Consider the following 144,179-nt stretch of genomic DNA (forward strand, 5'->3'; position numbering starts at 1 on the left):
AGATAGCCAGAAGGAGCACAGAAAGCATGGTAGGCCTACACCCTCACCCTGACCAGGGCCAATTTCCCCGTTGCTCTCAGACATCCAGGTCCCCTCCTAGCCGGGACTGTTTGTGGGTCAGTTTACCTGTTCTAGTAAAGACCCTGGACTGCAACCTGTTGTCTGTGTGCTCCTTGCTCCTCCAGCACTAACGGCACTGGGACTCTCACCACCATCACTCCCACCATCCATTATAGTGCCCTGGGGCCGCACTCTTCCCGTGGGGAGTCACAGCATCCCAGCTGCATACATCATCAGCCCCAGCGGTCTGCCTTGCAGCGGCGGTTCCTAATGACCGCAAATCCACGGGTGGCGTAGTCGGACATAATCAACAGCACATAACAGACTACCACTGGCCTGACCACCCTGAGCCACGGAACCGGGTTGCCACTACTACTCCCACCTTTTCCCCATTGCCCGGATCCGAGTGCCCCACGTCCCAGGGGGCGAGTCACATACATACCCAGCTGTAGTGTTGAGCGAGCACTAAAATGCTCGGGTGCTCTAAGCTTGGGCCAAGCTCACCGTGATACTCGGGTGCTCGACCAGAGCAACGATCCCAATGTTAGTCTATGGGAGACCCGAGCATTTTTGCGGTTGCACCCCCGGCAGTCTGTAGAAAGCCTAAAAAGTGCCCAAAATGATAGTGACAGTGTTCAAATTACATGGGCACAGCATGGGGAACGCCCCAGGAAGCATTTCTGACCCCCAGGTCACCGCAGTCAACAACGTGGTCATAGGTATTAAGCCACTTTTACGGGCTCACAATAAAACGTTCAAAAACGAAACTGAAACTGTTTTCCTGTGAAATATGTTATGGAACATCCATTCCAGGGTAAAGACTTGTGTATAAGGTAAAATAAATAACCAAAAACAAAAATATGCGTTTTAGCACTTTTGTATTGCTTTCAACCATGACAAATGCCTTCACCGGGAAATGTCATTTTAACATTTTACAACCTTATCTGGCCATGTGCTGTGTGACACATGCATACACTGCTGAAAAGACATGGGAACAGCATGGGGAAGACCCCTGGAAGCATCTCTGACACCCAGGTTACTGCCTAAAAGTGTGCCCATCAGAAGTGTTCCTTTCCGCATCAGAAGATGCAGACTTGCAGCTATCCCCGTGCAAGTCCTTGTCCCAGGGCAGTGTTCAATTGTACCTCCCCTTTACTTGCAATGCAAGCGCAAATATGCAGCCAACCACCCACCCACCCGCAGGCTGCAATACTATACAGGCATCCATACTCAGTCCCCAGCCGCCACTATTTGTCCTGGTAACCTTCCCCACACTTTTTTTAGCCTGGCCTGCTTTACGGCAGCATTGAATGAGCCCACCAGACAAGCAGCCTCCTCCGGTGGGCCCTAGATTCTCCATCAGGGGAGTTGAAAGAGCCAAGGTGAGGAGCATGATGATGATGAAAGAAGTTAGCATTTGCTTTGTTTTCTTGGAATGAAAAACAGAAATGAGGTATCTGCGCTGGTCTAGGTGATTAAAGATGAACTGTGACCAAAATAATTAAAATATAAATATTTATTGGTTAATAGTAAAAAAGGTCTGAAAAAATAAAACTGGTATTATTTCAGGTATGATCAATGGGGGTAGCTGGCCTCCTAGGAGCACTATAAGAGCACAGTAAAGGATAAAAATTGATTGGTGATAATCTTGCTTGGAGTAGGCTCCAGGGAATGACAGAGATAATGACTGGAACTAAATGATGGGAACCTAGGAGGGAAGGAGAGGGAAAGGGTTAAAATAGGCCTGTAGTCTGGGAGTGAAGTAGCCTAATTAAAATGAGGAGAGAGGAAAAAAAAAAAATATATATATATAATTACCTAGTGGGGTGTAGATGTAGACGTGGCGTTTGGTAAAACTACGAAGAGACGGTCTGGATTACAGATCTGTCGGGACACAATGGTGTTTAAGGAAAAGGACCCAAAGAGTAGCAGACAGACTCCTAGTGTTGGGAAAATTACCTTAGTAGAAAGGTGTAGGAGGTAGCTGGAAGGTATGGGTTATACGTAGGTAACGTGGCTGTTTATGTCCTACCTGGTAGGGCCAGATGTAAATATTGATTAGGTATAGGTATAAATATATCACAGGAGATATAGATAAATATGAGTGCCGGAGGATAATCGGGTTATAAGAGACCAACCTGTGTTAAGGCTGGTAAGATATGGAATGATTCCAATTTATGTTTTAAGACCAAAGTCCATAATAACAGGCATCGATGAATAAAAGAAAAGCTTTGCTGTGGCGGGCAAAGTGTGTGCTGGTGTACCTGATGTAGCGGAGGTGGCTGCTGTTGTTGCAGGCATGTTGATTCTTGAGTCTCCCCTTGTTGGAGGTACTGATAGGTCGTTCGGTCCTGACCTGATGATGAAGACTGTGAAGCTAGATTCTGTAGCACTGCACTCGGAGTCCCGGCCGGAGGCTCCGGTAGCAGCGAAAGTGTAGAGGTGCCTACTTCCTGCTCGCGGAGGGTGGCGGGGCGTCCGGTCACGTGGTAGGTGACGTCAGATCCCGCGATCTCTCGCGATGGAGCGGGTATGGGTAGCACTGAGGACCTTTCCGACGCGTTTCGGATTTACACGGAATCCTTCGTCAGGGATGGTCCTCCAGTGCTGAGAGGTTCCTTAAATAGGTAGGTACTCGGTCCTCATGTGTTATCCAATTACAGGTGAAAGCAATCATTCGGTTCCTGTGATCACCATGGTTCGCATCTCAGACACCTTGATAACTCCACGTTGCTGTAGAATTTGTTGTAGTTTTAATAATTGATGTTTGAGATCTATGGTTAACGGCGTGATACATATTAAGGTTCTGGTATTCATTAAAAAGCAAAAAGTTCAATCTCACTGTTGAGACCTTTTGGTCTTAGTGAATTAAGTTTAAAAATCCAGCCACTTTCAATGTGGGACATCTGGTTAATGTAGTGGCCCTGTCTCCAATGTTTTTGTACGATCTGAATGCCAGTAATTTGGATACCTTTAGTCGAGCCTCCGTGTTTATCAGCAAAATGTTTGGAGAGGGGGTGTTTAGCAAATTTGGTGCGTATATTACGTATGTGTTCCCCCACTCTCCTGGTAAGGGGACGTATTGTGCGGCCCACATATATCTTGTCACAGGGGCACTTAAGTCCGTAAATGACTCCCTTAGTGGTACACGTGATGAAGTCCTTGATTGGAAACTCTATATCTCCATGGGATATTTTGTTTTGTTTTTTAGTGTGTAGATGTTTGCATACTGTGCACTTCCCACATGGAAAGAAGCCGACTGGGTTTGTAGATGGGCTTTTAGGCAAGGGAGTAAATGAAGGAGTTTTGATGGATGGGGCTACTAAATTGCCCAAATTTCTGGCTCTCCTAAATATGAATCTAGGTTTAGGGGGGATCATTTCCCCTACTATCTTGTCATCCTTGAGGATATTCCAATGTCGCTGGACAATTTTTCTAATGAGGTGGGTATTGGAATTGTAAGTGGTGATTATAGGGATATCAATGTTGAAGTCATTAAGTTGTTTATTGTTGGCACTTATGGTTTCTCTGGTAGCCATTATTTCTGTTCGGGGAGTTTTATATATCTCTTTTCTGGCCTTGGTCAAGAGTAATGGGTCATATCCTTTATCAAGGAATTTGGCCGTTAAAAGATTGGCTTCATTTTCAAAGTCATTTGGTTTTGAGCAATTTCTATAGAGTCTTTTAAACTGGCTGTTTGGTACATTTAGGAGCCAGCTGGGGAGATGACAACTGCTAGTGTGGATTAAACTATTGGTGTCGGTAGTTTTGAAGAAAGTGCGAGTGCATATTTGGTTATCCTTGATATATATGTCTAAGTCTAAAAAGTTAACCTGTTTGGTGCTTATTGATGAGGTGAATTGGAGAAAAAATTCATTATTATTAAGCTCTGTGAGGAATTGTTGGAGAGAATCCTGGTTCCCTGACCAAATAAACAAGATGTCGTCGATGAAACGGCGCCACAGGATTAGATCTGGGTGTAGTTTACCATTGGTAAAGATGTGGTGATGCTCCCACATCCCTACATATAAATTTGCGTAACTTGGCGCGAATCGTGTGCCCATTGCGGTGCCCCATCTCTGCCTGTAGTGTTTATCCTCATATTTAAATGAGTTATGGTTTAAAATAAAAAGCATGCACTTCTCAATAAAATTGATTTGTTTTTCTGGCATGGTAGTATGTGTCTTTAAAAAGAATTTTGCAGCTTGGCATCCTTTTTGATGTTGGATAACCGTGTAGAGGGATGTAACATCCAAGGTTCCTAATATGTAGTGGTTTTGCCATTTAATTTTATCCAACAATTGTAGAGTATGGTTTGTGTCTTTGAGGTGAGCTGGCAGAAGGGGAACTAGATTTTGTAAATGATTATCAATGTACCTGGATAAGTTGGAAGTCAAGCTTTGGATGCCAGATATAATAGGTCTGCCAGGTGGATTGGTCATAGACTTGTGGATCTTTGGAAGATAATAAAATATAGCAATTCTTGGATAGGGTGTGAGTATGAATTCATATTCGTTTTTGCTTAGAAGGCTTTCATTAAGGCCTTCATCTAGTAGTTTTTTTAGTTCCACCGTATATAAAGGAGTAGGGTCAGAGGGCATACGTTCGTAGGTGTGTTCGTCCCCAAGGAGTCGGAGGCATTCTTTGTGGTATTGTATGTGGTCCAAGATAACAATCCCTCCGCCTTTGTCCGCTGGACGTATGACTAAATCCTGGTTCTGTGCTAATGTTTTAATCGCTATGCGTTCACCTCGTGTGAGGTTATATTTAACTTAAGAGCAGTTTTTGTCCCTAATGCGGTATATGTCATCAATGACATTTTTTTGAAATGCTTCCATTGATTCCGAATACTCATTCAGGGGATGGAAGTTGGATTTTTTTCTAAGAGTGGTATAATGGATACTCTGATTGGAGGTCTGGGGGGAGTGGTTGATGTTGGTGGTGTTTTTAAGAAAATGTTTTTTTATGGATAGCTGTCGCATAAATTTCTTAACCCCAATAAATGCCTCAAATTTGTCAAAGCGGCATGCTGGTGCGAACTTTAGGCCCTTATTTAATAGTTGACATTCATCCGGTTTCAAAGTATAATGACTCAGGTTGAAGATGGAAGAAAGGTCTTTATTTATTTCTTTATTTATTTCCTGAGGGTATAGCTTCTTCTTTTTGGTGAGTTTCCCCCCCCTGCGGCCCCTCTGACGTTTTTTTGTGGGACCCTGTGAAAAAAATTTGAGTAAAATAAATAAATAAATAAATAAAGAAATAAATAAAGAAATAAATAAAGACCTTTCTTCCATCTTCAACCTGAGTCATTATACTTTGAAACCGGATGAATGTCAACTATTAAATAAGGGCCTAAAGTTCGCACCAGCATGCCGCTTTGACAAATTTGAGGCATTTATTGGGGTTAAGAAATTTATGCGACAGCTATCCATAAAAAAACATTTTCTTAAAAACACCACCAACATCAACCACTCCCCCCAGACCTCCAATCAGAGTATCCATTATACCACTCTTAGAAAAAAATCCAACTTCCATCCCCTGAATGAGTATTCGGAATCAATGGAAGCATTTCAAAAAAATGTCATTGATGACATATACCGCATTAGGGACAAAAACTGCTCTAAAGTTAAATATAACCTCACACGAGGTGAACGCATAGCGATTAAAACATTAGCACAGAACCAGGATTTAGTCATACGTCCAGCGGACAAAGGCGGAGGGATTGTTATCTTGGACCACATACAATACCACAAAGAATGCCTCCGACTCCTTGGGGACGAACACACCTACGAACGTATGCCCTCTGACCCTACTCCTTTATATACGGTGGAACTAAAAAAACTACTAGATGAAGGCCTTAATGAAAGCCTTCTAAGCAAAAACGAATATGAATTCATACTCACACCCTATCCAAGAATTGCTATATTTTATTATCTTCCAAAGATCCACAAGTCTATGACCAATCCACCTGGCAGACCTATTATATCTGGCATCCAAAGCTTGACTTCCAACTTATCCAGGTACATTGATAATCATTTACAAAATCTAGTTCCCCTTCTGCCAGCTCACCTCAAAGACACAAACCATACTCTACAATTGTTGGATAAAATTAAATGGCAAAACCACTACATATTAGGAACCTTGGATGTTACATCCCTCTACACGGTTATCCAACATCAAAAAGGATGCCAAGCTGCAAAATTCTTTTTAAAGACACATACTACCATGCCAGAAAAACAAATCAATTTTATTGAGAAGTGCATGCTTTTTATTTTAAACCATAACTCATTTAAATATGAGGATAAACACTACAGGCAGAGATGGGGCACCGCAATGGGCACACGATTCGCGCCAAGTTACGCAAATTTATATGTAGGGATGTGGGAGCATCACCACATCTTTACCAATGGTAAACTACACCCAGATCTAATCCTGTGGCGCCGTTTCATCGACGACATCTTGTTTATTTGGTCAGGGAACCAGGATTCTCTCCAACAATTCCTCACAGAGCTTAATAATAATGAATTTTTTCTCCAATTCACCTCATCAATAAGCACCAAACAGGTTAACTTTTTAGACTTAGACATATATATCAAGGATAACCAAATATGCACTCGCACTTTCTTCAAAACTACCGACACCAATAGTTTTATCCACACTAGCAGTTGTCATCTCCCCAGCTGGCTCCTAAATGTACCAAACAGCCAGTTTAAAAGACTCTATAGAAATTGCTCAAAACCAAATGACTTTGAAAATGAAGCCAATCTTTTAACGGCCAAATTTCTTGATAAAGGATATGACCCATTACTCTTGACCAAGGCCAGAAAAGAGATATATAAAACTCCCCGAACAGAAATAATGGCTACCAGAGAAACCATAAGTGCCAACAATAAACAACTTAATGACTTCAACATTGATATCCCTATAATCACCACTTACAATTCCAATACCCACCTCATTAGAAAAATTGTCCAGCGACATTGGAATATCCTCAAGGATGACAAGATAGTAGGGGAAATGATCCCCCCTAAACCTAGATTCATATTTAGGAGAGCCAGAAATTTGGGCAATTTAGTAGCCCCATCCATCAAAACTCCTTCATTTACTCCCTTGCCTAAAAGCCCATCTACAAACCCAGTCGGCTTCTTTCCATGTGGGAAGTGCACAGTATGCAAACATCTACACACTAAAAAACAAAACAAAATATCCCATGGAGATATAGAGTTTCCAATCAAGGACTTCATCACGTGTACCACTAAGGGAGTCATTTACGGACTTAAGTGCCCCTGTGACAAGATATATGTGGGCCGCACAATACGTCCCCTTACCAGGAGAGTGGGGGAACACATACGTAATATACGCACCAAATTTGCTAAACACCCCCTCTCCAAACATTTTGCTGATAAACACGGAGGCTCGACTAAAGGTATCCAAATTACTGGCATTCAGATCGTACAAAAACATTGGAGACAGGGCCACTACATTAACCAGATGTCCCGCATTGAAAGTGGCTGGATTTTTAAACTTAATTCACTAAGACCAAAAGGTCTCAACAGTGAGATTGAACTTTTTGCTTTTTAATGAATACCAGAACCTTAATATGTATCACGCCGTTAACCATAGATCTCAAACATCAATTATTAAAACTACAACAAATTCTACAGCAACGTGGAGTTATCAAGGTGTCTGAGATGCGAACCATGGTGATCACAGGAACCGAATGATTGCCTTCACCTGTAATTGGATAACACATAAGGACCGAGTACCTACCTATTTAAGGATCCTCTCAGCACTGGAGGACCATCCCTGACGAAGGATTCCGTGTAAATCCGAAACGCGTCGGAAAGGTCCTCAGTGCTACCCATACCCGCTCCATCGCGAGAGATCGCGGGATCTGACGTCACCTACCACGTGACCGGACGCCCCGCCACCCTCCGCGAGCAGGAAGTAGGCACCTCTACACTTTCGCTGCTACCGGAGCCTCCGGCCGGGACTCCGAGTGCAGTGCTACAGAATCTAGCTTCACAGTCTTCATCATCAGGTCAGGACCGAACAACCTATCAGTACCTCCAACAAGGGGAGACTCAAGAATCAACATGCCTGCAACAACAGCAGCCACCTCCGCTACATCAGGTACACCAGCACACACTGTGCCCGCCACAGCAAAGCTTTTCTTTTATTCATCGATGCCTGTTATTATGGACTTTGGTCTTAAAACATAAATTGGAATCATTCCATATCTTACCAGCCTTAACACAGGTTGGTCTCTTATAACCCGATTATCCTCCGGCACTCATATTTATCTATATCTCCTGTGATATATTTATACCTATACCTAATCAATATTTACATCTGGCCCTACCAGGTAGGACATAAACAGCCACGTTACCTACGTATAACCCATACCTTCCAGCTACCTCCTACACCTTTCTACTAAGGTAATTTTCCCAACACTAGGAGTCTGTCTGCTACTCTTTGGGTCCTTTTCCTTAAACACCATTGTGTCCCGACAGATCTGTAATCCAGACCGTCTCTTCGTAGTTTTACCAAACGCCACGTCTACATCTACACCCCACTAGGTAATTATATATATATATATTTTTTTTCTCTCTCCTCATTTTAATTAGGCTACTTCACTCCCAGGCTACAGGCCTATTTTAACCCTTTCCCTCTCCTTCCCTCCTAGGTTCCCATCATTTTGTTCCAGTCATTATCTCTGTCATTCCCTGGAGCCTACTCCAAGCAAGATTATCACCAATCAATTTTTATCCTTTACTGTGCTCTTATAGTGCTCCTAGGAGGCCAGCTACCCCCATTGATCATACCTGAAATAATACCAGTTTTAATTTTTCAGACCTTTTTTACTATTAACCAATAAATATTTATATTTTAATTATTTTGGTCACAGTTCATCTTTAATCACCTAGACCAGCGCAGATACCTCATTTCTGTTTTTAATTTACTTAGGCAGCCTTTTTGGTTCACTGCAAGTATCAGCTGCAGGTCAAAGGAAAGAGTCCACTAGCGCCCCCTACCAATACTTTATCGTTTTCTTGGAATGCAAGCGTAAGTGTGCTGCCTGCCACCCACCCACCCCCAGGCTGCAATACCATACTGCTAGCTTGCTTGCACTTGAAATGAGGCCTTTTAGGCTTGTGGAGGCAGATGCGGGCCACCATGTCATGGCTGCATCAGCGGCCTGGTATCCATACTCAGACCCCAGCCGCCCCGCGGCTGGGTGTCCACACTCGGTCCCCAGCCGCCAGGGTGCGGCCGGGTGTCCATACTCGGTCCCCAGCTGCCCCTATTTGTCCTTATACACAAGCGCGCATACCAAAACATTACCTGTGCTCTCCCCAGTGCATTTAGTGGGAAGGACAACCTAACCACAAACATGTGGACAAGTGAATGTGGCCAGGGATGGTCCATCTCACTGACGTCTTCACACTGGGTTAATATTGTGGAAGACGGGACACAGTTGGACACTGGGATGCAACACGTCCTCCAGACATAGAGGATTGCGGGTCCTGGGTCAATCAGGCTTCAACACAAAGTTCAGAAGGTAGACAGCAGCTGTGGTCGGCCTCCTACACAATGAGTAAATTATTCATGATCATGAGGCCATCCATCTCCTTAGCTTTCTGTTCCTTGGAATGCAAGCGCATGTGTAGCACCCTGAGGATTCGGCTGCTACAGGGGTATTACACCTCAAGCCAGAGGTGTGGTATTCCACTCCCGGGTAAGGATGGAGTGTGGAACTGAGCTCAGTTAGCTGCATGCACTACACACATCCCATTTCCGAGGAACAGACCGATGGCACTCCCACTAGAGAAATGTGCAGGTACGACAGTGTCTGTTCCTGGCTGGAGTGGGAGGGGGGTGGAACATCCCAGTGGTGTAGGGGCAGATAGGGGGAGCAGTCTGGGTAGTGCTAGGAGCTCATTGGGTGCTGGTCACCTGAGCTCACACATAGAGGGAGTATATAAGGTGGGCACCATCTTAGATCAGGGTCAGTCTGTCAGTCTTTTGTCAGAGCAAAGCAGAGGAAGAGAGCAGAGGAGAAGAGCAGCTCCAAGGCCCAGAGAGAGAGAGGAGAGAGAAAGACCCAGAGGGGGAGAAAGAAGGAACTCCAAGAGCCCAAATTAGACCAGAGGGTGAAGAGTTGGCAACAGGGTACCGGATCCCAAGCTGGCAGAGGCTACAGCACACCTTAGCCAGGAACCAGAGGTCGTGGGCAGGACCGATCTGCCATGATCACCCACTAAATCCACCCGGAAGGCAGACCAAGAATAGGGTCAGGGAACCCAGAGACAAGGGTTTACCACCAAGAGGCCCGAGGGAGCCGGACATAGGTGGATCCCTGGTGGGGAAAGCCAGAGAAGAGGACAGGACAGAAAGGGAGCTCAGGACCACGCTCCAGAATCACCTGGGGGTTGGCCGAGTCCAGGACCTGGTGGACGCAGCACGGCTCGGGTGGTCACTCAAGGCCAGAGTGACCAGAACTGCAGTAAGTAAAAAAAAACCTGAACTGCACAGCCCGACTCTGAGTCTCATTTCCATCCTCGCTGCACCACCACAACCCCCATCCTCTGCAACTGACCCCCTGAGGCTATACCCCTCCCGTTGGGGGTTATACTACCTAAGCTGCACACACATCACCAGCCTCAGCGGACCCTGCTGCAGCGGCGGCCGTATTGACCGCAAATCAACGGGTGGCGTAGTCGACACAAAAGAACATCTAGTAACATCATAAGGACTGCCACACACTGAGCTTGACACCCTGGGCACGGACCGGGTCACAGCCACTCGGAGACTACAACCCCCATCTGATCCGGCTCCGGGTATCCCCAACAACACTGGCCCAGGGGGCGCGTCAACTTTGGCGTAGTCGGCAGGATAACGTGCCCGCAACAACCGGGTACTGCGTGCCTGAAGAAAAGTTTATCGTTACCTTAAAAAGAAGTCTCCTGCCGGTTCCGGAGGGTCCCCGCCATCGGGCCCCATCACAGGTCGTTTCCCGCCGGTTGTCCGCCATTTGCAGCTTTTTCCCGCCATCCATGGAGTTTCCCGCCACTGGGAGACGATTCCCGCCATTTCCAAGGATTTCCCGCCTTGGGGGAGCGGACGCCATTATGGGCGTGCCAGAGGGTGGCAAAAGGCCACCTCCCATCGTGGGCCAGGTCGAAGAATGGCGCCAAAAGCGGAAACCGCGCCCACCAACAGAGACTGTGATGCTGGAAGTGTCCATCAGCGTAAGAGAACTGCCCCTGGAACTGACAATCACAAAGTTGCCCCGGGACCATCCTCGATGTGGGCGGAGACAGAAGAAGAGAGCAAAGATGGGTGTCGCCTGGAGCAGTCTGGAGAGAGCGCACCCGGAGACAAGACGTCTGGAGGGAGAGTCAGGCAGCACCTACCCAGTGGTCAGGAGCCTGTTGCAGGTCGCCACTCCAGAAGGCCTGCTGGAGAGCCTAGCACAGCTCCCCCGAGACCGGGAGTGTGCACAGACTGCGCTGGAGGGCCTCGCACAGAGGTTGGCCCGGGTGCAGCGAGAGACGTTGGCGGAGTGGAGCCGAGAGATGGCCCAGCAGACCGAGACTCGTCAGCGGAGCACGCCACCCGAGACGAGGAGACAGACCGCCTCTGAGGATGGCGCAGGAGGACTGAAGGCCGGAGACGGCGCCGAGAAGGGAGCCGAACGAATGGAGGCAGGTAAAGGGGACGTCTCTACCCCGAGCCGGGAAACCGCGTGCCTGCCCCAGCTCCCCGTCGCAGAGCCCGAAATTCCCCCTGCCGTGCCCGTCGCTGCATCGTCACCGCCGCCGACTAGGCCTCAACCGGAAACTGCGGCCGCGGCCCCTGTGACGTCACGCGCCTCGACCTCGAGCGTGGCCAAGCAGGAAATACCACCGGCCTGGTCGCAAGGCCTAGTACCTCCGGGCGCCGCAATTCCAACAGCGCCCCCTACCTCCGCGGAGCCACCGGCCTGGTCGCAAGGCCGAATAACCCAGGGCGCCGCCGTTCTTACGGTGCCCTTTGCCTTTAAGGTGCCCCAGGCCTGGTCGCAAGGCCTGGTTATCCCGGGCGCCGCTACCATCAACGCGCCCTCAACATCTAGAGTGCCGCACCTGGGTGAAAATCTATTTGCCCAGCATACGTGCCCGGACGGGTCTGAAACTGAAACCAACCAACAAGAAAGAGCAGGAGGACGCCGTCGTTGAAGTACGGTAGAGAGAGACTGTATAAAGTTGCCCGTTGGGGTACCAAGAACTGTTCTAGTTAAAATATAGTCCCCGTTGGGACCAGCCAATTGAACTGTTAACCCCGTGTGTCCCTATTCCCACTGACCGAGGACTGAGAGCGGTCAATCCTCCCTAATACCTGGCCGAGGACTGAGAGCGGCCATATCCCCTTGTATATAGTTGCGCTTTCTAAAGCGCCCCCTACCGGTTTTATAGGGAACTGTTTTATTCTAAAGGAGACTGTCGCACTTTTCCCGGTCACAAGTTGCACCGTGGCCGGAGGAGCAAGAGTGTTTACAAGGACGTTATTTATGAAGAGTTTTTATGAAAAGTTGTATATGATGTTTTATATGTTTTATATGTTTATGTTTATGAAAAAAATTGTATGTTTGTGGATGTTTATATCTTACAGCCCGAGGACGTGCTGTGATTTACCAGGGGGGAATGTAGCACCCTGAGGATTCGGCTGCTACAGGGGTATTACACCTCAAGCCAGAGGTGTGGTATTCCACTCCCGGGTAAGGATGGAGTGTGGAACTGAGCTCAGTTAGCTGCATGCACTACACACATCCCATTTCCGAGGAACAGACCGATGGTACTCCCACTAGAGAAATGTGCAGGTACGACAGTGTCTGTTCCTGGCTGGAGTGGGAGGGGGGTGGAACATCCCAGTAGTGTAGGGGCAGATAGGGGGAGCAGTCTGGGTAGTGCTAGGAGCTCATTGGGTGCTGGTCACCTGAGCTCACACATAGAGGGAGTATATAAGGTGGGCACCATCTTAGATCAGGGTCAGTCTGTCAGTCTTTTGTCAGAGCAAAGCAGAGGAAGAGAGCAGAGGAGAAGAGCAGCTCCAAGGCCCAGAGAGAGAGAGGAGAGAGAAAGACCCAGAGGGGGAGAAAGAAGGAACTCCAAGAGCCCAAATTAGACCAGAGGGTGAAGAGTTGGCAACAGGGTACCGGATCCCAAGCTGGCAGAGGCTACAGCACACCTTAGCCAGGAACCGGAGGTCGTGGGCAGGACCGATCTGCCACGATCACCCACTAAATCCACCCAGAAGGCAGACCAAGAATAGGGTCAGGGAACCCAGAGACAAGGGTTTACCACCAAGAGGCCCGAGGGAGCCGGACATAGGTGGATCCCTGGTGGGGAAGGCCAGAGAAGAGGACAGGACAGAAAGGGAGCTCAGGACCACGCTCCAGAATCACCTGGGGGTTGGCCGAGTCCAGGACCTGGTGGACGCAGCACGGCTCGGGTGGTCACTCAAGGCCAGAGTGACCAGAACAACTGCAGTAAGTAAAAAAAACCCTGAACTGCACAGCCCGACTCTGAGTCTCATTTCCATCCTCGCTGCACCACCACAACCCCCATCCTCTGCAACTGACCCCCTGAGGCTATACCCCTCCCGTTGGGGGTTATACTACCTAAGCTGCACACACATCACCAGCCTCAGCGGACCCTGCTGCAGCGGCGGCCGTATTGACCGCAAATCAACGGGTGGCGTAGTCGACACAAAAGAACATCTAGTAACATCATAAGGACTGCCACACACTGAGCTTGACACCCTGGGCACGGACCGGGTCACAGCCACTCGGAGACTACAACCCCCATCTGATCCGGCTCCGGGTATCCCCAACAACACTGGCCCAGGGGGCGCGTCACATGTATGTAGTAGCGGCTAGGCCTGAGGTGGTCAGCGTTTTGGCGCATATTTAACCTCCTCCTAGGATTGCTGGATGTTTTCCTGCTACTATCCCAGTTCTATGACTCCCGTTAAAACAAAGCTTCAGGTGATGAATGATGGATGAGGTGGTGGCAAAGGAGAAAGAGCAGGAGGAACAGGGACCATTCACATCAATATCAGGCCAGTCAACCACACATGTCTTGTAGGATATGTTTCTGTACCAAAAGGAGCGGTTCGGCTACACAGTTATAGGGCATACAGTGAGTGCAATGCCTACCAAAAATTTCGAGGCACTCCAATGCCCCTTGGAAGTGACATGGAGGTCAGAGCAGGGCCTTAACTAAACTGTTTTTCCATTTATAGCAACTGGGTCTCCTGTACACTGTTGGCCTAAGCAGTGAATGGAAGGCTTTCCAACAATTATGAGAAACTGCAATGCCCCTTGAAACAGACGTGGATTACAGCATACTAAAAACCTTCTACCCATTATTGGGGAGTGGGTCTCCCTTAGTGTTCGCCTATGCATTGAAAAGCAAAAGCTGACTAAAATTAGGAGGAAATGCAATGCCCGTTGGAAGAGTCGTGGAGGTTAGAGGTAATTAAAAACAACATTTCAATGCCCCTTGGAAGAGCTGTGGAGTTCAGAGTGGTTTAACAAAACGATTTTATTGCCCCTTGGAAGAGACGTGGAGGTCACAGTAGCTTAACAAGACAGTTTTAATGCCCCTTGGAAAAGACGTGGAGTTCAGAGTGGTTAAACAAGACGGTTTTAATGCCCCTTGGAAGAGACGTGGAGTTCAGAGTGGTTTAACAAGACGGTTTTAATGCCCCTTGGAAGAGACGTGGAGGTCACAGTAGCTTAACAAGATGATTTTAATGCCCCTTGGAAGAGACATGGAGTTCAGATTGGTTTAACAAGACAGTTTTAATGCCGCTTGGAAGAGACGTGGAGGTCACAGTAGCTTAACAAGACGGTTTTAATGCCCCTTGGAAGAGACGTGGAGTTCAGAGTGGTTTAACAAGATGGTTTTAATGTCCCTTGGAAGAGATGTGGCGGTCCCAGTGGAAAAAAAAGACAATCTCAATGCCCCTTGGAAGAGTGGTGGAGGTCCCAGTGGAATAAAAAGACAATATCATTGCCCCTTGGAAGAGTGGTGGAGGTCCCAGTGGAATAAAAAGACAATATCAATGACCTTTGGAAGAGACTTGGAGGTCACAGTAGCTTAACAAGATGATTTTAATGCCCCTTACAAGAGCCATGCAGTACAGCATATTAAAAACATTATTCCCATTATTGGGGAGTGGGTCTCCCATAGTCTTTGTCTATGCCTTCCAAGCAAAAACTGCCAAAAATTAGGACAGAGGAACTTGCAATGCCCCTTACAAGAGCCACGCAGTACAGCATATTGAAAGCATTATTCCCATTATTGGGGAGTGGGTCTCCTATAGTCTTTGCCTATGCCTTCCAAGCAAAAGCTGCCAAAAATTAGAACGGAGGAACTTGCAATGCCCCTTACAAGAGCCACGCAGTACAGCATATTAAAAACTAGTGTTGAGCCACCCCCGTAGTGTTCGGGTTCGGTTAGGTTCGTCGAACACCGGTATGTTCGCTAAACTGTTCGTCGAACTGTTCGTCAAACACCGTTAAAACCAATGGCAGGCAAATAAAAACACATAGAAATACACAGAAAACACCTTCAAATGTGTCCAAAACCTGACAAACTGCTCAGATGACACAACTAACACATGGAAAAGTGACAAGTACATACAGTCATGCGAAAAGAAAGAGGTGGAGGAGTAAAAGGAGGGGGAAACACAGATATAGGCATGTCATGCCCTTCTAAAACCAAAAAAGTGAGAAGCCGACACGCCCAGTCGGTTCCTGCCCGTGCGACCTCCGTGTCGCCGGGTTTGTGCCAGAGCTGCGGTGGACCATGATGGCCAGCCCCCCTCTCCCAATACTGGTTCCTGTCCGCTGGTGGGTCGAGCCCCCCCACGGTGGAGGCAGGTCTGAGCTCTGTAATTTAAATTGTCTCTTTAATTTGAATGAGTACACTTTAATTTATTTTACAAGGATCTATTGAAGGGCAAGTCTGATGCCAGCAGCCGCGGTAATTCCAGCTCCAGTAGCATACACTAAAGCTGCTGCAGTTAAAAAGCTTTTATAAGGATCGAGCTTGGCGGTCCACCGCAAGGCGTCCTGCCGCCAGTCCCAGCCCCTGTGCCTTGGGGTGCCTCCCCGATGCTCTTCACTGAGTGTCCCGGGGGCCTGAAGCATTTCCTTTGAAAAAGTTAAGTGTCCAAACTACAGGTGGGGTAGCTTGATTAATAGGTGGGATAATCCGCTGACTAGCAGACAGTGCTACTAGGCCCAAAGTATTTCCTTGGCTAGATGCAGTTAACAATTTGAAATTAGATCTACAGGCGGTGGCTACTCCGCTGACTAGCAGACACTGCTACTAAGCCCAAAGTATTGCCTGGGCTAGATGCAGTTAAAAATTTGTAATTAGATACTCTCGTTGGATGCTGAGAAAGCATTCCATAGAGTCTCCTGGCACGCCTTATATTATTCTCTTAAAAAGCTTGGGGTAGAGGTCTAGGGGACCCTTTTATAGCCAAAATCATAGCCCTGTATCGCAATCCGTCAGCTAGGCTGAAGATAAATGGAACATTTTCATCACCTTTCATAATCACCAATTGGACAAGGCAGGGATGTCCTCTGTCCCCTCTCTTATACATCCTAGTGATGGAGCACCTGCTCTCATCAATTCGCGATAACCCCACTATTAGGTGGATTGAGGTGGGAGGCACCGAGTACAAGTGCTCTGCATTTGCTGATGATGTCCTAGTATTTATCACTCAATCACATATATCCATCCCTGCTGTTATGGCTGAAATAGATCACTTTGTTACATGGTCAAATTTTAAAATCAATGCAGCGAAGTCTGAGGCCCTCGATGTCTCCCTCCCCAAATCCATACAGGATTCCATACAGGATTCCATACAGTCCAACTTTCCCTTTGCCTGGCCCTCACAGGGTATCAAATACTAAGGAATTTGTATTCATAGAGACCTCTCCCGTCTATTTTATCTTAATTTTGGGCCCTTTATTGAACAACTCCATAAAGATTTTACTTCTTGGACGATGAAGGATTTTTCCTGGTTCGGCAGAATAAGTATACTAAAAATGAACGTCCTACCTAAACTCTTATACCTCTTCCAAACCATTCCCGTGGTAATTCCCTCAAATTTTTGGAAAAGACTACGCAGTAGCTTTTTGTCTCCCCAGGATGACACAGGTGGGGCAGATGGTGGTTGTCCCTGCCCGCTAGGCCGCATTGTAGCACAGTGAGCTTCGCACTGCAACTTATGCTTCAAATCCATGTGATGGTTCATGCATGAAGTACTCGAATTATGTATTTTTTGGCCTCTACTTAGCTTTTGGTGACAAATGTTACAGATAACACGAGTTGGGTCATCCTTAGCGATCTGAAAAAATGCACAGGCTATGCAAGGTTTAGAGTTCATGTGACTCTGCTACTAGCAATACTATCAAATTATTGGTTGGGTTAGATGCAGAGCCTCTGGGTTTGGTTGGGGGTCCCCACAGTCTGCCTAGGCTAGATGCAGTTAAAAATTCTCATTAGATACACAGGCGGTGCAGCTTGCTTCGCAGCTGGGCTAATACGCCCAAAGTATTGGTAGACTCTATACTAAATAAGGAAGGATTCACTGACTGTGGTGGCCCCTCCGTGGGCCGTGGCGATTGGTGGAGATTTGATGGATGATTATAGGAGAAAGCTCCTTAATAGAGAAAGTTGGTGGATTTATACTTTAAATACACGTGTACCAGCGGGTTTAAACATCAGACATGATTTGATGTATCATTATAAGTGATCATTTATAGATTATTATTATATATATGTTCCTTTTTTCTACTTTTCTTTTTGACTATTTACATTTATAAGCATTGTTTCTATGCTATACGATTTTAACTTGGTATGTGTGTTTAAATTTCTAATTAACTCAGCCTTGAACAGGTGCATAGCAGGACATGACATATAAATACCACTTCCTTGCTGTTTTTTTGCTATGCAATGATTAAGAACTCGTATATATGTTGTGCAGAAATAAGGGTGATGCAACCAGCCCGGACACATTTCCAGGTACTGTAATTTAAACGGGTCCAACCTGGGGCAGAGGGCAAACCCCCAGGCATAAGATCACCAGGCCCTTATAATTGGCGTGATAAGTACGTTGGGGGGCGCCCGGTTTTACCCGTGGTGCTGGACGGTATCCCCATGAGCGCCTTGCTGGATACCGGGTCGCAAGTATCCACTATCCCTTATGTACTTTTTAAGCAGTATTGGACTGATGCTGATATCACACGGTATCCAGACAGTAACTTGAGCATCATCGCCAGTAATGGCTTGCCCGTGCCGCAGATGGGGTTCAAGGAGATGACCTTTAAAATTGGTAAAGTTGAACTACCGGCACAGGGAGTGATTATTGTGGACATTGACCATCGTGAAAGTCACCCTAAAATAACTGTGGGTACTAACGTGATCGAAAATTGTCTTTCAGAAGTAATTGTAATTCTACAACAGGTGGCGGTGAAGGCTAGTTCCAGCCAACAGACAGTCCTCAACAAGGAGATAAAAGCCCTGATGAGACGGCAGCAGGTAGAACTGTCTGGTGATGAGATCGGTAGCGTAAGACTGAGTGACCCATTCCCCATTTCCATGCCCCCCAAAAGTGAAATGATGATCTGGTGTCGGACTGCAATTGGGTTGAGAGGTAGAGACTATCAAGCCATGGTAGAACCCGTGTACTCAGACAGCAGTCCCACCATTTTGACAGCCCGGGGGGTGGTTGATGTCCGTCATGGGAGGGTGCCCGTTCGCATTCTCAACTTTGGGGAGAGAGAGGTACACTTACCCAGGTACGCTACACTCGCCAAACTGTTTGTTGTCGAACACAAAGCTATCAGGGCCGTGGAACCCTTGCCTCCATCTCCACAGGCGGAGGGTAATGGCTCCCAGAAACAAAAGGAGGACTGGTGCCAGAAACTCCATGTGGGTGCTGACTCCACTCCCCTGCACCAAAAACAAGGAGTCTACCGGGTGGTACAGGAGTACGAAAGAGTTTTTAGTAAGCACCCGCTAGACTTCGGCAGAGTAAAAGGGATAGAACACCACATCCCCACAGGGAACCACCCACCAATAAAAGAGAGACACAGACCTGTACCCCCTGCACATTATCAGAACGCAAAGGGCATGCTAAGAGAAATGAAAGAAGCTGGGGTCATTCGAGATAGCTGTAGCCCCTGGGCAGCCCCCTTGGTTCTGGTGAAAAAGAAAGACGACACCATGAGAATGTGCATAGACTATAGACAAATCAACCGTATCACCCACAAAGACGCATATCCGCTGCCTAGAATAGAGGAGTCTTTAGCCGCACTAAAATCAACTAACTTCTTTTCTACTTTGGACCTTACTAGCGGGTACTGGCAGGTTCCTGTGGCAGAGGCTGACAAGGAGAAGACCGCCTTCACCACCCCAATGGGGCTGAGCGAATTCAACTGTATGCCTTTCAGGCTCTGCAATGCACCAGGGACCTTCCAGCGGCTGATGGAATGCTGTCTAGGGCACCAAAACTTTGAGACGGTCCTCCTTTACCTGGACGACGTGATCGTCTATTCGAAGACCTACGAGGACCGTCTAAAGCACCTGGCCGAGGTGTTCGAAGCCCTGGCAGGCTATGGCCTGAAGGTGAAACCATCGAAGTGTCACCTGCTGAAACCAAAGGTCCAGTACCTAGGGCACGTGGTAAGCGCGGAAGGAGTGGCCCCCAACCCTGACAAGGTCACGGCAATCAAGAGCTGGCCAAGCCCCTCGAACATCAAAGAGGTGAGACAGTTCCTCGGCTTGGTAGGCTACTACCGAAGGTTCATCCCCGGGTTCACTAAGATGGCAGCTCCTATGCAGGACCTCCTGATCGGACAGTCTAAGTCCAGAAGTCAAAAGCCACCCTTCAAGTGGGATAAACCGGAAGAGGAGTCCTTCCGCCAGTTGAAGATGGCCCTCACGGGGGATGAGATCCTGGCCTACCCTGATTATGGCCAGCCTTTTATTCTCCACACGGACGCCAGTAATGTGGGACTGGGAGCCGTACTGTCCCAAAACCAACAGGGCAGAGAACGGGTGATCACATACGCCAGCCGGAAGCTGAGGCCCACCGAGAGGAACCCGGAGAATTACAGCTCCTTCAAGCTAGAATTCTTGGCGGTGGTGTGGGCCGTGACGGAACGCTTCAAGCATTACCTGGCCTCCGCAAAGTTCACCGTGTACACAGACAACAACCCGTTGACACACCTGGACAATGCAAGACTGGGTGCCCTAGAACAGCGGTGGATGGCCCATCTCTCCAACTATGACTTCGTGATCAAGTACCGGGCCGGCAAAACCAGTGCCAACGCTGAGGCCCTTTCGAGGATGCCTCACTTACCTGAAGGTGACGAAGACCCAGAAGAGCTGGAGGAGGTAGAACTCCCGCCTTTCACCAGTATGGAGCCGCTCAATACTCCCACCGCGTGAAGGAGGAGGATCTAACAACCGTGATGATCAATCCCGTACCTCACCACAGCTGGGCCGAGACCCAAGATAGTGACCCTGCCATCCGCCTGGTGAAAGATCTGCTGACCCAGGAAGACGCCCGCATGGATCCGGATGCCCCAGAGGAAGCCAAGCAGCTATGAAAGGAGAAGAGCAAGCTGTTCCTCTACAAAGGCAAGCTGTGTAGACGGATTGTCAACCACCGGACCCATGAGCTGACCTGGCAAGTCGTGGTCCCAAGGCGGGATGCAGCTATGGTCCTGGGGGCTTACCATGACAGAGCGGGGCACTTCGGTTGGAAGAAACTGGAGTTCCTGCTAAGAGGAAGGTTCTTTTGGGTCGGCATGAGAGGAGCTGTAGAAAAATGGTGCAGAGACTGTGGCACTTGTCACCTAAGGAGAAAGGACCGTGCCAGCCAGAAGACACCCTTGAGGCCCATCGTCACCACGCAGCCTCTTGAGCTGTTAGCTCTGGACCATGTCAAATTGGCTCCCAGCCGGTCTGGATGCATCTATGCCCTGACAATCGTGGACCACTATTCCCGTTTTCTAGTGGTGGTCCCGGTAAAGGACTTGACAGCCCAAAGAGCGGCCAGAGCCTTCCAGCAATACTTCTGCCGTCCACACTGGTATCCGGAACAGGTCCTGACAGACCAGGGTCCAGCGTTCGAGGCTGAAATCTTCCAGGAGTTCTGCAACCTCTATGGCTGTAAGAAAATTCGTACAACGCCTTACCACCCACAAACCAACGGGATGTGTGAGAAGATGAACAATATAGTTATTGATCTCCTGAAGACGCTGCCCCTGGAGGAACGCAGCCTGTGGCTAGAAAAATTGCCGGACCTGATAGACTTATACAATCATATACCGGTGAATGCTACCAACTGCACCCCGGCTTACCTGATGCGAGCCAGACCAGGTAAGCTGCCCGTAGACCTGGAGATGGGAGTCCTGACACCTGAGGACACCTCCCCGGATGCAGACTGGGATACGGAAAGGCAACTGCAGTACAAGAAGGTACAGGAGAGTGTGGAGAAGAGCCTGGCCCAGGTGAGAGAGAGGCAAGAAAAAAGAAATAAAGAAATAAATAAAGACCTTTCTTCCATCTTCAACCTGAGTCATTATACTTTGAAACCGGATGAATGTCAACTATTAAATAAGGGCCTAAAGTTCGCACCAGCATGCCGCTTTGACAAATTTGAGGCATTTATTGGGGTTAAGAAATTTTTGCGACAGCTATCCATAAAAAAACATTTTCTTTAAAACACCACCAACATCAACCACTCCCCCCAGACCTCCAATCAGAGTATCCATTATACCACTCTTAGAAAAAAATCCAACTTCCATCCCCTGAATGAGTATTCGGAATCAATGGAAGCATTTAAAAAAAATGTCATTGATGACATATACCGCATTAGGGACAAAAACTGCTCTAAAGTTAAATATAACCTCACACGAGGTGAACGCATAGCGATTAAAACATTAGCACAGAGCCAGGATTTAGTCATACGTCCAGCGGACAAAGGCGGAGGGATTGTTATCTTGGACCACATACAATACCACAAAGAATGCCTCCGACTCCTTGGGGACGAACACACCTATGAACGTATGCCCTCTGACGCTACTCCTTTATATACGGTGGAACTAAAAAAACTACTAGATGAAGGCCTTAATGAAAGCCTTCTAAGCAAAAACGAATATGAATTCATACTCACACCCTATCCAAGAATTGCTATATTTTATTATCTTCCAAAGATCCACAAGTCTATGACCAATTCACCTGGCAGACCTATTATATCTGGCATCCAAAGCTTGACTTCCAACTTATCCAGGTACATTGATAATCATTTACAAAATCTAGTTCCCCTTCTGCCAGCTCACCTCAAAGACACAAACCATACTCTACAATTGTTGGATAAAATTAAATGGCAAAACCACTACATATTAGGAACCTTGGATGTTACATCCCTCTACACGGTTATCCAACATCAAAAAGGATGCCAAGCTGCAAAATTCTTTTTAAAGACACATACTACCATGCCAGAAAAACAAATCAATTTTATTGAGAAGTGCATGCTTTTTATTTTAAACCATAACTCATTTAAATATGAGGATAAACACTACAGGCAGAGATGGGGCACCGCAATGGGCACACGATTCGCGCCAAGTTACGCAAATTTATATGTAGGGATGTGGGAGCATCACCACATCTTTACCAATGGTAAACTACACCCAGATCTAATCCTGTGGCGCTGTTTCATCGACGACATCTTGTTTATTTGGTCAGGGAACCAGGATTCTCTCCAACAATTCCTCACAGAGCTTAATAATAATGAATTTTTTCTCCAATTCACCTCATCAATAAGCACCAAACAGGTTAACTTTTTAGACTTAGACATATATATCAAGGATAACCAAATATGCACTCGCACTTTCTTTAAAACTACCGACACCAATAGTTTTATCCACACTAGCAGTTGTCATCTCCCCAGCTGGCTCCTAAATGTACCAAACAGCCAGTTTAAAAGACTCTATAGAAATTGCTCAAAACCAAATGACTTTGAAAATGAAGCCAATCTTTTAACGGCCAAATTCCTTGATAAAGGATATGACCCATTACTCTTGACCAAGGCCAGAAAAGAGATATATAAAACTCCCCGAACAGAAATAATGGCTACCAGAGAAACCATAAGTGCCAACAATAAACAACTTAATGACTTCAACATTGATATCCCTATAATCACCACTTACAATTCCAATACCCACCTCATTAGAAAAATTGTCCAGCGACATTGGAATATCCTCAAGGATGACAAGATAGTAGGGGAAATGATCCCCCCTAAACCTAGATTCATATTTAGGAGAGCCAGAAATTTGGGCAATTTAGTAGCCCCATCCATCAAAACTCCTTCATTTACTCCCTTGCCTAAAAGCCCATCTACAAACCCAGTCGGCTTCTTTCCATGTGGGAAGTGCACAGTATGCAAACATCTACACACTAAAAAACAAAACAAAATATCCCATGGAGATATAGAGTTTCCAATCAAGGACTTCATCACGTGTACCACTAAGGGAGTCATTTACGGACTTAAGTGCCCCTGTGACAAGATATATGTGGGCCGCACAATACGTCCCCTTACCAGGAGAGTGGGGGAACACATACGTAATATACGCACCAAATTTGCTAAACACCCCCTCTCCAAACATTTTGCTGATAAACACGGAGGCTCGACTAAAGGTATCCAAATTACTGGCATTCAGATCGTACAAAAACATTGGAGACAGGGCCACTACATTAACCAGATGTTCCGCATTGAAAGTGGCTGGATTTTTAAACTTAATTCACTAAGACCAAAAGGTCTCAACAGTGAGATTGAACTTTTTGCTTTTTAATGAATACCAGAACCTTAATATGTATCACGCCGTTAACCATAGATCTCAAACATCAATTATTAAAACTACAACAAATTCTACAGCAACGTGGAGTTATCAAGGTGTCTGAGATGCGAACCATGGTGATCACAGGAACCGAATGATTGCCTTCACCTGTAATTGGATAACACATGAGGACCGAGTACCTACCTATTTAAGGATCCTCTCAGCACTGGAGGACCATCCCTGACGAAGGATTCCGTGTAAATCCGAAACGCGTCGGAAAGGTCCTCAGTGCTACCCATACCCGCTCCATCGCGAGAGATCGCGGGATCTGACGTCACCTACCACGTGACCGGACGCCCCGCCACCCTCCGCGAGCAGGAAGTAGGCACCTCTACACTTTCGCTGCTACCGGAGCCTCCGGCCGGGACTCCGTGTGCAGTGCTACAGAATCTAGCTTCACAGTCTTCATCATCAGGTCAGGACCGAACAACCTATCAGTACCTCCAACAAGGGGAGACTCAAGAATCAACATGCCTGCAACAACAGCAGCCACCTCCGCTACATCAGGTACACCAGCACACACTGTGCCCGCCACAGCAAAGCTTTTCTTTTATTCATCGATGCCTGTTATTATGGACTTTGGTCTTAAAACATAAATTGGAATCATTCCATATCTTACCAGCCTTAACACAGGTTGGTCTCTTATAACCCGATTATCCTCCGGCACTCATATTTATCTATATCTCCTGTGATATATTTATACCTATACCTAATCAATATTTACATCTGGCCCTACCAGGTAGGACATAAACAGCCACGTTACCTACGTATAACCCATACCTTCCAGCTACCTCCAACACCTTTCTACTAAGGTAATTTTCCCAACACTAGGAGTCTGTCTGCTACTCTTTGGGTCCTTTTCCTTAAACACCATTGTGTCCCGACAGATCTGTAATCCAGACCGTCTCTTCGTAGTTTTACCAAACGCCACGTCTACATCTACACCCCACTAGGTAATTATATATATATATTTTTTTTTCTCTCTCCTCATTTTAATTAGGCTACTTCACTCCCAGACTACAGGCCTATTTTAACCCTTTCCCTCTCCTTCCCTCCTAGGTTCCCATCATTTAGTTCCAGTCATTATCTCTGTCATTCCCTGGAGCCTACTCCAAGCAAGATTATCACCAATCAATTTTTATCCTTTACTGTGCTCTTATAGTGCTCCTAGGAGGCCAGCTACCCCCATTGATCATACCTGAAATAATACCAGTTTTAATTTTTCAGACCTTTTTTACTATTAACCAATAAATATTTATATTTTAATTATTTTGGTCACAGTTCATCTTTAATCACCTAGACCAGCGCAGATACCTCATTTCTGTTTTTAATTTACTTAGGCAGCCTTTTTGGTTCACTGCAAGTATCAGCTGCAGGTCAAAGGAAAGAGTCCACTAGCGCCCCCTACCAATACTTTATCGTTTTCTTGGAATGCAAGCGTAAGTGTGCTGCCTGCCACCCACCCACCCCCAGGCTGCAATACCATACTGCTAGCTTGCTTGCACTTGAAATGAGGCCTTTTAGGCTTGTGGAGGCAGATGCGGGCCACCATGTCATGGCTGCATCAGCGGCCTGGTATCCATACTCAGACCCCAGCCGCCCCGCGGCTGGGTGTCCACACTCGGTCTCCAGCCGCCAGGGTGCGGCCGGGTGTCCATACTCGGTCCCCAGCTGCCCCTATTTGTCCTTATACACAAGCGCGCATACCAAAACATTACCTGTGCTCTCCCCAGTGCATTTAGTGGGAAGGACAACCTAACCACAAACATGTGGACAAGTGAATGTGGCCAGGGATGGTCCATCTCACTGACGTCTTCACACTGGGTTAATATTGTGGAAGACGGGACACAGTTGGACACTGGGATGCAACACGTCCTCCAGACATAGAGGATTGCGGGTCCTGGGTCAATCAGGCTTCAACACAAAGTTCAGAAGGTAAACAGCAGCTGTGGTCGGCCTCCTACACAATGAGTAAATTATTCATGATCATGAGGCCATCCATCTCCTTAGCTTTCTGTTCCTTGGAATGCAAGCGCATGTATGTAGTAGCGGCTAGGCCTGAGGTGGTCAGCGTTTTGGCGCATATTTAACCTCCTCCTAGGATTGCTGGATGTTTTCCTGCTACTATCCCAGTTCTATGACTCCCGTTAAAACAAAGCTTCAGGTGATGAATGATGGATGAGGTGGTGGCAAAGGAGAAAGAGCAGGAGAAACAGGGACCATTCACATCAATATCAGGCCAGTCAACCACACATGTCTTGTAGGATATGTTTCTGTACCAAAAGGAGCTGTTCGGCTACACAGTTATAGGGCATACAGTGAGTGCAATGCCTACCAAAAATTTCGAGGCACTCCAATGCCCCTTGGAAGTGACATGGAGGTCAGAGCTGGGCCTTAACTAAACCGTTTTTCCATTTATAGCAACTGGGTCTCCTGTACACTGTTGGCCTAAGCAGTGAATGGAAGGCTTTCCAACAATTATGAGAAATTGCAATGCCCCTTGAAACAGACGTGGATTACAGCATACTAAAAACCTTCTACCCATTATTGGGGAGTGGGTCTCCCTTAGTGTTCGCCTATGCATTGAAAAGCAAAAGCTGACTAAAATTAGGAGGAAATGCAATGCCCGTTAGAAGAGTCGTGGAGGTTAGAGGTAATTTAAAACAACATTTCAATGCCCCTTGGAAGAGCTGTGGAGTTCAGAGTGGTTTAACAAAACGATTTTATTGCCCCTTGGAAGAGACGTGGAGGTCACAGTAGCTTAACAAGACAGTTTTAATGCCCCTTGGAAAAGACGTGGAGTTCAGAGTGGTTAAACAAGACGGTTTTAATGCCCCTTGGAAGAGACGTGGAGTTCAGAGTGGTTTAACAAGACGGTTTTAATGCCCCTTGGAAGAGACGTGGAGGTCACAGTAGCTTAACAAGATGATTTTAATGCCCCTTGGAAGAGACATGGAGTTCAGATTGGTTTAACAAGACAGTTTTAATGCCGCTTGGAAGAGACGTGGAGGTCACAGTAGCTTAACAAGACGGTTTTAATGCCCCTTGGAAGAGACGTGGAGTTCAGAGTGGTTTAACAAGATGGTTTTAATGCCCCTTGGAAGAGATGTGGCGGTCCCAGTGGAAAAAAATGACAATATCAATGCCCCTTGGAAGAGTGGTGGAGGTCCCAGTGGAATAAAAAGACAATATCATTGCCCCTTGGAAGAGTGGTGGAGGTCCCAGTGGAATAAAAAGACAATATCAATGACCTTTGGAAGAGACTTGGAGGTCACAGTAGCTTAACAAGACGATTTTAATGCCCCTTACAAGAGCCATGCAGTACAGCATATTAAAAACATTATTCCCATTATTGGGGAGTGGGTCTCCCATAGTCTTTGTCTATGCCTTCCAAGCAAAAACTGCCAAAAATTAGGACAGAGGAACTTGCAATGCCCCTTACAAGAGCCACGCAGTACAGCATATTGAAAGCATTATTCCCATTATTGGGGAGTGGGTCTCCTATAGTCTTTGCCTATGCCTTCCAAGCAAAAGCTGCCAAAAATTAGAACGGAGGAACTTGCAATGCCCCTTACAAGAGCCACGCAGTACAGCATATTAAAAACTAGTGTTGAGCCACCCCCGTAGTGTTCGGGTTCGGTTAGGTTCGTCGAACACCGGTATGTTCGCTAAACTGTTCGTCGAACTGTTCGTCAAACACCGTTAAAACCAATGGCAGGCAAATAAAAACACATAGAAATACACAGAAAACACCTTCAAATGTGTCCAAAACCTGACAAACTGCTCAGATGACACAACTAACACATGGAAAAGTGACAAGTACATACAGTCATGCGAAAAGAAAGAGGTGGAGGAGTAAAAGGAGGGGGAGACACAGATATAGGCATGTCATGCCCTTCTAAAACCAAAAAAGTGAGAAGCCGACACGCCCAGTCGGTTCCTGCCCGTGCGACCTCCGTGTCGCCGGGTTTGTGCCAGAGCTGCGGTGGACCATGATGGCCAGCCCCCCTCTCCCAATACTGGTGCCTGTCCGCTGGTGGGTCGAGCCCCCCCACGGTGGAGGCAGGTCTGAGCTCTGTAATTTAAATTGTCTCTTTAATTTGAATGAGTACACTTTAATTTATTTTACAAGGATCTATTGAAGGGCAAGTCTGATGCCAGCAGCCGCGGTAATTCCAGCTCCAGTAGCATACACTAAAGCTGCTGCAGTTAAAAAGCTTTTATAAGGATCGAGCTTGGCGGTCCACCGCAAGGCGTCCTGCCGCCAGTCCCAGCCCCTGTGCCTTGGGGTGCCTCCCCGATGCTCTTCACTGAGTGTCCCGGGGGCCTGAAGCATTTCCTTTGAAAAAGTTAAGTGTCCAAACTACAGGTGGGGTAGCTTGATTAATAGGTGGGAAAATCCGCTGACTAGCAGACAGTGCTACTAGGCCCAAAGTATTTCCTGGGCTAGATGCAGTTAACAATTTGAAATTAGATCTACAGGCGGTGGCTACTCCGCTGACTAGCAGACACTGCTACTAAGCCCAAAGTATTGCCTGGGCTAGATGCAGTTAAAAATTTGTAATTAGATACTCTCGTTGGATGCTGAGAAAGCATTCCATAGAGTCTACTGGCACGCCTTATATTATTCTCTTAAAAAGCTTGGGGTAGAGGTCTAGGGGACCCTTTTATAGCCAAAATCATAGCCCTGTATCGCAATCCGTCAGCTAGGCTGAAGATAAATGGAACATTTTCATCACCTTTCATAATCACCAATTGGACAAGGCAGGGATGTCCTCTCTCTTATACATCCTAGTGATGGAGCACCTGCTCTCATCAATTCGCGATAACCCCAATATTAGGTGGATTGAGGTGGGAGGCACCGAGTACAAGTGCTCTGCATTTGCTGATGATGTCCTAGTATTTATCACTCAATCACATATATCCATCCCTGCTGTTATGGCTGAAATAGATCACTTTGTTACATGGTCAAATTTTAAAATCAATGCAGCGAAGTCTGAGGCCCTCGATGTCTACCTCCCCAAATCCATACAGGATTCCATACAGGATTCCATCCAGTCCAACTTTCCCTTTGCCTGGCCCTCACAGGGTATCAAATACTAAGGAATTTGTATTCATAGAGACCTCTCCCGTCTATTTTATCTTAATTTTGGGCCCTTTATTGAACAACTCCATAAAGATTTTACTTCTTGGACGATGAAGGATTTTTCCTGGTTCGGCAGAATAAGTATACTAAAAATGAACGTCCTACCTAAACTCTTATACCTCTTCTAAACCATTCCCGTGGTAATTCCCTCAAATTTTTGGAAAAGACTACGCAGTAGCTTTTTGTCTCCCCAGGATGACACAGGTGGGGCAGATGGTGGTTGTCCCTGCCCACTAGGCCGCATTGTAGCACAGTGAGCTTCGCACTGCAACTTATGCTTCATATCCATGTGATGGTTCATGCATGAAGTACTCAAATTATGTATTTTTTGGCCTCTACTTAGCTTTTGGTGGCAAATGTTACAGATAACACGAGTTGAGTCATCCTTAGCGATCTGAAAAAATGCACAGGCTATGCAAGGTTTAGAGCTCATGTGACTCTGCTACTAGCAATACTATCAAATTATTGGTTGGGTTAGATGCAGAGCCTCTGGGTTTGGTTGGGGGTCCCCACAGTCTGCCTAGGCTAGATGCAGTTAAAAATTCTCATTAGATACACAGGCGGTGCAGCTTGCTTCGCAGCTGGGCTAATACGCCCAAAGTATTGGTAGACTCTATACTAAATAAGGAAGGATTCACTGACTGTGGTGACCCCTCCGTGGGCCGTGGCGATTGGTGGAGATTTGATGGATGATTATAGGAGAAAGCTCCTTAATAGAGAAAGTTGGTGGATTTAAATACACGTGTACCAGCGGGTTTAAACATCAGACATGATTTGATGTATCATTATAAGTGATCATTTATAGATTATTATTAAGCATTTCCTTTGAAAAAATTAAGTGTCCAAACTACAGGTGGTGTAGCTTGCTTAACAGCCGGGATAATCCGCTGACTAGCAGACACTGCTACTAGGCACAAAGTATTTCCTGGGCTAGATGCAGTTAAAAATTTGTAAGTAGATACTCTCGTTGGATGCTGAGAAAGCATTCCATAGAGTCTCCTGGCACGCCATATATGATTCTCTTAAAAAGCTTGGGGTAGGGGTCTAGGGGACCCTTTTATAGCCAAAATCACGGCCCTGTATCACAATACGTCACCTAGGCTGAAGATAAATGGAACTGTAGCACTCGGTTGCTACAGACGTATTGCACCTCACCCAGAGGTGTGATATCTCACTCTCAGATAAGGATGGAGTGTGGATCAGGACCCGACACCTGCATGCATTACACCACATTGCCGTGGGGCAGGGCGACCAATATGCCCCTGAGATGGGCCTGGCTGGAGTGGGGGGAGGGAACACTGAGGAAGGGGAACCCTGCAGTGCAGGAGCAGGGAGGAAGCAGTTCCTGGGTGCATTGAGAAGGGAGTATAAAAGGTGGGCACCATCTTAGTTCAGTGCAGAGAAGTCTGAGCAGAAGTGGCAGGGAGCAGGGGCTCTGCATGAGCTCTGCTCCGGAGGCGGGCCTAGTAACAGAGGCCCAGGCCTGCAAGAGGGAGAAGGAAGGAAGAGGAGCGGAGAAGGCTCCAGGAACGAGGAATGAAGGGATCCCAGGGGTGCGGACGGGCGAGTCGCCACCGCACGCCCGAATCCACCTGCGTGGAGGGGTCAGGCCAAAGGGGGAGACCAGTCCCCGAACTAGTGGAGGCAGGAAACGACCCTCAGCTAGAAACCGGAGGCTCTGACATTTTATGTGGCGCAGCCCCTTGCTCCACCCGCTAGGAAGGCACCACATAGGGTCAGGGAAACTGGCGCCAAGTTTACCAAGAGGAGGCCCGAGGCAGCCGGACAGAAGTGTTGGTAAGAAAGGCCAGACAAAGGACACACAAAGGGGGTCCTGTGAAGCGCTCCAAAGTTATCTGGGAGTTGTCTGAGCCCCTCACCTGGTGAGCACAGTACGACGTGGGCAGCCGTTACCTGCAGACGTGGTCTGGATAATAAGAACTGTGAGTAAAGGCCCTGAACTGCATCACTGACTCCGTGTCGTTACTGCTGCTGCCCTGCACCATCACCCCCATCCTCCGCATACACTGCCCTGAGGCTATACTCCTCCCGTGGGGAGTTATGCTACGCTCTGCTGCACCCACAACACCAGCCTTAGCGGTCTGCCCTGTAGCGGCGGTTCACTCTGACCGCAATCCACGGGTGGCGTAGTCGGACATTTAAACATCAAAACCACATAAATAGTTCCGCCACTGGTTTGACCGCCCTGAGCCACGGAACCGGATCGCCGCCACGAAGACTACAACCACCAGCATCCACCAAAAAGGGTCCGGCTCCGGGTGTCCCAAGGCCCAGGGGGTGCGTCAGAACATTTTCATCACCTTTCACAATCACCAATGGGACAAGGCAGGGATGTCCTCTGTCCCCTCTCTTATACATCCTAGTGACGGAGCACCTGCTCTCATCAATTTGCCATAACCCCAATATTAGGTGGATTGAGGTGGGAGGCACCGAGTACAAGTGCTCTCTATTTGCTGATGATGTCCTAGTATATATCACTCAATCACATATATCCATCCCTGCTGTTATGGCTGAAATAGATCACTTTGTTACATGGTAAAATTTTAAAATCAATGCAGCGAAGTCTGAGGCCCTCGATGTCTCCCTCCCTAAATCCATATAGGATTCCATCCAGTCCAACTTTCCCTTTGCCTGGCCCTCACAGGGTATCAAATACTTAGGAATTCCTATTCATAGAGACCTCTCCCATCTATGTTATCTTAATTTTGGGCCCTTTATTGAACAATTCCATACAGACCACGGTTGGCAAGTTAGAACTGTAAGATTCACTACGTGAACCACTGGTGTTTTGTGGAAAAGCACATGTACACCGCGTTCCAAATTATTATGCAAAAAGTGTTTAGGAGTGATAAGGGAAGAATTTGTTTGTTTGTCAGTTAAACTCATTGATGGTGATGTGTGTCAGGGCTCTTTATATCACTGTAAGCAATTGCAGACACCTGTGCTAATTAGTTTGGCAGGTGTGTCCAATAAAGGCAAGACTACTTAAGAAGGCTCTCTCACATTATTAACCAGCCTACATTTTCTGCCAAAATGGGAAAGAAAAAGGATGTGTCGGCTGCTGAGAAGCAACAAATTGTGGAGTGTTTAGGTCAAGGCATGACTACAATCAACATTGTGCGATGATCAGGATGAAGTGTCTTGGCAATCAAGAAGTATGTAGCTGATTCACAGTACACACGTGTGCGTGCTGATAAGGGCAAATTGAGGACTCTTTCCTACAGGCAATTACGTCAGGTTGAAAGAGCAGCGGCAAAAAAGCCTTGTCATAGCAGCAGACAAGTTTTTGAAGCTGCTTGTGCCTCCAACGTCCCCCGAACAACAAGATGCAGGGTCCTTCAGAGGTTTGCAGCTGTGCATACGCCATCCTGTCGACCTCCTCTATCCACTTCACACAAGCAGAAACGGCTCCAGTGGGCCAAACATTACATGAAGACTGATTTCAAAACTGTTTTGTTCACGGATGAGTGCCGTGCAGCGCTCGATGGTCCAGATGAATGGAGTGGAGGATGGCTGGTTGATGGACACCCCACGCAAACACGGCTACAGCGCCAACAAGGAGGAGGTGGAGTAATGTTTTGGGCTGGAATCATGGGGAGAGAGATTGTCGGCCCCTTTAGGATCCCTGAAGGCGCTAAAGATGAACTCCATAATGTATGTGGATTTTCTCAAACAGCACTTCCTGCCATGGTTCAAGAAGAAGAACCGTGTATTTCACAGCAAGATCATTTTTCTGCATGATAATGCACCATCTCATGCTGCACATAAAACATCTGCATCTCTGGCTGATATGGGCATAAAAGGGGACAAACTTATGGTGTGACCCCCATGCTCCCCTGACCTCTACCCCATTCAGAACCTTTGGAGCATCATTAAAAGGAGTGTCTATGATGGCGGGAGGCAGTTCACATCTAAGCAACAGCTCTGGGAGGGTATTCTGTCCTCATGCAAAACAATTGAAGCAGAAACCATCCAAAACCTGACAAATTCAATGGACGAGAGAGTTCAGAAGCTCCTTTCGAACAAGGGGTCCTATGTGAAAATGTAACATCACCTAGAATAAAGTTTTGAGTTGAAAACTGTTTGATTTCAGTTTCTAACAACCTGCTAATGCTTATAATTTCAAAAATGACCATTTTTTTGGTCTTTATTAAAATGAAAAGGTTGATCGAAAAGTTTGGGGGATCTAAGAGTGTGGCAACCCAGTAGTCATGATTACTTCGAATTCTGACAATATGAGGGTCATGCTGCAGGTAGTGCAGCAAGAAGGCACTTATGTGTCTTGCGCATCTCGGAGCCCCAAAATTATTTTCCGGGCTAGATGCAGCTAAAAATTATTTTTAATTTTAAATCTGGTGAAGCTTATTATAGATGGCCTAATAGGATCAGTGCTGCACACTGCTACAAAGCCCAAATTATTTTCCAGTCAAGATACAGATAAACATGATTAGTAATTTGAAAGCTTAAAACGGTTGGTAGGGTGATTTTAACCAATCATCAAGCTTTTACTCTCCCCAGGATGACACAGGGGTAGAAAAGTCGTTTCGGATCCATGATTTGTTCATCTTTATGAACGTGAGTCTGTCTACATTATCAGTGGAGAGCCGCGTGCGCTTATCTGTCAGCACACCACCAGCAGCGCTGAACACACGTTCAGACAGAACGCTGGCTGCGGGGCATGACAAGATCTCCAAGGCGTAAGTGGCTAGCTCCGGCCATTTATCCAGATTGGAAGCCCAAAAAGAGCAAGGGTCCAGTGACACAGTCGTGGCTTCAATGTTTACTTGGAGATACTCCTGTACCATCGTCTCTAGGCGTTGACTATGTGTCAGACTTCTTGTCTCCTGTGGCCTTGCAAAGGATGGGCTAAAAAAGTGGTGAAATGATTCCGCAAAATTGATGTTACCAGCAGATACTGTGGTTCTGTTACGGTTTGAGTGCTGAACACTTGACGGTCCCACGGTTGGCAAGTTGGAACTGTGAGATTCACTACGTGCACCACTGGTATTTTGTGGAAAAGCACATGTAAGATTCTGCAACAGTCTCTGCTGATACTCCTGCATGCGTGCATCCCTTTCTATGGCAGGAATAATTTCTGCAAATTTACTTTTGTACCGGGGATCTAACAGTGTGGCAACCCAGTAGTCAGGATTATTTCTAATTCTCACAATTCGAGGGTCATGTTGCAGGTAGTGCAGCAAGAAGGCACTCATGTGTGTTGCGCATCCAGGAGCACCAAGTCCCTGTTGTGTTGGTGGCGAGGTAACAATCATGCTTCCTTCCTCTGTCCTCTCCCCCCAACCTCGCACAACAGAAATGTGATCAAGGTCTCCCTCATCTGATGAGTCTTCCATCAGTTCGTCCTCCACTTCTTCCTGGGCTCCTGCACCTTCCTCACTAGTTTGGCTGCTACCATGCGCCCTGGTTAAACCATCTCCCCCACCCTCACATGCCTGCCGCCTTGGTGCTGCCGACCGTCTGGACCTTGCAGATGTTAGCCCTTCCGCATACAACTCCTCCTCCTCTACTTCCTCCACCTCCTCTTGTGCCACCACCTGACTCCGAATTCTGTTTAACATGTGCTCCAGCATGTAAATCACCGGAATAGTCATGCTGATAATGGCATCGTCAGCACTAAACATCTTCGTCGCCATTTCAAAACTGTGCAGAAGGGTGCATAGGTCCCTGATCTGAGACCACTCCTCCAGCGTGATTTGCCCCACCTCTGAATCTCGTTGGCCCAGGCTATACGTCAGAACGTATTGCACCAGGGCTTGTCGGTGCTGCCACAGTCGCTGCAACATGTGCAGAGTTGAATTCCACCGGGTAGGCACATCGCATTTCAGCCGGTGAAGTGGCAGGCCCAACGACTTCTGTAGAGATGTAAGTCGCTGAGCTGCGGGATGCGAACGGCGGAAGTGAGCACACAGCGACCGTGCCCTCTGCAGAAGGCCATCTAGTCTGGGATAGTGGGCTAAAAATTGCTGGACAACCAGGTTCAACACGTGAGCCATACAAGGCACGTGTGTGACATTGCCCCGGCGAAGGGCCGCACCCAGGTTTGCAGCATTGTCGCACACGGCCTTCCCTGGTTTCAGGTCCAGTGGAGACAACCATTCATGAAATTGGTTCTCCAGAGCTGACCACAACTCCTCAGCTGTGTGACTCACATTTCCCAGACATTTCAATGTAAAAACCGCCTGATGACGTTAAGTCCTACTGCCAGCATAGTAAGGAGGTGTGCAGGATCCCTTCTGCGCAGTTAGAAAGCTTGTGGCATGACCAGACAGGCTTTGGGTGCAGGTGGAAGACCGAGAGGAGGTTGAGGAGGCAGAAGCAGTGGAGGAAAAATGACATAAAGAGGATTGACGCACAACTCGTGGGGACGGCAAGACTTGGACAGCAGCCCCTTGTCCTGCTGTCACCATAGTTACCCAGTGCCCAGTCAGCGACATGTAACGCCCCTGTCCATGCCTACTCGTCCAAGTGTCTGTGGTGAAATGCACCCTGTCACACACAGAGTTTCTCAAAGAAGCGGTGATGTTGTGTGCGACATGCTGGTGGAGCGCAGGCACACCTTTCTTTGAGAAGTAGTGCCGACTGGGCATCTGGTACTGGGGCACTGCGACGGACATAAGGTCTCGAAAATCCTCTGTGTCCACCAGGCGGAAAGGCAGCATTTCTGTAGCCAAGAGCTTGCAGATGGTGAAATTCAACCTCTTAGCTTTCTCATGGCTAGGAGGAAATGGTCTTTTACTTGTCCACATCTGAGGGACCGAGGGCTGGCTATTGTGCTTAGACGGGGTTGATAAGGGTGTCCCCGGCAAACTGCCGGTCTGTGAGGAAGATGCAGGCGGACATGTTAGGTTGCCTTGATCCAAAGGTGGTGCTATCGATGTCGGACAGCGCTCAAGACCAGCTGGTGTTACCACCTCCAAAGAAAATGATGACCTGCCAATCACGCTGGCTGTTGCGGGTAAAGAGGTGGCAGGTCTGCGCCCCAAAACAGGTGTGACTGCTGTCCCCCCAGTCACAGAGGATGAAGAGGCCGCGGATGCACAAGATATGGCAGATGGTGGTTGGCCCGGCCGGCTAGACCGCATTGTAGCACACTGAGCTTCCCACTGCAACTTATGCTTCATGTCCATGTGCCGGTTCATGCATGAAGTACTCAAACTATGTATTTTTTGGCCTCTACTTAGCTTTTGCTGACAAATGTTACAGATAACACGAGTTGGGTCATCTTTATCGATCTGAAAAAATGCCCAGGCTATGGAAGGCTTAGCACCCATGCGACCTGAAGAGCCACCACGACTTGTGGTGAGAGGCAGAGTTGTGTTTGAGGATGCAGTTGTTGACGTGCTTCCAGTACTACGTCTCTGTCCAGGAAGGCGCAACCTGACCTCGTCGTCACTAGCATCTTCCTCCACCTCCTCTGCTGACCTCATCTCTTGGCTGACTGTGGGTTGACAGTAAGTGGGATCTCCGACCTCATCATCATCACCCTGTGCGTTATCACACCCGTCGTCCTCAGAGCCAACCTGTTCCTGCCCTGACAAAAAACTAAAGTTGTCGCTCCAATCAGGTATTTGAGTCTTATCATCGTCTTCCTCATTGTCTCCACCAACAGGAGTTACAGTTTGGGAATGAGGGTCTACATTATGGTCAGAACCTTCTGCGTCTGGTCCTGGATCCGACTCATAAAGATTCTGGGCATCAGTGCAGATCATTTCCTCGTCTGGATTCACAGAAGCGCTGGAGTCGACCTCTGATTCCCAGGCTATAGTATGAGTAAACAGCTCTGCAGACTCAACCATCTGTTCTACCTCATACTCAGACGGGCAGCTGGAGATTTGGGAGCTGTGAGGAAGCAAGTGCGATTTGGGTGACACCTTTGAGGACTGGAGTATTTGTGATGTTGAAGTTGATGTGGAGGAGAGCCCACTTAAAGGAGCACTTGATATCCGTTGAAGCACCTGCTGTTTTTGTGCCTCATCTGGAATTTGTAGCGATTGGCGTGGCCGTAAGAAAGGGATCTTATCACATTGTCCGCTAAAAGAAGTAGACATTTTAGTTTGGCTGGAAGATGGTCTTTCTTCTGCACCTACCCCACGGACACAACCTTTTTTCCCCTTCCCAACACGCCTATTCCCCTTTCCACCAGCAGCAGGCCCTTTTCCACTCATTTTGGTGGTTAACTAATTCACAACTCTGGAGTTGTTTGCACAAAAAAACAATGGATGGTAACCGAGCAGAGCTGAGTGGCCAAACTGTGGTATTAGGCTAAAACTATTGGCTGGGTTAGATGCAGAAAAAAAATATTTTTAATTTGCAACCTGATGGAGGTCAGTATAGATGGACTAATAGACCAAGTCCCACACACCGCTAGAAGCCCAAATATTTTTTCAGAGCCAGATGCAGAAAATTTTTTTATTCAATTTGCAACCTGATGGAGGTCAGTATAGATGGACTAATAGACCAAGTCCCACACACTGCTAGAAGCCCAAATATTTTTTCAGAGCTAGATGCAGAAAAAAATTATTTTTAATTTGCAACCTGATGGAGGTCAGTATAGATGGACTAATAGACCAAGTCCCACACACCGCTAGAAGCCCAAATATTTTTTCAGAGCTAGATGCAGAAAAAAATTATATTCAATTTGCAACCTGCTGGACGTCAATATAGAAGGACTAATAGAACAAGTCCCACACACTGCTAGAAGCCCAAATATTTTTTCAGAGCTAAATGAAGAAAAAAATTATTTTTAATTTGCAACCTGATGGAGGTCAGTATAGATGGACTAATAGACCAAGTCCCACACACTGCTAGAAGCCCAAATATTTTTTCAGAGCTAGATGCAGAAAAAAATTATTTTTAATTTGCAACCTGATGGAGGTCAGTATAGATGGACTAATAGAACAAGTCCCACACGCTGCTAGAAGCCCAAATATTTTTTCAGAGCTAAATGAAGAAAAAAATTATTTTTAATTTGCAACCTGATGGAGGTCAGTATAGATGGACTAATAGACCAAGTCCCACACACTGCTAGAAGCCCAAATATTTTTTCAGAGCTAGATGCAGAAAAAAATTATTTTTAATTTGCAACCTGATGGAGGTCAGTATAGATGGACTAATAGACCAAGTCCCACACACCGCTAGAAGCCCAAATATTTTTTCAGAGCTAGATGCAGAAAATTTTTTTATTCAATTTGCAACCTGATGGAGGTCAGTATAGATGGACTAATAGACCAAGTCCCACACACTGCTAGAAGCCCAAATATTTTTTCAGAGCTAGATGCAGAAAAAAATTATTTTTAATTTGCAACCTGATGGAGGTCAGTATAGATGGACTAATAGACCAAGTCCCACACACCGCTAGAAGCCCAAATATTTTTTCAGAGCTAGATGCAGAAAAAAATTATATTCAATTTGCAACCTGCTGGACGTCAGTATAGAAGGACTAATAGAACAAGTCCCACACACTGCTAGAAGCCCAAATATTTTTTCAGAGCTAAATGAAGAAAAAAATTATTTTTAATTTGCAACCTGATGGAGGTCAGTATAGATGGACTAATAGACCAAGTCCCACACACTGCTAGAAGCCCAAATATTTTTTCAGAGCTAGATGCAGAAAAAAATTATTTTTAATTTGCAACCTGATGGAGGTCAGTATAGATCGACTAATAGAACAAGTCTCACACGCTGCTAGAAGCCCAAATATTTTTTCAGAGCTAAATGAAGAAAAAAATTATTTTTAATTTGCAACCTGATGGAGGTCAGTATAGATGGACTAATAGACCAAGTCCCACACACTGCTAGAAGCCCAAATATTTTTTCAGAGCTAGATGCAGAAAAAAATTATTTTTAATTTGCAACCTGATGGAGGTCATTATAGATGGACTAATAGAACAAGTCCCACACGCTGCTAGAAGCTCAAATATTTTTTCAGAGATAAATGAAGAAAAAAATTATTTTAATTTGCAACCTGATGGAGGTCAGTATAGATGGACTAATAGACCAAGTCCCACACACTGCTAGAAGCCCAAATATTTTTTCAGAGCTAGATGCAGAAAAAAATTATTTTTAATTTGCAACCTGATGGAGGTCAGTATAGATGGACTAATAGACCAAGTCCCACACACCGCTAGAAGCCCAAATATTTTTTCAGAGCTAGATGCAGAAAAAAATTATATTCAGTTTGCAACCTGATGGAGGTCAGTATAGATGGACTAATAGAATGATGCTATGCCCAAAAGATTTTACTTCACTAGGTGCAGTAAAAAAATTGGTATTCTATACACAGGTGGTATATCTTGCAACACAGATAGGCTACTCCACTGACTAACACACTCTGCAATAGGCCAAAAAGGATTAGCTTTGCTAGATTCAGCCAAATGCTGTGAAAAAAACTTGCACAGCACTGGCACAGACCTGCCTGGCAAAAACTGATAGGAACTGATGTAACCTAGTCCTGAAAAGGACTCCAATTACAATTAGTCTTTACTCCCACAATCTATCTATTTAAGAGCACAGACCTGCCTGATAAAAGTCGTAGGAAATGCTGTAACCTAGTCCTTAAAAGGACTGCAATCACAACTATTCCCTACTCCCAAGCTATCTGTATATTTGTGCGAAAATTGGCTTGAAATTAACAAGGTATAGCGCACACAGCAACAGCGGTGCCGTCTAACACGCAGCTGCAGCAGTGAGAAAATGGTGGCGACGGGGAAAATGGCTTGGTCTTATAGGGCAAGGACATGTGACATACACTGCCAATCACACATGCCCTTGCTTGTGTGAAAAAAAGCACTTCGCTCCGTGTGTGCGCTGCTGATAGGCTGACAGATTGCACCTCCCCACTGCAAATGCGGGAAAGAGAAAAAAAAATGGAGATCTTCATTGTTCCTGCAGAGATCCATCCCCTGCCCCTCCCCCCGCCCCGCTGTACACTCAAACTGCGTATTAACATTAATTTTCATCATTACTGAGAAAAAATCCAGTTATGATTTTGGTGCACGAACAGTTATCGAACATAACCTCGAACAGCCGAATTTTTCTCAAATTGTTCGTGTTCGCCGACCGGCTCGAACACCGCCCAAAACAGCTCGAATTTGAGATTGGCGAACAGTTCGAGTAGAACAACGCTCATCTCTACTCCCAACCTGTCACAAAAGGCACGCCAAAAACGATCCACGAACTGAGGACCCCTATCAGAAACAATGTCAGTAGGAACGCCATGAAGTCTGACAATTTCCTTGACAAAGGCCTTAGCGAGAGTTTTAGCGCAGGGCAGTTTGACGAAGGGAACCAAGTGACACATCTTGCTAAAACGGTCCACGACCACCCAGATGACCGTAAAACCCTCAGAGGGGGGAAGGTCAGTTATAAAGTCCATAGCCAAATGTGTCCAAGGAGCACTGGGAACCTCCAAAGGACAAAGCAACCCCGCAGCAGGAGTATGTGAGGACTTAGATCTAGCACATATAGTACATTGACGCACCCACTTAATGACTTCCTTCTGCCATCCAGGCCACCAAAAACTGCGACCCACCAGTCTCTTGGTCTCAGAGATTCCGGGATGACCTGCCAACCGAGATTCGTGACACTCAACAAACAAATCTCTCCTAAAGGTCCCAGGCACAAACAACCTCCCATGAGGAGTGTTAGATGGGGCATTCTCCTGTGCTTTAAGAATCTCATCTTCCAAAACGGAGTCCAAAGCAGCTATCACAACACCTTCTTGTAAAATGTTCTCCTCTTTCTCAGCACCGACTATGGGAGAAAAACTGCGAGACAAGGCATCCGCCTTAACATTCTTAGTACCAGGGATGTAAGTAACGGAGAAATTAAACCGCGAGAAAAACAGTGCCCACCTAGCCTGACGGGCATTCAGGCGCTTGGCAGCATCAAGATATATCAGATTTTTATGATCCGTAAGAACCTGAACGGGAAATTCCGCACCTTCCAAGAAGTGGCGCCAGTGTTCAAATGCGAGTTTAATAGCCAATAATTCCCGATTACCAATATCGTAATTCAGTTCAGTCTCTGAAAATTTTTTTGAAAAAAAGGCACAGGGATGTAATCCATCCCCGTTATCCTGAGACAATACTGCGCCAACCCCCACAGAGGAAGCATCAACCTCAACCAAAAACGGCTTAGTCACATCAGGCTGCATAAGGATGGGAGCAGAGGTGAACCTCTCCTTGAGATACACAAAAGCTTCAATGGCCTCAGAAGACCACTGAACCGCATCAGCACCTTTCCTGGTGAGATCGGTCAGAGGTTTGACAATACTAGAAAAATTTTTTATGAATTTTCTGTAATAATTGGCGAAACCCAAAAACCTCTGTATCGATTTCAAACCAATAGGCCTAGGCCATTCCTGTACAGCTTGAACTTTAACCGGGTCCATCTCAAAACCTTCGCTGGAGATAATGTAACCCAAAAAACTAATTCTCTGTACAGCGAACTCACATTTCTCCAGCTTAGCAAAAAGCGAATTGTCCATTAATAACTGTAATACCTCACGTACGCTCCGCCAATGAGACTCCAGATCCGGCGAATAAATCAAAATGTCATCCAAATACACAACCACATTTTTGCCGATCAAAGGTCTAAGGATGTCATTAATAAGATTCTGAAAAAATGCAGGAGCATTAGTAAGACCAAAAGGCATAACCAGGTTCTCAAAATGACCCACAGGAGTGTTAAAAGCAGTCTTCCATTCGTCACCCTCCTTCATGCGCAACAGATTGTATGCCCCCTTAAGGTCAATTTTAGAGAACCACTTGGCCCCCATTAACTGGTTAAACAGATCAGGAATCAATGGCAGTGGGTAAGGATTGCGTACAGTAATTTTGTTAATCTCACGAAAATCCAGACAAGGACGTAAACCGCCGTCCTTTTTTTTTACAAAAAAAAATCCAACCGCCACAGGAGACTTAGAGGGCCTAATGTGACCGGCGGCCAAACTTGTCTGTATGTATTCCTCCAAAGCCTTCCTCTCAGGAATAGTAAGGTTAAATAAACGACTTTTAGGAAGAGTCGCTCCAGGGACAAATTCAATAGAACAATCATAGTCTCTATGGGGAGGCAAAACCTGCGATTCCTTCTCAGAAAAAACTCTCCAAAAATCCTGAATAGGAACAGGCAATTCTCCCCTATCCAAAGCTGCAATACGCCCGTTACAACACTTGTCATAACATTTATGGCTCCAGGATTTAATTTCACTGGTAGACCAATCCAGTACAGGATTGTGAAATTTTAACCAGGGCAATCCCAATATTACTGGAGAAGGCAAGTTATTCAAAACTACCAAATCCAATTTCTCATGGTGAACACCATTAATAGTGAGAGGAAATTCACAGACCTTGAAAGTAATATTCTTCAAAGGGGAACCATCCACAGAAACCACAGCAATGGGGGATGATAAAGGTTCGGGTTTTAAATTGAGTCTTTCCAAGAATCCCCCATCAATTACATTCAGAGTAGACCCACAATCAACAAACACCCGAAATTCCATTAATTTTTCCTGAGCAATCGTGGAAGCAGCTAAAAATACACCCTTGGAATTTAAACAGGCAATACGGGCATGACTGACCATTTTTTTTTCTTTCTTCATACGAAGCTCACAGCCTTTAATCAAATGACCAGATTTTCCGCAATAGAAACACAAGCCTTCAGAAAATCGACGGTCTTTTTCTTGAGAGCGAGGTGCCACCGATCCAATCTCCATCGGTTCACCACTGTTAGTACACACATTCTCATAACCAGAAACTGACATAGCAGAGGATTTGCTCTCATTAACCCTTGCACGCAGTCTCCTATATACCCGTATAGCTAATTGCATAGCCTGTTGCAAATCTTCAGGTGTAGGATAAGCAATTAGCAGGTCTTTAACCCTTTCATTGAGCCCAGCAAGAAATAGACTTTTCAGAGCAGAATCGTTCCACCCTGTTTGAGTAGACCAACGACGGAAATGAGTACAATATTTTTCCACATTACCTGATCCCTGTTTCAAACGTCTCAACTCAGTCTCAGCTGATGCGACACTGTCAGCATCATCATATAATAGTCCCAAAGCAGAAAAAAAAACTATCCACTGATCTGAAGCATGTATCACTAGGTTGCAAAGAAAAGGCCCACTCCTGAGGCTCTTTGCGCAAAAGTGACATTATGAACCCTATGCGCTGGGATTCATCCCCAGAGGACTTGGGTCTCAAACGAAAATACAATAAGCAAGCATTTTTAAATGAAAAAAATTCTCGGTGTTCACCAAAAAATAAATCCGGCAAACATACCTTAGGCTCCAAGAAATGTGCTCCAGGACAGTTACTCACGTGCTGACGGAGCTCGGCCACCTCCAGAGAGAGTCCCTGCAGGCGATGAGCCAAATCCTGAACCGACACCATGATGGAACAGAAAAATCTTTCCTTAGAGAATTTGCAGGCTGGACTTACTGTTATGTTCTGCTACCAGAGCTAAGGAAAGAGAGGAGATCTGTCCCTACGATAGAACTCAGCTGAAACCCTACGATGTAACAGGGAACCTGATCCTGCGATCAGACCTGCTAAAGTCCTAACCTAGTCTGTACGGAGACCTATAGATGTGGGGAAGGAATCCCTACAAGTACTAAGGACTGGGAGGAAAATGGGACACCTCCTAACAGAAATAGTAGCAGACAGACGAACAAACAAAATATATAGAACATAGAGGTCCGTAGACCAAGCAAACTAACAGAGTTAGATACAGAGCACAGGCTAGCTAAAAAATAGTTATACAATGAAGTCCAGCAAAGCCAGAAGGGCGGAGCAGGATTAAATAGGCCAACAAGGTCATGTGACAGGCAAAGGAAAAAACCTAAGAGCAAGGTTCTAACAGGTGGAGCTTAGTATAGATGGCATAATAGAATGAGTACCGCACACTGCTACATGCCCAAAATTATTTTCCAGACAAGATGCAGCTAAAAATTATTAGTGATTTGAAAGCTTAAAACGGTTGGTGAGGCGATTTTATGAAATCCTCAAGCTTTTACTCTCCCCAGGATGACACAGGGGTAGAAAAGTACTTGCGGATCCATGATTTGTTCATCTTTATGAACGTGAGTCTGTCTACATTCTCAGTGGACAGCCGCGTGCGCTTATCTGTCAGCCCACCACCAGCAGCGCTGAACACACGTTCAGAGAGAACGCTGGATGCGGGGCATGACAAGATCTCCAAGGCGTAAGTGGCGAGCTCTGGCCATTTTTCCAGATTGGAAGCCCAAAAAGAGCAAGGGTCCAGTGACACAGTCATGACTTCAATGTTTACTTGGAGATACTCCTGTACCATCGTCTCTAGGCGTTGACTATGTGTCAGACTTCTTGTCTCCTGTTGCCTTGCAAAGGATGGGCTAAAAAAGCTGTGAAATGATTGCACAAAATTTCTGTTACCAGCAGATACTGAGTTTCTGTTACGGTTTGAGTGCTGAACACTCGACAGTCCCACGGTTGGCAAATTAGTACTGTGAGATTCACTACATGCACCACTGGTGTTTTGTGGAAAAGCACATGTAAGATTCTGAAACAGACTCTTCTGATACTCCTGCATGCGTGAATCCTTTTCTATGGCAGGAATTATTTTGGCAAATTTACTTTTGTACCGGGGATCTAAGAGTGTGGCAACCCAGTAGTCAGGATTATTTCGAATTCTAACAATTCGAGGGTCATGTTGCAGGTAGTGCAGCAAGAAGGCACTCATGTGTCTTGCGCATGATGGAGCACCAAGTCCCTGTTGTGTTGGTGGCGAGGTAACAATCATGCTTCCTTCCTCTGCCCTCTCCCCCCAACCTCGCACAACAGAAATGTGATCAAGGTCTCCCTCATCTGATGAGTCTTCCATAAGTTCGTCCTCCACTTCTTCCTGGGCTCCTGCACCTTCCTCACTAGTTTGGCTGCTACCATACGCCCAGGTAAAACCATCTCCCCCACCCTCACATGCCTGCCGCCTTGGTGCTGCCAACCGTCTGAACCTTGCAGATGTTAGCCCTTCCGCATACAACTCCTCCTCCTCTACTTCCTCCACCTCCTCTTATCGCACCACCTGACTCCGAATTCTGTTTAACAAGTGCTCCAGCATGTAAATCACTGGAATAGTCATGCTGATAATGGCATCGTCAGCACTAAACATCTTCGTCGCCATTTCAAAACTGTGAAGAAGGGTGCATAGGTCCCTGATCTGAGACCACTCCTCCAGCGTGATTTGCCCCACCTCTGGATCCCGTTGGCTCAGGCTATACGTCAGAACGTATTGCACCAGGGCTTATCGGTGCTGCCACAGTCGCTGCAACATGTGCAGAGTTGAATTCCACCGGGTAGGCACATCGCACTTTAGCCGGTGAAGTGGCAGAACCAATGACTTCTGTAGAGATGTAAGTCGCTGAGCTGCGGGATGCGAACGGCAGAAGTAGGCACACAGCGACCGTGCCCTCTGCAGAAGGCCATCTAGTCCGGGATAGTAGGCTAAAAATTGCTGGACAACCAGGTTCAACACATGAGCCATACAAGGCACGTGTGTGACATTGCCCTGGCGAAGGGCCGCACCCAGGTTTGCAGCATTGTCGCACACGGCCTTCCCTGGTTGCAGGTCCAGTGGAGACAACCATTCATGAAACTGGTTCTCCAGAGCTGACCACAACTCCTCAGCTGTGTGACTCACATTTCCCAGATATTTCAAAGTAAAAACCGCCTGATGACGTTGAGCCCTGCTGCCAGCATAGTAAGGAGGTGTGCAGGATCCCTTCTGCGCAGTTAGAAAGCGTGTGGCATGCCCAGACAGGCTTTGGGTGCAGGTGGAGGACCGAGAGGAGGTTGAGGAGGCAGAAGCAGTGGAGGAACTTCGAGATAAAGAGGATTGACGCACAACTCGTGGGGACGGCAAGACTTGGACAGCAGCCCCTTGTGCTGCTGTCACCATAGTTACCCAGTGCCCAGTCAGCAACATGTAACGCCCCTGTCCATGACTACTCGTCCAAGTGTCTGTGGTGAAATGCACCCTCTCACACACAGAGTTTGTCAAAGAAGCGGTGACGTTGTGTGCGACATGCTGGTGGAGCGCAGGCACACCTTTCTTTGAGAAGTAGTGCCGACTGGGCATCTGGTACTGGGGCACTGCGACGGACATAAGGTCTCAATAATCCTCTGTGTCCACCAGGCGGAAAGGCAGCATTTCTGTATCCAAGAGCTTGCATATGGTGAAATTCAACCTCTTAGCTTTCTCATTGCTAGGAGGAAATGGTCTTTTACTTGTCCACATCTGAGGGACCAAGGGCTGGCTGTTGTGCTTAGACGGGGTTGAGAAGGGTGTCCCCGGCAAACTGCCGGTCTGTGAGGAAGATGCAGATGGACAAGTTAGGTTGCCTTGATCCAAAGGTGGTGCTATCGATGTCGGAGAGCGCTCAACACCAGCTGGTGTTTCCACCTCCAAAGAAAATGATAAAACTGCCAATCACGCTGGCTGTTGCGGGTAAAGAGGTGGCAGGTCTGTGTCCCAAAACAGGTGTGACTGCTGTCCCCCCAGTCACAGAGGATGAAGAGGCCACGGATGCACAAGATGGGGCAGACGGTGGTTGGCCCGGCCCGCTAGGCCACATTGTAGCACAGTGAGCTTCCCACTGCAACTTATGCTTCATATCCATGTGACGGTTCATGCATGAAGTACTCAAACTATGGATTTTTTGGACTCTACTTAGCTTTTGGTGACAAATGTTACAGATAACACGAGTTGAGTCATCATTATCGATCTGAAAAAATGCCTAGGCTACGCAAAGCTTAGCACCCATGTGACCTGAAGAGCCACCATGACTTGTGGTCAGAGGCAGAGTTGTGTTTGAGGATGCAGTTGTTGACGTGCTTCCAGTACTACGTCTCTGTCCAGGAAGGCGCAACCTGACCTTGTCATCACTAGCATCCTCCTCCACCTCCTCTGCTGACCTCATCCACTAGCTGACTGTGGGTTGACAGTAAGTGGGATCTGCAACCTCGTCATCATCACCCTGTGTGTTCTCACACCCGTTGTCCTCAGAGCCAACCTCTTCCTGCCCTGACAAAAAACTCAAGTTGTCGCTCTAATCAGGAATTTGAGTCTCATCATCGTATTCCTCATTGTCTCCACCAACAGGAGTTACAGTTGGGAACGAGGGTCTACATTATGGTCAGAACCTTCTGCGTCTGGTCCTGGATCCGACTCATAAAGATTCTGGGCATCAGTGCAGATCATTTCCTCGTCTGGATTCACAGAAGCTCTGGAGAAGACCTCTGATTCCCAGGCTATAGTATGAGCAAACAGCTCTGCAGACTCAACTATCTGTTCTACCCCATACTCAGACAAGCAGCTGGAGACTTGGGAGCTGTGAGGAAGAAAGTGCGATTGGGGTGACACCTCTGAGGACTGGAGTATTTGTGATGTTGAAGTTGAGGTGGAGGAGAGCCCACTTAAAGGAGCACTTGATATCTGTTGAAGCACCTGCTGTTTTTGTGCCTCATCTGGAATTTGTAGCGATTGGCGTGGCCGTAAGAAAGGGATCGTATCAAATTGTCCGCTAAAAGAAGAAGACATCTTAGTTTGGCTGGAAGATGGTCTTTCTTCTGTATATGTTACTGTTGCTATAACAACCTATTTTTCCCTTCCCAACACGTCTATTCCCCTTTCCACCAGCGGCAGGCCTTTTTCCACTCATTTTGGTGGTTAACTAATTGACAACTCTGGAGTTGTTTGCACAAAAAACGATGGATGGGAACCGAGCAGAGCTGAGTGGCCAAACTGTGATATTAGCCCAAAAGGATTGGCTGGGTTAGATGCAGTAAAACAATTTTATTACAAACACAGGTGGTGGAGCTTAGTATAGATGGACTAATAGAATGAGTCCCACACACTACTACAAGCCCAAAATTATTTTCTGAGCTAGATGCAGCTAAAAATTATTTGTAATTTGCAAGCTGGTGGAGCTTAGTATAGATGGACTAAGAATAAGTCCCACACACTGCTACAAGCCCAAAATTATTTTCCGAGCAAGATGCAGATAAAAATTATTTGTAATTTGCAAGCTGGTGGAGCTTAGTATAGATGGACTAAGAATAAGTCCCACACACTGCTACAAGCCCAAAATTATTTTCCGAGTCAGATGCAGATAAAAATTATTTGTAATTTGCAAGCTGGAGGAGCTTAGTATAGATGGACTAAGAATAAGTCCCACACACTGCTACAAGCTGAAAATTATTTTCCGAGCTAGATGCAGATAAAAATTATTTGTAATTTGCAAGCTGGTGGAGCTTAGTATAGATGGACTAAGAATAAGTCCCACACACTGCTACAAGCCCAAAGTTATTTTCCGAGCTAGAAGCAGAGAAAAATTATTTGTAATTTGCAAGCTGGAGGAGCTTAGTACAGATGGACTAAGAATAAGTCCCACACACTGCTACAAGCTCAAAATTATTTTCCGAGCTAGATGCAGATAAAAATTATTTGTAATTTGCAAGCTGGTGGAGCTTAGTATAGATAGACTAAGAATAAGTCCCACACACTGCTACAAGCCCAAAATTATTTTCTGAGCTAGATGCAGATAAAAATTATTTGTAATCTGCAAGCTGGAGGAGCTTAGTATAGATGGACTAAGAATGAGTCCCACACACTGCTACAAGCCTAAAATTATTTTCCGAGCTAGATGCAGATAAAAATTATTACTAATTTGCAAGCTGGTGGAGCTTAGTATAGATGGCCTAATAGAATGATGTTATGCCCAAAAGGTTTTACTTGGCTAGGTGCAGTAAAATAAATTGTATTCTATACACAGGTGGTGTAGCTTGCAACACAGATACGCTACTCCACTGACTAACACACACTGCAAGAGGCCAAAAAGTATTTGCTTAGCTAGATTTAGCCCAATGCTGTGAAAAACACTTGCACAGCACTGGCACAGACCTGCCTGGCAAAAAGTCCTAGGAAATGCTGTAAAATAGTCCTCAAAAGGACTGCAATTACAATTAGTCCCTACCCCCAACCTATATATTTAAGAGCACAGACCTGCCTGCTAAAAGTCAGAGGAAATGCTGTAACCTAGTCCTCAAATGGACTGCAATCACAACTATTCCCTACTCCCAAGCTATCTGTATATTTCAGAGAAAATTGGCTTGAATTTAACACTGAAAGTATAGCGCACACAGCAACAGCGGTGCCGTCTAACACGCAGCTGCAGCAGTGAAAAAATGGTGGCGACGGGGAAAATGGCTTGGTCTTATAGGGCAAGGACATGTGACATACACAGCCAATGACACATGCCCTTGCTTGTGTGAAAAAAAGCAGTTCGCTTCGTGTGTGTGCTGCTGATAGGCTGACAAATTACACTTCCCCACTGTAAATGCGGGAAAGAGAAAGAAAAATGGAGATCTTCATTATTTGTGCAGAGATCCATCCCCTGCCCCTCCCCCCACCCCGCTGTACACTCAAACTGTGTATTAACATTGATTATCAGCATTACTGTGAAAAAATCCAGTTATGATTTTGATGCACGAACAGTTATCGAACATAACCTCGAACAGCCGGATTTTTTTCAAATCGTTCGTGTTCGCCGAACGGCTCGAACACCGCTCAAAACAGTTCGAATTTGAGATTGGCGAACAGTTTGAGTCGAACACCGCTCATCTCTAGTGGCAAGCATACGGTAAGGCATGGGAAGAGTGGACATGACTAGTAGCAGGCAGACGGGTTGACCAATGTGAACAAGCCAGATTACAAGTCACCATAGAATTTCTCCACCAGCTAATGCTGAGGGGCATATCAGGGGCATCAGCGCAGCGTGGCTGACCGGAATAGCATTTCACTTCCAACTGCTGAATTGGGGAGATGTGACAAAGAGATTCATCATCAGACAATCCATAGAAGGGTGGAAAAGGGGTCAGCCAAGTCAGGAGTGTAGACGTCCCGTCCCGTGTCACTAAAACTGATTTCTCACATCATATCCCTAACACCATTAACATGACACTCACAATTCGAAGCAACACTACTGTCTACTGCATTTGCGATCGCCTTTCTCCGGGGCGCTATGCATAAGCGAATTAGTCCCTCAATCCAAAATTACCACCAGTGGAGGCTTATTACATCAGGACGTAGTCATAGCCAATAATGCAATACGTCTACGCATACGCAAATCTAAAACGGTTCCAACGGGCAGGGGCACTTTGGTACTTCTACAACCCATAAACGGTACAATGAGTCGGGTAACAATAGTAAAAACATATATAACCATCAGATCACAAAGTAATTTCTTCCTATCACACATTGATGGAACGCCATTATCAAGATACCAGTTCCAAGCTATATTTAATAAATGCCTAACATCGGCAGGGAACCACCGCAAAGATTATGGAACACACTCATTCCGCATAGGCGCGGCCATGGAAACAGCAAGACCAGGACTGTCAGAAATGGAAGTTCAGAGGATAGGGAGATGGCGATCCACGTGTTTGGCGAGATACATAAGACCAGACTTGTTATCCTAACGTGGTCTGTTTCTTTTACAGGTGACGCTAAGCCAACAGTGTGGGTGACAGGCCACTCGTATATATATTGTGCAGAAAAAAGGGCGAAAGTCCGCCCAGGCGGGAGGAAATTTGAGCTTCATAACACATATTTCAACTGGAGAGGTATTAGAAGCCTGCAATGGCCACAGGTACTAATGGAGGTAATCAAGGTAGGGAGAGATGCAAGAGGTCCGGTCATCTTAGTTATACAGGCCGGGGGAAACGACATAGGTTATCACAAGAGAGCATAACTAATGGCAATAATGAAACTAGACACTCAGAGAATTTTTCACAAAAATAACTATAGTATGGTCAGAGATTGTGCCGAGAGCGGTATGGCAAGGTGCCCGAGACATCACGGCCATTGAACGGAAAAGGAGGCTAATAAATATTTGGATGGCAAAATTTATAAGAGACAGAGGCGGTGTAGTGATACGACACCGACAACTGGAAGGAGATGAAGCAGGTCTCATACGGCCCGACGGTGTTCACTTAATGGATATTGGACTGGACATATTCCTGTCAGGACTCCAGGACGGAGTGGAACAAGCATTAAGAGTGATGGATGGGGGTCAGAATCCTGCATACGAGTACGCAGGGTCCTCCGTGGCCTGGAAATAGAAAGGACATGTTGGAGAGTTACACTTGTTGGCCAACTTGCCGGTCTGAAGACACAGGGCATGCTGCAACAAACTGAATTATTTTAGAAATAAAATGCCTTTCTAATGTCATGAGTATAAAAAGTTAATAAAGCTGTGACCGATCTTCACCCATCCAGTTGTAAAAGTTACATGATTGTATTGTCAATGAAAGGGGGGCGGTAGGGGGGCTGAGCATCTGGGTTTGGTTTGGGGTCCCCACAGTCTACCTAGTCTAGATGCAGTTAAAAATTATTATTAGATACACAGGCGGTGCAGCTTGCTTCGCAGCTGGGCTACTACGCTGACTAGCAGACACTGAAGCTTTGGAGCAAACCTCTGAGTAAACAGCTCTTCAGACTCAACCATCTGTGTTACCCCAAGCCATAGTGTATGTAGCTTCTTACGGTTAAAAAGGGGAGGGAGACCCAACCCACCTGTAATTGACGATGCCAACGTCAAGTAAAACACAGCAAGGGGACTCCAAAAAGAGTCTCCATTTTTTCCAAAAATTTGTGGCACAGACACCACTTAAGTGGCATCAATTGCCCCAGAGTTGCTTAAAACGGTTGGTGAGGTGATTTTACCAAATCCTCAAGCTTTTTCTGTCCCCAGGATGACACAGGGGTATAAAAGTCCTTGCGGATCCATGATTTGTTCATCTTTATGAACGTGAGTCTGTCTACATTCTCAGTGGACAGCCATGTGCGCTTATCTGTCAGCACACCACCAGCAGCGCTGAACACACGTTCAGAGAGAACGCTGGCTGCAGGGCATGACAAGGTCTCCAAGGCATGAGTGGCGAGCTCAGGCCATTTTTCCAGATTGGAAGCCCTAAATGACCAAGGGTCCAGTGACACAGTCATGGCTTCGATGTTCACTTGGAGATACTCCTGTACCATCGTCTCTAGGCATTGACTATGTGTCAGACTTCTTGTCTCCTGTGGCCTTGCAAAGGATGGGCTAAACAAGTGGTGAAATGATTGCACAAAATTGCTGTTACCAGCAGATACTGTGTTTCTGTTACGGTTTGAGTGCTGAAGACTTGACAGTCCCACTGTGAGATTCACAGCGTGCACCACTGGTGTTTTGTGGAAAAGCACATGTAAGATTCTGCAACAGTCTCTGCTGATACTCCTGCATGCGTGAATCCCTTTCTATGGCAGGAATTATTTCTGAAAATTTACTTTTGTACCGGGGATCTAAGAGTGTGGCAACCCAGTAGTCAGGATTATTTCGAATTCTGACAATCCGAGGGTCATGTTGCAGGTAGTGCAGCAAGAAGGCACTCATGTGGCTTGCGCATCCAAGAGCACCAAGTCCCTGTTGTGTTGGTGGCGAGGTAACAATCATGCTTCCTTCCTCTGCCCTCTCCCCCCAACCTCGCACAACAGAAATGTGATCAAGGTCTCCCTCATCTGATGAGTCTTCCATGCCCATTGCCAGTTCGTCCTCCACTTCTTCCTCGGCTCCTGCACCTTCCTCAACAGTTTGCCTGCTACCATGCGCCCTGGTTAATACCTCTCCCCCATCATCCTATGCCTGACGCCTTTGTGCTGCCGACCATCTGGACCTTGCAGATGTTAGCCCTTCCGCATACAACTCCTCCTCCTCTACTTCTTCCCCATCCTCTTGTCCCACCACCTGACTCCGAATTCTGTTTAACGTGTGCTCCAGCATGTAAATCACCGGAATAGTCATGCTGATAATGGCATCATCAGCATTAAACATCTTCGTCGCCATTTCAAAACTGTGCAGAAGGGTGCATAGATCCTTGATCTGAGACCACTCCTCCAGCGTGATTTGCCCCACCTCTGGATCATCTTGGCCCAGGCTATACGTCACAACGTATTGCACCAGGGCTTGTCGGTGCTGCCACAGTCGCTGCAACATGTGCAGAGTTGAATTCCACCGTGTAAGCACATCGCATTTTAGCCGGTACAGTGGCAGGCCCAACGACTTCTGTAGAGATGTAAGTCGCTGAGCTGCGGGATGCGAACGGCGGAAGTGAGCACACAGCGACCGTGCCCTCTGCAGAAGGCCATCTAGTCCGGGATAGTGGGCTAAAAATTGCTGGACAACCAGGTTCAACACGTGAGCCATACAAGGCACGTGTGTGACATTGCCCCGGCGAAGGACCGCACCCAGGTTTGCAGCATTGTCGCACACGGCCTTCCCTGGTTGCAGGTCCAGTGGAGACAACCATTCATGAAACTGGTTCTCCAGAGCTGACCACAACTCCTCAGGTGTGTGACTCACATTTCCCAGACATTTCAAAGTAAAAACCGGCTGATGACGTTGAGCTCTGCTACCAGCATAGTAAAGAGGTGTGCAGGATTCCTTCTGCGCAGTTAGAAAGTGGGTGGCATTACCAGACAGGCTTTGGGTGCAGGTGGAGGACCAAGAGGAGGTTGAGGAGGCAGAAGCAGTGGAGGAACTTCGAGATAAAGAGGATTGACGCACAACTCGTGGGGACGGCAAGACTTGGACAGCAGCCCCTTGTCCTACTGTCACCATAGTTACCCAGTGCCCAGTCAGTGACATGTAACGCCCCTGTCCATGCCTACTCGTCCAAGTGTCTGTGGTGAAATGCACCCTGTCACACACAGAGTTTGTCAAAGAAGCGGTGACGTTGTGTGCGACATGCTGGTGGAGCGAAGGCACACCTTTCTTTGAGAAGTAGTGCTGACTGGGCATCTGGTACTGGGGCACTGCGACGGACATAAGGTCTCGAAAATCCTCTGTGTCCACCAGGCGGAAAGGCAGCATTTCTGTAGCCAAGAGCTTGCAGATAGTGAAATTCAACCTCTTAGCTTTCTCATGGCTAGGAGCAAATGGTCTTTTACTTGTCCACATCTGAGGGACCGAGGGCTGGCTGTTGTGCTTAGACGGGGTTGAGTAGGGTGTCCCCAGCAAACTGCCGGTCTGTGAGGAAGATGCAGGCGGAAAAGTTAGGTTGCCTTGATCCAAAGGTGGTGCTCTCGATGTCGGAGAGCGCTTAACACCAGCTGGTGTTTCCACTTCCAAATGAAATGATGACCTGCCAATCACACTGGCTGTTGCGGGTAAATAGGTGGCTGGTCTGCGTTCAAAAACATGTATGACTGCTGTCCCCCCAGTCACAGAGGATGAAGAGGCCGCAGATGCACAAGATGGGGCAGACGGTGGTTGACCCAGCCCGCTAGGCCGCATTGTAGCACAGTGAGCTTCCCACTGCAACTTATGCTTCATATCCATGTGACGGTTCATGCATGAAGTACTCAAACTATGGATTTTTTGGCCTCTACTTAGCTTTTGGTGACAAATGTTACAGATAACACGAGTTGGATCATCCTTATCGATCTGAAAAAATGCCCAGGCTATGCAAGGCTTAGAGCCCATGCGACCTGAAGAGCCACCACGACTTGTGGTCAGAGGCACAGTTGTGTTTGAGGATGCAGTTGTTGACGTGCTTCCAGTACTACGTCTCTGTCCAGGAAGGCGAAACCTAACCTTGTCGTCACTAGCATCCTCCTCCACCTCCTCTGCTGACCTCATCCACTAGCTGACTGTGGGTTGACAGTAAGTGGGATCTGCAACCTCGTCAACATCACCCTGTGTGTTCTCACACCCGTCGTCCTCAGAGCCAACCTCTTCCTGCCCTGACAAAAAACTCAAGTTGTCGCTCTAATCAGGTATTTGAGTCTCATCATCGTATTCCTCATTGTCTCCACCAACAGCAGTTACAGTTGGGAACGAGGGTCTACATTATGGTCAGAACCTTCTGCGTCTGGTCCTGGATCCGACTCATAAAGATTCTGGGCATCAGTGCAGATCATTTCCTCGTCTGGATTCACAGAAGCTCTGGAGCCGACCTCTGATTCCCAGGCTATAGTATGAGTAAACAGCTCTGCAGACTCAACTATCTGTTCTACCCCATACTCAGACAAGCAGCTGGAGACTTGGGAGCTGTGAGGAAGAAAGTGCGATTGGGCTGACACCTCTGAGGACTGGAGTATTTGTGATGTTGAAGTTGAGGTGGAGGAGAGCCCACTTAAAGGAGCACTTGATATCCGTTGAAGCACCTGCTGTTTTTGTGCCTCATCTGGAATTTGTAGCGATGGGCGTGGCCGTAAGAAAGGGATCGGATCACATTGTCCACGAAAATATGTAGACATCTTAGTTTGGCTGGAAGATGGTCTTTCTTCTGACGATGTTACTGTTGCTTTAACACCTACCCCACGGACACAACCTTTTTTTCCCTTCCCAGCACACCTATTCCCCTTTCCACCAGCAGCAGGCCTTTTGCCACTCATTTTGGTGGTTAACTAATTGACAATTCTATAGTTGTTTGCACAAAAAACGATGGATGGAAACCGAGCAGAGCTGAGTGGCCAAACTGTGGTACTAGCCCAAAAGGATTGGCTGGGTTAGAAGCAGTAAAACAATTTTATTACATACACAGGTGGTGGAGCTTGGTATAGATGGCCTAATAGAATGAGTACCACACACTGCTACTATGCCCAAAAGGTTTTTCTTGGCTAGTTGCAGTAAAAATTCTTATTACATACACAGGTGGTGTAGCTTGCAACACAGATAGGCTACTCCTCTAACTAACACACACTGCAAGAGGCTCAAAAGGATTTGCTTAGCTAGATTTAGCCAAATGCTGTGAAAAGCACTTGCACGGCACTAAAACAGACCTGCCTGGCAAAAATTATTTTCCGGGCTAGATGCAGCTAAAAATTATTATTAATTTCAGAGCTGGTGGAGCTTGGAATAGATGGCCTAATACAATGAGTACCACACACTGCTACTATGCCCATAATTATTTTCCGGGCTAGATGCAGCTAAAAATTATTATTAATTTCAAAGCTGATGGAGCTTGGTATAGATGGCCTAATACAATGAGTACCACACACTGCTACTATGCCCAAAATTATTTTCCGGGCTAGATGCAGCTAAAAATTATTATTAATTTCAAAGCTGGTGGAGCTTGGAATAGATGGCCTAATAAAATGGGTACCACACACTGCAATTATGCCCAAAATTATTTTCTGGGCTAGATGCAGCTAAAAATTATTATTAATTTCAAAGCTGGTGGAGCTTGGTATAGATGGCCTAATACAATGACTACCACACACTGCTACATGTCCAAAATTATTTTCCGGGTTAGATGCAGCTAAAAATTATTATTAATTTCAAAGCTGGTGGAGCTTTGTATAGAAGGCCTAATACAATGAGTGCCACACACTGCTACAGGCTCAAAATTATTTTGCGGGCTAGATGCAGCTAAAAATTATTATTAATTTCAAAGCTGGTGGAGCTTGGTATAGATGGCCTAATACAATGAGTACCACACACTGCTACTATGCCCAAAATTATTTTCCGGGCTAGATGCGGCTAAAAATTATTATTAATTTCAAAGCTGGTGGAGCTTGGTATAGATGGCCTAATACAATGAGTACCACACACTGCTACTATGCCCAAAATTATTTTCCGGGCTAGATGCAGCTAAAATTTATTATTAATTTCAAAGCTAGCGGAGCTTGGTATAGATGGCCTAATACAATGAGTACCACACACTGCTACTATGCCCAAAAGGTTTTTCTTGGCTAGTTGCAGTAAAAATTCTTATTACATACACAGGTGGTGTAGCTTGCAACACAGATAGGCTACTCCTCTAACTAACACACACTGCAAGAGGCTCAAAAGGATTTGCTTAGCTAGATTTAGCCAAATGCTGTGAAAAGCACTTGCACGGCACTAAAACAGACCTGCCTGGCAAAAAGTCCTAGGAAATGCTGTAACCTAGCCCTCAAAAGGGCTGCAATTACAATTAGTCCCTACTCCCAACCTATCTGTCTATTTAAGAGCAAATTCGCTTTCAATTCACACAGTTAGAAAGTATAGCGCCCACAGCAGCAGCGGTGCCGTCTAACACTCAGATGCAGCAGTGAGAAAATGGTGGTGACGTGGAAAATGGCTGGGTCTTATAGGGCAAGGACATGTGACATACACAGCCAATGACACATGCCCTTGCTTGTGTGAAAAAAAGCCCTTCGCTGCATGTGTGCGCTGCTGAAAGGCTGGCAGACTGCAGCTCCCCACTGTAAATGCGGAAAAAAAAGAAAATGGAGATCTTCATTATTTCTGCAGAGATCCATCCCCTGCCCCTCCCCCCCGCCCACTGTACACTCAAACTGTGTATTAACATTGATTAACAGCAATACCGTGAAAAAATCCAGTTACGATTTTGTTGCACGAACAGTTATGGAACATAAACTCGAACAGCCGGATTTTTTTCAAATCGTTCGGGTTCGTCGAATGGCTCGAACACCGCCCAAAACAGCTCGAATTTGAGATTGGCGAACAGTTTGAGTCGAACACCGCTCATCTCTATTAAAAACATTATTCACATTATTGGGGAGTGGGTCTCCCATAGTCTTTGCCTATGCCTCCCAAGCAAAAGCTGCCAAAAATTAGGATGGAGGAACTTGCAATGCCCCTTTCAGGAGCCATGCAGTACAGCATATTAAAAACATTATTCCCATTATTGGGGAGTGGGTCTCCCATAGTCTTTGCCTATGCCTTCCAAGCAAAAGCTGCCAAAAATTAGGACGGAGGAACTTGCAATGCTGGCAACACAGACCACAGTCACCCTGGTGGTATAGTGGTGGTGGAGACTAAGGATAAGGAGAAGAGCATAAAACAGCCGAAATGAGGAAGCGTATACCCATGTGTGGGTGAGAAGCGGTGCATGGGAATACACCTCCCGAAATAACACAGTGGATTTGACTTTATGTTACTCTGCTGTTATTTGGTGATGATGAGAAGTCTGGCCCAATCCAGCCCTTGTTCATTTTGATAAGGGTCAGGTTGTCAGCATTGTCAGTTGACAGGCGAGTGCGCTTATCAGTTATAATTCCCCCAGCGGCACGAAAAACACGCTCCGATAACACGCTAGCGGCAGGGCAGGCCAGGACCTCCAAGGCGTACAGAGCGAGTTCATTCCAAGTGTTCAGCTTGGATACCCAATAATTAAAAGGCACAGAGGAATCATAGAGGATGCTGGTACGATCGGCAAAGTACTCCCTCACCACCCGCGCCCCAGGGCCTGTAAACTGGGCGAGTCTCAGAAAACTGTCCCATAATGTTGACAGTGATCCCCTGTCTCTGCTGGATTGAAGTTGCGTCTCTCTCGCCTGTACGCCTTGGTTGGGAAACGAACTATGACCTCTGCCGCTAGCGTGTTCAGATGGGATTTTTTTTAACAGTTCTGCAGCAAGGGCCTTCTGGTACTGCCCCATTTTTGTAGACCTCTCCACCTCAGGAATAAGAGAGTGAAAGTTCTCCTTGTGGCGTGGGTCTAAAAGTGTCACCAACCAGTAATGACTGTCACCCAACATTTTGACAACGCGACGGTTAAGGCAGCATAACATAAAGTCAGCCATGCGTGCCAGACTGGTAACGGGCAAGACTCCCGTGTCCTCACCAAGATGACGACTGACCATGCTCTCCTCCTCCTTCTTCTCCCCCTGTCCTCAGGCCACCCATGCTGAACCGATGGTATGACAGTTGTACAGGTACTACCGTCTACAGAACATGATACCAGCTCCTGTTCTTCCTCCTCCACCTCTCCCTCATTGTCCCCCAATGCACATTGGGGTGAGATGAGGATGGGCTGTGTGTAATCGCCCGCTATGGCTTCTTGATCAATCTCATCATACTCTGGCTGCAATGCCTCCTCTTTAATTCTCTGCAGAGAGCGTTGCAAAAGACAGACAAGTGGGATGCTGACGCTAATGATGGCGTCATCGCCACTCACCATCTTGGTGGACTCCTCAAAGTTTGTCAGGATGGTACATATGTCAGACATCCAGGTCCACTCCTGAGGTCTTATGTGTGGAGTCTGACCTGAATATCGACGGCCTTGTTGCAGCTGGTACTCCACAACTGCACTCTTCTGCTCACAAATCCTTTGCAACATGTGGAGGGTAGAGTTCCAATGTGTGCAGACATCACACACCAGTCCGTGTGCCGGAAGCTGCAAACGCTGCTGTAACACAGCAAATGCGGAGGAAGCTGTAGCCAACTTCCGAAAATGAGCTGACAGGTGACGTACTTTAAGGAGCGGATCTGGCAACTCGGGTTACGATTTAAGAAACCACTGAACCACGAGGTTAAGCACATGAGCCAGGCATGGTACGTGTGTGATCTCGCCTCGCCTCAGAGCCGCCACCAGGTTACGGCCATTGTCACACACGACCATGCCTGGATGTAGGTTCAGCTGTCTCAGCCACATATCTGCCTGCTCTTTCACAGCTGTCCACAACTCACAAGCAGTGTGAGGTTTATTTCCTAAGCTTATTAGTTTCAGCACAGCCTGTTGCCGCTTGGCTGAGGCACTACTGCAGTGCTTTCAGCTTGTAACTGATGTGGTGATATCTGAGATGGAGGCTGAACTTGAGGAGGAGGAGGAGGATGATGCACAGGAGCTGTACACTGTGGGGGCAACTCTGACTGACATAGGGCCCGCAATCCTCGGTGTGGGGAGGATGTGTTCCATCCCAAGGTCAGACTGGGTCCCGGCTTCCACTATGTTTACCCAGTGTGCCGTCAGGGAGATGTACCGTCCCTGGCCACAAGCACTTGTCCACGTGTCCGTTTTCAGGTGGACTCTCCCAGTAACTGCGTTGTTGAAGGCACGGCAGATGTTTTGGGACACGTGCTTGTGTAGTGCGGGGATGGCACACCGGGCAAAATAGTGTCGGCTGGGGACCGAGTACCGAGGGACGGCCACCTCCATAAGGCTGCGGAAGGATTTCGTCTGCACCAGCCTAAAAGGCAGCATTTCCAAAGCAAGCAGTCGTGAAATGTGCGAATTTAGGACTGTGGCCTGTGGGCCGTTGGCTGCGAATTTGCGCTTTCATTCAAAGGTCTGTTATATTGACAATTGAACGCTGCGATGGGACGTGGACGTTGATGCTGTTTCTTGAGAAACTGCCATAACAAGTGAAGACTCAGAGGAGGGTCCATCTTTGCATGCAGTTTAGATAGGGGATTGCCTTGCAGCGCAACACGGAGTTCTGTTACACACACAAGAGTGGAAGAAGCAGTGGTGACACCCGCTGACACTTGTCATGGACCCTGGTTTTCGCCCTACAAAGTCGGGTGCTTTGCTGACATGTGCCCGATCATGCTGGTGGTGGTCAGGCTGGTACTTTTGTCACCCCTGCTGATACTGGCCTGGCAGGTGGTACAAATGGCCTTTTTGGGGTTATCAGCAGAGTCTTTAAAGAATTACAGACTCTGGAAGACCTACCGGTTGTACTGGCAACGTCCCTCGTGTTGGTGTTACGGGTAAAGGTTGCCCACCTTCTGTCTACAGCCACCACACTGCTTCTTCCTGCCTGTTGGGGTACTCTGCCTACCTCCCCTGGTGTGCTGCTGGCCTCGCTCTGCTTGTCCTCCTGCCACATTGGGTCAGTTACTAGATCATCCACCACCTCCTCCTCTTCCACTTCCGCACCACTGTCCTCCTCCTCACTTCGTGGCAATTGTGTCTCGTCATCGTCCACCTCTTGTGAAAAATTGCCAGCGTCGCCTTCCTGTGGCCGTGGCTATTCAAATATTTGGCCATCGCTACATGGGATCTCCTCTTCCACCACTTCAAGCGTATCAGGCGAGGGGCCCAAATATGGAAATGGACCAGTGAACAGCTCTTCAGAGTGTCCAACTGTGGGATCAGTTGCTGTCTGACGACACTCGGCATGGCGGGAGGAAGGAGCATCACTGTGAGGAGGAGTAAGCGGTCGAAACTCACTTCTACTAAGACTTGACCGTGTGGAAGGCAGACCTGAGGTGGTGGTGCCCAGGTGATTGGAAGTATTATCTGATATCCAATAAATAACCTGTTCACACTGATCAGTTCGCAATAGTGGAGTTGTTGTGTGCTTCCATAGTAATTAGGTCAAGAACTGGGAGAGAGAAGATGTGGCTGCTGGTTGTGGCACATTTTCACCTTGGCCATGGCCCCGTCCTCTGCACGCACCATTACCAGAACATCCAGTTCCACATCCCTTGCCACGCACCTTGCCCATTGTAAATGAAGTAAAATAGCTTAACCTCGCAGTATCAATGGCAAAAGGGTAATAAAAAGGAGATTTGAACTGTGGAAGAGGAAAAACACAGTTCTAGTTTTTTGGCCTACACCAGAATCTTTTAAACAGATTTATTTGTGTCTGAACAGTCAGCGAGACACTCAAACTGTTTTTTTTATGCAAAAAGGTGGATTACACCCAGATTTAAGCCGTGGAAGAGGAAAACCACAGTTCTAGTTTTCTGACCTACACCAGAATCTTTTAAACAGATATAATTGTGTCTGAACAGTCAGCGAGACACTCAAACTGTTTTTTATTATGTAAAAAAGGCAAAAAGGTGGATTACACCCAGATTTGAACCTTGGAAGAGGAAAACCACAGTTCTATTTCTCTGGCCTACACCAGAATCTTTTAAACAGATATATTTGTGTCTGAATAGTCAGCAAGACACTCAAACTGTTTTTTTTTTTGGGGGAAAAAAGGCAAAAAAGTGGATAATACAGAGATTTGAACCGTGGAACTGCAAAACCACAGTTCTAGTTATCTGGCCTACACCAGACTCTTTTAAACAGACATATTTGTGTCTGAACAGTCAGCGAGACACTGAAACTTTTTTTTTTATGCAAAAAGGTGGATTACACCTAGATTTGAACTATGGAAGAGAAAAACCACAGTTCTAGTTTTCTGGCCTACACCAGGATCTTTTAAACAGATATATTTGTGTCTGAACAGTCAGCGAGACACTGAAACTGTTTTTTTTTATGCAAAAAGGTGGATTACACCCATATTTGTACAGTGGAAGAGGAAAACCACAGTTCTAGCTATCTGGCCTACACCAAACTCTATTAAACAGATATATTTGTGTCTGAACAGTCAGCGAGACACTCAAACTGTTTCTTTTTATGGAAAAGCAGGCAAAAAAGTGGATAATACAGAGATTTGAACTGTGGAACTGCAAAACCACAGTTCTAGTTATCTGGCCTACACCAGACTCTTTTAAACAGATATATTTGTGTCTGTACAGTCAGTGAGACACTGAAACATTTTTTTTTATGCAAAAAGGCAAAAAGGTGGATTACACCCAGATTTGAAACGTGGAAGAGGAAAACCACAGTTCTAGTTATCTGGCCTACACCAGAATCTTTTAAACAGATATATTTGTGTCTGAACAGTCAAAGAGACACTCAAACTGTTTTTTTTTATGGAAAAAGGCAAAAAAGTGGATAATACAGAGATTTGAACTGTGGAACTGCAAAACCACAGTTCTAGTTATCTGGCCTACACGAGACTCTTTTAAACAGATATATTTGTGTCTGAACAGTCAGCGAGACACTGATACTTATTTTTTATGCAAAAAGGTGGATTACACCCAGATTTGAACCGTAGAAGAGGAAAACCACAGTTCTAGTTATCTGGCCTACACTACAATCTTTTACACAGATATATTTGTGTCTGAACAGTCAGCAAGAGACTCAAACTGTTTTTTTTATGGAAAAAGGTGGATTACACCCAGATTTGAACCATGGAAGAGGAAAACCACAGTTCTAGTTCTCTGGCCTACACCAGAATCTTTTAAAGAGATATATTTGAGTCTGAACAGTCAACGAGACACTGAAACTGTTTTTTTATGCAAAAAGGTGGATTACACCCAGATTTGAACCGTGGAAGAGGAAAACTACAGTTCTAGTTATCTGGCCTACACTAGAATCTTTCAAACAGATTTTTTTGTGTCTGAACAGTCAACGAGACACTCAAACTGTTCTTTTTTATGCAAAAAGGTGGATTACACCCACATTTGAACCGTGGAAGAGGAAAACCACAGTTCTAGTTCTCTGGCCTACCCCAGAATCTTTTAAACAGATATATTTGTGCCTGAACAGTCAGCGAGACCCTCAAACTGTTTTTTTATGCAAAAAGGTGGATTACACCCAGATTTGATCCATGGAAGAGGAAAACCACAGTTCTAGTTCTCTGGCCTACACCAGAATCTTTTAAACTGATATATTTGTGTCTGAGCAGTCAGCGAGACACTCAAACTGTTTTTTTTTATGGAAAAAGGGCAAAAAAGAGGATAATACAGAGATTTGAACCGTGGAACTGCAAAACCACATTTCTAGTTATCTGGCCTACACCAGACTCTTGTAAACAGATATATTTGTGTCTGAACAGTCAGCGAGACACTGATACTTTTTTTTATGCAAAAAGGTGGATTACACCCAGATTTGAACCGTAGAAGAGGAAAACCACAGTTCTAGTTATCTGGCCTACACTACAATCTTTTACACAGATATATTTGTGTCTGAACAGTCAGCAAGAGACTCAAACTGTTTTTTTTATGGAAAAAGGTGGATTACACCCAGATTTGAACCGTGGATGAGGAAAACTACAGTTCTAGTTATCTGGCCTACACCAGAATCTTTTAAACAGATATATTTGTGTCTGAACAGTCAGTGAGACGCTCAAACTGTTTTTTTTATGGAAAAAAGGCAAAAAAGTGGATAATACAGAGATTTGAACCGTGGAACTGCAAAACCACATTTCTAGTTATCTGGCCTACACCAGACTCTTGTAAACAGATATATTTGTGTCTGAACAGTCAGCGAGACACTGAAACTTTTTTTTTATGCAAAAAGGTGGATTACACCCAGATTTGAACCATGGAAGAGGAAAACCACAGTTCTAGTTCTCTGGCCTACACCAGAATCTTTTAAAGAGATATATTTGAGTCTGAACAGTCAACGAGACACTGAAACTGTTTTTTTATGCAAAAAGGTGGATTACACCCAGATTTGAACCGTGGAAGAGGAAAACTACAGTTCTAGTTATCTGGCCTACACTAGAATCTTTCAAACAGATTTTTTTGTGTCTGAACAGTCAACGAGACACTCAAACTGTTCTTTTTTATGCAAAAAGGTGGATTACACCCACATTTGAACCGTGGAAGAGGAAAACCACAGTTCTAGTTCTCTGGCCTACCCCAGAATCTTTTAAACAGATATATTTGTGCCTGAACAGTCAGCGAGACCCTCAAACTGTTTTTTTTTATGGAAAAAGGCAAAAAAGTGGATAATACAGAGATTTGAACTGTGGAACTGCAAAACCACAGTTCTAGTTATCTGGCCTACACGAGACTCTTTTAAACAGATATATTTGTGTCTGAACAGTCAACGAGACACTGATACTTATTTTTTATGCAAAAAGGTGGATTACACCCAGATTTGAACCGTAGAAGAGGAAAACCACAGTTCTAGTTATCTGGCCTACACTACAATCTTTTACACAGATATATTTGTGTCTGAACAGTCAGCAAGAGACTCAAACTGTTTTTTTTATGGAAAAAGGTGGATTACACCCAGATTTGAACCGTGGATGAGGAAAACTACAGTTCTAGTTATCTGGCCTACACCAGAATCTTTTAAACAGATATATTTGTGTCTGAACAGTCAGTGAGACGCTCAAACTGTTTTTTTTATGGAAAAAAGGCAAAAAAGTGGATAATACAGAGATTTGAACCGTGGAACTGCAAAACCACATTTCTAGTTATCTGGCCTACACCAGACTCTTGTAAACAGATATATTTGTGTCTGAACAGTCAGCGAGACACTGAAACTTTTTTTTTATGCAAAAAGGTGGATTACACCCAGATTTGAACCATGGAAGAGGAAAACCACAGTTCTAGTTCTCTGGCCTACACCAGAATCTTTTAAAGAGATATATTTGAGTCTGAACAGTCAACGAGACACTGAAACTGTTTTTTTATGCAAAAAGGTGGATTACACCCAGATTTGAACCGTGGAAGAGGAAAACTACAGTTCTAGTTATCTGGCCTACACTAGAATCTTTCAAACAGATTTTTTTGTGTCTGAACAGTCAACGAGACACTCAAACTGTTCTTTTTTATGCAAAAAGGTGGATTACACCCACATTTGAACCGTGGAAGAGGAAAACCACAGTTCTAGTTCTCTGGCCTACCCCAGAATCTTTTAAACAGATATATTTGTGCCTGAACAGTCAGCGAGACCCTCAAACTGTTTTTTTATGCAAAAAGGTGGATTACACCCAGATTTGATCCATGGAAGAGGAAAACCACAGTTCTAGTTCTCTGGCCTACACCAGAATCTTTTAAACTGATATATTTGTGTCTGAGCAGTCAGCGAGACACTCAAACTGTTTTTTTTTATGGAAAAAGGGCAAAAAAGAGGATAATACAGAGATTTGAACCGTGGAACTGCAAAACCACATTTCTAGTTATCTGGCCTACACCAGACTCTTGTAAACAGATATATTTGTGTCTGAACAGTCAGCGAGACACTGATACTATTTTTTATGCAAAAAGGTGGATTACACCCAGATTTGAACCGTAGAAGAGGAAAACCACAGTTCTAGTTATCTGGCCTACACTACAATCTTTTACACAGATATATTTGTGTCTGAACAGTCAGCAAGAGACTCAAACTGTTTTTTTTATGGAAAAAGGTGGATTACACCCAGATTTGAACCGTGGATGAGGAAAACTACAGTTCTAGTTATCTGGCCTACACCAGAATCTTTTAAACAGATATATTTGTGTCTGAACAGTCAGTGAGACGCTCAAACTGTTTTTTTTATGGAAAAAAGGCAAAAAAGTGGATAATACAGAGATTTGAACCGTGGAACTGCAAAACCACATTTCTAGTTATCTGGCCTACACCAGACTCTTGTAAACAGATATATTTGTGTCTGAACAGTCAGCGAGACACTGAAACTTTTTTTTTATGCAAAAAGGTGGATTACACCCAGATTTGAACCATGGAAGAGGAAAACCACAGTTCTAGTTCTCTGGCCTACACCAGAATCTTTTAAAGAGATATATTTGAGTCTGAACAGTCAACGAGACACTGAAACTGTTTTTTTATGCAAAAAGGTGGATTACACCCAGATTTGAACCGTGGAAGAGGAAAACTACAGTTCTAGTTATCTGGCCTACACTAGAATCTTTCAAACAGATTTTTTTGTGTCTGAACAGTCAACGAGACACTCAAACTGTTCTTTTTTATGCAAAAAGGTGGATTACACCCACATTTGAACCGTGGAAGAGGAAAACCACAGTTCTAGTTCTCTGGCCTACCCCAGAATCTTTTAAACAGATATATTTGTGCCTGAACAGTCAGCGAGACCCTCAAACTGTTTTTTTATGCAAAAAGGTGGATTACACCCAGATTTGATCCATGGAAGAGGAAAACCACAGTTCTAGTTCTCTGGCCTACACCAGAATCTTTTAAACTGATATATTTGTGTCTGAGCAGTCAGCGAGACACTCAAACTGTTTTTTTTTATGGAAAAAGGGCAAAAAAGAGGATAATACAGAGATTTGAACCGTGGAACTGCAAAACCACATTTCTAGTTATCTGGCCTACACCAGACTCTTGTAAACAGATATATTTGTGTCTGAACAGTCAGCGAGACACTGATACTTTTTTTTATGCAAAAAGGTGGATTACACCCAGATTTGAACCGTAGAAGAGGAAAACCACAGTTCTAGTTATCTGGCCTACACTACAATCTTTTACACAGATATATTTGTGTCTGAACAGTCAGCAAGAGACTCAAACTGTTTTTTTTATGGAAAAAGGTGGATTACACCCAGATTTGAACCGTGGATGAGGAAAACTACAGTTCTAGTTATCTGGCCTACACCAGAATCTTTTAAACAGATATATTTGTGTCTGAACAGTCAGTGAGACGCTCAAACTGTTTTTTTTATGGAAAAAAGGCAAAAAAGTGGATAATACAGAGATTTGAACCGTGGAACTGCAAAACCACATTTCTAGTTATCTGGCCTACACCAGACTCTTGTAAACAGATATATTTGTGTCTGAACAGTCAGCGAGACACTGAAACTTTTTTTTTATGCAAAAAGGTGGATTACACCCAGATTTGAACCATGGAAGAGGAAAACCACAGTTCTAGTTCTCTGGCCTACACCAGAATCTTTTAAAGAGATATATTTGAGTCTGAACAGTCAACGAGACACTGAAACTGTTTTTTTATGCAAAAAGGTGGATTACACCCAGATTTGAACCGTGGAAGAGGAAAACTACAGTTCTAGTTATCTGGCCTACACTAGAATCTTTCAAACAGATTTTTTTGTGTCTGAACAGTCAACGAGACACTCAAACTGTTCTTTTTTATGCAAAAAGGTGGATTACACCCACATTTGAACCGTGGAAGAGGAAAACCACAGTTCTAGTTCTCTGGCCTACCCCAGAATCTTTTAAACAGATATATTTGTGCCTGAACAGTCAGCGAGACCCTCAAACTGTTTTTTTTTATGGAAAAAGGCAAAAAAGTGGATAATACAGAGATTTGAACTGTGGAACTGCAAAACCACAGTTCTAGTTATCTGGCCTACACGAGACTCTTTTAAACAGATATATTTGTGTCTGAACAGTCAACGAGACACTGATACTTATTTTTTATGCAAAAAGGTGGATTACACCCAGATTTGAACCGTAGAAGAGGAAAACCACAGTTCTAGTTATCTGGCCTACACTACAATCTTTTACACAGATATATTTGTGTCTGAACAGTCAGCAAGAGACTCAAACTGTTTTTTTTATGGAAAAAGGTGGATTACACCCAGATTTGAACCGTGGATGAGGAAAACTACAGTTCTAGTTATCTGGCCTACACCAGAATCTTTTAAACAGATATATTTGTGTCTGAACAGTCAGTGAGACGCTCAAACTGTTTTTTTTATGGAAAAAAGGCAAAAAAGTGGATAATACAGAGATTTGAACCGTGGAACTGCAAAACCACATTTCTAGTTATCTGGCCTACACCAGACTCTTGTAAACAGATATATTTGTGTCTGAACAGTCAGCGAGACACTGAAACTTTTTTTTTATGCAAAAAGGTGGATTACACCCAGATTTGAACCATGGAAGAGGAAAACCACAGTTCTAGTTCTCTGGCCTACACCAGAATCTTTTAAAGAGATATATTTGAGTCTGAACAGTCAACGAGACACTGAAACTGTTTTTTTATGCAAAAAGGTGGATTACACCCAGATTTGAACCGTGGAAGAGGAAAACTACAGTTCTAGTTATCTGGCCTACACTAGAATCTTTCAAACAGATTTTTTTGTGTCTGAACAGTCAACGAGACACTCAAACTGTTCTTTTTTATGCAAAAAGGTGGATTACACCCACATTTGAACCGTGGAAGAGGAAAACCACAGTTCTAGTTCTCTGGCCTACCCCAGAATCTTTTAAACAGATATATTTGTGCCTGAACAGTCAGCGAGACCCTCAAACTGTTTTTTTATGCAAAAAGGTGGATTACACCCAGATTTGATCCATGGAAGAGGAAAACCACAGTTCTAGTTCTCTGGCCTACACCAGAATCTTTTAAACTGATATATTTGTGTCTGAGCAGTCAGCGAGACACTCAAACTGTTTTTTTTTATGGAAAAAGGGCAAAAAAGAGGATAATACAGAGATTTGAACCGTGGAACTGCAAAACCACATTTCTAGTTATCTGGCCTACACCAGACTCTTGTAAACAGATATATTTGTGTCTGAACAGTCAGCGAGACACTGATACTATTTTTTATGCAAAAAGGTGGATTACACCCAGATTTGAACCGTAGAAGAGGAAAACCACAGTTCTAGTTATCTGGCCTACACTACAATCTTTTACACAGATATATTTGTGTCTGAACAGTCAGCAAGAGACTCAAACTGTTTTTTTTATGGAAAAAGGTGGATTACACCCAGATTTGAACCGTGGATGAGGAAAACTACAGTTCTAGTTATCTGGCCTACACCAGAATCTTTTAAACAGATATATTTGTGTCTGAACAGTCAGTGAGACGCTCAAACTGTTTTTTTTATGGAAAAAAGGCAAAAAAGTGGATAATACAGAGATTTGAACCGTGGAACTGCAAAACCACATTTCTAGTTATCTGGCCTACACCAGACTCTTGTAAACAGATATATTTGTGTCTGAACAGTCAGCGAGACACTGAAACTTTTTTTTTATGCAAAAAGGTGGATTACACCCAGATTTGAACCATGGAAGAGGAAAACCACAGTTCTAGTTCTCTGGCCTACACCAGAATCTTTTAAAGAGATATATTTGAGTCTGAACAGTCAACGAGACACTGAAACTGTTTTTTTATGCAAAAAGGTGGATTACACCCAGATTTGAACCGTGGAAGAGGAAAACTACAGTTCTAGTTATCTGGCCTACACTAGAATCTTTCAAACAGATTTTTTTGTGTCTGAACAGTCAACGAGACACTCAAACTGTTCTTTTTTATGCAAAAAGGTGGATTACACCCACATTTGAACCGTGGAAGAGGAAAACCACAGTTCTAGTTCTCTGGCCTACCCCAGAATCTTTTAAACAGATATATTTGTGCCTGAACAGTCAGCGAGACCCTCAAACTGTTTTTTTATGCAAAAAGGTGGATTACACCCAGATTTGATCCATGGAAGAGGAAAACCACAGTTCTAGTTCTCTGGCCTACACCAGAATCTTTTAAACTGATATATTTGTGTCTGAGCAGTCAGCGAGACACTCAAACTGTTTTTTTTTATGGAAAAAGGGCAAAAAAGAGGATAATACAGAGATTTGAACCGTGGAACTGCAAAACCACATTTCTAGTTATCTGGCCTACACCAGACTCTTGTAAACAGATATATTTGTGTCTGAACAGTCAGCGAGACACTGATACTTTTTTTTATGCAAAAAGGTGGATTACATAAAGATTTGAACCGTAGAAGAGGAAAACCACAGTTCTAGTTATCTGGCCTACACCAGACTCTTTTAAACAGATATATTTGTGTCTGAACAGTCAGCGAGACACTGATACTTTTTTTTTATGCAAAAAGGCGGATTACACCCAGATTTGAACCATGGAAGAGGAAAACCACAGTTCTAGTTAACTGGCCTACACCAGACTCTTTTAAACAGATATATTTGTGTCTGAACAGTCAGCGAGATACTGATACTTTTTTTTTATGCAAAAAGGTGGATTACACCCAGATTTGAACCATAGAAGAGGAAAACCACAGTTCCAATTATCTGGCCTACACCAGAATCTTTTAAACAGATAGATATATTTGTGTCTGAACAGTCAGCGAGATACTCAAACTGTTTTTTTCATGGAAAAAAGGCAAAAAAGTGGATAATACAGAGATTTGAACAGTGGAACTGCAAAACCACAGTTCTAGTTATCTGGCCTTCACCAGACTCTTTTAAACAGATATATTTGTGTTTGAGCACTCACAGACACACTCAATTTTTTATTTTGAGTTGAAAAAATACCAAAAGGTTAATAAGACGGGTATTTGAACAGTCTGACTGAGGGGGGGAAAAAAAAAAAAGAGCATTTAGATGAAAAAAAAAGGATTTTTTTCTGGCCCCTGAGACCTGGAGCTAAGTCTAGCAATTTGAAAAGCAGCACACAGGACTGTAATGCAGTGTTTGTTGGTATAACCATTGCGTCTCCTATACAGCCTGCCTGCCTGATATATTGGATGGATATTGGTCCTGAGAAGGACTGTTTGTTTTATTTTCAGGCTTTAGAGACCCTACACTACCTATTTTGCAGTATAAATCTCTCCCTAGCTCAGCAGCACTCTCCCTACACTATCTGATCCGGAGCGACTGTGTCCAAGATGGCGGCGCCCGCTTTTAAATACTCGAGGTGACGCTGTGCGGCCAGCCAATCACTGTAATGCCCACAACCAACATGACTGCGGAATTACAGTGACTGGCTGGCAATTCCTGCATGTTCATTGGCTCTGTAAAGAACGCCAAACATGCAAGGCGGAGACCCGTGCTCCCGCTCGAGTAACCCGGAAATGCTCGGTGCTCGCCGAACATCCCGAGTAGTGAGATGCTCAGGCGAGTGCCAAGCAGTGTCGAGCATGCTCGCTCAACACTAGTAAACAACAGACGACCCGGTAGCAGTTAGATACCCCGACCAGCTATGGAGGTGGCGGACCCCACCTTCATCTGCAGCATGGAGTGCTTTAATGAAGGAGCGATGAGAATTCAAGAAGGATGGATAAAGAGCTCCTGTCTCTGTTTTTTTTCTGCTCCTTGTGTCCTTCCTGTTGGAGGTTGAGTAAAAAGAGGAAAAACCTCACAGGGCCTGAGTTTTAAGGCAGTTGCCTTGTTTGTTTTAAGGACTGGTCCTTAAGTGGCCGAGTGGCCTGAAGTTTTCCCCTGAGAAAGGGAAGGGGGGTTAGTTACCCAAGACCCCCAATGCCGAAAGTCATGTACTTGAGAGGAGGATGTATCCTCGGGGATGAGGAGAAGCCCAGTTGGCACAGATAGGCTTACCTTTTTATTTTTATTGTCCCTATTTTTTGTTGCGACTGTTGCACCTTTTTCTGCTGTAATTCAAAGGCACAGGTGCACAAACTAAGGACTGTTTGGACACTACCTGCTTCCGGGGTCCTTACTGAGAAGGACCGGTGCTACAAGTCTTGTCAGCCAAATATGGACTGCACACTTGTTTCCAGGGTCCTCATCAAGGTGGACTGGTCCCAGTTTTTGTCTTAAAAATGGACTATGTGACCTTCTAAATTTGGACTGTCGTTATTACAGGTTACAGGGCCCTTAACCGAGAAGGGCTGGCCAGAGTAGCACCTGGTCCCTCTGCTCGGTCCTTCCCTGATTCACGGAGTCGATTGAGCCACCGTGTGACCTTGGTCAGTCCGAGTTGATACCTAGTTATGCCCCTCTGGTCCCTCCTTGCACCGCTTCACAGAGGTTCCACCACCCGGATCCGTAACAGCATGGTGTATACAGTGATACATGGTGGTGACAGTGTCCTTATGTGGAGGCACATGAGCTGCTGGTGTCAGGGAGGGAGCTACATGTCATTGATGTAATCATGAATTCACAGATGTGTTACTCTGTAGTGATAGAGAAGATGCCGTCTTCACTCCAGGTACTCGGTAGACATGCACTTTTCCAACATGACTATGATGCAAAACACACATCTGCTGCATTTCTGAAGAAAAACAGGGTAACATTGATTCAGTGACCAAGTGTCTCCTGATCTGAACCCATCCGCACTTAAAAGTGACACTGAGCTTGGTGGTTACATTACTTGACAGTGGCACTGAGCTTGGTGGTTACATTACTTAACAGTGGCATTAATGGTCTATAATTTTGCTTAGAGAGTTCCTCTACTTCTGATGATGCCTCCAAGGTAGTTCAGAGCCACTTCCTACTATCCTAAATTCTTTCTCACCAAGACCTACAGCTGTAATCCAATGCAAGTCTACAAGCCTCTCATCAGGTTAACTAATCCACACGAGCCATCTCAATTAGCAACAGTCTTTCCGTAAGTAATAATTAATTTTTATGACCACGAGGCATCGATACAAACTTGCTTTATACTCCAAATTTGCTTAGAATGGAGCTCGTATTCTCTGGCGTTTTGTACAGTTGAACGGTTGTCTTAACCAGTCTGCATGCCCAGCAAAAAGTTTTTTATTAGGGTAAAAGGGCAGTCTGCTCAAGTAGGTGTTTTTTTCAAGGAGGTGGTTTTCTCAAGAAGATGGTCTTCTAAAGGAGTTGGTCTTCTCAAATAGGTGGTCTTCTCAAGGAGGGGGTCTTTCAGAGAGGTTTTAATGTACTCTATATAGATCAGAAAGGATGTATCACTTAATAATTGAAACCATTTTAGACGTCTTCTTTCACTTTGGTTTCGAGGCAGGGGATTTCTCAGAACTGTCCGCCCTCCCACTTCAGTCTTTATTATTTTTCTTTCATATAGTCTGAAGAATAATCTGCAGTTTCTTCATCATTGCAGTCTAAGGTAATGTCCTCTCCTTCATTGATTTCATTATTTCCATGACTTTCCATAAAGGGATCTAGATCATTTTTCCTGCACAGGCGAAATAATCACAATGGTCTTGGTGGAAGAAATAGGAACCATTGGAATCCTCTTATTTTTAACAATTCCTTACAACAGGGACTATGACTGTGCACCCTCTTCCACCTCGTAAAGTAAGGGTTGCCTGACCGGCCTGTGTGAATTGACCCGAGGTGTCTGGTGCTGGTATTACATTTTCATCGGTCATCAGAAAGTCAACCCCTACTGTAATTGGGCAAATGTTATACCTTGTAGGCACAAAGAAACATCCCCATACTGCCCTAGAGATAATTGTATTAAACCATTCTCTCTCCTAGATCACCAGCAATTTTTACATTAAACCATTCCCTATTTTAGACCACCAGTGATGCTGACAATAACTACTTGACTATTATAGATTGCCAGGGATTTGGCATTGACTACTTCAATAGAGTGGACTGATAATGTTGCCATTGATGTAATTAACAAGATGGCATTAATCCCTTGCCCTGGACTACCATTGACCATGGATCTGGGTATTATCATAGCCAAAGGTTCCAGAGACATTACAATTTTGTTGTTTTTTTTATGACAAAGATGGCAACATGTCCATATGTCCTGTTGGGCTACCAATAACCAGGAACTGTGAGGATGGTGCTCGGATAGTGCTCCGAGATGTTTTTTATCGTCCGTAGTTTAGGGGGACTTTTTGCTATAAAATGTAAAACATACATGACCAGTTCTATGCTGATCATTTGCCACTTAAACACTTCTCTGCAATAAAATTAAGCACCTGAATTGGATAGAGTCAGCCCATTGTAATAGATATGGGGACCCTAAAAAGAGCGGATCCAGATTACTCCACTTTCCTGCTCCACAATCTTCATTTTCGGCATCCATTCCCCTAATCTGTACAAAAGCCAATCAAGTGCCATGTACCATTTATAGCACTGCCTCCCTCTTATATGACAAATAGGCTCATAATTGCCCACTCGTTGCATCAGGGTCAAGAGACCTTGACCACTGGTGTAACTTGAAGCTCATTGACCCTGATGTAAAAGCTCTAATTATTGCAAGTTTTTAATAGTATTGGTCTTTTCATATAGGGCAAAGGGACTTTCTGGGCTCCAGGGTCTGGGAGCGATTGCAACATCTCCATCTATTGTAGTTACGCCCTTGTCCTTGACCCCCTGTCAAGGGTGTATCAGAGGTGACAGACAGTCGCCCTGCAATGGTTTGCAGGAGGTCTCCACGTTTGGCAATGCAGACAGCTGCCTAGATAGGAGGCTGTGTTTAGGACCCAGCGACTACCTCCCTTTAGTCTGGGTGTATATTTACCTGGTGTGTCTAGGTGGGCGTCGCTGGTTATACTCATTTCTATATGGAACTTGACTGAAGCAGCATCACATCCTCTTTGGAGTCTTGAGGCCGTGTGCCCTGTTGGAGTTCTTCTAAAGCTAAGTTGTTGTTCCCCTGTGTTGTTTTCCCCTTTTGTCTTTAGAGTGCTAGCGGAGGTTGACTAGTGCTCATCTCCTTCCACCCCCAGCTATAGCCTTACGCCAGGGATAGTAGGGCGAGGCACGTGATCGGCTGAGTTTAAGCTACGTCGTCTTCAGCAGGGGATAAGGTAAGTGGAAACGTACAGTTCTGAATTCAGTAGATGGGCAACGGATTCCAAATGAAATGACTCAGCCCTTAAAAGTCAATTTTGTGAGGAGACTACTGAAAGGTTGAAAGATGCCTTGGCTGTATATGATACCCCTCAGTCCTTGGAGGCTGCCATGTCTTTGGCCATACGTCTGGATAGGCGCCTTCGGGATAGACGGGTGCAACCTTCTTCTCCGTGCATGTTATCAGAACACACAGTTATTAAAAACTTAGCAATATATGGTGCCCACTATTTCATTATTTTATATCTCCTCCTTATTATTCATAAAGACCCTTAACCAACAATGTCCAGAGTTATGGAGGAAATGACACAAAGTTTACCGCATCATTTAAACCCCTAGGTTTCACCGTGTCCAGGGTCGTGATCCATTTTGTTTCTTTGTGTTCCAGAATTTTCTTCAGATCCCCTCCTCTGGCTCCTAATGTAATTTTATCAATTCCCATAAATCTTAATAATCTCCAGTTACATTTGTGATGGTCTTTAAAATGTTTTGGGATATTTTTTAGTTTAGTTACAGTACCCTAAAGTCTCGTGATGTCAAATCCACATATATTATCCTACATGGACAATTTGCCCAGTAAACTACTCCCGTGGATCGGCAGTTTATAAAATGTAGAATTTTAAAGGTTTTTAATCCTGAAGATTCTGAAAATTCTTTAGCCTTACCAATATGTGAACAGGCACCGCAGCTTCCCAAGGAATAGCAGCCCAGTCTTGGGGTAGAGGTCCCCAGTATTGATTTTTGATTTTTTGGGGGGATGTAGTAACTACGCACTAAGATATCATTCAGTGTCCTAGACCTCTTAGGTGTTATTGAGGGATTCGGCGTTATAACTTTGTTCAGGATTGGGTCTGAGAGTAGGATCGGCCAATATCTATTGAAAATATGGTGCATTCCTCTCCATTGAGCAAGGTAAGGAGTGATCAATCTTACTTGTTGATCTTTTTTCTTTTCTTTCTTTTTCAGTAGTTGATCCCTCGTGGTGGTTTTGGCTCTATCGTAACCCTGTTGGATAATCATATTAGTTACGGGCCTTCAAGCACTTTTTTAAATCCAAAGCTTGACTTTCAAATATATCATCTCTTGAGCATATGCGTCGAGCCCTGAGGAATTGTCCTGTTGGTATTGACTTCAGGACTTGCGGCAGGGGAGAAGACTTTGCATTCAAGAATGAATTAACAGCTGTCTTTTTCCTGAAAATATTGGTGGTTGTTATCGTACCGTCATGTCTTTTTTTTGATTTTTAGATCAAGGAAATCTATCACTCAGGGCTCGACGCATAAGTCAACCTGATATTGTAATTGTTTCTATTTAGCTCTTGAAGAAACGTATCTAATCTATCAATTGTCCCTTGCCATATAATAAACAGGTCGTCAATGAAACAAACCCACATAAGGACAGCTCCCTGGGCACTGTCAGGGTAGAAGATACCTTGTTCCCAGAACCCAAGAAAGAGGCATACATATGAGGGCGCACAAGATGGCCCCATTGCAGTGCCCCTCTCCTGCAGGTCTTTCTTGTCCTTGAATAGGAAGAAATTATGTCTTAGTAAAATACATAATAGTTGCATGATCAATCCTATCAAATGGGGATCCAATTTCGTTGTGCTCAGAAAAAACTCCACTGCCCTCAAACCATCCTTGTACCTAATGGATGTATAAAGGGACTTGATATCATCCGTAACCATGGGTAATTTTGAAATATATATATTATATATATATATATATATATATATATATATATATATATATACAGTACAGACCAAAAGTTTGGACACACCTTCTCATTTAAAGATTTTTATGTATTTTCATGACTTTGAAAATTGTACATTCACACTGAAGGCATCAAAACTATGAATTAACACATGTGGAATTATATACTTAACAAAAAAGTGTGAAACAACTGAAAATGTGTCTTATATTCTAGGTTCTTCAAAGTAGCCACCTTTTGCTTTGATGACTGCTTTGAAACTTCTTGGCATTCTCTTGATGAGCTTCAAGAGGTAGTCACCGGAAATGGTCTTCCAACAATCTTGAAGGAGTTCCCAGAGATACTTAGCACTTGTTGGCCCTTTTGCCTTCACTCTGCGGTCCAGCTCACCCCAAACCATCTCAATTGGGTTCAGGTCTGGTGACTGTGGAAGCCAGGTCATCTGGCGTAGCACCCCATCACTCTCCTTCTTGGTCAAATAGCCCTTACACAGCCTGGAGGTGTGTTTGGAGTTATTGTCCTGTTGAAAAATAAATGATGGTCCAACTAAACGCAAACCGGATGGAATAGCATGCCGCTGCAAGATGCTGTGGTAGCCATGCTGGTTCAGTATGCCTTAAATTTTGAATAAATCCCCAACAGTATCACCAGCAAAGCACCCCCACACCATCACACCTCCTTCTCCATGCTTCACGGTGGGAACGAGACATGTAGAGTCCATCCGTTCACCTTTTCTGCGTCGCACAAAGACACAGTGGTTGGAACCAAAGATCTCAAATTTGGACTCATCAGACCAAAGCACAGATTTGCACTGGTCTAATGTCCATTTCTTGTGTTCTTTAGCCCAAACAAGTCTCTTCTGCTTGTTGCCTGTCCTTAGTAGTGGTTTCCTAGCAGCTATTTTACCATGAAGGCCTGCTGCACAAAGTCTCCTCTTAACAGTTGTTGTAGAGATGTGTCTGCTGCTAGAACTCTGTGTGGCATTGACCTGGTCTCTAATCTGAGCTGCTGTTAACCTGTGATTTCTGAGGCTGGTGACTCGGATAAACTTATCCTCAGAAGCAGAGGTGACTCTTGGTCTTCCTTTCCTCGGGCGGTCCTCATCTGAGCCAGTTTCTTTGTAGCGCTTAATGGTTTTTGCAACTGCACTTGGGGACACTTTCAAAGTTTTCCCAATTATTCGCACTGACTGACCTTCATTTCTTAAAGTAATGATGGCCACTCATTTTTCTTTACTTAGAATTTGTATTATGGCAAGAAAAAAACAGCTAACAGTCTATTCAGTAGGACTATCAGCTGTGTATCCACCTGACTTCTGCACAACACAACTGATGGTCCCAACCCCATTTATAAGGCAAGAAATCCCACTTATTAAACCTGACAGGGCACACCTGTGAAGTGAAAACCATTTCCGGTGACTACCTCTTGAAGCTCTTCAAGAGAATGCCAAGAGTGTGCAAAGTAGTCATCAAAGCAAAAGGTGGCTACTTTGAAGAACCTTGAATATAAGACATATTTTCAGTTGTTTCACACTTTTTTGTTAAGTATATAATTCCACATGTGTTAATTCATAGTTTTGATGCTTTCAGTGTGAATGTACAATTTTCAAAGTAATGAAAATACATAAAAATCTTTAAATGAGAAGGTGTGTCCAAACTTTTGATCTGTACTGTATATGTACACTACAGACCAAAAGTTTGGACACACCTTCTCATTTAAAGATTTTTCTGTATTTTAATGACCATGAAAATTGTACATTCACACTGAAGGCATCAAAACTATGAATTAACACATGTGGAATTATATACTTAACAAAAAAGTGTGAAACAACTGAAAATGTGTCTTATATTCTAGGTTCTTCAAAGTAGCCACCTTCTGCTTTGATGACTGCTTTGCACATTCTTGGCATTCTCTTGATGAGCTTCAAGAGGTAGTCACCGGAAATGGTCTTCCAACAATCTTGAAGGAGTTCCCAGAGATGCTTAGCACTTGTTGGCCCTTTTGCCTTCACTCTGCGGTCCAGCTCACCCCAAACCATCTCGATTGGGTTCAGGTCTGGTGACTGTGGAGGTCAGGTCATCAGGCGTAGCACCCCATCACTCTCCTTCTTGGTCAAATAGCCCTTACACAGCCTAGAGGTGTGTTTGGGGTCATTGTCCTGTTGAAAAATAAATGATGGTCCAACTAAACGCAAACCGGATGGAATAGCATGCTGCTGCAAGATGCTGAGGTAGCCATGCTGGTTCAGTATGCCTTCAATTTTGAAAAAATCCCCAACAGTGTCACCAGCAAAACACCCCCACACCATCACACCTCCTCCTCCATGCTTCATGGTGGGACCAGGCATGTAGAGTCCATCCGTTCACCTTTTCTGCGTCGCACAAAGACACGGTGGTTGGAACCAAAGATCTCAAATTTGGACTCATCAGACCAAAGCACAGATTTCCACTGGTCTAATGTCCATTCCTTGTGTTCTTTAGCCCAAACAAGTCTCTTCTGCTTAGCAGTGGTTTCCTAGCAGCTATTTTACCATGAAGACCTGCTGCATAAAGTCTCTTAACAGTTGTTGAAGAGATGTGTCTATTGCTAGAACTCTGTGTGGCATTGACTTGGTCTCTAATCTGAGCTGCTGTTAACCTGCGATTTCTGAGGCTGGTGACTCGGATAATCTTATCCTCAGAAGCAGAGGTGACTCTTGGTCTTCCTTTCCTGGGACAGTCCTCATGTGAGCCAGTTTCTTTGTAGCGCTTGACGGTTTCTGCAACTGCACTTGGGGACACTTTAAAAGTTTTCCCAAATTTTCGGACTGACTGACCTTAATTTCTTAAAGTAATGATGGCCACTCGTTTTTCTTTACTAAGCTGCTTTTTTCTTGCCATAATACAAATTGTAACAATCTATTCAGTAGGACTATCAGCTGTGTATCCGCCAGACTTCTGCACAACACAACTGATGGTCCCAACCCCATTTATAAGGCAAGAAATCCCACTTATTAATCCTGACAGGGCACACCTGTGAAGTGAAAACCATTTCCGGTGACTACCACTTGAAGCTCATCAAGAGAATGCCAAGAGTGTGCAAAGCAGTCATCAAAGCAAAAGGTGGCTACTTTGAAGAACCTAGAATATAAGACACATTTTCAGTTGTTTCACACTTTTTTGTTAAGTATATAATTCCACATGGGTTAATTCATAGTTTTGATGCCTTCAGTGTGAATGTACAATTTTCATAGTCATGAAAATACAGAAAAATCTTTAAATGAGAATGTGTGTCCAAACTTTTGGTCTCTACTGTATATACGGCTCAAAAAAATAAAGGGAACACTTAAACAACAGACTATAACTCCAAGTAAATCAAACTTCAGTGAAATCAAACTGTCCATTTAGGATGCAACACTAATTGACAATCGATTTCAAATGCTGTTGTGCAAATGGAATAGACAATAGATGGAAATTATTGGCAATTATCAAGACACCCTCAATAAAGGAGTGGTTTTGCAGGTGGGGACCACAGACCACATCTCAGTGCCAATGCTTTCTGGCTGATGTTTTTGTCACTTTTGAATGTTGGTTGTGCTTTCACACTCGTGGTAGCATGTGACGGACTCTACAACCCACAGAAGTTGCTCAGGTAGTGCATCTCATCCAGAATGGCACATCAATGCGAGCTGTGGCAAGAAGGTTGGCTGTGTCTGTCAGCGTAGTGTCCAGAGGCTGGAGGCACAACCAGGAGACAGGCCAGTACACCAGGAGACATGGAGGGGGCCATAGGAGGGCAACAACCCAGCAGCAGGACAGCTACCTCCGCCTTTGTGCAAGGAGTAACAGGAGGAGCACTGCCAGAGCCCTGCAAAATGAGCTCCAGCAGGTCACAAATGTGCATGTGTCTGCACAAATGGTTAGACTCCATGAGAGTGGTATGAGGGCCCGACGTCCATAGATGGGGATTGTGCTCACAGCCAAACACCGAGCAGGACGCTTGGCATTTGCCACAGAACACCAGGATTGGCAAAATCGCCACTGGCACCCTGTGCTCTTCACAGATGAAAGCAGGTTCACACTGAGCACATGTGACAGATGTGACAGAGTCTGGAGACGCCATGGAGAGCGATCTGCTGCCTGCAACATCCTTCAGCATGACCGGTTTGGCAGTGGGTCAGTAATGGTGTGGGGTGGCATTTCTTTGGAGTGCAGCACAGCCCTCCATGTGCTCGCCAGAGGCAGCCTGACTGCCATTAGGTACCGAGTTGAGATCCTTAGACCCCTTGTGAGACCATATGCTGGAGCGGTTGGCCCTGGGTTCCTCCTAATGCAGGACAATGCCAGAACACATGTGGCTGGAGTGTGTCAGCAGTTCCAGGAAGATGAAGGCATTGAAGCTATGGACTTGCCCGTCCGTTCCCCAGACCTGAATCCGATTAAGCACATCTGGGACATCATGTTTCGCTCCATCCACCAACGTCACGTTGCACCACAGACTGTCCAGGAGTTGGTGGATGCTTTAGTCCAGGTCTGGGAGGAGATCCCACAGGAGACCATCCGCAACCTCATCAGGAGCATGCTCAGGCATTGTATGGAGGTCATACAGACACGTGGAGGCCACACACAATACTGAGCCTCATTTTGACTAGTATTAAGGACATTATATCAAAGTTGGTTCAGCCTGTAGTGTGTTTTTCCACTTTAATTTTGGGGGTGACTCCAAATCCAGGCCTCCATTGGTTAATAAATTTGATTTCCATTGATGATTTTTGTGTGATTTTGTTGTCAGCACATTCAACTTTGTACACAATATAGCATTCAATGCTTGTAGTATTTGCGCGCGTTCTAAGGTTTCGCATACCCGTCCGTCTAGTCCTCTTCTTCTGCTACCTATCCCTAGCAGGCCATGGACACACTTGTCCATGGATTTTATTACTGACATACCGGTTTCTGCAAGCAAAAGTGTCACGAAAACACACTTGGTCAGACTTTGCAGCCCTCTGGCGTCCCCTTATCCTGCTGGTCAAACACGGTATTGACCGAGGATAAGCACGGGCGCAGCTGCTCTAATTTATGTCGACTATTGTGGCACGTGATGTGACAGGACGTATATATACCACCAGTTCCTTCCAGGAACGTATATATACCTCCGTCCAGCCACCCTCAAACCACAATATCACATAAATACTGGTATACTGCCACCACCGATCGCTTAACAGGTGGATCGGGTACCCGTTAGGTAACGTGAATTAGCGGATGAGGAACGAGTTTGCTCGACATAGGACAAGAAGAACGAAGCTGGTAAATAATAATGATTTACTCCCGAAAGTGGGCAGTGTTTACAAAAGATATACAAGATATTATAAAAGAGACAATTTAGATATATGCATAAAACAGTTATTAAAATAAAAGGGGTAAATAATAGCAAAAACCTGCGCCACGAGGTCATGGTCTCAGATTCTGTGGTGGGGACGACTCCCCGGAAATTAAATGTGATTCTTCCACGCAGCGAGGAGTGCATGCGTCTGACGTCCCGGGGTAAGAATGAATTAAAATGTCCGTTCTGGTTTTTAGTAAGGGGCCAAAACCCTAGGAGACACCCATGTTGTTTACCTCACACGGAGGCTCGGTTTTGTGAACCCATCCAGCTGCATAAGACATAAAAATCCTTCAGATTTCATATCTTGGTATGGGGGTGTCCCACATCCAAGATGGAGGCATCATGTTTGCCGTCACCAATATTCATGAAGATGGATATCAAATATGATATCTCTATGACGCTCAGAAGCTCAGAACCCATTTCCCAGGTTCCTGGTGGTCTCCCAGCCACGAAAACCACATCATCACAATTGGAAAAAGGTGAACATCTCAAAAATGTGGTCCCTGTGTTTGTGACAGTCATGTGCATTATTAAAATCGACATTAAAAGTTTGTACAGTTAGACAATAGGAGTTTGGAGGGAAAATCCAGGGTATACCAGTATGCTTGCTGACGTTTTATGGCGGTAATAAAAATTCCTTGTTAGGGGGAAAGCAAGAGTGAGTTCTATGTAGCCTCTTCCAAATGAGCAGGGGGTGGAGATTTAAGACATCTCTCATTTTTAAAACTAGGACAAAAATATATTTTGCCTGACAAAAAGGTTTTGGTGGTTGTAGATAGGTTCAGTAAAATGGTTCACTTCGTCACATTACCTGTACTTCCAAATGCAAAGACACTTGCTAAAGTGTTCATAAATGAAATTGTTAAACTTCATGGGGTTCCCTCCGATGTGTTGTCAGACCGGGGGACCCAGTTTGTTTCCAAGTTCTGGAAGGCATTCTGTTCTCGTCTGGGGGTACAGCTGTCCTTCTCCTCTGCCTTCCACCCTCAGTCGAATGGTCAGACCGAGCGTGTCAATCAGAATTTGGAGACCTTCCTCAGGTGTTTTGTCTCCAAAAATCAGGAGGATTGGGCACCCTACTTACCGCTTGCAGAATTTGCCATTAATAATCATCGTCAAGAATCTACCGGCAGGTCACTGTTCTTTGGTGTATACGGTTATCACCCACAGTTTGGTACATTTAGTGGGGAAGGAGCTTCAGGAGTAACTGAGGAGGAACTGTTTGCTTCTTCGCTCTCCTCGGTGTGGCCGGGTGTCTTTTACGCATGAACATTTGCAATAGGGACATCTATGAAGAGGGCCAGCTGCGGACTGTCCTTGTGAGGACAGGAGTCTGGGGTGTTGAGGGCCAGAATAACCCTGACAGGGTACAATAGGGTCCCCACTCGTCTCCTGCCTCGCTTCTTCAGATATTGGCATCCCAAGCACAGATGTCAGAGTGGAATACGGTCCATCCTATATGAAAACGACAAGGATGGGTGAGACGGTTCCACTTTTTTTTCATTTTTCATGTTTTGTTCTAACATCTGTATATTAACACCCAAGTAACCACTGAGTATGGGCTAATGCTGGAGATGTACATATGAACAAATTATCATCTGAATTTATCTCTGCAATATTTGTGCTGTGATAATTAAGTGGCCTGGCTGTTATTTATGTACTCATTACTGTGGTATTTTAAATATTAGTTCAGGACACTATATGTCGTTGCCTAAGACAACTTGAGATCCTTATTAGAAACCTGCAATAAATTATAATAATAAATGTATTAATGACATAGAAAAATTATAGATTTACCCACCGGAAAAGACTCATCTGAATTGTATGTCTCGAACATTAGAAATATAAAGCTTCAGGAGACCAATTCATCCATGTTTAACACAGATGATTGCCCTGATCAATGCAAAACCTGAGCCAGCACCAGAGGAAGGGAAAGAAGAAGCACCAGAGGCAGTACCAGAGGCAGGGAAAGAAGAAGCACCAGATGCTGCACCAGAGGAGGGAAAGAAGAAGCACCAGAGGCTGCACCAGAGGCAGGGAAAAACGGTGCACCAGAGGCAGGGAAAGAAGTATCATAAGAGGCAGGGAAAGAAGAAGCACCAGAGGCAGGGAAAGAAGAAGCAAGAAGCATCAGAAGCAGCACCAGAGCCAGGGAAAGAAGAAGCACCAGAGGCAGCACCAGAGGCAGGGAAAAAAAGATGCACCAGAGGCTGCACCAGAAGCAGGGAAAGAAGAAGCACCAGAGGCTGCACCAGAGGCAGGGAAAGAAGCATCAGAGGCTGCAAAAGAGGCAGGGAAAGAAGATGCACCAGAGGCTGCACCAGAGGCAGGGAAAGAAGCATCAGAGGCAGCACCAGAGGCAGGTAAAGAAGCACCAGAGGCAGGGAAAGAAGAAGCACCAGAGGCTGCACCAGAGGCAGGGAAAGAAGAAGCACCAGAGGCAGCACCAGAGGCAGGGAAAGAAGTATCAGAGGCTGCAAAAGAGGCAGGGAAAGAAGAAGCACCAGAGGCAGGGAAAGAAGCATCAGAGGCTGCAAAAGAGGCAGGGAAAGAAGATGCACAAGAGGTTGCACCATAAGCAGGGAAAGAAGAAGCACAAGAGGCTGCAGCAGAGGCAGGGAAAGAAGAAGTACCAGAGGCTGCACCAGAGGCAGGGAAAGAAGAAGCACCAGAGGCTGCACCAGAGGCAGGGAAAGAAGATGCACCAGAGGCTGCACCAGAAGCAGGGAAAGAAGAAGCACCAGAGGCTGCACCAGAGGCAGGGAAAGAAGAAGCACCAGAGGCTGCACCAGAGGCAGGGAAAGAAGATGCACCAGAGGCTGCACCAGAAGCAGGGAAAGAAGAAGCACCAGAGGCTGCATCGGAGGCAGGGAAAGAAGAAGCACCAGAGGTTGCACCAGAGGCAGGGAAAGAAGAAGCACCAGAGGCAGCGTCAGAGGCTGGAACAGAGGCAGCACCAGAGGCATGGAAAGGAGAAGCACCAGAGGCTGCACCAGAGGCAGGGAGAGAAGAAGCTCAAGAGGCAGGGAACAAAAACAGGGAAAGAAGAAGCACCAGAGGCTGCACCAGAGGCAGAGAAAGAAGTAGCACCAGAGGGAGGATCAAAGGTAGGAGTAAAAGCAGCACCAGAGGTAGCATCTGAGGCAGGGTAAGAGGCAGCAAAATATGCAGCACTTGAAGCAGCACAAGAGGCAGGAAAAGTAGAAGCAACAGAGGCAGAATCAGAGGCAGGATCCGAAGCAGCATCACAGGCAGGATTAGAGGCAGCAAAAAAGGCTGCACCAGAGGCAGGAGAAGAAGAAGCACCAGAGGCAAGATCAAAAGCAGCACCAGAGGCAGAAAAAGAAAAAGCACCACAGGCAAGATCAAAAGCAGCAGCAGAGGTAGGAAAATAAGAAGCACCAGAGGCAGCGTCAGAGGCTGGAACAGAGGCAGCACCAGAGGCTGCACCAGAGGCATGGAAAGGAGAAGCACCAGAGGCTTCACCAGAGGCAGGGAGAGAAGAAGCACAAGAGGCAGGGAAAAAAAGCAGGGAAAGAAGAAGCACCAGAGGCTGCACCAGAGGCAGAGAAAGAAGTAGCACCAGAGGGAGGATCAAAGGTAGGAGCAAAAGCAGCACCAGAGGTAGCATCTGAGGCAGGGTAAGAGGCAGCAAAAGATGCAGCACCTGAGGCATCACAAGAGGCAGGAAAAGTAGAGGCACCAGAGGCAGAATCAGAGGCAGGATCTGAAGCAGCATCAGAGGCAGGATTAGAGGCAGCACCAGAGGCAGGAGAAGAAGAAGCACCAGAGGCTGTATCAGAGGCAGCACCTTAGTCAGCACCTGAGGAAGCACGTGACGCAGCACCAGAGGCAGGGAAATAAGAAGCACCAGAGGCTGCACCAGAGGCAGGGAAAGAAGAAGCACCAGAGGCAGCACCAGAGGCAGGGAAAGAAGTATCAGAGGCTGCAAAAGAGGCAGGGAAAGAAGAAGCACCAGAGGCAGGGAACGAAGCATAAGAGGCTGCAAAAGAGGCAGGGAAAGAAGCACCAGAGGCAGGGCCTGGAAGCAGGGAAAGAAGATGCACCAGAGGCTGCAGCAGAGACAGGGAAAGAAGAAGCACCAGAGGCTGCACCAGAGGCAGGAAAAGAAGAGCCACCAGAGGCAGGGAAAGAAGCATCAGAGGCTGCAAAAGAGGCAGGGAAAGAAGATGCACCAGAGGCTGCACCAGAGGCAGGGAAAGAAGAAGCACCAGAGGCAGCACCAGAAGCAGGGAAAGAAGTAGCACAAGAGGCTGCAGCAGAGGCAGGGAAAGAAGAAGCACCAGAGGCTGCACCAGAGGCAGGGAAAGAAGTATCAGAGACAGCACCAGAGGCAGGGAAAGAAGCATCAGAGGCAGGGAATGAAGAAGCACAAGAGGCTGCACCAGAGGCAGGGAAAGAAGAAGCACCAGAGGCAGGGAAAGAAGCATTAGAGGCTGCAAAAGAGGCAGGGAAAGAAGATGCACCAGAGGCTGCACCAGAAGCAGGGAAAGAAGATGCACCAGAGGCTGCAGCAGAGGCAGGGAAAGAAGAAGCACCAGAGGCAGGGAAAGAAGAAGCACCAGAGGCTGCACCAGAGGCAGGTAAAGAAGATGCACCAGAGGCTGCACCAGAGGCAGGGAAAGAAGAAGCACCAGAGGCTGCACCAGAGGCAGGGAAAGAAGATGCACCAGAGGCTGCACCAGAAGCAGGGAAAGAAGAAGCACCAGAGGCTGCACCAGAGGCAGGGAAAGAAGAAGCACCAGAGGCTGCACCAGAGGCAGGGAAAGAAGAAGCACCAGAGGCTGCACCAGAGGCAGGGAAAGAAGAAGCACCAGAGGCTGCACCAGAGGCGGGAAAGAAGAAGCACCAGAGGCTTCCCCAGAGGTAGGGAAAGAAGAAGCACCAGAGGCAGGGAAAGAAGAAGCACCAGAGGCTGCATCGGAGGCAGGGAAAAAAGAAGCACCAGAGGCTGCAGCAGAGGCAGGGAAAGAAGAAGCACCAGAGGCGGCAGCAGAGGCAGGGAAAGAAGATGCACCAGGGGCTGCACCATTGGCAGGGAAAGAAGAAGCACCAGAGCAGAGGCTGCACCAGAGGCAGGGAAAGAAGCATCAGAGGCAGCACCAGAGGCAGGAAAAGAAGCACCAGAGGCTGCATCAGAGGCAAGGAAAGATGAAGCACCAGAGGCTGCACCAGAGGCAGAGAAAGAAGAAGCACCAGAGGCAGGGAAAGAAGAAGCACCAGAGGCTGCACAAGAGGCAGGAAAAAAGAAGCACCAGAGGCAGCACCAGAGGCAGGGAAAGAAGAAGCACCAGAGGCTGCACAAGAGGCAGGGAAAAAAGAAGCACCAGAGGCTGCACCAAAAGCAGGGACAGAAGAAGCAGCAGAGGCTTCAGCAGAGGCAGGGAAAGAAGAAGCACCAAAGGCTGCAGCAGAGGCTGCACCAGAGGCAGGGAAAGAAGCACCAGAGGCAGGGAAAGAAGAAGCACCAGAGTCTGCACCAGAGGCAGGGAAAGAAGAAGCACCAGAGGCAGCACCAGAGGCAGGGAAAGAAGCACCAGAGGCAGGGAAAGAAGAAGCACCAGAGTCTGCACCAGAGGCAGGGAAAGAAGAAGCACCAGAGGCAGCACCAGAGGCAGGGAAAGAAGCATCAGAGGCTGCAAAAGAGGCAGGGAAAGAAGAAGCACCAGAGGCAGCACAAGAGGCAGAGAAAGAAGCATCAGAGGCTTCACCAGAAGCAGGGAAATAAGATGCACCAGAGGCAGCACAAGAGGCAGGGAAAGAAGCATCAGAGGCAGCACCAGAGGCAGGGAAAGAAGAAGCACCAGAGGCTGCACCAGAGGAAGGGAAAAAAGAAGCACCAGAGGCTGCACCAGAGGAAGGGAAAAAAGAAGCACCAGAGGCAGGGAGAGAAGAATCACCAGAGGCTGCAGCTGAAGCAGGGAAAGAAGAAGCACCAGATGCAGCACCAGAGGCAGGGAAAGAAGAAGCACCAGAGGCTGCACCAGAAGCAGGGAAAGAAGCATCAGAGATATGGAAAGAAGTAGCACCAGAGGGAGGATCAAAGGTAGGAGCAGAAGCAGCAACAGAGGTAGCATCTGAGGCATGATAAGAGGCAGCAAAATATGCAGCACTTGAAGCAGCACAAGAGGCAGGAAAAGTAGAAGTAACAGAGGCAGAATCAGAGGCAGGATCCGAAGCAGCATCACAGGCAGGTTAGAGGCAGCAAAAAAGGCTGCACCAGAGGCAGGAGAAGAAGAAGCACCAGAGGCAAGATCAAAAGCAGCACCAGAGGCAGAAAAAGAAGAAGCACCAGAGGCAGCATCAAAGGCAGAATTTTAGGCAGCACCAGAGGCAGGAGAAGAAGAAGCACCAGAGGCAAGAGCAAAAGCAGCAGCAGAGGTAGGAAAATAAGAAGCACCAGAGGCAGCATCAGAGGCTGGAACAGAGGCAGCACCAGAGGCTGCACCAGAGGCATGGAAAGGAGAAGCACCAGAGGCTTCACCAGAGGCAGGGAGAGAAGAAGCACAAGAGGCAGGGAAAAAAAGCAGGGAAAGAAGAAGCACCAGAGGCTGCACCAGAGGCAGAGAAAGAAGTAGCACCAGAGGGAGGATCAAAGGTAGGAGCAAAAGCAGCACCAGAGGTAGCATCTGAGGCAGGGTAAGAGGCAGCAAAAGATGCAGCACCTGAAGCATCACAAGAGGCAGGAAAAGTAGAGGCACCAGAGGCAGAATCAGAGGCAGGATCTGAAGCAGCATCAGAGGCAGGATTAGAGGCAGCACCAGAGGCAGGAGAAGAAGAAGCACCAGAGGCAGTATCAGAGGCAGCACCTTAGGCAGCACCTGAGGAAGCACGTGAGGCAGCACCTGAGGCAGGAAAAGAAGAAACACCAGAGGCAGGATCAGAGACAGAAACGGAGGAAGGATTAGAGGGAGAACCTAAGGCAGCACCTGAGAGAGCACCTAAAGCAGGAAAATATCCAGCACTATAGACAAGAAAAGAGTCAGCATCTGAGGCAGCACCATAGGCAGGAAAAGAAGAGGCTCCAGAGGCAGGATCAGAGGGAGAACCTAAGGAAGCAACTGGGAGCATCGAGGCATGGAAAGGCAGGAAAAAAGGCAGAACTATAGGCAGCACAACAGGCAGGATCAGGGGTAGGACCAGATACATTTTCTGGCAATATAAAGGATGTAGGGTAAGGAGAGATGATGCCTTTGATAATGATTATTTATATCTCTATCATCTTATTGTCATAATATTTACCCGTAGATATTTATTACATATACACCAGTATTCTCGCAGTACTTCACAGCACAAACCCAAATAATGACAAATATAAATCTAATATCTCCATCTTTGCATTTCACAGGTCACATTCCTTTAAAGGAGAATGTTTTTTTTTTCATTTAATTATTCTTTTCCTAATTTACAAATCTGGTGAGTACAAATTATGGATTATCATCATATCATATTATTGATCTAAGCATCATATCTAATCAAGCCTAGCTCTGGATCCCAGCTTTCAGGCAGTAACGAAGCAGCCTACTTTTGTACATATATATGCTATATATACTGTATAAGTATACATATTGTGCAAAAAGACATTTCATTGGTGTGATGTTAGTCAGTACTCATGGGCTAGCTGTGAGGCTAGGTAGTAAAGAAGTCTGGGGAGAGATACCAAGAGGACTAGTCATAAATAAAGAGGTGAGGTAGTCAGGTCAGATCACAGTCCGAGGTCAGAATTCCAGGAAGGTAGCAGGTCAGGTAACAAAGATCAAATACAGGAACACAGAGAACAGAGCAAGTGCACACCACTTGCGCTAAGCTACAACTGGCAGTAATTGGAGGCAGAGAGACAGCTAAATAGCCAGGTAATCACTCGAATAGGAGTCAGATGGAGGAAGCCCCGGCACATTTCAGCCTGATTGGACGTCTAAACTGTCACTGAACACACTGACAGCTCAGAATGCTCCAGCCACCGATTGGACGGCTGAGATGTCCATCACTATACTGACAGCTCAACATGCTCCTGTCATAGATTTAAAGGCTGAACTGTCTCTCATTGCTTCCAGACACACCGATAGATGGAATTGTGACATTGGCTCTTGTACCACAACGTTTTGACTTAATGTTGTCAATCCATTCTAAAATAAATCTATTTATCTATCTATTCAGTGTTGGACTGGAATGACAATGACCCACCAGTAACAGTTACAATGGGAGCCCACTGCTCGGCTACATGCAAATATTACCTGAACCTCAATCACAAATTTACCTCTGCTTCTTTATAATAATATATTGGGTAGTTCGTTAAGTCAATAATGACATGCTGCCTATGTCTGTACATAGTGAAAATGTGAATTGTGCCAGCTACTGCTCATATATTGGGTGAGGGGGGCCTACCGGGAGATTCTCCTGTTAACCTTTGGGCCAGTCCAAGCCATTATCTATATATCTGTCTGGCAATTTTAAAAAAAGTGGTCAAAATGAGGGTAGAAAGGGAGGGTAAAACAAACAGAAGGTTCTCCTGTAACAGAAGTAAAATTTGGGGTTATGAATCGGGCCTCGCTTTGCTCTTCATTGTAGTGCTCACTCTTTTCATAAATTGTACCTATCTCATTCTCCAGATTTAAAATTTGTTGATTGCCATGATTAAATCCTGATTTTTGCCCTATATTGTGTTTCTTCTACAGGCGGCGTCCAGTGCGCTGTTATACTGTTACAACCCCCCGCTGTAGCCGCCATGATCGGTTCCTCCGTTAATTTGAGTTGCCACATGCAGTTAAATGGCGTGAAACTGGTCCGGGTGAATTTATACTGGCTAATTCCAGGAGCAAACAACAAAGTCAAAGAATATCTGCACCCGAAAACCAAAAATGTAAGTGCCAGGAGCAATAAATCTCATCTGATCTACCCAGAGTTTACAGAGGACCTGTCCCTGACCATTGATGATGTCCAACTGTCCTATACCGACACCTACATATGTGAAACGTCCCTGGTGATAGGAAATCAGAACAGAAAGTCTACAGGGAAAGGAACATATCTACTAGTATATGGTGAGTAAAATATCTATTATCTCATATCTATCTATCTCTTAATCTGGTTGTTTACTTCTTCATACCTTTAATAATTTACAGATGAATTGACCACATTTATGAACCACAGTGACCTCGTCTGTAAAGTTAAGGTACAAGCTCCACAGGATGTGGATCTGGTTTGGGATCTTCAGGGTCAGGACTACAACGTCAGGTCCAGTGAGATTCCAGCTTCATGCGATTCATACTGGATCCTAAGTGTGATGACGAACCGGACTCAGCAGTGCCAAGAGACCACGACCTTCACCTGTAAGCTCAGGTATAAGGGGCAGAGTCTGGTGGAGCACAGTATGGAGACCACCTGTGCAGGTAAAGTATGCCAAGACAGGAGTATACACTACATTATGCTGTATATTAATACATTATATATACCGTATTTTTCGGACCATGAGACGCACTTTTTTTCCCCAAAATTTGGAAGGAAATTTGGCGTGCGTCTTATGGTCCGAATGGCACTTTACCGGTGGTGGTGGAGCGGGGATTGCAGGGTCCTCCAGCGGCGGCAGAGGCAGGGGCGTACATAGGAATCATGGGGCCCCATAGCAGAAGTTCTAATTTGGCCCCCACCCCAAAAAAAAATGTAAATAATTGTTGGGGTCACAGATGAGCAGATCTCACAACTTTCCAATTTTCCTCCTGCTGAAGTTCTAGATTCCTTTTTCATTGCCCCATAAAGTGTGATGCCAACAAAAGTGCCCCCAAACACAGTATGATACCCCCATGGTGAATTCCTCCACATGCACAGTATGATGACCCTACTGTGACCCCCACACAGCCCTCCATGCAGTATAATGGGCCTATATGCAGTATAGTGGCCCCATACCTCTCCACACTCCACAGAGTATAATGCACTCGCCATGGTCCTCCATACAGTATAATGCACTCGCCATGGTCCTCCACACAGTATAATGCACTCGCCATGGTCCTCCACACAGTATAATGCACTCGCCATGGTCCTCCACACAGTATAATGCACTCGCCATGGTCCTCCACACAGTATAATGCACTCGCCATGGTCCTCCACACAGTATAAGACACTCGCCATGGTCCTCCACACAGTATAAGACACTCGCCATGGTCCTCAACACACTATAAGACACTCGCCATGGTCCTCCACGCAGTATAATGCACTCCCCATGGTCCTCCACGCAGTATAATGCACCCCATGGTCTGTACACAGTATAATGCAGCCCCCCATAGGGTAAAATGCAGCTCCCCCCCACCATAGGGTAAAATGCAGCCCCCAGTCCTCCAGTATTATCAGTACTCACTGATTTATAAATAAATAAATACATACTTACCGCTCCTCGTTCCCTGCTGCTTCAGTCTCTGCAGCGCGTCTCTCTCATCACCTCAGCAGCTGCCAGCTCCACTGTCTGACAGAGCGAGGAGCGTCATCACGCCCCTACGTCAGACGCAGAGGAGGAATGATGGGAGAGAGAGTGTCACATGACGTTCCCTCCTCCATCATTGCTATCAACCAGGGCCGACTCCAGGTTTTCGTGGGCCCCGGGCGAAAGAGTCTCAGTGGGCCCCTTTAACACATACCGCGATTCATGATGCACAGATACGGTGGAGAAAAATAGATATAGTACACAGGGCCCAGACTGTCACCTCATCCTTCACATATGCAGACATGCACACACACACAGTACGCAGACACGCGCACACACGGTACGCAGACACGCGCACACACACGGTACGCAGACACGCGCACACACGGTACGCAGACTCGCGCACACACGGTACGCAGACACGCGCACACACACGGTACGCAGACACGCGCACACACACGGTACGCAGACACGCGCACACATGGTACGCAGACACGCGCACACACGGTACGCACACACACTCGCACACACAGTACGCAGACACGCGCACACACGGTACGCAGGCACGCACGCACACAAACAGATACACAGATAAGTACACATACAGACATATGTACATATTTGAACAAATTCTTAAAAAGACATAAAACAGACATAAATATATATATACACAGTCATACACACTGACATACACACAAGACACATTAGAAATATATTTATTATAGGGATTGGGGAATCTGGCGACAAGCCTCATTCACCTGCCCCTTGGCCTGTGTCCGGTCCAACTGTGCAGGGTCGTCGGCTTGTCTGATGGCTATCACAGGCCCTGGACCATCAGAGGGGCCCACTCGCCGCTGGGGCCCACACCGCTTCCCCAGCATCTCCGCAGCGAGGACCTCTGGCGGTGTTTGATTGCCGGCACTTCATCGGGGCCCCCCTCCTGCACCCCCTGCTCCACCGGCGCTGCTTAATTGCCGCACTTCATCAGGGCCCCCCTCGGGGCCTCCCTTCATTAGGGCCCCCTTCAGAGCCTCTCTTCATCAGGGCCCCTCTCGGGGACTCCCTTCATCAGGGCCCCCCTCGGAGCCTGCCTTCATCAGGACCCCTCCTTCATCAGGGCTCCCCTCCTGCACACCCCCCGCTCCGCAGCTTGATTGCCGCCGCCGGCACTGTCTTCAGGCATGACTGCGCGCAGTGCGCTATGCGGCTGTGTCTGCTAGTAATGACGGCAAGGGTGACACAAGCACAATTAAAGGTGCAGTGTCACTCCTGCCGTGTCATTACTACAACACACAGCCGCACAGCGCACTGCGCGCGGCCATGCCGGAAGACAGTGCCTGTGGGTGGCGGCGGCAATCATGCAGCTGAGCGGGGAGTGCAGGAGGGGGGCGACTGCAATGGGGCCCCACCCAGCTCATGGGCCCCATAGCAGTCGCGCGGTCTGCCGCCATTGGCGGTACGCCAATGGGCAGAGGTGAGATGCGGCTGGAGCCGGGGCCTGTACCTCTGCTGGTGTCCGGCGGTGAGGCAGAGGAGCCGGGGCCTCTGCCGGGCTGTGAGTGGCGTCCGGCGATGAGGCAGAGGAGCCGGGGCCTCTGCCGGGCTGTGAGCGGTGTCCGGCGGTGCGGCAGAGCAGCGTGTGCGGCTTCCGGTGGCCGCAGCCATCTTCCTGAGGCCGTAATCCACGGGAAAATGGCCGCCGGAGTCGGCGCATGCGCCGACCCGGAGCTCCGGCGGCCATTTTCCTGCAGATCACAGCCTCAGGACGCCAGAAACCGCACATGCTGCTCTGCCGCACCGCCAGACACCGCTCACAGCCCGGTAGAGGCCCCGGATCCTCTGCCTCACCGCCGGACACCAGCAGAGGTACAGGCCCCAGTCCCCAGTCCACTGGCCCCAGGCCCCAGTCCCCAGTCCACTGGCCCAAGGCCCCAGTCCACAGGTCCAGGCCCCAGTCCACAGGTCCAGGCCCCAGTCAACAGGTCCAGGCCAGGCCCCAGTCCACAGGCCAGGCCCCAGTCCACACATGTGGAATTATATACTTAACAAAAAAGTGTGAAACAACTGAAAATGTGTCTTATATTCTAGGTTCTTCAAAGTAGCCACCTTCTGCTTTGATGACTGCTTTGCACATTCTTGGCATTCTCTTGATGAGCTTCAAGAGGTAGTCACCGAAAATGGTCTTCCAACAATCTTGAAGGAGTTCCCAGAGATGCTTAGCACTTGTTGACCCTTTTGCCTTCACTCTGCGGTCCAGCTCAATCCAAACCATCTCGATTGGGTTCAGGTCTGGTGACTGTGGAGGCCAGGTCATCTGGCGTAGCACCCCATCACTCCCCCTTTTGGTCAAATAGCCCTTACACAGCCTGGAGGTGTGTTTGGGGTCATTGTCCTGTTGAAAAATAAATGATAGTCCAACTAAACGCAAATTGGATGGAATAGCATGCCGCTACATAGCCATGTGTGGCACCCCAGGAGTCTGGTTGTCACAGTGGCATTGCCTCCTTCACAGGTGGTGATGCCATGCCTGGAAGCAAGCAGGGGTCCCCTAGTCAGGTATACTAGCATGCAACACTTTCCTGGCTCCAGACCAGCAAGGGGAGACCCTCCCCTTAGCAACTGGGATCTGGAGGCGGGGTTAGTTAGACTTAGTGAGAGGAGTTGAAGTCAGGACGTTGATGAGGAAAGACCTGGGGAGTGGAGGTGCACGGCAGTTCACCCCAGAGGAGAGAGGCGCAGACGAACCGGACACTGGAGTCCAAGGTTGTAGGGCACTGAAGGCCCAGCAGCATCAGCAGGAGGACAGGAGATTGCAGGTCTCCTGGCCCCACCAGACGCCCGGAGGCTCAGCAGCACCACAGGGCCCAGCACCGCCACGTGGGAACGACACTCCAGGAATGCCCGAGCTGCCTGCCATACGGGTGAGCAAGGGAGACGTTTTACTCAGGGACGAGGGCCACAGCACAGCTACAAGCTGCAGGGCCAAAGGGATTAGCGCAAAGGGAAGGCCTCCAACTTCATCTGGTGAGGTGGATTCCTAACTTGCTTCCAGGCCAACCGGACTTTCACTACTAGCCAGTACCCGTGCCCCGGTTTGCCTAATCACCTCAAGTAAAGATAAGAGGAAACCACCATTAAGTTGTGGACTGATTATTAACTGTGCCAACCCCTGCACTACACTGCACAGCAGCATCTATAAAAGCACCACTTCCTGCCCTGGAGCTAAGCTCTTCCTGTGGAGAGCTGTCCCAACTCTGCTGCATTAACACCAGTTTCAGAGGATCTGCACCGCAGCGGCGGCTCCACATAGCCGCATACCACAGGTGGCGTCACGAACATTAAACACAAAAACTATAAATTCTCCTTGGGTCATGGACCGGGTCACCGCCACTGTGACATCTCCCTTAGCAACGACCGGCCCGGCTAACGAGTACCCCACGGCCCAGGGGGCGCGTCACATCCTGGTTCAGTATGCCTTCAATTTTGAATAAATCCCCAACAGTATCACTAGCAAAGCACCCCCACACCATCACACCTCCTCCTCCATGCTTCACGGTGGGAACCAGGCATGTAGACTCCATCCGTTCAGCTTTTCTGCATCGCACAAAGACACGGTGGTTGGAACCAAAGATCTCAAATTTGGCTCATCAGACTAAAGCACAGATTTCCACTGGTCTAATGTCCATTCCTTGTGTTCTTTAGCCCAAACAAGTCTCTTCTGCTTGTTGCCTGTCCTTAGCAGTGGTTTCCTAGCAGCTATTTTACCATGAAGGCCTTCTGCACAAAGTCTCCTCTTAACAGTTGTTGAAGAGATGTGTCTGCTGCTAGAACTCTGTGTGGCATTGACCTGGTCTCTAATCTGAGCTGCTGTTAACCTGCGATTTCTGAGGCTGGTGACTCGGATAATCTTATCCTCAGAAGCAGAGGTGACTCTTGGTCTTCCTTTCCTGGGGCGGTCCTCATCTGAGCCAGTTTCTTTGTAGCGCTTGATGGTTTTTGCAACTGCACTTGGGGACACTTTCAAAGTTTTCCCAATTTTTCGCACTGACTGACCTTCATTTCTTAAAGTAATGATGGCCACTTGTTTTTCTTTACTTAGCTGCTTTTTTCTTGCCATAATACAAATTCTAACAGTCTATTCAGTAGGACTATCAGCTGGGTATCCACCAGACTTCTGCACAACACAACTGATGGTCCCAACCCCATTTATAAGGCAAGAAATCCCACTTATTAAACCTGACAGGGCACACCAGTGAAGTGAAAACCATTTCCGGTGACAACCTCTTGAAGCTCATCAAGAGAATGCCAAGAGTGTGCAAAGCAGTTATCAAAGCAAAAGGTGGCTACTTTGAAGAACCTAGAATATAAGACATATTTTCAGTTGTTTCACACTTTTTTGTTAAGTATATAATTCCACATGTGTTAATTCATAGTTTTGATGCCTTCAGTGTGAATGTACAATTTTCAAAGTCATGAAAATACAGAAAAATCTTTAAATGAGAAGGTGTGTCCAAACTTTTGGTCTGTTCTGTATATATAGAATGGTGTGAAAAAGTATTTGCCCCCTTCCTGATTTCTTATTCTTTTGCATGTTTGTCAATTAAATGTTTCAGATCACAAAAAAATGTAAATATTAGACAAAGATAAGACAAGTAACAACAAAATGCAGTTTTTACATGAAGTGTCTGCTGATAATAGTGTGTCTGCTGATAACAGTGTCTGCTGATAATAGTGTGTCTGCTGATAACAGTGTGTCTGCTGATAATAGTGTGTCTGCTGATAATAGTGTGTCTGCTGATAACAGTGTGTCTGCTGATAATAGTGTGTCTGCTGATAATAGTGTGTCTGCTGATAACAGTGTCTGCTGATAACAGTGTCTGCTGATAATAGTGTCTGCTGATAACAGTGTGTCTGCTGATAATAGTGTGTCTGCTGATAACAGTGTCTGCTGATAATAGTGTGTCTGCTGATAACAGTGTCTGCTGATAATAGTGTCTGTTGATAACAGTGTGTCTGCTGATAATAGTGTGTCTGCTGATAATAGTGTGTCTGCTGATAACAGTGTCTGCTGATAATAGTGTGTCTGCTGATAACAGTGTCTGCTGATAATAGTGTCTGTTGATAACAGTGTGTCTGCTGATAATAGTGTGTCTGCTGATAATAGTGTGTCTGCTGATAATAGTGTGTCTGCTGATAACAGTGTCTGCTGATAATAGTGTGTCTGCTGATAATAGTGTGTCTGCTGATAACAGTGTGTCAGCTGATAATAGTGTGTTTGCTGATAACAGTGTGTCTGCTGATAATAGTGTGTCTGCTGATAACAGTGTCTGCTGATAATAGTGTGTGTGCTGATAATAGTGTGTCTGCTGGTAATAGTGTGTCTGCTGATAACAGTGTGTCTGCTGATAAGAGGTGCCTTATCTGTTTGACAAGAACTATCTGATGATAAGAGGTGCCTGGTGTAATGCGCGATTGTTGATGAAGGTTGCATGCTGGTGATGCGCCCCCTGGGCCGTGGGGTACTCGGCAGCCGGGCCTGGTCGTTGCTGGGGGGAGATGTCACAGTGGCGGTGACCCGATCCGTGACCCAGGGCGGTCAATAAAAAGGGGATATTATAGTTTTTGTGAATGGTTCGTGACGCCACCTGTGGTTTCTGGTAATGTGCTACCAGCACTGCTGATGACCTCTGAGGCAGTTGATAGGGCAGCTGGGATGGAGCGGCTACCCACAGGTGGAGCGGGCCTCAGGGCAGTCTAGGATGGATGGGGATGCAGGTGAGAGGTGGCCAGGTCGGGTCATGGGGAATGACGAACACGCACACAGGGGTTCGCTTCAGTACCTTTACTGGTGGATAACTGGTACGGTCCAGGGTACTCGATAGGAAGGGTGCACTTCTGGACTCTCCCCAATGAGCGGGTATAAGGCCTCTTGGTCCGTTGCTTCCTCTCTCTAAGCTTCTGACCTGCCTGGAGCTAGGCCTGGCTTCTATGCTGTTTCTCTCCCTCTCTCACCTGCTGACTTGGTGGTAGGACTTTCTTCTGGTAACCACTCTCCCTGGACGCTGGGGCCTCCGTGGTTCCTAGTCCTGTGTATCAGTTCAGCTTCAGGTCGACCCGGGACTTGTAGTCCTCCAGGTATTCCGGTAATCCCTACTGGGTGTAGATGACCCTGTAGGCGCAGACCCGGTGTCCGGTTCATGTTCTGAGGTGAGCCTATGATGCTCCTCTGCCCCCTTATCACTTCTCTCCTCTTCTCTGCCTCCGGCCACACTCGGGGCCCTCAACTCAGGCTTCAGCTCATGCTGTAGGCCTTGGCTCGCCTAAGCACAGCAGCCTGCGTGCTGCTACTTCACTGAGCACACTACAAACTAAACTGACTACCTAACTCCACCCTCCAGTATATATATCCCTAAAAGGGCTCCCTCTGGTGGTATGAGGTGGAAGGGTGGAGGTGTTTGTATGTAATGAGGGCCTCTTGTGGAGAAATCCATCCATGCACCCTTTTGGGTCCTGTGGTACCTGTGAACAGCAGGATGCCACATTCCCCCCTAGTACAACTCAGTACTCCTGGACTGAAGCATTTTGCAAGAGGTTACAACAATAACAATTATAATAACAATAATAACATTTTCTTATATATACATAATAAACACACTTCTTTAAAGTCTCAGTGAGATCCATAAACTGGTGTCCCTCTCACTGGTGAAGGTGCAAATGGAGCAGCATGAGGGACCCGTCCGAAAACCCTCAACGTAGGCCCTAGGCGTGGCTGCAGGGCATAAGTGATCCAGGTGTTGGACCATGTCTTCGGCCACGCCAAACGGGTTTTTGTTCTAAGGTCATGTTTTGCATAAATAAAGGGGGCACTAAAATAAGTGCAACTATTTACAGGGATAGTTTTTGGGCTGCTCACAGTCCTCAGCCTACAAGTCTTTATACTCTTATGGGTAACTAAATGCACATATATATTGTCCAGTTCACATAAATAACAGTAGGCAATACCCAACTGGGTAACTATTTACACTGCAGGCATTTTTAACTTATTCCCTATACCTGGCAGGGATTTGGCCTTGTGTACTGCGTGTTGACCTACGTAGCACTGGGTGTTACTGATGGCTGTGCGTGCACTATCTGCTAACCTGTCAGATCTACGTGTGGGTAAATCATAGAACTGCCTCAATCTCTCTATGGGACTGGCAAGTACACTGTTTACTGGGCCTTCTGGCTCTGCTTCAACTGGTGATCCTCCTCTCTCTGGGGACTTTTAATGTTCCTGAGCAGGCTCTTCCTGGGCACTTACAGATTCTACTTGCAGTGGAGGCTCTTCTGGTTGCTGATAAAAGTGCATCACTGGTATGATAACTGCTCCATCAAGTTGAGGCCAATCTGCAGGGAAATCTCCTAGAACGGTATGAAGTACATCTTCTTTGGGTTCTTCCGGTATTACAAGAGGTGCTTCTTCCTCCTGTGGTTTCAGTAGACCTGGGCACAATTTCAAGTGATCTCTTGAGACTGTTGCAGTTGTCTTACCTCCGTCTTTACTGATCAGGCAGGTTTTTCTGTTGTCAAATCTAGAATTTAACACAGTGTAGGGTTCTCTTGCCCACTGGTCATCGAGTTTATGACCTCTCCTTTTACGCTTTAGCACGATTTCTCCAGGTGCCAAGGGTTCTGCTGGTGCATGCTTATTGTACTGTTCTTCTTGCTTTTCCCTTACTCTGTGTAGACTGTCTTCAACACAGGCCTGTACTCTCCTGTACTGCTCTTGTCGGGTTGTGTCCCAGTCTTCAGTGGACGTATCTGCATCAGGTTCTACCACACCGAGTTCCAGGTCCATGGGCAACTTTCCGGGTCTTGCTCTCATGAGGTACACTGGAGTACAATTAGTAGAACTCACAGGTATGTGATTGTACAGATCCACCAGGTCAGGTAGCTTGTCTGGCCACTGGTTCCTTTCTTCCAGAGGTCAGGTCTTCAGCAGGTCTATGACAATGTTGTTCATTTTCTCGCACAGACCATTGGTTTGAGGGTGATACGGTGTAGTCCGGATCTTCTTACACCCATACAGATGACGAAATTCTTTGAACAGCTCTGCTTCGAAGGCAGGGCCTTGATCCGTCAGCACCTTGTCCGGGTATCCATGAGGCCTGCAGAAGTATGCTTGGAATGTTCTTGCTGCAGTTTCTTCCGTCAGATCCTTGACAGGGGCTACCACCAGGAACCGGGAATAGTGATCTACCATGGTCAGGGCATAGGAATAGCCTGACCAACTGGGTGACAGCTTGACGTGATCCAGAGCGACAATCTCCAAGGGTCGAGTTGTTTTGATGGGCTGCAAGGGTGCTTTCTGGGTGGCATAGTCTTTCCTTCTGAGGCTACAGGGCCCACAATTCCGGCACCAACTCTCTATGGAACTGCGCATTCCAACCCAATAAATCCGATCCTTCAGCAGGGTTTCCAGTTTCTTCCAGCCAAAGTGACCTGCTTGATCGTGGTAGGCCTCTAACACCATCTGGATGTCTGTCCTGGGTACTACGATCTGCCACACCATTTCATGGGTTCTGGGGTTGACATACCTTCTGCACAGCTTCTCTCTGTAGATGAACAGCCGGCTTCTCTCATTCCACAGTTGCTTGGCTTGTGGAGGAGCGTCCTTCTCCAGGTGAGAACCTTCCTGGGTTATCAGTCCTTTGATGAGGCTGAGGTCACTGTTCTGGGTCTCCTTCCAACTGTGATGAGGTAAAGGGTTTAGTGTCTTACCACGATACCTCCTGGAGGTGAGCTGCTCTTGGACCATCCCATTTTTGTGGAAGGCAGGTAGTTCAATCTCTTCCAGGTCATCCACTTCATCCTCAGTGTCTGACTGGTGGGGCATTCTGGACAGGGCATCTGCGTTGGTGTTCTTGTGGCCTGCCCGGTATTTGATTGTGAACTGATAATTTGACAGTCGGGCTATCCAACGCTATTCCATGGCTCCCAACCTGGCTGTCTCCAGGTGTGTCAAGGGGTTGTTGTCAGTAAAACCTGTGAATTTAGTGGAGGCTAGGTAATGCTTAAATCGTTCAGGAATGGCCCAGACCAAGGCCAGGAACTCCAGCTTGAAGAAGCTGTAATTTTCTGGATTCCTCTCAGTATGGCGAAGCTTCCTGCTGGCATAGGCAATCACCTTTTCTTTGCCATTCTGCTTCTGGCATAACACAGCTCCTAGTCCCTCGTTGCTGGCATCGGTGTACAGCAGGAAAGGCTGGCTGTAGTCAGGGTAAGCCAGGATTTCTTCACCAGTTAGGATCTCCTTCATCACTGCAAAGGATTCAGCCTGTTCCTTACCCCACTGGAATGGGGGACTTTTGCCTCTCTTGGACTGTCCTACCAGGAGATCTTGTAAAGGCGCTGCCTTCTTGGTGTAGTCCTTTATGAATCTCCGGTAGTACCCGACCAGTCCCAGGAATTGACATACCTCATTGATGTTCTTAGGCTCAGGCCACTTCTGGATGGCTGTGACGTTCTCCGGGTCTGGTGCTACTCCCTCCGGGCTGACTATGTGTCCCAGGGACTGAACCTACCATTTGAGCAGGTGGCACTTCGAAGGCTTTAATTTCATCCCATACCGGGACAATGCTTCAAATACTTCCACCAGGTGCTTCAAATGGTCCTCATATGTCCTGGAGTACACAATCACGTCGTCCAGGTATAGCAGCACTGTCTCGAAGTTACGGTGTCCTAAGCAGCACTCCATCAACCTCTGGAACGTCTCGGGGGCTTTGCAGAGTCTAAACGGCATACTGTTGAACTCGCAGAGTCCCATCGGGGTAGTGAAGGCGGTCTTCTCCCAGTCTTCTTCAGCAACAGAGACTTGCCAGTACCCACTAGTGAGATCCAGTGTCTATAATCTACACACATCCTCATGCTACCATCCTTTTTCCTGACCAGGACCAGGGGAGCTGCCCAGAGACTACAGCTATCCCTTACTACCCCTGCCCTCTTCATGTCATGCAACATTTCCTTTGCTTTCTGGTAGTGTGCTGGTGGTATGGGTCTGTAACGCTCCTTGATGGGTGGATGGTTACCGGTGGGTATGTGGTGTTGTACCCCTTTAACCCTTCCAAAATCAAGTGGGTGCTTACTGAATACCTGTTCGTATTCCTGGACCACTCTGTGTACACCGTGTTTTTGATGGACAGGAGTGGCATCAGTTCCAACATGGAGCTGTTGACACCAATCCTCCAGCTGAGCTTCGGGGTCATTGTCCTCCACTGTATCTGGTGGGGTCAAGGACTCTACTGTGTGTATGGCGTCATTATCCACAGTATATAATCTGGCAACAGTGGCGTATTGTGGCAATTTAACTTCCTCCTCCCCATAATTTAGGAGACGTACGGGTACCCTTCCATTGCGTACATCAACTACCCCTCTAGCAGTTAAGAGTGTAGGTCTGTGCTCTGAGCTAATGGGCTCTACTACCACCTGGTAGTTCTGTCCCCTGAGACCTATTGCTGCCCTACACCATATCAACATTTCGCTTAGCGGGGGAATCACAATGGGTATCGTGTCTGTCACCCGTACATTACCAATTTCACCACCTGATAATTTTACCTGTTGCTGGTACATGAGGGCTCGAATTTCCTTCTGGAGCACCCTCCTCTGCCCTGGCTTGGCAGTGTCAGCCATCTGTTGGAGCAAGAACAACACTTCTCCCAAACAGTTACCAACAATATTTGTGCCAAGTATCATATATAAGTCTGTATCACCAGGGTTGGTCTCCGCTACAATCAGTCCTTGGTCCTTAAGTTCCGCTCTTCCCACCTTCACTGTCACGTCCTTAACCCCGACTAGGCTAAGAGGAAGGCCATTGGAGGCATACACAGAGAGGTTCGGGTTTGGCGGGTGGAGTTCATTTATGGACCAGAACCGTTTGTAGAGGACATCAGGTATGATGGTTACCTGTGATCCGGTGTCCAGTAGGGCAGGTGTTGCGATGCCATCCAGCACAATGGACAGGAAAGGTCTTCCTCCAACGAACCGGTTGACCCAGCTTGATGGGCCTGGTTGGTTTACTCCTGGGTGTCGGCCCTCGGCCCCATGGTTTGCCCGTTTAAAGGACAGGTCCAAGCAATGTGGCCTGCCTTGCGACAACGGTAGTAGACGAATTCCCTTGGAGGGCGACGTTGGTCGCTGGGCCTCCCACGGGGTGGCGCTGCTCTTCTTCTTCTCCTCATCCAGGGGACATCCTCAGGACTGTCGGCTAGTAGGATCCTCCCATCCGTTTCGGGCTCCGTCTGTAGCTGCAGGGTGCTCAGGACAGTGGTCAGAGCTTTGCTTAGCTGACGCACTTCAGAGCGCAGGCTGTCCAGCTCACTAGGAGGCGCTGTTTGCACTTTTGCTTCAGCTGTTAACAAAGGAGTAGTGGATGCTGCAGGGACTGGAGTGGCCCCACCCTGGTAACGTTGGATAGCAGTATCTGATGGTTCCAGGGGCTGCAGACCCTTTATAGCCATGTCCTTCAGGGCGTCAAAGGTGGCATCTGGATGATCTAAGGCCCACCACCGTACAGTTCTGCTCTCCTCCTGGGACCTCAACCCCCGGATGAATTGTTCTGTCAGAATTTTACTTTCATCATGTATGCTGGCTGGACTAACCTGTTTCAGGGCCCGCAGGGCCTCTTGTAAGCGCCAGGCATAGTCCCGGACAATGTCTTCAGGTCTCTGGGTACAATGGTGGAACCTCATCAGGAGATCTGTCTCAGTGCGGTTCTCAAAGACAGCTTGGAGTTTCTTGAATATGATGGAGACTGACTCTTGGTCTGCGGCTGGCCAAGTTTAAACTTCCCACTCTGCAGCACCAGTCAATTGTCCCAGTACAACAGCGGCTCTCAAATTGCCAGTCATAGAGTACATATCCAACACACTGCATATTTTCCTTTTGAATCCAGACAGGGTGTCTAGTTTACCATCATACTGGGGAAGCCATTTCGCTCCAGGGATGTACGGCAGTGCCATGGGTATGACTGGAATCGTGACCCCTGCTGGTGGGGCGGCTGCTTCAGCCTGTTCGGCGGCGGGCGCGAGTTGAGCATCGGCAGTGTTAACCGGTGCTCCGGCGTTTTGCTGGTCGTTGGCCATCGTTGCGCCCCCCTAGAGAAACATAGCCTACCTTCTTCACTTAGATAGGGTAGGCCACAGCTCCGCAGGCGACGGACTCCTTCCAGGACCTTGCGTCTCCCTCGCGGCTGACGTCAGAGCGTGCACTAGACGACGGTCTCTTTCCATTACCTGACGCTTCCTGGTTCGGCGTCGAGGCGTGGGGCGGGGCCTGGGCTTCGTGTGCTTTCAGCAGTCACGCCTCTCTGGTTCCTGCGGTTACGCCCCTCTTCTTCCCGCGCAGCGGCGCGGTAATGGCGGCGATGTTTACCACAGTTTACACACAGTTCAATTACGGCAACGGGCACGATATCCTGTTCGTGACGCCAAGGTTGACGTGCCCCCTAGGCCGTGGGGTACTCGGCAGCTGGGCCTAGTCGTTGCTGGAGGGAGATGTCACAGTGGCGGTGACCCGGTCCGTGACCCAGGGCGGTCAATAAAAAGGGGATATTATAGTTTTTGTGAATGGTTCGTGACGCCACCTGTGGTTTCTGGTAATGTGCTACTAGCGCTGCTGATTACCTCTGAGGCAGTTGATAGGGCAACTGGGATGGAGCGGCTCCCTACAGGTGGAGCGGGCCTCAGGGCAGTGTAGGATGGATGGGGATGCAGGTGAGAGGTGGCCAGGTCAGATCAGGGGGAATGACGAACACGCACACAGGGATTCGCTTCAGTACCTTTACTGGTGGATAACTGGTACGGTCCAGGGTACTCGATAGGAAGGGTACACTTCTGGACTCTCCCCAGTGAGCGGGTATAAGGCCTCCTGGTCCGTTGCTTTCTCTCTAAGCTTCTGACCTGCCTGGAGCTAGGCCTGGCTTCTATGCTGTTTCTCTCCCTCTCTCACCTGCTGACTTGGTGGTAGGACTTTCTTCTGGTAACCACTCTCCCTGGACGCTGGGGCCTCTGTGGTTCCTAGTCCTGTGTATCAGTTCAGCTTCAGGTCGACCTGGGACTTGTAGTCCTCCAGGTATTCCGGTAATCCCTACTGGGTGTAGATGACCCTGTAGGCGCGGACCCAGTGTCCGGTTGGTATTCTGGGGTGAGCCAATGATGCTCCTCTGCCCCCTTATAGCTTCTCTCCTCTTCTCTTCCTCCAGCCACACTCGGGGCCCTCAACTCAGGCTTCAGCTCGTGCTGTAGGCCTTGGCTAAAACACAGCAGCCTGCGTTCTGCTACTTCACTGAGCACACTACAAACTAAACTGACTACCTAACTCCACCCTCCAGTATATATATCCCTAACAGGGCTCCCTCTGGTGGTATGAGGTGGAAGGGTGGAGGTGTTTGTATGTAATGAGGGCCTCTTGTGGAGAAATCCATCCATGCACCCTTTTGGGTCCTGTGGTACCTGTGAACAGCAGGGTGCCACATTGGCACTTCGCATCACTACAGCTTTGCCTTTCAGGCAGTATGTTGGCCCCAGATTAGCTGCATACATCTCGCAGCTTGTTAAATAGCCAAGTACATGATTCCACGCCCCCTGAGGAAGTCTAACAACGAAACGTGCGTAGGGGAGAGGGACCTAGCTCCACACTGACATCTGTACCAAGGCTATATCACTACGATATGCTATTATATTCTCATATATAATCGCTCATCTCCTTGTTTTATTACCACTGGCTTATAGGTCTTACTATATGGAGATTGGTTAGATTCTTTCTGATTTAGCAGCATACCATCATGCCATTATAAACCTTGAGGTCTGATGTAGCTTGGAGTCCCTCACAGTTGGAGGTGCCTTTTTATTTTTGGTGTGTTTCATGTCCATATGTATTTTTTTGTTAATAAAATTAGTTATTTTACCAGTTTGCTGTTACAGTTTGGTTTATGATCAGTTCTTAGATCTTTTGACTGAACATTTTGATGTTCACGTTTATATCCAAACCAGCAACTCTATATTAAAGTTTCTCGGACAATGGTGTTTTTTTTAATATAATTACATGATTGCTAAGCCTGAACCCATAAGTCACATCTCAAGTCATAGTAAAGCTCCTCAAGGCTGTTACCTGATATCTGGGAGCTTCTGGCCGGAGATCTGTGTCTTCTCGGTGGAGATTGACCTCTTCTTACGACTGATTGTTTCCATTACTCTAGGTCATCTACATTCCCCTCCACACCCCGTCCTGCTCTACATCCTGATTCTGGGAAACTCTTTCCTAATCCTGATATAACTTGTGTTTTCTGGGTGAAGAAGCAGAAGAAGAACAGAAGAGTCTGAGTTGTTGCACCGTGCGCCATTTTTTCTGCTTCCTCAAAAAGGAAATATAATGGTTGAGCATAAAGGTTTACATCAGGGGTGAACAACCTGCTGGACGGAAACTCTGATCTACCAGATGATAATCAGTCTGGAGCATCACCGACTATGGACTGGTCCTTCCAGAGCTCAGTCATTAGATCCCACTCTACCTGTATGTGCGGGGACTTAATTGATCACTACTAAACTAGGTCCATTAGCACACTGTCCGAGGAATTAGGAAAATACTCCAAAAGGGTCCAAACACACCAGAAAGAAGAACTATAGACCATTTTTTCCCTCTGTCCTCTTCAAACTCTTCTGTCCCCTCCACACACTATAATATTGCTATTTACAACCACTCATCCTCCAACAAACAAGCACTGATACATGTAAATAAATAAAAATCATTCTCATGATCCTGTGAAACAAAAGTTTTATTGTCACCTCTTAAATTAGATTAATACCAAAAAAAAACATTGCGACCCCTGTGTATAATTCTTTTATGTTGCATTCTGAAACTTTTATTGATCATCGTCTTTCTTGCATTTATGACTGAACTTCTCAACTCTAAATCCTGTAAAAGTCCGAGCAATTAAAAGAGTTCTAACATTTACAAACAGCGCACCATGCCAAGCAGCAGCTGCTAAAGCAAGAGGTATTGGTACAGGAACTATTGCTTCACGATGGTATGATGGGACAAGGAACATGATTTATATGGGGAAATCAGTTTAATCACTTTGTCTATATGACCAATAGCTCTGAAGAAAGAGCAGAGGAAACTGCTGTGGGAGATCACTGATTGCTGATAAAGGCACAGACCAGAGACAGGATGTGCTGTGTAGCCATGCAATGCACTAAAAGCAACTGCAGCCCTGCACCTCTATACAGCTTATTTTCTAGGCGGAAGAGGTTGTCATGGGTTATACAGGTCTCCAACAGCAACTTGCAGAATAGTGAGTGCAGCTCTGTAGTATAATAGAGGATGCAACTCAGGATCAGTAATGTAATGTATGTACACAGTGACTGCACCAGCAGAATAGTGAGTGAAGCTCTGGAGTATAATACTGGATGTAACTCAGGATCAGTAATGTAATGTATGTGCACAGTGACTGCACAAGCAGAATAGTGAGTGAAGCTCTGGAGTATAATCCTGGATGTAACTCAGGATCAGTAATGTAATGTATGTGCACAGTGACTGCACCAGCAGAATAGTGAGTGAAGCTCTGGAGTATAATCCTGGATGTAACTCAGGATCAGTAATGTAATGTATGTGCACAGTGACTGCACCAGCAGAATAGTGAGTGAAGCTCTGGAGTATAATCCTTGATGTAACTCAGGATCAGTAATGTAATGTATGTACACAGTGACTGCACCAGCAGCATACTGGGTGCAGCTCTGATCAGCTGCTAGTCAGTGTGGTGATTACGGGTGTGGTGGCTGCAGATCCTGCTGTGAGCTCCTGATCTCTAAGAACCAACACCTCTCCACCTGGGGACCTGCTCTCTCTCTTTCCCGGAGGGAGAGCTGGTTTCTGGGATGAGTGAAGGAGCCAAGTCCCAGGCTTCTGCTTCCCGAATCAGGCCGGCGGGGGGCAGAAGAAACCAGCAACCGGCCTGCACATCAAAGGACTCGGGGGTGAGACGCTGCACCAGGAGTCGCAGCAATGTGGCTCCTACTCCTCCCGGGATTGTGGAGACCCCTAGAAGCCGCAAGGCTTCCAGCATGGAGGTAAAGCCTGACAGCGGCGTGCAAGATGGTGCTCCTTCCGGAGGAAAGCGGAGTGCTCACGGAGGTGAGGCCGACCTCCCTGAGGGGGGTTGGGCGCTGCAGGGACCCCGGGAGTCTGTGTCCACTTATGCCTCCCGGGTCATGATCCGCCTCCATGAGTATGAAGATGCCAGTAAGCTCATCAGGAGGCTCCGGGAGGAGCTGCGCTGCACAAGCGCCAAAGCTGCGGGGGCCTCCAAACAGAGCAAGGCTAAACTCCAGGCCGAGGTAAAGCGACTGACCAGCGAGATTCACCTGCTGGAACTGAGGAAAGCTGACATCAGGGAGCAGAGTGGTCATTTCAAAGAAAAACTAATAAATGAAGACCGCTTTAGAGAAATGGCTGATACCAGAGAGCAAAGGCAGATGGGGCTGCAGCCTGAGAGCCAGGTGGATGATGAGAGTGATGATGACCAGCAGGAAGCCCCACCTGGCAGCCTGCAAAGTCACCCGCAGGCCACGTGCAGCGAGCTCCCTGCAGGACAGGCGACAGTGACATCCGGTCGCAGTTCTGCCGGCTCTGGGGAGGACAGTGACAGCAGCGGCCAGGGAGGGGCGCTAATGGCGGAGATTAAGCTCCTGGAGTCCCCAGTGTGCCTCCAAAACTTCCATCTTGGTGACGATCTACCAGAAGAGGCACCTGGGGGCCACAAAAAGGCAAAGAAGACCAAGCCAAAGCTGCAGGAGGTGGTAAGATACGTATATGCCCCCCTCCCTGTACCCCCTGAGTCGGCGGCAGGCTCAGCTCGCTGTATAAGCCCCGTTGCCCAGCCCAGCCCGGGTTCTGCTGTGGATCCGGTGCAAAGGCACGGGGAGATTACAGAGCGTGGTAGTGAGGCGCAGAGCTCCGTCTCTGCTTGTAGTAGTGGGGACGTAGCAGGAGGTGCATCAGCCGAGAGGCTGGACAGTTTGGGCGGCCCGGCGGCGGGCGTTCCGTCAGGCCACAATGCTGTGGTGCGCTCCTCAGTGGGAGGGGGGAGCAGCCCGGTGTCAGGGGCAGCTGCGGTAGCCTCGGCGCCTCTGAATGCTGTTGCCGCTGATCACTTAGTTGAGAAGCGACGGCAGTGTGAGGGGGCTGTCGGGGCTGAGCGTTCCGGTCCTCCCACGAAAGTGCTATTTTGTGTTGGCGTCGCTGGTCCGGAAGATCCTGATGCTAAAGATCAGCGGCGCCTAACAGCATCTAAAGATCAGTGGCACATTATTCCGAATGCCAAACAGCGGAAATTATCGACCAATGATGTGGAGGGCACACATAAGACCGGGGGTGAGGTCGCCTCCAGTTCTATGGAGGTGACTGAGCCCCTTGTGCCTGATGCAGAGGTCAAAATGTCATCCGCCATTGTTACTGGTCCAGCAGGAATGAATGTGATGGTGGGGGTGAATGAGGCTAATTCATTGTCTAGTGGTGTGGTTGCTGGTTTGGTGGAGGGTGAGATGGAGGTGAGTAATGGTGTTGCTGTTCGGGCTGATGTGGTCACTGGTCCGGTTGCCCCCCCGGGGGTGGCAACACCTGTCCAGAGTTATGCCAGTGTCACCTCCGGGGCAAATAGGGCATCCTCCTTGTCTCCGGGCTTTGGGGACGGCATGTTGCAACGGCGCCTTCTGGAGGCTCTAAAGAAGGGGGAGAGATCACTAATGGTAGAGGGTCGAGAGGTTGATCTATCCTTCTGGATAGAGAGGCATGGCCTCGGGGCCTTCCGAGAGCAAAAAGGGGGGGATACAGTGTGGTCCCTCCCAACAGCCGGGCCAGGCAGTGTGCGCAGGAATGTGGTCCGTCTTCGGTGGAGGGGCACTGATGCATGTCCTCCAAGGTCTAAAGTTGTGGAGCTCCTGCTGAGGATGGGCTTCAAGGCGATTGACATCTACGCCTTGATACATCCCTATTCCACACCTGAGTTTGATATCAGCTTTGTTCGGCCGGAGGGGCTTGAGCTCTTCTGGGCGAATTATGAGCTGGCAAAAAATGAGCCCGGCTGGCGAGACTTTGCCGTTCAGGCAGTGTCTCGCCAAAACCAGATCAAGAAAGTGACCGTGATGACTCGTAACGAGTCGCTTTCTTGCTATGACATCATGACGTGGCTTGGTCGGTATGGAGAGGTGGTGGAGATGCCAAAGAAAAACCGCGACGAGTTTGGTATCTGGTCAGGGGCCTGGACGTTTATGGTAAAACTTAAGCGTTCAGGTGGTACGGTTGCCCACATTCCATCGTCTGCCTTCCTGGGTAGGGATCGTATCCTGGTCTTCTACCAGGGGCAACCGAAGCTCTGTCACAGGTGCGGCGACCCCACACACTTCAGCGCAAACTGCACCGTGCAGAAATGTGCGTTGTGTGGGGGTGTCGGCCATCTTGCCGCCTCTTGTGTGGAGATTAGGTGCCACCTGTGTGGTGAGTTAGGTCACCCATTCAGCCGTTGTCCTCGCTCCTTCGCTAATGCAGTCGAGACCCCGGTGGGAGTAAGCCGTGAGGCCGATTCTGCTGGGGAGGGGACTAGCAGGGGTGGGGGAGCCGAGGGGCCAGGGAAGAAAAGCAATAAAAAGACGCCTGCCTAGCTGAGGCGTCTAGACAAGCGCAGACAGGAGAGGGAGCGGGGCGAGCCCCAGACTACCGGGGCAGCCCCTGTCCTGGATGCCAGTCTTGCTGCTGAGGCACCGAGGAATGATGAGTTGGATGAGGAGGTCAGGAGGATCCACAGGGAGGAAACCGCCTCTGCCTCAGAATCCTCCCATTATGAAAGTATGGATGAGGATAATAAGCGGTGGCTAGAGAACAAGCGTAAGCTCGGCACCAAAAAGAAGAAAAAGAAGGGAGATAAAACATCTTCTCCCGCTCTGACCAAGGTACCTAAGGAAGGTAAAACTGACTCCCCTCTGGTTGGTCTTTCTAACCGGTTCCAAGCCCTTGATAACATCTCTTCCTCTGAGGAGGAGGCCGAGGGTGAGGTTCCGGCTTCAGCGGAGCTTACAGGGGGCGCCGAGTCTCCTTCTCCTGGGGATGCAGGGTCCTTGGGGGAGGGACTGGCCCAGAGTCCGGAGACGAGGACGAGAAAAGAAGGAAAAATGTGGGAATGGACACCTCTGTGTCATTAAAGAGGGGGAAGGATTCCTCCTCTGAGGCAGAGGGTAAGGGGAGTGGGAAGAAGAAAGCCATCTAACTCAATCACCAATGATGGCGGTACCCACTCCGTTGACGCTGACTTCCATTAATGTCGCCAGCATTAAGTCAAATATGGCTAGATTTGCGGCCTTTGATTTTCTCAGCCGGGTTGAAGTTGACATTTTCTTTTTGCAAGAGACCAGGCTGCCAAATATGGCAGAGGTGTTTATAGCTAAGAGGGAGTGGAGACTCGGGCCCTCCTATTGGTCTCTTGCGGCCGAGCCGTATAGCGGAGTGGCGGTCCTTTTTACCGCACCAGTAGAATGCCGACGGGTCATTGAGTTAGAAATGGGGAGGTGCCTGATATTAGATGTCCTCATGAAGGGACAGGAGCTTCGGCTCATTAACATTTATGGTCCCCAATCTAAGTGGGACCGGAAGTGTCTCTTTACGAGGATCAAGCCCTACCTTTTTACGAGTCGGCAGGTCGTCTTTGGAGGGGACTTCAACACTGTCACGAAGCCCCGGGATAGAGGAGGTTCCAGAGACAAGCTGACTTATGATAGCGTCGCCCTTAATAGTATAGCTAGTGAGGCTCGCCTGGTGGATGTCCACATCCGGCACACCCCAGGCCATGAGGGGTTCACCTATCATAGAGGTAACTGTAGGTCCAGGATAGACAGGTTTTATTTAAAGGAGGAAGCCATCTCTTCAGCAGTATCTGTTGTTGAGGTGGAGTTCTCCGATCACTGTATGATTTTGTTTTCCCTGAATGTTACAGAGACCCCCCAGATGGGAAGAGGCTTTTGGAGGCTCAATTCGTCTCTCTTGGAAGAAGCGGAGATAAGACAGTCCTTTGAGGATTTTCTTCAGAGCCAGGTACCCTTACTGAATCTTTGTAGTAGTAAGTCAGAGTGGTGGGAGATGTTCAAGAAAAGGGTGGCGAGATTCTTCCGCCAGCTCTCGAGCCTCAGGAGCCTGGACAGGTATCGCCTGTATCAGGGCCTGAGGAGGAAACTCGAGCATCTTGTCTCAACTGGAGGTAGCCGCGAGGAGATCTCCAGAGTGAAATCTTTGCTAATGAGGTGTCAGTATGATAGACACGCATCTTTGGTTTTTGAGAGGGATTATGGGAAGTACCGCTCGCCCGACCCTTACAGAAACTGCAAGATGTCAGTGAATAGTAAAGTTGTTACAGGACTGGTTGACACTGCGGGGTCCCTGAAAAGATCCAGATCGGGGATCCTGGAGGTCGTCAGATCCTTCTACTCGCACCTCTTGGGGAAGAGGGATCTGGATTGGGATGAGATGTCGGCTTTTCTGGCTGAAGCCGTCCCCGAACCAGGGGTAGACCCCTCTCTTGGCATTTTGACAGAGATGATCAGGGAAGAGGAAGTTAAGTTGGCGATTGAAGGGCTTGCCCTGAAGAAATCTCCCGGTCCGGATGGCTTAACATCTGAATTCTATAAGACCTTTAAGGACGCCTTGGTTCCCCTCTTGACTGAGGTATTCAATGAGTGTCTTTCCTCGGGCACTCTGCCAAAGTCAATGAGGAGGTCTGCCCTGATCATCTTGTCAAAGGGTAAGGACCCATCTTGCATTGAGAATTGGCGTCCCATAGCGCTTCTCAATGCAGACAGGAAGGTTTTGGCAAAGGTGCTGTTTAATCGGCTGGTGAAATTTGCACCCCAGCTCCTTTCGGGGGCCCAGCATTGCTCTGTTCCGGGCCGCAGTACAATTAGTGCTGTACTCTGTGTCTGAGAGGCGGTGGAGTAGGGTAGGGCTGGCCACTGGAAGGGGTACATGCTGTCATTGGACCAGGCAAAAGCGCTTGATCGGGTTAATCATGAGTACCTCTGGTCTGTCCTTCTGAGGTATGGCCTGCCGGGGGGGTTTGTTGATTGGCTTAAGACCTTGTACGCTGGGGCAGAGAGTTTCCCGCTTGTGAACGGTTGGATTGGCAGCTCTTTTGAGGTTGGGTGTAGTGTTCGCCAGGGTTGTCCCTTGAGCCCGCTACTGTACGCGTTTTCGATTGACCCACTTCTTAGGAGGGTGAAGCGTGGACCGTTAGCTGGGATCGGGATGGACCGGGCAGCACCGGAAGCCACTCTGAGAGTGGTGGCGTATGCCGATGACGTCACCGTTTTTGTTTCCTCTGATGGGGAGGCAGAATGGCTGATGTCAGAGGTAAATCGCTACTCGGAGGCATCCGGGTCTAAGATCAACCGGGATAAGTGTGAGAGTCTCTGGCTGGGAGGAGGAGATCCTGGTTTTGATCTCCCGGACACCCTTCCAGAACCCAAAGTCTCTGCAAAAGTTCTTGGCATCGAATTTGGCCAGGGGGATTTCCCCAAACAAAATTGGGACAGCAGGCTAGAGATCGCAACTCAGAAGGTGAACCAATGGAAGGGTTGGTCTTTGACCCTAAGGGAAAGGGTAAACCTGATCAAAACTTACCTGCTCCCTTTGCTGATCTATCTGGGCAGTGTGTGCATCTTGCCAGAGCCTCTCTGGACTCGGGTCTACAGTTTGTTCTTTCAACTGTTATGGAGGAATAGACTGAACCTGGTCAAGAGGGAGGTTACTTACCGTACGAGGAGACTAGGAGGGTTGGGTATGGTCAACCCTGTGGTATTCCTTGTGAATACCTTCATTAAGATCAATATTGCAAACCTCTGGAAAGAGAGGGCTCCTCCGTGGGTATTCTCCTGTAAGGGATTGTTTCAGCCTTTCTTCCAGGAATGGGAGACAGGAGGGCAAGTGAAGGATCTCCGCACACCGCATGGACATCTCCCTGCTTACGCTACCGTGGTTCTGAAGGTAATTCGCCGGTGGGGTCTGGGAATGTGGGAGGTCAGGACTCTGCCAAGGAAGCTCCTTGACAAAAGGGTTCTGTTGACCCATTTTCAGAGGCCTCTGGCGCTCAGGGATTGCCCAAGTCGGGATCTTGGGGTGGGTCTGCATCTTTTGAATTCTATCAGGATCCCCTCGAAGGTTTGGGACTTGGCTTGGCGCTGCTTCCATGGGAAACTGTGTGTGAGGGACAATCTGAAGTGTAGGAGCTCTGAGGACAGGAACTGTCCTCGGGAGCATTGTGGTACCATGCTTGAAAGCATGGACCACTTCCTGCTTTGTTGTCCCTTTAACACAGAGGTGTGCAACAGGGTGGGCGCCTCCATTGGCTGGCCCCGGCTGGCCGGTCTCTCTTATGCGGAATGGGCCTATGGAGCATTCGGGGACCTGGGTGGTCGGGACCGCTGCACCTTATTTCTAGTTAGCGCAGTGGTTAGGTATCACACGTGGAACGCACGGTGCTTAGTATCGACGCAGCGGAAAATCCTCCCAGTGGACGATGTGTTTAGGACCATACTCGGTGACCTGGTGAAGGTGCGTTCTCTGGAGTATGAGAGACTGGGTACACGGAGGGCCGCTCTCCTCTGGAGGGGCTTTTCTTTTAGTGTGCCCTAGTCTGGTCGTCTCCTCTCCTGGTGGTGGGCTGCTGCTGACACCATAGATTTTTGTTTTATTGATCAGTAGACAGTGATGTAGGGCTGCAGGCGCCGAACTTGGGCTTTGTCAGTTGTGGTTATTGTATTGTTTGTTTCTGTATATATTGTATATATGGGTGTGGGTGGAGGTGTTAGGTTGGGTGGAGGGAAAAGGGGGGAGGTGGGTTCATCTTGTGGGACACTGGTTATTTGGGTGAAAAACTGGCACTGCCTGATCTGGCCTATGGACGTTGGACATGGACTGAGGCATGAGACGCAGGACCAGCTCTCAGGTCAGTGCCGGGGAGGGACTGGTGGGCTCGAGTGTGGGGGGTTTTGTTTTGTCTTGTATATATTTGTATAGTTAGCATTTATTTTATTTATTTAAAAAAAAAAAAAAAGAATGTATATATTAGTTTGTATATAATTTGTCGGTTATTGTTTATTATATTGTTATTATTTGTTGGGTAACCGGACCAGATGTCATGGTGTAGGTGGTTATTATTGTGTATATATGTATAATATGTGTGTGAGGAGAGAGGGAGCGGCTGGACCAGTTCATTACATTGTTTATTTTCTGGTTATTAATTTTGTTATGTTTTTCATTTTTATAATAAAAGATCTACAGGATGTAACTCAGGATCAGTAATGTAATGTATGTACACAGTGACTCCACCAGCAGAATAGTGAGTGCAGCTCTAGAGTATAATACAGGATGTAACTCAGGATCAGTAATGTAATGTATGTACACAGTGACTGCACCAGCAGAATAGTGAGTGCAGCTCTGGGGTATAATACAGGAGGTAACTCAGGATCAGTAATGTAATGTATGTACACAGTGACTGCACCAGCAGAATAGTGAGTGCAGCTCTGGAGTATAATACAGGATGTAACTCAGGATCAGTAATGTAATGTATGCACACAGTGACTCCACCAGCAGAATAGTGAGTGCAGCTCTGGAGTATAATAGAGGATGTAACTCAGGATCAGTAATGTAATGTACGTACACAGTGACTGCACCCGCAGAATAGTGAGTGAAGCTCTGGAGTATAATACAGGATGTAACTCAGGATCAGTAATGTAATGTATGTACACAGTGACTCCACCAGCAGAATAGTGAGTGCAGCTCTGGAGTATAATACAGGATGTAACTCAGGATCAGTAATGTAATGTATGTACACAGTGACTGCACCAGCAGAATACTGAGTGCAGCTCTGGAGTATAATACAGGATGTAACTCAGGATCAGTAATGTAATGTATGTACACAGTGACTGCACCAGCAGAATAGTGAGTGCAGCTCTGGAGTATAATACAGGGTGTAACTCAGGATCAGTAATGTAATGTATGTACACAGTGACTGCACGAGCAGAATAGTGAGTGCAGCTCTGGAGTATAATACAGGAGGTAACTCAGGATCAGAAATGTAATGTATGCACACAGTGACTGGACAAGCAGAATAGTGAGTGCAGCTCTGGAGTATAATACAGGATGTAACTCAGGATCAGTAATGTAATGTATGTACACAGTGAAAGCACAAGCATAATAGTGAGTGCAGCTCTGCAGTATAATACTGCATGTAACTAAGGATGAGTAATGTGATGTATGTACACAGTGACTCCACCAGCAGAATAGTGAGCACAGCTCTGGAGTATAATACAGGAGGTAACTCAGGATCAGTAATGTATTGTATGAACACAGTGACTGCACCAGCAGAATATTGAGTGCAGCTCTGGAGGATAATACAGGATGTAACTCAGGATCAGTACAGGATCAGTAATGTAATGTATGTACACAGTGACTGCGCCAGCAGAATAGTGAGTGCAGCTCTGGAGTATAATACAGAATGTAACTCAGGATCAGTAATGTAATGTATGTACACAGTGACTGCACCAGCAGAATAGTGAGTGCAGCTCTGGAGTATGATACAGGATGTAACTCAGGATCAGTAATGTAATGTATGTACACAGTGACTGCACCAGCAGAATAGTGAGTGCAGCTCTGGAGTATAATAGAGGATGTAACTCAGGATCAGTAATGTAATGTATGTACACAGTGACTGCACCAGCAGAATAGTGAGTGCTGCTCTGGAGTATAATACAGGAGGTAACTCAGGATCAGTAATGTAATGTATGTACACAGTGACTGGACCAGCAGAATAGTGAGTGCAGCTCTGGAGTATAATACAGGATGTAACTCAGGATCAGTAATGTAATGTATTTACACAGTGACTGCACCAGCAGAATAGTGAGTGCAGCTCTGGGGTATAATACAGGATGTAACTCAGGATCAGTAATGTAATGTATGTACACAGTTACTGCACCAGCAGAATAGTGAGTGCAGCTCTGGAATATAATACAGGATATACCTCAGGATCAGTAATGTAATGTATGTACACAGTGACTGCACCAGCAGAATAGTGAGTGCAGCTCTGCAGTATAATACAGGATGTAACTCAGGATCAGTAATGTAATGTATGTACACAGTGACTGCACCAGCAGAATAGTGAGTGCAGCTCTGGAGTATAATACAGGATATAACTCAGGATCAGTAATGTAATGTATGTACACAGTGACTGCACCAGCAGAATAGTGAGGTCAGCTCTGCAGTATAATACAGGATGTAACTCAGGATCAGTAATGTAATGTATGTACACAGTGACTGCACAAGCATCATAGTGAGTGCAGCTCTGGAGTATAATACAAGATGTAACTCAGGATCAGTAATGTAATGTATGTACACAGTGACTGCACCAGCAGAATAGTGAGTGCAGCTCTAGAGTATAATACAGGATGTAACTCAGGATCAGTAATGTAATGTATGTACACAGTGACTGCACCAGCAGAAGAGTGAGTGCAGCTCTGGAGGATAATGCAGGATGTAACTCAGGATCAGTAATGTAATGTATGTACACAGTGACTGCACCAGCAGAATAGTGAGTGCAGCTCTGGAGTATAATACAGGAGGTAACTCAGGATCAGTAATGTAATGTATGTACACAGTGACTGCACCAGCAGAATAGTGAGTGCAGCTCTGGGGTATAATACAGGATGTAACTCAGGATCAGTAATGTAATGTATGTACACAGTGATGCCACCAGCAGAATAGTGAGCGCAGCTCTGGAGTATAATACAGGAGGTAACTCAGGATCAGTAATGTAATGTATGTAAACAGTGACTGCACCAGCAGAATAGTGAGTGCAGCTCTGGAGTATAATACAGGATGTAACTCAGGATCAGTAATGCATTGTATGAACACAGTGACTGCACCAGCAGAATAGTGAGTGCAGCTCTAGAGTATAATACAGGAGGTAACTCAGGATCAGTACAGGATCAGTAATGTAATGTATGTACACAGTGACTGCACCAGCAGAATAGCGAGTGCAGCTCTGGAGTATAATAAAGGAGGTAACTCAGGATCAGTAATGTAATGTATGTACACAGTGACTGCACCAGCAGAATAGTGAGTGCAGCTCTGGAGTATAATACAGGATGTAACTCAGGATCAGAAATGTAATGTATGTACACAGTGACTCCACCAGCAGAATAGTGAGTGCAGCTCTGGAGTATGATACAGGAGGTAACTCAGGATCAGCAATGTAATGTATGTACACAGTGCCTGCACCAGCAGAATAGTGAGTGGAGCTCTGGAGTATAATACAGGATGTAACGCAGGATCAGTAATGTAATGTATGTACACAGTGCCTTCACCAGCAGAATAGTGAGCGCAGCTCTGAAGTATAATACAGGAGATAACTCAGGATCAGTAATGTAATGTATGTACACAGTGGCTGCACCAGCAGAATAGTGAGTTCAGCTCTAGAGTATAATACAGGATGTAACTCAGGATCAGTAATGTAATGTATGTACACAGTGACTGCACCAGCAGAATAGTGCGTGCAGCTCTGGAGTATAATACAGGAGGTAACTCAGGATCAGTAATGTAATGTATGTATACAGTGACTCCACCAGCAGAATAGTGAGTGCAGCTCTGGAGTATAATACAATATGTAGCTCAGGATCAGTAATGTAATTTATGTACACAGTGACTCCACCAACAGAATAGTGAGTGCAACTCTGGAGTATAATACAGTATGTAACTCAGGATCAGTAATGTAATATGTGAACACAGTGACTGCACCAGCCGAATAGTGAGTGCAGCTGTGGAGTATAATAAAGGATGCAACTCAAGATCAGTAATAAGACAAAAAACTGGCCAATATAAAACTAAAGTATGAAACCTGGTATCAGGACAAGTAGTCCAGTACCGGGTTCAAATTGCCTACTCATATCAAATGGGGGAAACACGGAGAGCACAAGAGTAGTTAGCAAAGAGGCAAAATCTTTATTAATGATACATGATCACAACAGTAAAGAGTAAATAAAGAAATGACATAGCAAGGGGATCGGGAAAACACAGTGCCGAAAGCTAGACCGCCCCTGGCAAAACACTAGCTAAGCAATCCAAATTACAAAAATGCAAGTAAATCAACAGGCATAAGGAACACTCCATGGGTATATAACCACAGATAAGAACAGTAGATAAAAATGCAAGTAAATCTACAGGCATAAGGAACACCCCATGGGTATATAGCCACAGATAAGAACAGTAGATAAATATCACAAATAACCCCTTTAAAAAGTCAATGAGGCAAATATACACACTCAGGGTAAGTATAACAATCACTGAGTAGTGACAATTTATGTAAACATCCAAGATAGGAGTGAGTTACGTAACTACCCTATGCCATGTAGTGCTAGATAAAGAAATGTATAGAAAGAGTACCCGGACCTAAATGAAAACACTCACCCAGTGAGAAAATGTCCGGGATACAGAACGCTCGTTCAAGTTGCCCAGTGTCAGAGTGTCCAAAAGACAGGAAGCTCGCAAGGTGCCAGGGGAGTCAAAGACCGTGCTGCATGTGAGGACGCGCCCCGACGCGCGTTTCGCTTTCTTTTTCAAGAGGCGCTGTATGTCTGCCTGACAGGACCTGATTATATACGCCCACAACTAGTCATGTGATGCTTAAAACAGAAACTCATTGGAGTATAGCGGCGCGTGTACCCGAAGCGAAAGAAAGCGAAACGCGCGTCGGGGCGCGTCCTCACATGCAGCACGGTCTTTGACTCCCCTGGCACCTTGCGAGCTTCCTGTCTTTTGGACACTCTGACACTGGGCAACTTGAACGAGCGTTCTGTATCCCGGACATTTTCTCACTGGGTGAGTGTTTTCATTTAGGTCCGGGTACTCTTTCTATACATTTCTTTATCTAGCACTACATGGCATAGGGTAGTTACGTAACTCACTCCTATCTTGGATGTTTACATAAATTGTCACTACTCAGTGATTGTTATACTTACCCTGAGTGTGTATATTTGCCTCATTGACTTTTTAAAGGGGTTAATTGTGATATTTATCTACTGTTCTTATCTGTGGCTATATACCCATGGGGTGTTCCTTATGCCTGTAGATTTACTTGCATTTTTATCTACTGTTCTTATCTGTGGTTATATACCCATGGAGTGTTCCTTATGCCTGTTGATTTACTTGCATTTTTGTAATTTGGATTGCTTAGCTAGTGTTTTGCCAGGGGCGGTCTAGCTTTCGGCACTGTGTTTTCCCGATCCCCTTGCTATGTCATTTCTTTATTTACTCTTTACTGTTGTGATCATGTATCATTAATAAAGATTTTGCCTCTTTGCTAACTACTCTTGTGCTCTCCGTGTTTCCCCCATTTGATATGAGTAGGCAATTTGAACCCGGTACTGGACTACTTGTCCTGATACCAGGTTTCATACTTTAGTTTTATATTGGCCAGTTTTTTGTCTTATATATGTTTTTCTGTATTTTTACAGTTTTCATTTGGCCCATAATGGACTTTCGCGCTCGAGATACCACTTGGCTTGCGCAGTTAGATGAGTTATCCGGCAACGGGGGTTTGGTGGTGCCGGACATTGATCAGACACTGAGGGAGGGAATTGCCAGCTTTAGGGCCCTAATTAAGCGGAGATGCCGCACCTGGTGGAACCATGCTTTCCTCACTAAATATATCGAGAAATCTCTGATTCCTAGAGGCCTGAGGATACAGATTTTCCCCTCTTTTAAAATTGAAGATGAATCTTTTAAAAACAAGTGGGAATCCTTGGCTAATAACTGTTCACTTGGTTTCCTGGGTCTTCTCAAGGAGTACAGTGAAAAATCTCTTCGGGAATTAGAATCGGAGATTGACCTTCTACAAGTACAACTTAAGAAGGATTTGCCTAGTGAGGACCTTAAGAAACTTCAAGAGGAAATTGATGTGGACTGTCAGAAATTGGTCAAGGAGATTCAAGTTTTGAAAACAAAAAAATTTCAACGTGATATAATGGACATGTCCACTCATAGAGTGTACCGGTGGAGATCACCGATGGAAAATCCAAGACCGAGATCTCGTAATAATTCCTTTATACGGTCTAGGTCCACCTCGATTGCCTCAGGTACCTCTAGTGAAGGCCATTTACCTGTCGTCAGCGCGGACTCTCAGGGAGGCTCCGTGGCTCGACCTATTGGAAACATTCAGACGAGACCGAATAATAGGAGGAAAAAGACGGTTCCCTTTCAGGTTGGTGATCCTTGTGGAGGGCTCCGCGTCATGAACCTTACCAATCACACTCTGACCGAGACACAGATGGAGGTCCTTGCTATGGGCCTGTCATTTTCTCCTACTAATTCATTTGACTACTTTACGGCCCTCAAGGACCTCCACCTGTTTGCTCGAAAATTGATTTTGAAAAAACTTCATTCTAGGCCGGATGGTGATCATGTCCCGGCGGTGACGGAGGAGGAGGCCTTGCAACACCTGGAGGATCTTTTACTGGAACAAACCATTCCTCCCTCAGGTGGGTTACCACAGGCTAGGATTCCTAAGTCAACGAGGTTCCCTCCCTTGTCTATTTGTCCGGCAGTGGAAATTTTTGTTAATTTAGTGGCGGAGGATTTTAAAAAACTCTCCACACGGAGAAGGTTTGATAACCTAACCTCCGTCCAACGCCAAGCGATTCGACAACTTCAAACTCTTAAGGACACAGTCATTAAGCCGGCTGACAAGGGAGGGAATATCGTCCTGTGGCCCCACCACAAATATGAGAGGGAGGCTTTGCGACAGCTGAGAGATAAGGAGACTTACTCTAGGCTGTCATATAACCCCACGGCCTCCTTCTCCGCCACCCTGCAGGGTATCTTGGCCCGGGCTTGTGAGGGGGGTATTATTGATAAGAGGACTGTGGAGGCTTTAACTGTTCGTTCCCCGAAAACAGCTACTTTTTATTTACTCCCCAAAGTACATAAAGATGCCGTTAACCCCCCTGGACGTCCGATCGTGTCCGGCCTGGGTGGGTTATGTGGTCCCATCTCACAATATGTTGACAGCCATTTGAGACCACTTGTTGGGACCCTCCCATCCTATATACGTGACACGACGGACGTCCTTACTAGGGTTGATGGCATCTCCTTGGAACCTGGCACTATCATGGTCACGGCCGATGTGGAGAGTCTGTATACCTGTATAGATCATGATCTTGGTATGACTTCAGTCGAGCTCTTCCTTGGGGGTTCCGACCTGGACGGCCCCTCACGGGGTTTCATTCTCGAGCTCCTCCGCTTTATCCTCTGCCATAATTATTTTCTTTTCAAAGACACGATATACCTGCAGCGACGTGGGACGGCCATGGGGGCGGCCTGTGCACCATCGTATGCAAACCTCTTCCTTGGTGCTTGGGAGAGGGACATTTTTGGGGGCGATGGTGTGCGTGGCGCCGACCGGGTCGTGGCATGGCTCAGGTATATCGATGATGTCTTATTCTTTTGGCGGGGTTCGGCGGGGGAGCTTGATGACTTCATGGGGCGGCTTAACACCAATGAGTGGGGTATTAAATTGACGTACACTTATAGCCTTACACGCTTGGACTTCCTGGATGTCACTCTGATGGTGGACTCACACTCCCTCATTCAGACTGACGTCTACAGGAAGCCCACAGCGGTGAACTCCTTGGTGCATGCTGCCTCTGGTCATACCCTTTCTACCATTAGGGCCGTCCCGGTCGGACAGTTCCTAAGGATTAAGCGTATTTGCTCGACGGAGTCTAGCTTCGAAATGCAGGCGGCAGTACTAACTCAACGCTTCAAACAGAGAGGCTACAGTAATCGCTGCATCGGCCGTGGCTATGGTAGAGCTCGCAGCACCCCCCGCAGTTCTCTATTATATCCCTCTCCCAGACCTTCTCTTTCCGGGCCTCCTGAGAGGACCCGCTTCATTTCCACTTATAATCATGAGTGGCTCTCTATGAGGCGGGTCCTCTCACGACATTGGAATGTTCTTGGGGCGGAGCCCTCCTTGAGGGACGTGGTGGGACCATTTCCATTAATGACTGCCAGACGCGCTAAAAATCTGGGCGATCTGGTTACTTCAAGTCATTATGTCCCACCAGCATCTAATCCGTTTGGGTCGCGCGGTCCCAGGGTTGGGTCCTATCCATGTGGCCATTGCAGAGCCTGCGCCAATGTCCTTCGTAGTTCGTCCTTTACGAGCTCGGATGGCTCCCGCACTTACCGAATCCTCAGATATATTTCCTGTGGTACTACGCACGTGGTCTATTACGCCACGTGCAGCTGTAAGAAAATCTACGTTGGTCTCACCACAAGGGAATTGAGGGTACGGGTGCGGGAGCATGTGCGGGACATTGGCGCAGCCAAATCTGTGTCGGACCCCCGGGAGCTCAGAACCTTACCGCGACATTTTAAACAAGTACACGACTGTGACCCACGCAGCCTCCTGGTGCGTGGAATCGACGTGGTACATCTGGGCTCTCGGGGGGGTGACTATAAACTCTGCCTTGCACAAAAAGAGGCCAGGTGGATTAGTGCCCTTGACACCCTGGCACCGCGCGGCCTTAATGAAAATTTGAGTTTTTCTTCATACTTATGATTGGGTTCCCTGTATCTGGCTTTTGCTCTCCCTCAGTGTTCATTATTCTTTCTGATCTAAAGTCCGTGCTCTTGTTTTTAGCCTGTTTTTATCCTGTTTCTAATTGTGTTTTTTTTTATGTTTCTAGACTCGTGGCTACTAATACATTGGTTATGTGTGCCATATGGACCTTTTTCACTCCTTGTTTCAAGGCATCCTATAGCGGACATGATGGAGCATCTTTCAAGAGTTCCTCCATTTTTTCATCTTTCTCCCCGTCGGAAATGGCTCTATTGATTAGTCCTTATATTTATACATATATTTTCTGACTTGTTTATACTCACCCCTTTGGGTATTTATTATAACCATCTAGAGTTATTGAATGGATCTCTTTTTTATAATCATGTTCCACTAAGCTATTTCATGTATATGTTTATGCCTAAGAGCATTTTTGTCTTACTTACTGTGTATCTTATTATTCAGTTTTCAGCCCACTACTCTTGGTCTGTCTCACTGAGCTCTGCTTCCTTTCACACATTGATGGTGCATATAGTTTCCGGCTCTTTGCCGGCCCGTGCCCGCGTCCGGCTGTCTCCTGTCCCTGGCGCGCCCCCGGGGGCGTTTCCTAGGCACGCCCCCTGGTGTGCGCTTGAGACTTGACAGCTGTGACGTTGGTAGCGGGGGGCGCGGCTTCGGGTACACGCGCCGCTATACTCCAATGAGTTTCTGTTTTAAGCATCACATGACTAGTTGTGGGCGTATATAATCAGGTCCTGTCAGGCAGACATACAGCGCCTCTTGAAAAAGAAAGCGAAACGCGCGTCGGGGCGCGTCCTCACATGCAGCACGGTCTTTGACTCCCCTGGCACCTTGCGAGCTTCCTGTCTTTTGGACACTCTGACACTGGGCAACTTGAACGAGCGTTCTGTATCCCGGACATTTTCTCACTGGGTGAGTGTTTTCATTTAGGTCCGGGTACTCTTTCTATACATTTCTTTATCTAGCACTACATGGCATAGGGTAGTTACGTAACTCACTCCTATCTTGGATGTTTACATAAATTGTCACTACTCAGTGATTGTTATACTTACCCTGAGTGTGTATATTTGCCTCATTGACTTTTTAAAGGGGTTAATTGTGATATTTATCTACTGTTCTTATCTGTGGCTATATACCCATGGGGTGTTCCTTATGCCTGTAGATTTACTTGCATTTTTATCTACTGTTCTTATCTGTGGTTATATACCCATGGAGTGTTCCTTATGCCTGTTGATTTACTTGCATTTTTGTAATTTGGATTGCTTAGCTAGTGTTTTGCCAGGGGCGGTCTAGCTTTCGGCACTGTGTTTTCCCGATCCCCTTGCTATGTCATTTCTTTATTTACTCTTTACTGTTGTGATCATGTATCATTAATAAAGATTTTGCCTCTTTGCTAACTACTCTTGTGCTCTCCGTGTTTCCCTCAAGATCAGTAATGTAATATATGTACACAGTGACTCCACCAGCCGAAGAGTGAGTGCAGCTCTGGAGTATAATACAGGATGTAACTCAGGATCAGTAATGTTATGTATGTACACAGTGACATCACCAGCAGAATAGTGAGTGCAGCTCTGGAGTATAATACTGGATGTAACTCAGGATCAGTAATGTAATGTATGTACACAGTGACTGCACCAGCATAATAGTAAGTGCAGCTCTGGGATATAATACAGGATGTAAAAGGATCGCTAAAGGATCAGTAATGTAATGTATGTACACAGTGACTGCACGAGCAGAATAGTGAGTGCAGCTCTGGGGTGTAATACAGGAAGTAACTCAGGATCAGTAATGTAATGTATGTACACAATGACTGAACAAGCAGAATAGTGAGTGCAGCTCTGGAGTATAATACAGGATTTAACTCAGGATCATTAATTTAATGTATGTACACAGTGACTTCACCAGCAGAATAGTGAGTGCAGCTCTGGAGTATAATACTGGATGTAACTCAGGATCAGTATTGTAATGTATGTACACAGTGACTTCACCAGCAGAATAGTGAGTGCAGCTCTGGAGTATAATACAGGATTTAACTCAGGATCAGTAATGTAATGTATGTACATAGTGACTGCACCAGCAGAATAGTGAGTGCAACTCCGGAGTATAATACGGGGTGTAGCTCAGGATCAGTAATGTAATGCATCTACACAGTGACTGCACCAGCAGAATAGTGAGTGCAGCTCTGGAGTATAATACAGGATGTAACTCAGGATCAGTAATGTAATGTATGTACACAGTGACTGCACCTGCAGAATAATGAGTACAGCTCTGGAGTATGATACAGGATGTAACTCAGGATCAGTACAGGATCAGTAATGTAATGTATGTACACAGTAACTGCAGCAGCAGAATAGTGAGTGCAGCTCTGGAGTATAATACAGGATGTAACTCAGGATCAGTAATGTAATGTATGTACACAGTGACTGCACCAGCAGAATAGTGAGTGCAGCTCTGGAGTATAATACAGGATGTAACTCAGGATCAGTAATGTAATGTATGTACACAGTGACTGCACCTGCAGAATAATGAGTACAGCTCTGGAGTATGATACAGGATGTAACTCAGGATCAGTACAGGATCAGTAATGTAATGTATGTACACAGTAACTGCAGCAGCAGAATAGTGAGTGCAGCTCTGGAGTATAATACAGGATGTAACTCAGGATCAGTAATGTAATGTATGTACACAGTGACTGCACCAGCAGAATAGTGAGTGCAGCTCTGGAGTATGATACAGGAGGTAACTCAGGATCAGCAATATAATGTTTGTACACAGTGACTGCACCCGCAGAATAGTGAGTGCAGCTCTGGAGTATAATACAGGATGTAACTCAGGATCAGTAATGTAATGTATGTGCACAGTGACTGCACCAGCAGAATAGTGAGTGCAGCTCTGGAGTATAATACAGGATGTAACTCAGGATCAGTAATGTAATGTATGTACACAGTGACTGCACCAGCAGAATAGTGAGTACAGCTCTGGAGTATAATACAGGATGTAACTCAGGATGAGTAATATAATTTATGTACACAGTGACTCCACCAGCAGAGTAGTGAGCGCAGCTCTGGAGTGTAATACAGGAGGTAACTCAGGATCAGTAATGTAATGTATGTACACAGTGACTGCACCAGCAGAATAGTGAGTGCAGCTCTGGAGTATAATACAGGATGTAACTCAGGATCAGTAATGTAATGTATGTACACAGTGACTCCACCAGCAGAATAGTGAGTGCAGCTCTGGAGTATGATACAGGAGGTAACTCAGCATCAGCAATGTAATGTATGTACACAGTGCCTGCACCAGCAGAATAGTGAGTGGAGCTCTGGAGTATAATACAGGATGTAACTCAGGATCAGTAATGTAATGTATGTACACAGTGCCTGCACCAGCAGAATAGTGAGCGCAGCTCTGAAGTATAATACAGGAGGTAACTCAGGATCAGTAATGTAATGTATGTACACAGTGGCTGCACCAGCAGAATAGTGAGTTCAGCTCTAGAGTATAATACAGGATGTAACTCAGGATCAGTAATGTAATGTATGTACACAGTGACTGCACCAGGAGAATAGTGAGTGCAGCTCTGGAGTATAATACAGGATGTAACTCAGGATGAGGAATATAATTTATGTACACAGTGACTCCACCAGCAGAGTAGTGAGCGCAGCTCTGGAGTGTAATACAGGAGGTAACTCAGGATCAGTAATGTAATGTATGTACACAGTGACTGCACCAGCAGAATAGTGAGTGCAGCTCTGGAGTATAATACAGGATGTAACTCAGGATCAGTAATGCATTGTATGAACACAGTGACTGCACCAGCAGAATAGTGAGTGCAGCTCTAGAGTATAATACAGGAGGTAACTCAGGATCAGTACAGGATCAGTAATGTAATGTAAGTACACAGTGACTGCACCAGCAGAATAGCGAGTGCAGCTCTGGAGTATAATAAAGGAGGTAACTCAGGATCAGTAATGTAATGTATGTACACAGTGACTGCACCAACAGAATAGTGAGTGCAGCTCTGGAGTATAATACAGGATGTAACTCAGGATCAGAAATGTAATGTATGTACACAGTGACTTCACCAGCAGAATAGTGAGTGCAGCTCTGGAGTATGATACAGGAGGTAACTCAGGATCAGCAATGTAATGTATGTACACAGTGCCTGCACCAGCAGAATAGTGAGTGGAGCTCTGGAGTATAATACAGGATGTAACTCAGGATCAGTAATGTAATGTATGTACACAGTGCCTTCACCAGCAGAATAGTGAGCGCAGCTCTGAAGTATAATACAGGAGGTAACTCAGGATCAGTAATGTAATGTATGTACACAGTGGCTGCACCAGCAGAATAGTGAGTTCAGCTCTAGAGTATAATACAGGATGTAACTCAGGATCAGTAATGTAATGTATGTACACAGTGACTGCACCAGCAGAATAGTGCGTGCAGCTCTGGAGTATAATACAGGAGGTAACTCAGGATCAGTAATGTAATGTATGTATACAGTGACTCCACCAGCAGAATAGTGAGTGCAGCTCTGGAGTATAATACAATATGTAGCTCAGGATCAGTAATGTAATTTATGTACACAGTGACTCCACCAACAGAATAGTGAGTGCAACTCTGGAGTATAATACAGTATGTAACTCAGGATCAGTAATGTAATGTATGTATACAGTGACTCCACCAGCAGAATAGTGAGTGCAGCTCTGGAGTATAATACAATATGTAGCTCAGGATCAGTAATGTAATTTATGTACACAGTGACTCCACCAACAGAATAGTGAGTGCAGCTCTGGAGTATAATACAGGATGTAACTCAGGATCAGTAATGTAATGTATGTGCACAGTGACTGCACCAGCAGAATAGTGAGTGCAGCTCTGGAGTATAATACAGGATGTAACTCAGGATCAGTAATGTAATGTATGTACACAGTGACTGCACCAGCAGAATAGTGAGTACAGCTCTGGAGTATAATACAGGATGTAACTCAGGATGAGTAATATAATTTATGTACACAGTGACTCCACCAGCAGAGTAGTGAGCGCAGCTCTGGAGTGTAATACAGGAGGTAACTCAGGATCAGTAATGTAATGTATGTACACAGTGACTGCACCAGCAGAATAGTGAGTGCAGCTCTGGAGTATAATACAGGATGTAACTCAGGATCAGTAACGTAATGTATGTACACAGTGACTCCACCAGCAGAATAGTGAGTGCAGCTCTGGCGTATGATACAGGAGGTAACTCAGCATCAGCAATGTAATGTATGTACACAGTGCCTGCACCAGCAGAATAGTGAGTGGAGCTCTGGAGTATAATACAGGATGTAACTCAGGATCAGTAATGTAATGTATGTACACAGTGCCTGCACCAGCAGAATAGTGAGCGCAGCTCTGAAGTATAATACAGGAGGTAACTCAGGATCAGTAATGTAATGTATGTACACAGTGGCTGCACCAGCAGAATAGTGAGTTCAGCTCTAGAGTATAATACAGGATGTAACTCAGGATCAGTAATGTAATGTATGTACACAGTGACTGCACCAGGAGAATAGTGAGTGCAGCTCTGGAGTATAATACAGGATGTAACTCAGGATGAGGAATATAATTTATGTACACAGTGACTCCACCAGCAGAGTAGTGAGCGCAGCTCTGGAGTGTAATACAGGAGGTAACTCAGGATCAGTAATGTAATGTATGTACACAGTGACTCCACCAGCAGAATAGTGAGTGCAGCTCTGGAGTATAATACAGGATGTAACTCAGGATCAGCAATGTAATGTATGTACACAGTGACTCCACCAGCAGAATAGTGAGTGCAGCTCTGGAGTATGATACAGGAGGTAACTCAGGATCAGCAATGTAATGTATGTACACAGTGCCTGCACCAGCAGAATAGTGAGTGGAGCTCTGGAGTATAATACAGGATGTAACTCAGGATCAGTAATGTAATGTATGTACACAGTGACTGCACCAGCAGAATAGTGAGCCCAGCTCTGAAGTATAATACAGGAGGCAACTCAGGATCAGTAATGTAATGTATGTACACAGTGGCTGCACCAGCAGAATAGTGAGTTCAGCTCTAGAGTATAATACAGGATGTAACTCAGGATCAGTAATGTAATGTATGTACACAGTGACTGCACCAGCAGAATAGTGCGTGCAGCTCTCTAGTATAATACAGGAGGTAACTCAGGATCAGTAATGTAATGTATGTATACAGTGACTCCACCAGCAGAATAGTGAGTGCAGCTCTGGAGTATAATACAATATGTAGCTCAGGATCAGTAATGTAATTTTTGTACACAGTGACTGCACCAGCAGAATAGTGAGTGCAGCTCTGGAGTATAATACAGGATGTAACTCAGGATCAGTAATGTAATATGTGAACACAGTGACTGCACCAGCAGAATGGTGAGTGCAGCTCTGGAGTATAATAAAGGATGCAACTCAAGATCAGTAATGTAATATATGTACACAGTGACTGCACCAGCAGAATAGTGAGTGCAGCTCTGGAGTATAATACAGGATGTAACTCAAGATCAGTAATGTAATGTATGTACACAGTGACTCCACCAACAGAATAGTGAGTGCAACTCTGGAGTATAATACAGTATGTAACTCAGGATCAGTAATGTAATATGTGAACACAGTGACTGCACCAGCAGAATAGTGAGTGCAGCTCTGGAGTATAATAAAGGATGCAACTCAAGATCAGTAATGTAATATATGTACACAGTAACTGCACCATCAGAATAGTGAGTGCAGCTCTGGAGTATAATACAGGATGTAACTCAGGATCAGTAATGTAATGTATGTACACAGTGACTGCACCAGCAGAATAGTGAGTGCAGCTCTGGAGTATAATACAGGATGTAACTCAGGATCAGTAATGTAATGTATGTACACAGTGACTCCACCAGCCGAATAGTGAGTGCAGCTCTGGAGTATAATACAGGATGTAACTCAGGATCAGTAATGTTATGTATGTACACAGTGACTTCACCAGCAGAATAGTGAGTGCAGCTCTGGAGTATAATACTGGATGTAACTCAGGATCAGTAATGTAATGTATGTACACAGTGACTGCACCAGCAGAATAGTAAGTGCATCTCTGGGATATAATACAGGATGTAACAGGATCGCTACAGGATCAGTAATGTAATGTATGTACACAATGACTGAACAAGCAGAATAGTGAGTGCAGCTCTGGATTATAATACAGGATTTTACTCAGGATCAGTAATTTAATGTATGTACACAGTGACTTCACCAGCAGAATAGTGAGTGCAGCTCTGGAGTATAATACTGGATGTAACGCAGGATCAGTATTGTAATGTATGTACACAGTGACTTCACCAGCAGAATAGTGAGTGCAGCTCTGGAGTATAATACAGGATTTAACTCAGGATCAGTAATGTAATGTATGTACATAGTGACTTCACCAGCAGAATAGTGAGTGCAACTCCGGAGTATAATACGGGGTGTAGCTCAGGATCAGTAATGTAATGTATCTACACAGTGACTGCACCAGCAGAATAGTGAGTGCAGCTCTGGAGTATAATATTGGATGTAACTCAGGATCAGTAATGTAATGTATGTACACAGTGACTTCACCAGCTGAATAGTGAGTACAGCTCTGGAGTATAATAGTGGATGTAACTCAGGATCAGTAATGTAATGTATGTACACAGTGACTGCACCAGCAGAATAGTGAGTGCAGCTCTGGAGTATAATACAGGATGTAACTCAGGATCAGTAATGTAATGTATGTACACAGTGACTGCACCAGCAGAATAGTGAGTGCAGCTCTGGAGTATAATACAGGATGTAACTCAGAATCAGTAATGTAATGTATGTACACAGTGACTCCACCAGCAGAATAGTGAGTGCAGCTCTGGAGTATAATACAGAATGTAACTCAGGATCAGTAATGTAATGTATGTACACAGTGACTGCACCAGCAGAATAGTGAGTGCAGCTCTGGAGTATAATACAGGGTGTAACTCAGGATCAGTAATGTAATGTATGTACACAGTGACTGCACCAGCAGAATAGTGAGTGCAGCTCTGGAGTATAATACAGGAGGTAACTCAGGATCAGTAATGTAATGTATGTACACAGTGACTGCACCAGCAGAATAGTGAGTGCAGCTCTGGGGTATGATGCAGGAGGTAACTCAGGATCAGTAATGTAATGTATGTACACAGTGACTGTACCAGCAGAATAGTGAGTGCAGCTCTGGAGTATAATACAGAATGTAACTCAGGATCAGTAATGTAATGTAAGTACACAGTGACTGCACCAGCAGAATAGTGAGTGCAGCTCTGGAGTATAATACAGGATGTAACTCAGGATCAGGACAGGATCAGTAATGTATGTACACACTGACTGCACCAGCAGAATAGTGAGTGCAGCTCTGGAGTATAATACAGGATGTAACTCAGGATCAGTAATGTAATATGTGAACACAGTGACTGCACCAGCAGAATGGTGAGTGCAGCTCTGGAGTATAATAAAGGATGCAACTCAAGATCAGTAATGTAATATATGTACACAGTGACTGCACCAGCAGAATAGTGAGTGCAGCTCTGGAGTATAATACAGGATGTAACTCAAGATCAGTAATGTAATGTATGTACACAGTGACTCCACCAACAGAATAGTGAGTGCAACTCTGGAGTATAATACAGTATGTAACTCAGGATCAGTAATGTAATATGTGAACACAGTGACTGCACCAGCAGAATAGTGAGTGCAGCTCTGGAGTATAATAAAGGATGCAACTCAAGATCAGTAATGTAATATATGTACACAGTAACTGCACCATCAGAATAGTGAGTGCAGCTCTGGAGTATAATACAGGATGTAACTCAGGATCAGTAATGTAATGTATGTACACAGTGACTGCACCAGCAGAATAGTGAGTGCAGCTCTGGAGTATAATACAGGATGTAACTCAGGATCAGTAATGTAATGTATGTACACAGTGACTCCACCAGCCGAATAGTGAGTGCAGCTCTGGAGTATAATACAGGATGTAACTCAGGATCAGTAATGTTATGTATGTACACAGTGACTTCACCAGCAGAATAGTGAGTGCAGCTCTGGAGTATAATACTGGATGTAACTCAGGATCAGTAATGTAATGTATGTACACAGTGACTGCACCAGCAGAATAGTAAGTGCATCTCTGGGATATAATACAGGATGTAACAGGATCGCTACAGGATCAGTAATGTAATGTATGTACACAATGACTGAACAAGCAGAATAGTGAGTGCAGCTCTGGATTATAATACAGGATTTTACTCAGGATCAGTAATTTAATGTATGTACACAGTGACTTCACCAGCAGAATAGTGAGTGCAGCTCTGGAGTATAATACTGGATGTAACGCAGGATCAGTATTGTAATGTATGTACACAGTGACTTCACCAGCAGAATAGTGAGTGCAGCTCTGGAGTATAATACAGGATTTAACTCAGGATCAGTAATGTAATGTATGTACATAGTGACTTCACCAGCAGAATAGTGAGTGCAACTCCGGAGTATAATACGGGGTGTAGCTCAGGATCAGTAATGTAATGTATCTACACAGTGACTGCACCAGCAGAATAGTGAGTGCAGCTCTGGAGTATAATATTGGATGTAACTCAGGATCAGTAATGTAATGTATGTACACAGTGACTTCACCAGCTGAATAGTGAGTACAGCTCTGGAGTATAATAGTGGATGTAACTCAGGATCAGTAATGTAATGTATGTACACAGTGACTGCACCAGCAGAATAGTGAGTGCAGCTCTGGAGTATAATACAGGATGTAACTCAGGATCAGTAATGTAATGTATGTACACAGTGACTGCACCAGCAGAATAGTGAGTGCAGCTCTGGAGTATAATACAGGATGTAACTCAGAATCAGTAATGTAATGTATGTACACAGTGACTCCACCAGCAGAATAGTGAGTGCAGCTCTGGAGTATAATACAGAATGTAACTCAGGATCAGTAATGTAATGTATGTACACAGTGACTGCACCAGCAGAATAGTGAGTGCAGCTCTGGAGTATAATACAGGGTGTAACTCAGGATCAGTAATGTAATGTATGTACACAGTGACTGCACCAGCAGAATAGTGAGTGCAGCTCTGGAGTATAATACAGGAGGTAACTCAGGATCAGTAATGTAATGTATGTACACAGTGACTGCACCAGCAGAATAGTGAGTGCAGCTCTGGGGTATGATGCAGGAGGTAACTCAGGATCAGTAATGTAATGTATGTACACAGTGACTGTACCAGCAGAATAGTGAGTGCAGCTCTGGAGTATAATACAGAATGTAACTCAGGATCAGTAATGTAATGTAAGTACACAGTGACTGCACCAGCAGAATAGTGAGTGCAGCTCTGGAGTATAATACAGGATGTAACTCAGGATCAGGACAGGATCAGTAATGTATGTACACACTGACTGCACCAGCAGAATAGTGAGTGCAGCTCTGGAGTATAATACAGGATGTAACTCAGGATCAGTAATGTAATATGTGAACACAGTGACTGCACCAGCAGAATGGTGAGTGCAGCTCTGGAGTATAATAAAGGATGCAACTCAAGATCAGTAATGTAATATATGTACACAGTGACTGCACCAGCAGAATAGTGAGTGCAGCTCTGGAGTATAATACAGGATGTAACTCAAGATCAGTAATGTAATGTATGTACACAGTGACTCCACCAACAGAATAGTGAGTGCAACTCTGGAGTATAATACAGTATGTAACTCAGGATCAGTAATGTAATATGTGAACACAGTGACTGCACCAGCAGAATAGTGAGTGCAGCTCTGGAGTATAATAAAGGATGCAACTCAAGATCAGTAATGTAATATATGTACACAGTAACTGCACCATCAGAATAGTGAGTGCAGCTCTGGAGTATAATACAGGATGTAACTCAGGATCAGTAATGTAATGTATGTACACAGTGACTGCACCAGCAGAATAGTGAGTGCAGCTCTGGAGTATAATACAGGATGTAACTCAGGATCAGTAATGTAATGTATGTACACAGTGACTCCACCAGCCGAATAGTGAGTGCAGCTCTGGAGTATAATACAGGATGTAACTCAGGATCAGTAATGTTATGTATGTACACAGTGACTTCACCAGCAGAATAGTGAGTGCAGCTCTGGAGTATAATACTGGATGTAACTCAGGATCAGTAATGTAATGTATGTACACAGTGACTGCACCAGCAGAATAGTAAGTGCATCTCTGGGATATAATACAGGATGTAACAGGATCGCTACAGGATCAGTAATGTAATGTATGTACACAATGACTGAACAAGCAGAATAGTGAGTGCAGCTCTGGATTATAATACAGGATTTTACTCAGGATCAGTAATTTAATGTATGTACACAGTGACTTCACCAGCAGAATAGTGAGTGCAGCTCTGGAGTATAATACTGGATGTAACGCAGGATCAGTATTGTAATGTATGTACACAGTGACTTCACCAGCAGAATAGTGAGTGCAGCTCTGGAGTATAATACAGGATTTAACTCAGGATCAGTAATGTAATGTATGTACATAGTGACTTCACCAGCAGAATAGTGAGTGCAACTCCGGAGTATAATACGGGGTGTAGCTCAGGATCAGTAATGTAATGTATCTACACAGTGACTGCACCAGCAGAATAGTGAGTGCAGCTCTGGAGTATAATATTGGATGTAACTCAGGATCAGTAATGTAATGTATGTACACAGTGACTTCACCAGCTGAATAGTGAGTACAGCTCTGGAGTATAATAGTGGATGTAACTCAGGATCAGTAATGTAATGTATGTACACAGTGACTGCACCAGCAGAATAGTGAGTGCAGCTCTGGAGTATAATACAGGATGTAACTCAGGATCAGTAATGTAATGTATGTACACAGTGACTGCACCAGCAGAATAGTGAGTGCAGCTCTGGAGTATAATACAGGATGTAACTCAGAATCAGTAATGTAATGTATGTACACAGTGACTCCACCAGCAGAATAGTGAGTGCAGCTCTGGAGTATAATACAGAATGTAACTCAGGATCAGTAATGTAATGTATGTACACAGTGACTGCACCAGCAGAATAGTGAGTGCAGCTCTGGAGTATAATACAGGGTGTAACTCAGGATCAGTAATGTAATGTATGTACACAGTGACTGCACCAGCAGAATAGTGAGTGCAGCTCTGGAGTATAATACAGGAGGTAACTCAGGATCAGTAATGTAATGTATGTACACAGTGACTGCACCAGCAGAATAGTGAGTGCAGCTCTGGGGTATGATGCAGGAGGTAACTCAGGATCAGTAATGTAATGTATGTACACAGTGACTGTACCAGCAGAATAGTGAGTGCAGCTCTGGAGTATAATACAGAATGTAACTCAGGATCAGTAATGTAATGTAAGTACACAGTGACTGCACCAGCAGAATAGTGAGTGCAGCTCTGGAGTATAATACAGGATGTAACTCAGGATCAGGACAGGATCAGTAATGTATGTACACACTGACTGCACCAGCAGAATAGTGAGTGCAGCTCTGCAGTATAATACAGGATGTAACATAGGATCAGTACAGAAGTAATATATGTATAGCAGCATCAACTTTTTTATAGGATCATTCAATATATAGATTGTAAAATAATGATCAGAAGTAGACATAGACTTTACTGCATTGCACATTGTAGTGATAGTTCCTCTTTCTCCTCTATTTCATCAGTTATAATGGCTCTTGGTCTCTATAAGAATAAACATGATGGAGATGACAGGAACCTAATTTGCCATTGATATAGGCTTAGTCTATGGACTCAAATTAAATATTGCCTACACGTTATACATTGGCATTCTGCTATCCGTTTGCAGCCTTTTAATATAATTGTAAGTCCCTCTCACTGACAGAAAGCAGAAATATTGATGCTGATAAGTAATTGAAACATTAGTGTGCTCAAAAGTTATAGAACTTTTATTCTACAGAGATAAGGCTTCAGCAATAATGTCATCATTCCTGTCTGTACCATTACTGTGTGCATGATGCTCTGCAATAAAATGCCCAATCTGAACTGACGCTTCTTCTTTTTGTCTCAGACTTGGGGTTTTGAACCTAATTCTGCTAATATTATGGAGGCGTCATTCTTAATATATCATCTGGGTAGTCACATAGCTATAAAGGCAATAACAGGATGTAAAGGTGTTTTTTCTATGAAAGACTAATTAGATACATTGTTTTATTCCAGGAAAGAACCATTACTCATAGTGATGATATGTAAAGTCAGAAAATATTTCCATACCATACATACTATGAACAAAAGAAAATATAGATAGATGATAGATAGAAAATGCCTCTAGCAACAGACACTTTTTCTCATATACAGTGGGGAAAATAAGTATTTGATACTCTGCTGATTTTGCAAGTTTTCCCACCTACAAAGAATGGAGAGGTCTGTAACTTTTATCGTAGGTCACTTCACCTGTGAGAGACAGAATCTAAAAATAATCCAGAAAATCACATTGTATGAATCTTAAATAATTAATTTGTATTTTATTGCATGAAATAAGTATTTGATACAGAGGTGTAGCTAGGGGTTTTGGTTCAGGGGGGTGCAAAACTTCTGAGTGGGCCCCTAACCAGGTAACCCTGATTACAACTATGGTGGCGCACCCAGATAGTGGATGTAGGAGAACCTCAGCAGATGACTGTGCTGTTACTGAAAATAATCTCTATACCAAGACCAGCACTGATACTACCACCATATGGTTACATCAGTCCTGCAGAATATATAAGAAATCATCACAGCACGGTTATATATGGTGACTTACAGCTGATGTTCTTTCTGATTAAATTGTTCACTTTTCCCGTCTTTTCCATCTGGCCCAGACCGACACGACGACTTCTCCATCCAGGACTCAGAGTCTGCAGAGATCACAACAAAGACACATTTGACTCCTTATATTTCAGGCCCCGTCCTCATCTACTCCCAACCTGCACAAACCCCTCATCCTGCTGATACCCCAATACTGAGCCCCTGCTGCTGCCGTGCCCCTATTACTGCACCTGCTGTGCGCTCTCAAGATGGTAAAACAACCCTCTAGAATATAGTAATGCCGTGTGCAAGTGCCCTAGAAACAGTGCCCACATTGTGCCCCTAGAAAGTAATAATGCCCTCTGAGTTCCCCTGTAACGATAAGTGCCCACTTAAGATTTAATACTGTACTGAGACTCCCCCCATGTACAACTCCCCTATACACAGAATGATGTTCTCCTATACACAGTATAATGCTCCCTCACTGTACAGTACCCAACACACAGTATACTGACCCCTTAGTAGCCCCCAAACTGATGGCTCCAACACTGTATGATGGCCCCCACACTGTGCAAAGACCCCACATTATCTCCCACACTGTATAAATAGCCTACATATAGTATAATGCACCAAATAGTCCTCAATATAGTATAATGCACTTCCCATAGGCAGAGTCTGTAATATAATGCCGCCCCCCTCCCCAAAGCAAAAAATAAATAAGCACAATACTCACCTCTCCTCCTCGTAGCCCTGCTGCTCCGAGCACCCGTCCCGCACACATCATCAGCACAGCGGGCTGGGCGCCAAATGATGACGTCAGAGAGGGGACTGATGGGAGAGGAAGCATCGCGCTCCCTCTCTCATCACTGAGCTTGCGGTGATGGGTGGGGGGCCTGATGCTGGCAACAGGCCCCCCCCTCCTGCTCAAGGGCCCCATAGTGGCCGCCAGGCAGTGCAGGGATAAAGTCTCACTGCTCTGCCCGGAGAGTAACTGTATGTGCGGATACAGTTACACTGGCGTAGTTCCAGGTGGGCCCCCTTACAGCGCCGGGCCACCTCCCCCTTTGCCCCCCCCGGTAACTACGCTACTGATTTGATACAATAGAAAAACAGAACTTAATATTTGGTCCAGAAACTTTTGTTACAGTTACAGAGATCAGACGTTTCCTGTAGTTCTTGACCAGGTTTGCACACACTGCAGCAGGGATTTTGGCCCCCTCCTCCATACAGATCTTCCCCAGATCTTTCAGGTTTCGGGGCTGTCTCTGGGCAACATAGAGTTTCAGCTCCCTCCAAAGATTTTCTATTGGGTTCCGGTGTGGAGACTGGCTTGGCCACTCCAGGACCTTGAAATGCTTCTTACAGAGACACTCCTTAGTTGTCCTGGCTGTGTGGTTTGGGTCATTGTCTTGCTGGAAGATCCAGCCACGATTCAATTTCAATGCTTTTACTGAGGGAAGGAGGTTGTCGACCAAAATCTCACGATACATGACCCCATCCGTCCTCCCTTCAATATGGTGCAATCACTCTGTCCCCTTTGCAGAAAAGCACCCCCAAAGTATGCTGTTTCCCCCCACCATGCTTCACGGTTGGAAGGGTGTTCTTGGGGTTGTTCTGTGGTTGATACCAGAAAGCTCTATTTTGGTCTCATCTGACCATATGACCTTCTCCCATGTCTCCTCTGGATAATCCAGATAGTCATTGGTGAACTTCAAACGGGCCTGGACATGTGCTGTAGTGAGCAGGAGGACCTTGTGTGCCCTGCAGGATTTTAATCCATGATGGTGTAGTGTGTTACTAACGCTAATGTTTGAGACTGTGGTGCCAGCTCTATTCAGGTCATTGACCAGGTCCTCCTGTGTAGTTCTGGGCTGATTCCTGACCTTTCTCAGAATCATCCTTACCCCACGAGATCTTGCATGGAGCTCCAGACAAAGAAAGATTGACAGTCATCTTGTGCTTCTTCCATTTTCTAATAATTGTGCCCACAGCTGTTGCCTTCTCACCAAGCTGCTTGCCTATTGTCCTGTAGCACATCCCAACCTCGTACAGTTCAACAATATTGTCCTTAGTTTCCTTAGACAGCTCTTTGGTCTTGGCCATGGTGGAGAGGTTGGAGTGTGATTGATTGAGTTTGTGGACAAGTGTCTTTTATACAGGTAACAAGTTCAAACAAGTGCATTTAATACAGGTAATGAGTGCAGAGTAGGAGGGCTTCTTAAAGAAAAACTAACAGGTCTGTGAGATCCAGAATTCTTGCTGGTTGGTCGGTGATCAAATACTTATTTCATGCAATAAAATGCAATTTAATTATTTAATAGTTATACAATGTAATTTTCTGGATTTTATTTTTAGATTCTGTCTCTCACAGGTGAAGTGACCTACGATAAAAGTTACAGACCTCTCCATTCTTTGTAGGGGGGAAAACTGCAAAATCGGCAGTGAATCAAATACTTGTTTTCCGCACTGTATATATATATATATATATATATATATATATATATATATATATATATATATACATATATATATACATATATATGTATTTGTAAAGGAAGAACAGAGGTTTTATCATTTCCAGCGCTAAAGTGACCAACTTTTCTCTGTATTGTTTAAACTTCAAGTTTGGTTTTATTGTATCTACAAATGTACTGGGAACAGAAACATTTTGGTCATGCTCCCTCCTTAGATCTCCTTGTGCCACCAGGAAGTCATTGTGATCGCAGACTGTTGCCACAAAACTGGAGTTTTTCTTGCATGCATGGAAAGTGTCAAGAATGACAATGTAGTAAGTAAAATGTATCTGTGTCACATTACAAAAATATTCCACATAATGAGACATTTAACAGAAAAGTCTCTGATTAGGGCAGGAAATGTGTATACAATGTATCAAGTGTAAGTGGCTAACACATCTGACCACCTGCCCTGAATGGAAAAATACAACAATGCAGATAAAGAAGTGACAGGATAAACATAAATAAATATAACTAATATAAAATAAATAAATTTAAAAGTATAAAATAAATATAACTTTAGATAGATGGCAGAATGGTAAAACTGCAGTTTGTTCTGCATAAAAACTCCTTATAAGTATATATATAGTTATTTATTTATTTATTTATTTTATTTATTTGTTTGTTTTGAATAGTTAAAGCATAAAAAAGCTTTTTTCCATTCAATCCTAAAAAAAAAGTTTTCAAGTTTGTTTAAGATCTAATATGGTAAATTAACAGGTGTTGTTAAAAAACACAAATTAACGTACAAAATCTTATGGGGATTAAAAGAACAAAAATATAAAATGTCTTTATGGGATTACAGCCCCAAAAATGCTCTATTTGTGTATGATTATTTATTTTGTCACTCTTTGTTTTCTTGGAGGCTATAGACCCCTATGCACTGATATTTTTTATTATTGGTTACATCACCAGACAGTGGTGCTGAGTTTGATGGTTACATCACTGATAGTGGTTCTGAGTTTGTTGATTACTTCACCAGACAGTGGTGCTGTGATTGGTGATTACATCACCTGTCAGTGGTGCTGTGATTGGTGATTACATCACCTGTCAGTAGTTCTGTGATTGGTGATTACATCACCTGTCAGTGGTGCTGTGATTGGTGATTACATCACCTGTCAGTAGTTCTGTGATTGGTGATTACATCACCTGTCAGTGGTGCTGTGATTGGTGATTACATCACCTGTCAGTGGTGCTGTGCTTGGTGATTACATCACCTGTCAGTGGTGCTGTGCTTGGTGATTACATCACCTGTCAGTGGTGCTGTGATTGGTGATTACATCACCTGTCAGTAGTTCTGTGATTGGTTGTTACATCACCAGACAGTGCTGCTGTGCTTGGTAGTTATATCACCAGACAGTGCTGCTGTGCTTGGTAGTTATATCACCAGACAGTGGTTCTGTCTTTTGTGGTTACATTGAAAAAAAGGATAATATATGGCACTCTTACAGTAACTGATTCAGGTGCCCAAGGAGGGTATCTAACCCATATATCATATAGAGCAGAATAACTGAGCTCTCTCCTCAGCGACGCAGGTTGCACACACAAGAGTGATTATTCTTCCGGGAGTTCCCTACCTAAAGCGTTCAGTTCTGATGAAGGTCTGTACCAGGACCGAAAATGTTTAACTCTATAAGAATGCAAATAAAAGGAACTTATTTTCAAAGAGAGTGCTAAGTTTTTCTCTATTTGGTGGTTACACCACCAGACAGTGGTGCTGTGCTTGGTGGTTACATCACCAGATTATGGTGCTGTGCTTGGTGGTTACATCACCAGACAGTGGTGCTGTGCTTGGTGGTTACATCACCAGACAGTGGTGCTGTGCTTGGTGGTTACATCACCAGACAGTGGTGCTGTGCTTGGTGGTTACATCACGACAGTGGTGCTGTGCTTGGTGGTTACATCACCAGACAGTGGTACTGTGCTTGGTGGTTACATCACCAGACAGTGGTGCTGTGCTTGGTGGTTACATCACCAGACAGTGTTGCTGTGCTTGGTGGTCAATCACCTGACAGTGGTGCTGTGCTTGATAGTAGTTCTGAATTTGGTAGTTACATCACCTGATAGTGGTGCTGTGCTTGGTAGTTACATCACCAGATTATGGTGCTGTGCTTGGTGGTTACATCACCAGACAGTGGTGCTGCGCTTGGTGGTTACATCACCAGACAGTGGTGCTGTGCTTGGTGGTTACATCACCACACAGTGGTGCTGTGCTTGGTGGTTACATCACCAGACAGTGGTGCTGAGTGTGATGGTTACATCACTGATAGTGGTTCTTAGTTTGTTGATTACTTCACCAGAGAGTGGTGCTGTGTTTGGTGATTACATCACCTGTCAGTGGTGCTGTGCTTGGTGGTTACATCACCAGACAGTGGTGCTGTGCTTGGTGGTTACATCACCAGATAGTGGTACTGTGTTTGGTGGTTACATCACATGACAGTGGTGCTGTGCTTAGTGGTTACATCACCAGACAGTGGTGCTGAGATTGATGGTTACATCACCAATAGTGGTTCTGAGTTTGTTGATTACTTCACCAAAGGGTGGTGCTGTGTTTGGTGATTACATCACATGTTAGTGGTGCTGTGCTTGGTTGTTACATCACCAGACAGTGCTGCTGTGCTTGGTAGTTATATCACCAGACAGTGGTGCTGTGCTTGGTAGTTATATCACCAGACAGTGGTGCTGTGCTTGGTAGTTATATCACCAGACAGTGGTTCTGTCTTTTGTGGTTACATTGAAAAAAAGGGTAATATATGGCACTCTTTCAGTAACTGATTTAGGTGCCCAAGGAGGGTATCTAACCCATATATCATATAGAGCAGATTAACTGAGCTCTCTCCTCAGCGACGCAGGTTGCACACACAAGCGTGATTTTTCTTCCGGGAGTTCCCTATCTAAAGCGTTCAGTTCTGATGAAGGTCTGTACCAGGACCGAAAATGTTTAACTCTATAAGAATGCAAATAAAAGGAACTTATTTTCAAAGAGAGTGCTAAGTTTTTCTCTATTTGGTGATTACACCACCAGACAGTGGTGCTGTGCTTGGTGGTTACATCACCAGACAGTGGTGCTGTGCTTGGTGGTTACATCACCAGACAGTGGTGCTGTGCTTGTTGGTTACATCACCAGACAGTGGTGCTGTGCTTGGTGGTTACATCACCAGACAGTGGTACTGTGCTTGGTGGTTACATCTCAAGACAGTGGTGCTGTGCTTGGTGGTTACATCACCAGACAGTGGTACTGTGCTTGGTGGTCAATCACCAGACAGTGGTGCTGAGTATGTTGGTTACATCACCTGATAGTAGTTCTGAGTTTGGTGGTTACATCACCTTATAGTGGTCCTGTGCTTGGTGGTTACATCACCAGACAGTGGTGGTGTGCTTTGTGGTTAATCACTAGACAGTGGTGCGGTGCTTGGTGGTTAATCACCAGACAGTGGTGCTGGGCTTGATGGTTCCTTGACAATGGAGCTGATCTTGGTGGTTGCATCAGTTGATGGTGGCGCTGATCTTGAAAAAGTTATGCAATTAATTCACGCAGTCTTTTAATGAGTCCAACAAGGGATGTCTGCTGGCAAACAACAATGCAATGTCATACATTGCAGTAGGTTATATCTA

The 144,179-nt window shown here is 46.1% G+C and overlaps 1 protein-coding gene across 1 annotated transcript; it reads left to right on the plus strand.

Annotated features, from left to right (window-relative positions):
• Positions 1-73,184: 73,184 nt before the first annotated feature.
• LOC141172961 (uncharacterized) lies at positions 73,185-107,145 on the plus strand. The gene is made up of 5 exons (XM_073657577.1): positions 73,185-73,299; positions 89,446-89,513; positions 90,773-91,135; positions 91,217-91,483; positions 106,742-107,145. The coding sequence occupies exons 3-5, from the start codon at positions 90,823-90,825 to the stop codon at positions 106,816-106,818; spliced, it is 657 nt and encodes a 218-aa protein (XP_073513678.1). The 5' UTR covers positions 73,185-73,299; positions 89,446-89,513; positions 90,773-90,822; the 3' UTR covers positions 106,819-107,145.
• Positions 107,146-144,179: the final 37,034 nt, after the last annotated feature.

The sequence above is a fragment of the Phyllobates terribilis genome, unplaced genomic scaffold (genome assembly GCF_046119375.1).
Source record: "Phyllobates terribilis strain yellow unplaced genomic scaffold, ASM4611937v1 Scaffold_12__6_contigs__length_324123572, whole genome shotgun sequence".
Lineage (NCBI taxonomy): Eukaryota > Metazoa > Chordata > Amphibia > Anura > Dendrobatidae > Phyllobates > Phyllobates terribilis.

Excerpts from the sequence above, each read along its gene's own strand:
- LOC141172961 (XM_073657577.1), top strand. The coding sequence starts at position 90,823 with ATGATCGGTTCCTCCGTTAATTTGAGTTGCCACATGCAGTTAAATGGC. Across the intron at positions 91,136-91,216 it reads AACATATCTACTAGTATATG|ATGAATTGACCACATTTATG; the intron begins GTGAGTAAAATA and ends AATAATTTACAG. Across the intron at positions 91,484-106,741 it reads TATGGAGACCACCTGTGCAG|GTCATCTACATTCCCCTCCA; the intron begins GTAAAGTATGCC and ends CCATTACTCTAG.